The sequence below is a fragment of the Onthophagus taurus genome, unplaced genomic scaffold (genome assembly GCF_036711975.1).
Source record: "Onthophagus taurus isolate NC unplaced genomic scaffold, IU_Otau_3.0 ScKx7SY_20, whole genome shotgun sequence".
NCBI lineage: Eukaryota > Metazoa > Arthropoda > Insecta > Coleoptera > Scarabaeidae > Onthophagus > Onthophagus taurus.
Window position 1 is genome coordinate 63,835 of NW_027248945.1, and position 144,179 is coordinate 208,013.

Below are 144,179 nucleotides of genomic sequence, written 5' to 3' on the forward strand. Positions count from 1 at the left end.
GATGATTGAAACAAATTGTTTACAGTGAACCATTATAAGATGATGCAGAACTATTAAAGCTAAGAATAATTAAAGCGATAGAATCTCTACCACAGGCGGAAATTCGTACTTCTTATAAAAAATTTAGAACTCGTCTTCAAATGTGTGCCGAATTGGGAGGGAATTTGTTTGAATGAGGATTTGTTCACTTACAAATAAATAATATTTATCTACAACTATTGAATTATCTATTCGTTATACAATTGATTTTTGACGGGTAATGACACTCATTACCCATGACAGACAAAGTGTTGAATAATGAGGCCATTATTCCACACTTCTGACACTGCCTACTAATCAAAAAATAAAATATTAACAGAAATGACAGCTTTCTTATATTGAGGTTATGTCTGAAATGTCTATCATGTTTATTTTTTTTTCGTTTTTTTGATTTTTTTTTCAAAATTAAATAGTTGTAGATAAAGTATAGTATTCAACTTGCGTATAATGGATGTTACCCACTCAGATTACAACACTCGCTCGCTTCGCTCGCTCGTGTTGCAACTTCTTCTTCGTGGGTAACAGCCGCCATTATACGCTTGTTGAATAATATACTATTATTACTTACATAGTGTGTTATTACATAAATTTACATTTAAAATATTTTATTCAATTAGCCATATTTTAATTTGATTTGTCCTTATATTTTTCACTAACATAAGTTGTAACTTTTATGGTTTCTTATTGTAAATTGAACTTGAAAAATTTGAAATTTAGGAAAAGTATAATTTTTACATACAAATGGGGTTAATTAGTTAACTTCTATAGTTAGAATATAAAGTTCGTTTAGTGGTTTGAACATATCCGACGCATTATTTATGATGAGATAAGTTTGAAAAATCAGTAATAAATTTTTTTTCCTCTTTGTAACTCGATCCGGGGACATACTGTATATTGTTTTTATATTAATTATAATTATTATTTTTTGTCTTAATTTTTTTCTTCACGCATTTGTTTCAATTTACAAAACCTTCTCTTGGCATAAAAATGAAATAATGTTATTCCAGACAAACAGAATCATTAATCTGTTTCTAGGAATTTCCGAAACATTTTTGTGTTGAACATATTAACATTATTATTCGCTTTTCTACAAATTATGTAAAAATTTTGTTCACTTAAAAACGGCAAACACATCTTTTAATCTCTTTAATAAAAAGATTTTATTAAATTCATTTAATTCATTCATTATAAAATATGATCAAAATTAAGCCTGACCAAATTAAGAGAAAAAATTAAACACACCAGTTAGCTGGTCGCTCACTGCTAGTGAGGGTATGTGACTGCTAGTGACTAGTAATCTAGGTCCACGGTACTATACATTGAACTGTTATTTCATTTTTCTTAATTTTTCTCATAAATAATAAATAAATCGCAAATTTTTTAATGTGAATTTACCTTACTATTAATCCCACATCATGGGAGTTACATTATGGTATAAGAATCGTTAAAAAATAAAACTATAAATTTCGTAATTTTTAATGCAATTTATTAAAGTTTAAAATAAATTTTCTTACTTTATATAGAAGATTTTCCTACGGTTTTTTCTTTTCTTCTAATTAAATCACTTTAATTTTAAATAATCCATAACTCACAAAACGATAAATTTTTTATTCTTATTTAAAAAAGGGAAATATAAAAACAAATAAATTAGGATTGTATCCCGAGATCCTTCTGTTCGCGATGTTACCAGGATACTGAAGCGTTCCGGGATGCATAAGAGCTCTCTGGGTATCGGTACTGCACACGAATTTAACCTCTCGAAATCACCTCTGTAAATCAAAAAAGAATTTTTATTACACTTTATATATCAGAAAGTGTTCATTTTAAACTAATTAATTTTAAATTATTTCACAATAATATATGATTAAAACTCATTACATCTTGAAGAAAAGAGGGAAAGAAAGAGAAACTCTCAGTGGGAATGATAATTTAAAGTGAAAATTTTCCTTGAATTCGGGAAGATCTTCATCAAGCGTGTCTTTATTACATTCGACGGTTTATTTGAATTAATAAACGTATTACATAGAACGTAGAGGTTGCGGGAATTCAAGGAGTTTTGCAGTTCTCTTAAACGCTTATATATTGTTTAATTCAGACCACTTTTTCCTCTGTAAATATTCTATATTAAACGGTTAGAGACGTTTCGGGATCAACTCGCATCTTCAGTCAACAACTTTGTTACTCTTAATCACAGTCATATCTACAAAAAACCACAACAAAACCATGAAAAACTCGGTGACAAATAAAGACTCCTTGTGAAAAATTTATTTTTTATTACAAGATCGGTGCAACATGTTTCGAGATTCAAAATCTCTTCATCAGGCACGACTAGAAACACAAAATTAAAGCAAGAAAATTGTTATACATAAATTTAATTTTGTTTAGTTACCGTCAATTATAGGCATTACTAAAATTTAAAGGCCTTAAGGGTAAGTTAGTTTAGTTAAAAATATTCTAAAACAAAGTAAAGACACGAGTTATACTTTCATTTTGTGGATCCTTGTTATCAATATGTATAAATATGAAAAAGTCATGTATGTTTTTATGCTTTTATTGATAGATAATTTAAAACTCTGCCTGACGCGTTTCGGCGATCTACGCCATCTTCGGAGGCACTACAAAATTAAACATAAAGGTACAGAAATCATTTTGTGCTGTTAAAATAGTAAATATTATTAATGTGAGTAGAATTTTTGATATTAACATTAAGATTAACAAACTGAATATAAATTAAATGAAACAAAGTGTAACAAACCTGAATATTATTAAAGAACATGTGTCTAACTTACTTCGTCCTTTTTGGTTATGTCACCATAAAATATAAATCACTCTATCCATGTGCGCACTGCAATCAATATGCTTACTGTAGTAATCTTTTTAAATATAAACAAATGATGGTTTGGATTAACAATTTTATCAATAATTATTTTAGTTTTACTCGAAAGCGAACAATTTTGGGAAGAGGCGTGCTTGGTGTTCGTTAGTGGTCTTGCGCAGTATTAACTATATGGTACACATGCGTGTTGAGGATGGTCAAACTCCTAAGTTTAAATATGAATTTCAAAGAAGTGGTCATTAACATTCCATAAACAAATGAACGATAGAGGAAAAAAAGGGGGGGGAAAAGGAGAAATAGAGGTGGTATGGGAAAGTAGCCGTTGGGACCCGTTGGGACGAGTTATACTTGTCAGCGAGCGGTAGGCTTTTTAAAAAAAGGAAAATTACCCTTTCTTTTGTATAACGAATTTTTATTTGGTTAAAGTAACGACCGTACAGTTAGACAACAAAAATACAATTAATATTAAATTTAATAATTAGTCCTATTTATACTTTTTTATTTATCATTAACTCTCGGTGTTCAATTTCATACTGCATCTCACGGTTCTTCATCTTATCATATTAATTTCTTAAATACTATCGGGATGCAGCTGCATAACTCCTCCCTCCTTAAGTTCGAAGTTCTCCGAACGAGTCTTGATTTTATTATCAACATTCCCAATTTTATAATTCTTATATTTATTGATTACAAACTTACATACTATTAGTAATATTATCAAGACTATTATGTAAAGAAGTACGTTATGGATCAAATTAGTTTTCTCAATATACGGAACTTTAAATATTTCGGAACTATTAATTGTGTCAGAAATATTCTGTAGCAGAATAGGAATGGGTTTTTCAATCGTTATATTCTTTATTGTCAGGGTAGGTATAAATCGATGTTCTAAATTGACAATTTTAAAATAATTTTGCAATGTCATATTGTTGATTTTATAATAACAATTATTAACATTATTCAATTAATACCCTTTAACACTAAATTGCAGCTTAGTTTGCTGCAAATTTCCTTTATTGTGAGTTCATTTCTTACAATTAGAATGGTTAAGTGTTCAGATTCTATTATTTCAAAATCTTTTATAAGAACTTCGTGAAATTTACAATTTATCAATTTACCATGCGTTACAGCTTCATATGCGCAAAGGGTTTTATCAAATTGCACAATTTGATTATAACAAAGATATTCGTTCAATCGCAAATTAACACATTCATCATTCATTAAAATATAGTTGTTATCATTGGCGGCAATATACAGTGATTGTGGTTGTATTTGAATGAAAGTATTATTGACAAAAGTTGGCAACGAGTACAATTTATAATATTGATATTCTTCATTATCTATTATAGGCACTCGCAGTATGAAGTTGTAAACATTATTTTTCTGGTATGCCTTTACTTTAATTAATTTTTCAATTAAATATGTTTTCTAGAATAGCTTCAAATGGAAAATCATGATCAGGGTTTAAATGAATAAGTTTTATTTCTTTTAATAATTGTTCTGGGGAAATTAATGAGGAATGTAGGATATTAATCTTAGCCAAATCAATTATCTCAATTATCTCTCCTAAATTACGGTTAATTCGATTCAGAATCAAAAGATTTTCCTCTATCAATTGAAATTGTTGTAAAGATTGAATTCTTTCATGTATATCATTAAGATTATTCTGAATATTGATAATATTTTCATTAATTTTACTAGTTGTTTTATTTAAATATTTTATTATATTTATGTTATTATTTAATATGTTTTCTTGGGAATCTTGTCTTTAATGTCTTTAATGGTGACAAATCCAGTTGCGTAATGATTTCAAAATAATTTCTTGTATTATATGTTACGCCTAGATGGATTGGTAGGATACCTGCTCCATTCTGGATTTTTATCAGTTCTGGTCTCGCGCAGGAGGTGAGACTGAAGAGCATGAAGGTCCTGGAACATCAGATATTTTTAACTCAGATATATGAGCTGTTCTTTGTTTAAGTTTTGTATTAGGACCAGGTTTTAGTCGAACTCTATTTCGTTCTAAAAGTTCTGTAACGATGTACGGTCCCTGATATAATAAATCAGATTTCTTTTTCGTACTTTTTCTAAAATACACCGTTGATCCTACAGTTATTTGTGGAATTTTACGGGATTCATTTCGTTTACTAATTACCTTTTCTTTGTTTGTCTCTTGCACATTGCTTATGTGATCGTAGAGTGATTTCGTAAACTCTTTATGCTGGTTAATGTAATCTTCTACTACTTGTCGTTCGTAATCTATATTTATGGGATCAATGGTTTTTGTATTTCCAAACAATACTTCAAATGGGGTGTATTTAGTAACATTGTTGATGCTGGAATTATAACCGAGAATTGCTCTATTCATTGCTATTTGTAATCCAATTTGGGGATCCATTAGTCTTAATATTCGTAAGTGTTCAATAAGTGTAGAGTTAAGTCTTTCGACTGGTGCATTAGATTCATGATGTCCTGCAGTAGTGAATCTTGCTTGAACTTTGTATAGTTTTAATAATGATTCTACGATTCTATTCTTAAATTCCGTTCCATTATCTATTATGATTTCTAAAGGGATTCCAAACTTACTAAAGTGTTCTATTATTTTATTCGCAATACTAGAAGCATTTTTATCAGATAATTTATACGCTTGAGCAAACTTACTAAAATTATCTATGATAGTTAAAAATGTTACGTTATCGTATTTAAACAGATCCATATTCAATACTTGCATGGGTCTTTTAATTGTTGGTGTAATTTGAAATTGTGGTTTTGGTGGATGTGTATCATACTTAGTTCTTTGACATACTTCACAAGCATTTATAAATTTAGATACTTGTTGATCTAGATTTTTCCAAGAATAATTTCGTTTTATGTGTTCAATTGTTTCTTTAACACCTCTATGGTTTTTTATACTTTCATGGCTATTTTGAATTATTTCTAATTGTTCGTCCTTATTATCTGTTTTGATAATTTTAGGTCTTTTTAAGCAACGAATTAATTTAATTCCTTTCTTATTAAATTTTTCAAACATATTCCACATATAATTTTATAAATATCATCATTACAATGTATGTAATTTGTTTTAGAACTGCCGTAATCTCTTAAAATTCTAAAAACTTCATCTCGAATATTTTCTTTATTTATATGACATGTATACATTTTTCTAAAGCCAAGAGTTATGTCAACGGTTGTAGGTAGGTTATGTGAGTAAAAGAAAAATTGTATTTCTTTCGTATCGATGGCATCATCGGAAATAGGTATAGTATTATCATGTTCTGAGATTAAATTAGAATTTAGACTGCAATTATCTGAATCATCTACAGATTTAGCGTTTACAATTAGTGAAGAGTCTTCTTCTAAATGATTTATTTCTACACGACTGAGTGCGTCGACATTTGAGTTATTTTTACCTTTTTTATGAATGATAGTATAATCGTACTCTTGAAGATACAATTTCCATCGCTGTAGTTTCAGGTTACCGTCTTTCAAGTTGTGTACCCACAACAAGGGTTTATGGTCCGTTACTATAGTAAAATGAGTACCATAAATATACGGTCTGAATTGTTTTAGGGCGTAAATTATTCCTAAAAGTTCCTTTTCAATAGTTGAGTAGTTCAATTCACTCTTGCTTAAAGTTCGAGATGCGTACGCCACAGGTCGATCTTTGTTTATCTGTCCTTGACTTAGGATAGCTCCTACTTAGTGCAATATTACTCGCATCTGTTGTAATTATAAACGGTTGTTTAAAGTCTGGATAAGCGAGAACAGCGTCATTACACAAAAGTAATTTACATTTCTCGAAACATTTTTTATAATTGTCATCTATAATAACATTGGTATGATCTTTTGAAAGAAATTTTGTTAAAGGCTTCGTAATTTGAGCGAAATTTTGTATGAATTTTCTATAATATCCGAGTAATCCTAAAAATGATTTTATTTGAGTTTTTGTTTTTGGTATAGGGAATTTCTTAATACATTCTATCTTACTGGGATCGGATTTAATTCCATCTTCTGTTATGACATGATCTAAATAATTAAGGGTTTTCTTCATGAATTCACACTTATCGAGTGATGTTTTTATTTGATATTGACGCAACCTATTGAAGACGTTTTCTAAATGAATTTTGTGTTCTTGCAAGGAATTTGAAAATATTATGATGTCGTCGAGGTAAACTTGACATATATCATCAGTGAGGCCTCTTAATACGTTGTTCATGCACCGTTGGAATGTACTAGGGGCATTACATAACCCGAAAGGCATTCTATTAAACTCGTAGAGTCCTTCGTGAGTTATAAAAGCTGTCTTATCACGGTCTTTTTCGTCAACTTCTATCTGATGGTACCCACTAGCAAGGTCTAAACTAGTAAAGTACTTGGCTCGACCTAATTTATCTAGAATATCAGTAATATTAGGAAGGGGATACCTATCCTTTACTGTTTTGTCGTTAAGTCGACGATAGTCGATTACCATTCTCCACTTTTCTTCTCCTGAAGCGTCTAATTTCTTCTTTACCAATGATATGGGGGATGCCCATGGCGATTCGCTTTCTCGTATAATATTATGTTCTAAAAGTTGTTTAATTTGTTTCCTTGTTTCCAACTTTTGTGTATAGGGTTGTCTATATGGTTTTTGGTATACGGGTGAATTGTCCGTTAAGCTTATCGAATGCTTGATAGTAGAACTAAATGTTAGAGGTATCGCTTCATTATGAATTAAATCGGGGTAATGACCTAAAAGATTTCTTATCATATTTTTTTCTTCATCGTTCAAGTGGTTAATTCGTAGTTTTTCATTTATTGTTTTATATTGAATATTTCGAATCTCTTGTTTAGTTAGGATAATCTTACTATTAATTTCATTATTATTTTGCAAATTTTCAGAAATTTCTTCAACTTCCATTGGCTCAATAGGAATCTTCACTGGGTAATCATTGAAGATCGTCATCTCCGTAATAGTTTCATAATTATTCACATTGACAATAGTGTTTGGTATTTCTACGTTTTCGATAATCTTGCTGTGATTCAATAAGAATTCACCTTGTCGTTGATTTACAGGAACTTTTACTATATGTCGTGTTCTGGGAGATAGAGTTATTACTGGTGGTTGATATATAAAAGGTATGTTTGCGGTTTTAGTTTCTAAAATTTTATTTTTATAATTAATTTTTGATTGTAAGGCATCTAATATGTCAGAACCAATTATTCCTTCGTAATTATCGGAAATTTTGGCTACATTAAAATGATATAAATTTATTGGATCATTGAACGTAATTAATCCAGGTATTTTTATTCTAAAATTATGAGTTGTTATCCCGTGTACTGTTTTAATTTGGTATGGTTTATAGTAAACGAAATCATAAAAGTGTTTTGTTACTAGTTCAGGACTTACAAAAGACATTTCAGCTCCACTGTCAACAAGAAATTTTGCGTTGTCTAATTCGGGAAAAACTATGTGTGGTAGTTTGTCGAAGTTTAAATTATTTAATTCTGTGATGGGGAGGGATCTTCCGAGGCAGATATTAGAAAATTTTCATCTTTCTCATCAAAATCTTCACAATCAAAGCTGTCGGAATTTTCATTATTTTCGGGTTTTATATTCATCAAATCGTCTAGAAGACAATCTTCTGGTCGTTGATCGGTATAATTAAGCTGAAGACATGTTTTAATTTCATGCCAACTAGTGAAATCACGACACGCAATTAAACTTAAAGCTTCTCCTTCGAAACGACTTTTAACAATATTTATTAAAAATTGGTTTATAGAATTATGAGGATTTACTCTATCATAATAAGTATTTAAGAAATTTTCACATAATTCGATAAACATTGGAAGTACAATAGGGTCTCCTTTAAATTTTGGAATTATATTTACTTCGGTCTGAGTTATTGAGGCTTTGGTATAAGGATGAGCGGGCTGATTTGGATTTTGATTTGCCATTTTTAGTTTTAAATTTTCAAATTGCTCGATTAAAGAATCAATTTTGTCTAAGTGCCAATAATTAATAAATCGGAGTTTACAAAGATTGTGTAATTGTAAATATAATTTTTTTTTGCCAAGTATTTAACGTTAATCTTAAAATTACTCACTGTATGAGGTTCATTTGTTCTTTTGTTTTTCGGGTTTTTCTGGTTGTTGTCCCGGAAATGTGATCCGTGGACTCGGGAATCGGCTGGAAGTCGGCTGCTTCCGCTTGGGTCGTCGGGTATGCTGCAGAACGACAGGCACCCTTTGTGGTTGAGACGTGGCAATTTTAGCTCTTGTCCCTTGAATTGAATTTTGGTTCTACCGTCTTGTCGCACTTTTGTTTCGGTCGGTGTTGTTGTGACCGAGTAGGATGGTGTCAGGCGTTAAGAATTAAAATTCACCAATGTCCAAAAATTTCACTTCCGGAACACTGTCTGTTGACACTTAATTATCCTACTGACTGCGCCAGTTATACTTGTCAATAATGTTTAATAATTAGTCCTATTTATATTTTTTTATTTATCATTAACTCTCGGTGTTCAATTTCATACTGCATCTCACGGTTCTTCATCTTATATTAATTTCTTAAATACTATCGGGATGCAGCTGCATAACTCACGTGTTAGTTAAAGGAATCGAGAAAAATGGCCACTTACTTTTTATCGTTAAAAAAACTGGTTTTTATAGAAATTGAAATTAATTGAACTGCTTAAAATCTGAAAGGAGAAAATTTATTTAGTATAGTTGGAAAAATTAATTAAGAGTTGCATAAACTTACAGAAGAAATTTTTTATAAAATTATCGAAAAATTAAAGTTTTATTCTTAGGAGTCCATCTGCGACGTGAAGAAACTTGAGGTGGACGAGGTGGACTGAAGGAGATAAAATTTTGGGAAAAGTCCTGCGCCGGAAAAGTAAAATGGAAGTGGAGGGGGAGGTTAAATTTTAAATGAATTTTAAAAATTGATGGGTATTATTAAGCTCTGTTGTGTCATTTAGAAGTTTGTTATTGTGATTGTTTAAATAAATATGCAACTCTTCAAGAAGGTCCATTTCTCTCGATTTCCCCACATTTAAAAGTAATTTAACATTATTAAATTCTATTTCATGTTTTTGTTCATTAATATGTTTCTAAACTGCAGATGAGGTTTTGCTTAGGTGTTCTTTAAAACGTTTTTTAAATGCTGCGTCCAGTCTGACCAATATAAATTTTATCGCAATCTGGACATTTGATTTCATAAATACCACTCAGCTCCTCTTTGTTAAATTGATGTTTATTGTTAAAAAGGTGTTTATGAATTTTGTTTTGAGAGACAAAGGCAGCGGCAAGGCCAAATTTCAACAAGTTATGTTTAACGGGGTTAACAATAGATGGGTGGTAAGGTAAGGCAATATATTTGGTTTTGGACTTAATGTGAGGATAGATTAATTTAGTAATTTGTGAGTTGTGTACTTTATAGTAAATGTTTTGTAAATCTTTTATAGAAAAACCATTATTGAGTCCTACTTTTAAAATCTTCTTTATTTCAAGGTTGAGGTTGTCATTGTTTAAAGGAACGTTATAAATTCTATTGAAAAAGAAGCGAAAACTGGCAAATTTATGTTGATCACAAGAATAGGAATTTTTTGGTATTACACAATCTGTGGTAGTGGGTTTTCTAAAAACATTGAAGTTGATAATATTTTCCTCGTTTCTAGAAGCCTCCAAACCTAGGAAATTAATTTTATAATTATTTTCTTTTTCGAGGGTAAATTCTAAATCATCCACGTATCTGGCATAGAAAGCAATATCCTTATTGAAAAAATGGTTTTTATCTGAAAATGGTTCTTTTTCAAATGCATTAACATAAATATCTGAAAGAATACCTGAAATAGGTGAGCCCATAGGCAAACCGTCTTTCATTTTGTAAAATTTATTGTTAAAGGTAAAAAAGTTCTGACCACATACAATCTCTAAAAGACCAATGAAACTATTAATTTCTAATATGTTTAATTTATTGATATCCTGTGAACTGATCAAGTATTTTTTGACGATAGATAATGTTTTATCGATTGGAACGTTAGAGTATAAATTTTTTGTCGAAAGAAATTAGTTTACTAAGGTTTTTAATTTTGAAGTTCTTTAGTTTATTTATTAGATCCGTAGAATTTTTGATTGTGTGTGTGAAGTTGTTGTGAAAATGTTTATAAAGGAAGTTTTGGATTAGTTTAGAAATTTTATTGGTTGGAGTGTTATAATAATAATAATAATAATAACTATAAACTTTACTAGAATGGCATTTCACAAAATAACAATATAAATATAACTGGTTGGCAAGGGCGAAGTTAAGATAATCGTCTTCTCTTCCACTCAACCCTGCCATAAAAATAAACAAAATATAATAATAATAAAAAAAAAACAAAAAGAAAACAAAACTAAACTAGGTACAAAAAAAACTAATAATAATAGTAGCTCACCAATTAAAAATAAACGAAAGAAAAAAAAATTTTTAGAAATAATAATATACTTGCATAAAAAGCAAAACCAAATCATCGCATTCCACGTGTCCCGCCCTGTATATGATCACACTGTTCTCCATATAAATATTTTTTGATCTTTACTTTAAACGCCGGCAAGCTCATTATCAAGCTCAATCATTTTCAATGATTGGGGTAAACTATTATAAAATGTCGGTAAGTTGTAAGAGAATGATCGCTCAAATAATGTAGTCACATGCAGCGGTGGTGTCACAATACCCTTGCTTCGAACATTTAAGCTGTGGACATCAGTGCGGAATTTAATCTTATCATACAAATAAGATGGACATTTAAGCAACAGTAACTTATGAAAAAATGAAACCATATGGTATATACGACGGTTAAACATATTCAGCCACCCAAGATCAATCAGCCTGTGTGAGACATTTCACCTTCGTCGAAGCCCGAAAATCATTCGGAGACATGAATTCTGAACACGCTGAATCCTTTGTGATGTTTTTAAGTTCAGACAACTATGATATACTGTATCATAAAAGTTAAAATGGCTCAGCACTAAAGAATCGCAAAGCATAACCTTTGTGCTGCGATTTAAAATATTCCTCATGCTGTATCTGAGCTTCAAAGCAGCAAATGAGATTTTTGTTTTGTTCAGGATGTGCTTTTCGAACCTAAGATTCGAGTCGAGCTGTAATCCTAAATTTCTAGCACACTCCTTAACACCAATACATTCCCCACCAATGTTGATTTTAAAATTTTCTGCAATAGAGTCTCGTGCACTCCGCCTGCCAAAGAGCATAACCACTGATTTATTTGAATTTACCCGTAACGAGTGTTTAGTGGATACATCTATCAAATTGATGTCCTCACTCAATTTAACTTGAGCAGTGGCCATGTAGGCAGGAACGATAGATAAATTTGGGAATCATCCGCATAAAAATGTGACTCTGAATATTTCGAAACTGTCGACAGATTAGAGGTGTAGATACAAAATAGTAGAGGCCCCAAGATAGAACCCTGTGGCACTCCTGATTTCAAGCCTCGCAGTTCAGATCTCCGAATACCCAATTTAACGGCTTGTTGTCTGTCTGACACATAACTATCAATCATGCTTACAGCAGAATCATTGAACCCAATGAAGGATAAGATAGCTCATAACATTCTATGATTGACAGTATCAAAGGCCCTACTGTAGTCTAGCAAAACTAATCCAGTAAGCCTATTTTGATCCGCCGCAAACAATATGTCATCAACTATATGCGTTAATGCTGTATCGCAACTGTAGTTAGCACGAAATCCAGACTGTGTCCTACTCAAAATATTATGCTTATCGACAAATTCCCGAATTTGGTCATTCATAATTTTTTCTAATACTTTAGACAAAACAGGTAAAATACTAATTGGTTGCAGGTCCGAAAATGTCATAGGATTTTTAATCTTTGGCAAAGGTGTTACCAAAGATTTCTTCCAACGTTTTGGAAACATTGACCTCGATAAGCATATATTAATAATATGTGTGACGTAAGGAATGATGAAGGGACAACAGTAATGTATCATCACAACTGAGAGTTCATCATATCCCACACAGCCAGATTTGATATTCAATAAATGGCCCGCTACAATATGCTCCGAGACAGGCACAAAAGCAAACAATTCATTAAAGGTAGACTTTTTCGTAGTAGTATAAGCCTGAATTAAGTCTGGATCAGCGATCATTGAGTTTACTGCAGCTTGTAAAAAGTTATCATTAATAACTTCAACGTCATTCAAATGTTGTGGAAGTACCCGCTCTTTTGATTTGATAACATTCAGATGCGTTAGTGATTTCCAGAGATCCCTAGAACTTTTATTTTTAAAAGATGATTCATAGTACGCCTTCTGCTCGGTCTTTATTGCGCAACAACATGTTTACTAAAAGATTTGTATTCATTAAGTGCTAGTTCAGTTTTAGACTTTTTGTATTTGCTGTAAAGACAATCTCTAAACTTAATCATGTCTCTAAGCAGGGGAGTAAGTCAGGGGGCAGATTTTTTGCTAAGCCTCACCGTCTTTACAGGTACATGAGCATCGAATAATGCTAAAATTAAATGGTTAAAGTACCGTAATTTCACTTCAACATCATCAATTCCATACACAAGGTCAAACGGCTGCGATTGAAGATCTAACGTGAAAAAATTTAAGTTAAATGCAGAAAAATCTCTGTAGGTTCTCGTCACCGGGCTCCTCTCCTCATCAGGAACACTAAGGCAAAAATATATCAGTTCATGATCAGTAAGGTCATGAAGAGACTCAAGTGATAAAACAGAAACATTAACACAAGATGTAACCACAACATCAATAAGCGTCTCAGTAGCAGGTGTAATGCGAGTTGGTTCATTAACAAGCTGCAGCAAACCATAACCTTCAAGTATCTCTGAAAAACCAACTGCGTGACCATGACTGGGATTCATCAAATCAATATTAATATCTCCAGCACATATCAACTCATCACACTGTGGAATGAGCAAAGATAAAGTTTCATCAAACGTATCAAAAAATTCACTACAAGCCGAGCAAGGAGGCCTATACAATGCACCAATACAGTACCTGATATTTTTTAAAATGACTGAAATCCACAACTGTTCCAAATGCTCAAAACTGGGAACACCAAGTCTATGAAACTTATAATTAGTTTTAATGTATATACCAACAGCACCGCCACGTTTGCTTGTAATTCTACGTTGGTGAATAAAATAATAATTTGGAATGTGACACGCTGTCAGCGTAAAATCATCTGATATCCAAGTTTCAGATACTAATACAACATCAAAATTTTGTTCCAACACAAAGTCCGAAAATATAGAAAACCCCGACAGTAATGATCTGATATTCATATTGGCAAACTTAATCATAAGACAAGGCAGAACACTTTAGGAAAGCAATAAATATAACAAAAGTAAACAGCAATAAAATGCACAATCTAAATGCACTAATTAAACTAATTAATTAAACTATTCAATTATGTAAGTACCAAGCAAGAACAAAAAAAAATACGCTATGTTTGAGATCTAATATGAATTAACAATACGTTAAATAAAGAGTAGCATACAATCTACATGAAACAATATGAATCATAATATATCTCAATATGAAACAAAACGAACGATAACGTTGTGATGATCATTTCTAGGTTTCCCGACATGGTGACATCGGTCAATCAATTCCGGTTTAAAATTAAGTTTTAAATTTTCATTAATAATTTGCATTACATTCTTTTCTAGGCAATCATCTGTGTGCGACGAGAATACTGCTCGAGCGAGTCACATCGTTCAACTAACTCCTCATTTCGCAGCTCCACCTCCGCTGCCTTCTGCTGGAACCAACTGTTGTCTTTCTCCAACTGGCCCATCTTCTCTTCAAGTTTTGAGATTTTTTGGTCAAAACTCTATGATTACTAATAATTGGTCTTATGCTTTTTTTCGGGTTTATGTAGTTTAATTAGACTTTTTAAGGAAGAAATGAATGGGTTCATTTCTAGAGCGTTATATGAATTAATGTTGAATTTAGATAAATAGGTTGAATTTTCTCTTAAATATTTTCTGAATTATTATTTTAATTACTAAAGGTATTGGTAGGATTATTTTTGATTTCGATGATGTTGTCCATGAAGAAGTCTAACGTTTTATCAATGTAAGTTATTTTATCTAGAATGACCGTGCCCGCACCCTTGCCTCCTATTGTTATAATTAAATTGTTGGTTTTAACTTTTTCTTTAAATTTATTGATATGATTAAGAGTAGCTGAATGGTTTACATTTAAAGAATTAGGAGTTTTATAGACATCACCAATCAATTGATGGTTTTCAGAAAAAAATGAAATTGTAATTTTATTGCGAATTCGATAGGTTTAATTTTATTAGGGAGTGCAAATTTGTGTCAAAAATTTAATAAATCCATATCTTTTATGTATATATATCAAAGGTGAAATTACTAAGATTAGTGTAACGTGGGACGAAACTCATGTTATCCATATCAGTCAATTTTATGGATAACATAGATTTGGCTATATCGAATTTTTTTAAAATAAAAGATTTTTCATTTAAAGGAGGCCTATTTTTATTGTTAGGTAACATTTTTTTTAGCAGTAATAACATTGGTGAAAGCTTTTTTGGGATTGTGATTATTTTTATTATTATTGTTTCTATCCTTTACTAACCTATTTAGTTTTCTATTTTTCTTTTCCTTGTTTTCCATGGTTTTGAAGAAGATTTCGTCTTCTATCTTCTTGTTTAATTCTTCGATTTCAATGAAGTATAATTGTTCTTGTAAAATTCGATGTAGGAACTTTAGGATGGTGTCATGTTTTGTGAGAAGTTTGTATTGTAATTTGTAAATATGTAAATATTTATTGTATTATATATTGTATTTATAAATAATGTAGTGTTTGACCACTTTGATTACATTATTTGACCAATAATATCTAGTCTTTGACCGTAAAACCGTAAACGTTTGACCGATTCTTAATATAATATTCATTTTCATTATTTTTCCATACTATTTTGTTCACAAAAATATGTTTGTATTTTTTGACTCTTTAAATGGAGCAAATGTGACTTAACTTTTCACCCAAATTTTGTGTTTTCCAACTAGGTTTTTGTAACGGGAATGCCGAGTGAAACAACCGTTCAACCAGTAGTTTTTCTTCATCAGAATTTAAAAATGTTGGTGGGCCCATTTTCCTCTGCATTGGTGTTTTTCCTTTTTCTTTGTAAATAAGAATTGATTTTGGTACATTAAACATCTTGGCTGCTTTTTCATAAGATAAACCCCTACTTCTTGCATCGAGAGCCTTTTGAAGATCTTCTTCACTATATTTAAACTTAGACTTCGTTGTCATATTAGTACTGATTAATGCACTCCAATAATATACAACCAATCAGAGTAACGATCGTTTAAAATTTCGACCAATAACGTGAATTATTTATTAGCTAAAGCTGTCGCGATTTTATCATGCTTTTGATTTCGAGTTATTTCCATGGTAACAAAACTTTCGTGTAAAAATAAAATTATCCGATTAAAAGTCAAGCTCTTGTGTATTTACCCCCGATTAATGCACTCCAATAATATACAACCAATCAGAGTAACGATCGTTTAAAATTTCGACCAATAACGTGCTTTTTAAGTGGATAAAAGTTACCTAGGTTTTTCAACTGAATAAATCACACGTGATATTTTATAACTGATAAAAACGCGACTACCATATATATACTTTTGTTTACCTGTCACATTTTTGACAACTATAATTAAGTCAAAAATACTTAATAAATAATTGAAAATTGTCGATAAATTGTGCAATTGTGGTGTATTAATCTCCCTAAAATACGCTCGAGCTTGATTTTAAATCAGGATAATTTTATTTTTAATTCACTCAAGTTTTGTTACCCTTTGGAAATAACTCTCAATCAAAATCAAAAGATAAAATCGCTCCAGCTAAAGCTGTCGCGATTTTATCATGCTTTTGATTACGAGTTATTTCCATGGTAACAAAACTTTGGTGTAAAAATAAAATTATCCGATTAAAAGTCAAGCTCTTGTGTATTTACCCCCGAAAAAAAGTTAACTTGATTCATATTTGCTAAATTTTCCATATAGATTTTCAATTTTTTGATAATAATTGACCACTATAAGAGTCAGTGTTTGACCAACCTTTTATCCTCCAATTTTACAGATTGATTACTGCTTAAGTGTGTTCAATTACTTTTATTGTTATAAAAAAGGTTTAAAAAAATAAAAAAACATTTACACTTTTTATATTTTTTATTAGGCTTAACTATTTATAAAATTTAAAATCGGTTAAAAAACTCAGTGTTTGCCCTGTTTGTGTACTATAAATGACCAAAAGAAGAATCAGTAATTGACCGCATATTTAAACTGATTGTATCTTACTTTTAAAGTATAAAAGTTTTGGTCAAATACTAAACAATTTAAACGGAAAGATATAAATTTTAAAAATAGGTATTACACATTTTTCCATTTTATTAATGAAATATAAATACTTGTGAGATTATACAACAACCAATTCGTCTAGTATTTGATCGTTTGGTCAAATACTAATTTTTAATTAAATTTAGAACTACTAGTCTTTGACCGCCTTTATTTTCACAAATAATTAATTAAAGCGGTCATTTTTTAATATAACCAATAGAAAACATTCTTAGATCACTGACAAACAAAAAAAAACACTATACATGCAAAAACGTCTGAATAGTACTGCCCAAAGCCTACTAGGTATTTCTAGTAACAAAGCCTACTAGAAATACAGGCCGCCGTGTCGTAGGGTAATAAACGCTACGGTCCAACCGGCTCAACGGTTTAAACGCAACTGAGCGTTCCTTCCAAACCGAGTGTAATTCCACAGAAGCTACTCATTGTTCTGTGGTAATTCTTCGAGATTCAATCGTCCCCTCCACTACACGACGGCCTGTATTTCTAGTAGGCTTTGTACTACCTTGTTTGGGCGAATTTCTAAACATAGAAATTACCCTTTTTAGCACGATGTGAATAGGCCGGCAGTTAGCGCAAATTAAACAACAACAAACTCAAGAACGGTATGGTCGTAGACTTTTTGCGTAGTAGGGGGTGAAGAAGAGACCGGTGGCTATTTATGGACAGATTTTTTTTTTTTAGATATTCCTTGGATCCTTATTTTTTACATTTTTTTACAAGAACGGTCAATTACTGGCGTTTTACCCTAATGGACAAACGATTTCATTAAGTAGCTCTAACTTTAGAACGTTAATATCAACCGAAAACATGAATTGTCCTTTGTCCAAGATGTACAGGGTGGGCAAATTTGGGTGTTATTATAGGCTATCTCAGAAACTACAAGAGATACGAAAAAAGTAGGTGCCATGTCCCGGTCTATTTTTTCGAGACTAACCCAATCCCGTAAGCACCTGTATCTTCTTTTGTTTTTAAGTTATAGCTAAAAAAGTCAAACTTTCGTGATTTCAAAAAATGCTCATATTTCATTTATTTTTGAAATTAGAGAAATGGGGTGGATATGTTCTTAAGACACTTTTTTAATTAGAATATACTACCGATGAAAAAATTTAAAAATATTTGATGATTTTTGAGATACAACACAAAGTTGTCTTGTACCATTGTGCAGGATAAAGTTGGTTTTGTACCAACGAATAAAAACTTTGAATTAGTTGATTTAAATTTCTCAGTGTCTTATCCCTGACTTTGTTCGCCAATAAAAAATGATTTGTAGATAAAGTTTGTTTAATAAAAACAAAAGAAACGTATTAATTAATGAATAATTAAATATGAACAACAACTTCGGGAACTGAACAGTCACAGACTGTGTCATCTTCTACTAAACTTACTGGTTGTAAGTATCTTCCCAGTTTTCCCCAACCATGAGATATAGAAGTATTCTCATATTAGCAACCATTTCTTTTGAAATTGGGTGAGATAGAGGAAGATTAGGGATCATAAGCTGGGCAGCGGACTTTCCATTGAAACAATGTTTATATGGAGCCTTATCTATCATTTTCAAAGAATCGTTTTTTAATTTTATCACTTTATGTATTTAAAGATAATGAGGAATTTTTAAGCGGGAAAGTCGTTTCGAAACGTTCATGAATGAAATGATCAGTAAACCCACGTTACTATAGTAACTAACAAGGGAAGTATCAGAACTGTCCCTCACCGATTTTGTTGAAATTTGGTACAGTGATAGTATGGCCAAAAATAAGGTTCACGTATTTTTTTATACGTGCTAATAAAGCCCCTGGGGCGAGTTATAAGGGTTGGAAATCGGCGCGAAATATATATATTCGCTTATAGTATGATAAATTTTGATCATATTGCGAGCATGATGAATCTGTGGGTGAAGGAGAAGGAATGGGTACTGTAGCAGGGGCATTGTATTTACCCATATCAGCATCAAATAAAATATTACCAATTAGGTGTTCAATTACATTTCTAGTGTACTGGCTATAAGTTCTATGTTTTGAGGCTATGTGCTCCCCGTGAATTGTGCTGGCATCTCTGAAACTGCGACTTTTGACTGTGTCTTTTAATATTTCGTAGGCTTCTTCTGCACGAGAATTTTTCGTTTTGATAGCCGGCCGTTTTATCTTCCTTGGTGAACAGAAATCAGATTTTCGTTTCGGTGTTTCAACTGATGTTCTTATATTTTCTGCGTGCTCAGTATAATCACTGGGTTCTTCAACAATTTTTTCGAGATCGTCCACCTCTTGTTCTTGGGTGTTCCTTTGAAGCACGGATAATTCCTACAAAAAAATATTTTAATTGACCGTATATTTTATGTACATATGAATATTGTATAAACTCAGTAAGTTTGGCCCTATTGGTGACTGATTAGATATTGGTATTCATTTTTTCAGATGCCTAGTAATGCAGAAGAGTGGCGGAGTGTAGCTGAAAACTTTAATACTCAATGGAATTTTCCTCACTGCCTTGGAGCTGTAGATGGCAGACATTGCATACTACAAGCACCAATAGACAGCGGAAGTGACTATTTTAATTATAAACAGAATTTTAGTATTGTTTTAATGGGTATTGCCGACTCAAATTATTCGTTTTTGCTTGCCGACGTCGGTTGCCAGGGTAGAATTTCAGATGGGGGTGTGTTAAAAAATTCTGTTTTCTGGAAAAAACTACAAAACAGTGACTTAAATTTACCGCCTGAAGAAGTTCTAGGTAATAGGCAGACAAAAGTTCCGTATGTGTTCGTCGGCGATGATGCTTTCAGCCTTCATGAACACCTTCTGAAAGCATATCCAGTAGAACAAAAAAAGGTATCAAAAAAACGAATTTTCAATTACAGATTATGTCGTGCCCGACGAGTAATCGAAAACGTGTTTGGGATAATGTCAGCTGTGTTCAGAGTGTTAAGAAAAGTAATGTTATTATCCCCAGAAAAGGCCACGACAGTAGTTTTGACTTGTGTCTATTTACATAATTTCTTAAGAGAAAGCAGACATTCCCGAAACCTTTATACACCGCCCGGAACGTTTGATGATGATAAAGACGGTACCGTCATGCCTGGAAGTTGGCGCAAAGTCACAGATATGACGTCACAATCGTTTGTTCCAATGACAAAAGTTGGAAGAAAAACTTCAGCTAATTGTGAAGCAATAAGAAACGAGTTTGCAGATTATTTTATGAACGAAGGGAGAGTTGATTAGCAAAACGATTATGCTTAAATATTCTGTAATTACTCTATAACATTCAATAAGATATTGCCTAAACTTCAACAATATGTACGTTACTAGCTATACTTATCTACTGTATTCATTTGTATACTAAAATATAACAATGTCTTCACTTACCTCGGTATTTTTTGTTTTTTTTGGAATAAATTTATCCATTAAAAATAACATATTCTTGAAAGCAAACCAAGTTGATGTATACACATCACTGGTGCCAGAGCCAGTTTTCATAGTTTGTTCGTGTTTCTGACGTTCTCGCCTGAATGAACTTAAAAGGGAATCCATTTTTTTTTGCTTCGCCTGCTTCACAATTAAGATTTTTATCAATTTTATTCCAAGCGTCCATTTTTTTAATTTTATTTTTATATTCGTTTTCAACCGGATTCCACAGGCATTCATTACTGCGGTACTCATTAATGAGTTCCAGAGCCTTACAATCACTCCATTCCATTTTAAACTATCAGCAACTCTACTATGAACTGAAATAAAGAATTCGGCCAATCACCACAAAACCACGTACACATTAAAACAAATTCGAACTACTTTTATGGCAAATATCCTTTGATGTTTACCAGTTTACCGCCTCGCAAGCGAACTGCAACGAATGCGAACAAACACGTTCAAACGCGTTCGTTGATACGTACACATCAACCGAAAGAATTCGTTCTCGGCCGTTCATTCGCCTTCGTTCGCTGTATGTGTACGCGCCTTAACGTATAAAAAAATCATCGTGGGAAATTGCACCAAAATCGACAAAATTTTCGCAAAAAAAAATATTTTTGGGGTGGTTAGGGTAGTTAACCCCAGGCACCCCTTAATGTCATATAGGGTTTATTTTACTGCGTAAATCTTAATTTACAACTAATTTATGGTTTTCTTCAAAATATTGTTCAAAAGTGTTACAGTTTATCACATTATTCTTAAGGAAAGGGGTTATCTATCATACCCCGTAATTTTGCAGGGGATGGTCAGAGGCAAATAAGAAAAAACACGTCATTTATATTTTTAAACGTACTATAAGGACACATAATATCGCCAAAATCGACAGGGTAGTTTTTAAAATATTCTAAAAAACTAGGGGTAGTTTACCACCTGAAGCCCTCAGATATATGTGTGATATATCAATGGAAAGCTCTTTGATAATGAATATCAGTTTACATTTACCACATTTCGATAGCTATTTTCGTTCTCAGAATATAAGCTCGTCCCAGGGGCTTTATTAGCACGTATACAAAAATACGTAAAGCTTATTTTTGGCCATACTATCGCTGTACCAAATTTCAACAAAATCGGTGAGGGACAGTTCTGATACTTCCCTTGTAAGTGGCATTTAATATTTTATCTACAACTATTGAATTATCTATTCGTTATACATTTGATTTTTGACGGGTAATGACACCCATTACTCATGACTGACAAAGTGTTGAATAATGAAGCCATTATTCCACAGTTCTGACACGGCCTACTAATCAAAAAAATAAAATATTAACAGAAATGACAGCTTTCTTATATTGAGGTTATGTCTGAAGTGTCTATCAAGTTTTTTTTTCCTTTTTTTGATTTTTTTTTCAAAATTAAATAGTTGTAGATAAAGTATAGTATTCAACTTGGGTATAATGGATGTTACCCACTCAGATTACAACACTCGCTCGCTTCGCTCGCTCGTGTTGCAACTTCATCTTCGTAGGTAACAGCCGCCATTATACGCTTGTTGAATAATATACTATTCCTCGCCTACTATAATTAAAATTTTGAATTTTAATCTTTAATATTTTAGAATTAAAAAATAACGCTTATTTTCCCCAAATACATCATGCGTGCATTACATCATTGGAAAGCTAAAAATATGCTCTTTTCAGTAACACCATAATTTACTATAGTTTGTATTTAAAAAAATACAACTTTGTCTTGTATCTCAAAAATCATCAAATATTTTTAAAATTTTTCAACGGCAGTATATTCTACTTAAAAAATGTCTTAAGAACGTATCAACTACATTTCTCTAATTTCAAAAATAAACGAAATATGAGCATTTTTAAAAATCATCAAAATTTGACTTTTTGGCTATAACTTAAAAACAAAAGAAGATAGAGGTTTGGTGTTTGCGGGATTGGGTCAGTCTCGAAAAAAGAGACCGGGACATGGCACCTACTTTTTTCGTATCTCTTATAGTTTCTGAGATAGCCTATAATAACACCCAAATTTGCCCACCTTGTACACAAGTTCATGGGTTGCAGTTTATTGCATAGATTCTCTGGCATTTACTTTTTTTAAAAACCGCGAAGACATTTATTACATCGACACAATATCCGTCTAAATTTTATTTTCAGATCAGATAAAGAATTCGTCTAAATTTTTACCTTTTATAAAACCACTTAAAGAAACCCGTTTTATTCTGTTGCCCCACAATTGTAACAACAATCATTGGATATTAATTATATTAGATTTAAGAAATAATAGAAAAATAACTTTTTCCTTGCTTTTTTATTAAACTTCCTCGGCACCGGTTTCGACTAAACAGTCATCCTCAGCCGAATCTACATATATGTTAAAAAATATTTTACATAAAAAACTTATTTCTATAATTAATACACTTATGGTCAAATAAATCTAATTATGAAACATTGAGAACACCATCATCATTATGAAATAAATCATGCATAAAAATTTTAGTGAAAATAATGGAAGGTATATTAGCTTTCTCAAAAAATATATCCAACAATCAAATCCAAAGAAGAGGGATTCAAAATCCAAAATGGGGTTATGTTATGTTGTGTGAGAGAAGTAAAATTAAAATAAATGTAAAACATGAAAAAACAGCAAAAAGTGACCAATTACGTGATGTAGTAAAAAGATAAAAACACTTTAATAAACAGATGTTAACAGATTAAAAATGAAAACTTAAACCAAACGGACATGACATGATAACAAAACGATAAGACGATGACATATGAAGTTGGTGAAGAAAATACGGAAGACGGAGGATGGAGTATGCGCGATAAAAATAAAACTGACATGCATATCAGATAGCGGGAATATATAAAATTGTGTATATTTATAAATTTTGGAGTAACGTTCTCCAAAATTGATTGCTGCTGATTACAGAGCTTATCTGAGTTCCATTCAGGCAGATGTGTTGGGGAAACCAAAGAAGATATGGTCGTTTGTTAATGGCAAAAGAGGTTCCTCATCTGGCATGCCAGCCTCAATGACTTCCTTTGATGGAACCATAGTTGACTCATGTTCTGCGATCTCTTGTGCTTTCTCGGATTACTTCTCGTCTGTTTTTGTAGATGGCACAATCGACAGCTCAGTGATTGCCCATGGCTCTGGGGTTTTGCCGTGGTTTTCCGCTAATGCAATTCATAACGTTCTGTTGCATCTTGACCAGTCGTTTAGTCCTGGCCCGGATGGTATTCCATCTTTATTCTTAAAAGAGTTTGCTACTGAGCTGTCAATGCCACTGTTTCGTATTTTTTTGAAGTCCTTACTTGAAGGTGTTTTCCCAAGTATGTGGAAAACGGCTTTCGTTATTCCAATATTGAAATCCGGTGTTAAACAGTTGGTATCCAATTACCGTCCTATTTCTATCCTTTCAGCTATCCCCAAGGTATTTGAAAAAATTGTCCACGAATATCTTAGTCTGTCTATTTCTCACTCTATAATCAATGAACAACATGGTTTTCTGTCTGGGCGATCGGTGGAGTCTAATCTGTTGTCTTATGTAAACTTTATTCATTCTGCTTTAAACGAGGATATTCAGATTGACACAATCTACACCGATTACTCCAAAGCCTTCGACAAAACCGATCATACTATTCTTGTACAGAAACTTTTCTCCTTTGATATTCCAGATGGGCTTGTTCACTGGATTATGTCGTATTTATCTAACCGAAGTCAAGCAGTTAGGATTGGTAGCTTTATATCTGGTTACAAACCTATCACATCCGGTGTGCCTCAGGGCAGTCATCTTGGACCCTTACTATTCGTAATGTACATAAATGATATTTCTTCGTGTTTATATTTTCTAAGTTTCTACTCTATGCCGACGATAATAAAATATTCACAAGGATCGGGTCTAATCTGGACTGCCTTAGACTACAGGAGGATCTTGACCGCCTGCATGAGTACTGTCGCCTCAACAAACTGCACCTAAATTATGACAAATGCCAAAAAATTACATTTACTAGGAAACGTTATCTTCTTAACTTTCCTTACAACTTTAACGGTGCTGCTATCCCGCCCACTTATAAAGTAAACATCTTGGCATCATATTGGATTCCAAGTTGCGATTTCATCAGTAAGGTCAGTAAGGTCAGTAAGAATTTCACGAATTTTTTGTGTATAAAAACCCTTTATTTGGCATTTGTCAACAGTGTGCTTTGTTATGGTTCCGTAATATGGAACCCCATGTATGCGGTGTATCGTGGTCGTATTGAAGCTATTCAGCGACGCTTTGTACGTTATTTGGCACATAAATTTCATCTTCCTTACTGCGATTACGATAGGCGTTGCGTGGTCTTCAACTTGTTGTCATTGCAGCAGCGTCGAATTGTTGCTGACTTGATCTTCCTCTTCAAGCTTGTTAATGGCATGCTGCATACCCCCGATCTTCTGTCTGAGTTGAGTTTCAATGTACCGCAACGGGTTATACGTTTCAACGCTACATTTCTTCTTGATAGATCTAACACCAACCTTTACCAAAGCTCTCCATTAGTTCGAATTCTTAATTCCTATAACCAAGGCTTCAACCATGTACCTCTCTTTGACGTTTCCTTACGCTCTTTTAGAAAATATGTACTAACTAATGTATAGCGGATGTTTTGTTGATCGCTTTATTTTCGTTATTATGAGGATGCTTTGTTGGGGATATTCTCCCCGTATGCATCCCGAATATGTAATAAATAAATAAATAAATGACTTTGGTAATGCTGCTGATGTAGATCAGCTAAATCGCTTAGTTTTCAATGAAATTGACGAAAATGTGACTTTACCGGATAACGATTTCAAAGAATCAGATGATTCAGAAACTGAAGATAACATTGAACAGAGACCTATTGACTCTGATACGGATCATGACATGGACGATGATGATGAAAATGAGGATGATGAAGATCAAGAAGCTGGTTATTATATCGGTAAGAAAACGTAGTTTCTTTGGATAAATGATTCGTTGCAAAGATAAACTTTTGGTAGGTAAAGATGGAACACAATGGAAAACGACACCATGGAAACGAACTCAGGCACGCCCATATAATGTTTTAGTAAAATTACCCGGCGTAGTAGGTAGATTTGCAAAAGACGCTAAATGCGAACAAGATTGTTGGAAGTTATTTTTTGATAATAATATATTGAGCATCATAGTTGACAGTACAAATAAGTACATATTGAATATAAAAGAAAAATTTGTCCGCGATCGAGATTGCAACCCCACTGACATTATTGAAATTGAAGCTTTACTGGGGTTGTTATACTTGGCAGGAGTTTTTCGAGGCGGTCACCAAAATATTTGTGATTTTTGGGCAACTGATGGCTCGACATCTTTAGAATGGTTATGTCAATTTCACGATTGCGTTTCCTTATGCGATGCATCCGATTTGATGACCGATCTACACGACAAAGAAGGTGTGAAACTGACAAGTTAGCGTAGGTTCGTGAAATATTTGTTTTATTTATTGAGAACAGCAAATTACATTACAATTTAGGCGAAAACGTCACTATTGATGAGATGCTTCCAGCATTTCGTGGTCATTGTGGTTTCCGGCAATATATATCGTCAAAGCCAACAAAATATGGTATAAAAATCTTTTGTCTTGCTGACGCAAAACTTTATCTATTGCGGCCAACAACCTGACGGACCTTACAAAAAAAGTAATTCTGCGGAAGATATTATCATGCGAATTTCAGAGTCAATTTATGGAAGCGGAAGAAACATTACCGCAGACAATTGATTTACAAGTTTGAAACTTGTAAAAGTTTTAGAAAAGAAGAAAATATCATACGTTGGAACTGTCCGAAAAAACAAGAGAGAATTACCACCAAGTTTTGCTTTGCCAAAACGTAGAGCACAGTATGACAGCATTTTCGGTTACACAAGAAACGAAACCCTTGTCTCCTACGCACCAAAGAAGGGTAAGACTATTGTATTGCTATCCAGCTTGCATACGTCAAACAATGAAGTGGCAACTAATAGACAACGGAAACCGGAAATTATCAAATACTATAATAGTACAAAATCTGGAGTAGATGTAGTGGACAAATTGTGCTACGTACAACGTTGCTAGAGCAACAAAAATTGAGCTGTTTTCTGCTATGGGACTGATAGTCCCAGTACGTGTATTGGCGTTACATATAAGCAATAATTTTTGAGTTATGACACAAACTTGTAATTTTTCTAATGGAAACCATAGTTGACCATGACTTTATAAATAAGGCCTTTTCTCAACGATTCTAACGATATACCACTTGACATAGATATTTGTATTAATAAATAAATTATAGCCGTTTATACTTTTAATTGGAAAACTCTTCAGGTAGTATGCTATGGAAACAATTGATAGATACGTTTGCCAACGTAAGATTCCATGATTTCGTATCGCTAGCTTAATAAGTGGTGGTCCCCCGTCGCGTTGAAACCATTTAAACAAATGACGTGTCTGCAGGAGCAATCCATCCAACATATTACTGAACTCGTTCTGTAGAAAGTGAAGATAACGATCTCCGTTTAATGTATCATAAAAAAATGTACGGACCAAGAATTCTTGAACAAATGACACCGCACCAAACATTAAATCCAAACTTAACTTGAGGTCTCCTCTCTTAGTATGGATTTGAATATTTTAGAATTGGGTGTTTTCGAATAAACTGGATCTAATGTTATATTAATTTTTCTTATTAAATTTTTAATGATATGAATTGGGAATTTATTGTACTTTGCTAACTCAAAAGGATGGTTAAATTCCTTTGTTCGGTTATAAAGGGTATTTAAACCATCACTCCCCTAGCTTTTTCTACTAAAAAAATCTTTGCTTCTTATAATATTGCCCTTTCTTTTTCCAATAATAGTTCAATTGATAAATTATTGTCTAATTACCATTTTAATGATTACAACATTGAGAATGAGACTGGAATTTATTTGATCAGTTGCTCTAATTGTAACGCTATACAATATGTCCCCGGATCGAGTTACAAAGAGGAAAAAAAATTTTATTACTGATTTTTCAAACTTATCTCAGCATAAATAATTCGTCGGATATGTTCAAACTACTAAATCGCACGAATTTTATACTCTAACTATAGAAGTTAACAAATTATTCCCATTTTTTATGTAATGTTTTTTAAGTATATGGTGTTCTCAATGTTTCATAATTAGATTTATTTGACCGTAAGTGTATTAATTATAGAAATAAGTTTTTATGTAAAATATTTTTTAACATATATGTAGATTCGGCTCAGGATGACTGTTTAGTCGAAACCGGTACCGAGGAAATTTAATAAAAAAGCAAGAAAGAAGTTATTTTTCTTTTATTTCTTAATTATATATAAATCTTGCAACATGGATTCTATCACATATATTAGATTTGACTACTAACTCTATTTGTATTTTGAATCCTGGTAAATTATAAAAAGGGTTAAAAGACTATTTTCCACTAGAGACCGTCTACACCTACACGAAGACAAACTAAACGCTAGGAAGTGGAAACTAACAATAATAGCATATCCTACCCAAGAGACTGAGGATTCAATCAATTGTGGAATCTATGTTATATGGTACATGATGGTTTTGCAAAAAAATGAAACACTGCAATATTTATAAACATCATTATTACAAAGTAATTTTAATCCTGACCTTTTCAGAATTTCTTTACAAAATATTTTATTACTGTCATCTCACGTTATGTATGATAAATGTTTTAAAAGTAGTATAGGATCAGAAGAAAATTATGTAAGCTGCAACTTATGTAACAGATGGTTACATATAGATCGTTGCTCGAACATATCTAATATAATTTCTATAGATACCATTAAACTTGGCAACTTTATAGTTGTCCATCATGTCAATACTATAAAGCAGGTTTGTGGCAGGTTTATTCAAGACATCAAGTACAATTCAAAATGTTGCGTTGGATAATATATCTCTAAAATATTTTGTTATTCATTATAAAAACGAGTTACAAGAAATATACAATACAAGAGATACAAACGATTTTTGTGAACGGTACCGTTCTGTTGATCAACCAGAGTACCATTTGAAATGGGATATGTTAACTCCGTTTATATCATTTAGTGCAGCAGTCTATAATGTCAACAACCAATATAGCAGACAAGGCATTTGTGAAATATGTTCTTCTAAGATTTCTGAATTAAAAAATTATACATAAATATTACGGAATGAACGACGAAGCAAGCTTGTTTGAGCAATATAAAACGTTTTATGATATTACGGAAAGGTATCATGTTTATCCAGATCACTACACATTAGATCAAATTCAATTTTAATTACAATTATTTATATATACAATTATTATTACACACCCCTTTTATCAACGTAATATCCGCGTGTCTCATAGATAATATATGTTATTCGAAACGTTATTTTCGATCGTTGGACTGAATTTGGAGGTGTCACACAATTTTTGGACAAAGTTATGAATTTGTTACGTATTTCGAGAGTGATTTCGACCCTTTATCCTCTGAATTTTCGGGTGGTGCTTAAATATGTTATTCGAAATAGTGATTTTGATATTTGGAGTGAACTTAATGGATCATCAAGCTTTATTATTTTGATCATCAAATATGAATTTTTCACATATTAAGAGGGTCCGCTGTGAAAATGTGAATTTCGTTTCTCAATCCGTTGCTAACTTCAACGATATCACTTTATAATGGAATACAAGACAGGAAATGATTGCGGAATTTATGTAATATCGATGCGTGTAATTCGGAGGTGCATTGCACCTACGAATTGAGGACATTCAATAAAAATGTTGAACTTGCAAATTAGTTTATGTTTAATTCGAATAATATTAAGTTTTAAAATTTTAGTCTAGTATATGTAATCGTAGAGTAAGAATGAATAAATAGAACGTTATAATTTAAACAATCTTTCAATTCCATCACCATCTAATATTCAACTTATTGAGATAACCACCAACGGTTATCACATGGCGACCCTGCCTATTAAGAACCAAAACAACTAATTAAAAGTAAATTTAAGAAAAGAAAAAGAAGATAAATTCAACAAAATGGGATACAATCAGTCTAAAGAAAATAAAGAAATAATAATAAGTCAAGCGGGAAATTCTGGAGGAGCAACGTCTGGATTAGATAAATTGTTCACCACATGGGAAATTGGTTATGCAGTAATTATAATCCTTATCCTGATTTTCGTGGGTGCATACATTTGGCGTCGGTGTATGAAGAAGTTAGAGAAGAGAATCCGACTGGAAGTTTCTAGGAGCCAAGAATTAGTGTCTATGCGCGACAATGTTTAACAATAAATAAGTGCGTACCTAAACTGCTTTATGGAGACAGTGGATAAATTTAAAAAAGTTTTGGAAGAACTTAAGGTAAATAAGACAAATATAATTAAAGATAATCAAGAAAGAAGAAAAAACTTAGAATTAACTCATAAAAGATTAGCAGATATAGATAAATTTTCAGATAGGTTAGATTTATTAAAATTAGAAGCTAGTAAGGATTTTTCAAATTTAGACGTTTTAGATCAAATAAAAAAGTATGTTAATAAAATAGATAATATTATTATAGAATCTCGTAATATTCTTAAAGATAGGTTAAAAATAGATATAAAAATGGGGGAAAAATTTGATTTAAAAACAGCGGGTAGTTTGTTGCCTGTTATGGATGGTAGTGAAGATACTACTAAAAAACTATTAGATTCAATAGAACTGTACTCTGAATTATTACAAGCTGATGACCAAAAATTTTTAATAACGTATGTGCTAAAAACTAGACTATAAAAGATATTCGTGATAATTATGTAACGAAAAAATCCGCCACAACACTGTCGATGCAACTTCATCAAGCTCGACAACTAAATAAATCAGTAACTGAATTTGGTCAGGAAATCGAACAATTGCTGAGTGATTTAACATTATCACAGGCGGGAGATGATGACAATCTTTTAATATCTTTACGCGAAGTAAATGAAAAAATAGCAATTAATTCTTTTTGTAATGGTGTTAGAAACCATGATTTGCGAACGATATTAAAATCAAGAAATTGCAAATCATTAAAAGATGTGATCTCTGTGGCATTAGATGAAGAACGGAATAAACCATCATCTTCAAATATGTTTTATTTCAACAAATCCTCAAATAATAATCAAGGGTTTCAGTTTAGATCAGGTCGTGGTAGTAGAAATAGGGGTCAACTAAGGGCCTGCCGTCCTTTTAATCATAATCGCGGTGGAAATTTCAGAGGATCATATAACCAATACAGTAATAGTAACCCAAATAATCAATCAAATAAATCAAATTTAAATAATTTTAACCAAAGAGGCAATAGAAGTCGTGGAAGATTTCAATCGGGTCGACAGTCTCAACCAAGTCGAGAGAATGTTTGGACTGCAAATTCGGAAGAAAATTCATCCGAAACTCAGTTTTTTCGTGAATAAAAGTTCAGAATGTGAGGTATTATGTATGAACGGTATGAATTATGTTTCACTGCATTATAGAAATCAATTATTGACTTTTCTTTTAGACACGGGTGCTACTGCTAGTGTAATTTTTTCAAAATTTTTAAAAGGTGATGAAATTATTGATAAAAGTCGTAACATCGTAATAAATGGAATTGCAGGTTCCATTACTTCATCTGGTACAGTAGATCTTTCACTAGAATCAAATAATCACGCAATTAACCATAAATTTTTAATAATTAATGATTTAGGATCAGGTATGAATGGAATTATTGGATCTGATTTCTTTACGAAACACGCAGCAACGATCGATTTTGAAAAATTTTTATTTTCTTTTTGGGATAAGACTTCAAAAATAACAATTAATTTAGAATCTAGTTACAACAGTTTTACAACTATCCCTCCACGTTGTGAAATAATAAAGTATTACAGGGTAAATGAAGTAGACGATTGTGTAATTTTGCCTAACGAAATTACTGAAGGTGTTTTTACAGCAGGAGCTATCGTGAGACCAAAATCTCACATGATTCCTGTACGTATTTTAAATACCCATGATAAAGAAATTAAAATTCGAAATTTTTCACCAAACACATGTAAATTATCCAAATTTTACTTATATAATTTTGATGACAATCTGTAATGTATAGAGAACTTGAATGCGCATGACTGCAAACAGGTTTGGGTGACTACGAGTATTAGAAGAATGAGTCGTTACAAAAGCGTCAAGAACCAAGATGGTAAAAAGACATGAAATTAAGTGAGAATAAAGTTTAGTTTATTACAAATCGAAGTGTTTATTATAAACCATTACATTGGCGACGAGGATTAAAATAAAATGCCAAATCAGCAAGGAGAGGAAGGTTCGAGCGGCGGAGCACAAGTATTGGGCCAGTTACGCGAATTTAAACTCCATGTATCTGATTGGAATATTTACAAAGCACGTCTCAATAATTATTTTCTGGCTAACACAATAGAAAATGACGATAGGAAAAGAGCGGTGCTACTTAATATGCTGGACGAAGACGCCTATAGGCTCGTGTTTAATTTATGTATGCCGATTGTACCGGAATTAAAATTCTTCGATGATATAAAAGAGGTAATGGATGGATATTTTACGCCGCAGACGTCGATTTTTGCAGAAAGGATAAAATTCTACGAGTCGCGGAAAGAAAAAAATGAAGCTGTTAAAGATTGGGCAACACGTGTTAGGAGTTTAGCGATCACGTGCGATTTCGGCGATTATCTGGAGGTAGCAACAAGAGATAAATTCATCACTGGATTCGAAAGGGGTGCAGTGCTCGATCGTTTGCTGGAAGAAAAGTTAACAGTGACATTTTTAAAAGCGGTCGAAATAGCAGAATCGAAAATGGCTGCTCAAGATTCCTTTAATATCCAAATCAAGAAAGAAGAGGTTTATACTGTCCGAGAAACCGGTACAGGAGGAAAACGCGCAGGACATGGTACGAATTGGGAACGTCATCATCAACGTCAGAGCAGCGACGGCGCAGAAGAGTATCAACAAAGAAGACGTCAAAATTTTACGAAGAATAATCGTGGAGGAGCCGTAAGATGCAAAGTATGCGGTTACGAAGGACATGTAAAAGATAAGTGCAATTATCGTAATTATTTTTGTAAAATTTGCAATAAAAAAGGCCATTTAGCTAGAGTTTGTAGATAGAGAATCGGTAGAACAAATTTTGTAAATGATGAAACAGCTGATGACATCGTGTTGTATAATGTAAACACATTTAAATCCGTAGCTCCGTATTTTTTGAATTTAATAATAATGGATAAACCATTTAATTTTCAAATCGACACAGGATCGTCGTTATCGCTAATTTCGGAAGAATTGTATAAACAACAATTTCCAAATGTGCCGTTATGCGACAATAAAGTAAAGAGTTTGTTTTTTTATGATGGGTCAATGGTTAAACCGGTTGGTAGTTGCAGATTGAAAGTTAAATATAACATGAAAACATTCGATTTTGATTTTCACGTATTAAAAGACGGTGGACCTCCGATAATTGGTCGAGATTTTTTAAATAGATTTGAGGTTAAATTCAATATGGGGTTTATAGATAATGGAAAATCACAAGTTTCACAATTGTTAGAAAAATATAAAGGAATTTTTGATGATCAATTAGGGAAATTTAAAAAGGGTCTTGCTAGTATTAAGTTAGTTGATAGTAAAATTGGTCCCAAATTTTATAAACCTAGACCAGTACCGTATGCGATTAGAGAATTAGTTAGCGATGAAATTGATAGATTGTGTTCTTTAGGAATACTAGTACCAGTGGATTTTAGTCGATGGGCGTCACCAGTTGTGCCAGTTCTGAGAAAGGATGGAAAAGTGCGGCTGTGTGGCGATTATAGAATTACGATAAATCCACATATCGAAGTAGATAAACACCCGCTGCCGAGGATAGAAGACCTATTTAGCAAGTTACAAGGAGGAAAGAAGTTTACGAAGCTAGATATGGGACAAGCTTACCAGCAAATAGAGTTGGACGCGCAATCACAGGAGTTGGTAACAATTTCGACCCATAAGGGATTATTTAAGCAAACGCGATTACTTTTCGGAGTATCGTCAGCCGGAGCTAAATTTCAAAAGATCATGGAATCTTTACTAGGCGGCATGAAGGGCGTAATAGTATTTTTAGATGATATTCTGATAACGGGCGCATCGGATACTGAACACATAGATAATTTAGAAAGAGTTCTTAGTAAATTAGATGAAGTTAACTTAAAATTGAAACGCGAAAAATGTTTTTTCTTTAAAGAACAAGTAGAGTATCTAGGGTACGTCATAGATGCAGAAGGTTTACATCCGTGCAAAAAGAAAATAAGTGCTATTAAGAATTGTCCGAGACCAGAAAATGTAACGCAATTAAAGTCATTCTTAGGTATGGTTAATTATTACGGTAAATTTATAAAAAACTTGTCTACAGTATTATACCCGTTATATAATTTGTTGAAAGATAAAGTTAAATGGCATTGGTCGCAAAAATGTCAAGAATCTTTTGACGAAATAAAACAGTTAATGTTATCGACCAAAGTTCTAGTACATTTTAATCCAGAAATGCAAATAAGATTAACAGTTGATGCTTCTTCATATGGAATAGGGGCTGTTCTCAGCCATGAGTTCGAACGGGGAAAACATAAACCCATTGCTTTCGCGTCGCGAGTGTTAACGGCGGCCGAAAAAAGGTATTCTCAAATTGAAAAGGAAGCTTTAGCAATAATATACGGGGTACTAAAATTTAATCAGTATTTATTCGGAAAACGGTTTAAGCTAGTAACCGATCATAAGCCATTATTAACGATTTTTGGAGAAAAGAAGGGAATTCCGGAATTTGCTGCAAATAGATTGCGTCGTTGGGCGGTAATTTTGTCTAATTATCAATATGATATAGTTTATGTTCCTTCTAAAGACAACGTAGCAGATTGTTTATCACGTTTACCATGTAAGGAAGAAAATACGGTTAAAATAGAAGATGTTGAATTAGATTATTGTTATTTTTTTAGTAAAAGCGCTGACCTCAATTTAGATTTGAACTTGATAGTAGAGGAAACGAAAAAAGATCCAGTTTTGACGAAGGTTAAAGAGTTCATTTTAGCGGGTTGGCCTAAATATGTATATGATAAACGTTTAAAACAATATTTTGGTAAGCGCCATGAATTGGTAATTTCAAAAAATGTAATAATGTGGAATCACAGGGTAATTCCGCCAGAAAAATTAAAAACGAATATATTAAGAGAACTCCATGCGACGCACATGGGAGTTGTAAAAATGAAGTCTTTGGCACGTGCATATTTTTGGTGGCCTTACTTAGATGAAGCAATAGAAAAAGTTGCAACAAGTTGCGAAATATGTTCGAAATTAAGCAATAATCCTCCCAAAACAGAGTTGAAATGTTGGGAATGGCCTAAACGCGCTTGGGAACGTCTGCACATTGATTTTTTAGGGCCTATAGAAGGTAAACAATATTTGGTTATCGTGGATGGATACACCAAATGGATAGAAGTTGCTCAGACGAAATCGACCGATACGCAGTCAGTAATAAGAGTATTAAGAGAAATAATAGCGCGATTTGGATTGCCCGATTACATTATATCAGATAATGCCACATGTTTTTCAGCGGAAGAGTTTAAAACATTTATGAAAAAGAATGGTATTAAACACGTGACGTCTGCTCCCTATCATCCGCAATCCAATGGAGCCGCTGAAAATGCGGTAAAAATTATCAAAACGGCGTTAAAAAAGGCTCACGAAGAATCAGTGGATAAGCAGCTGGGATTATGTCGTTATTTATTTGACTATCGTAACACAGCCCACTGCACAACTGGTGTATCGCCGGCTGAATTAATGTTTGGAAGAAAACTAAAAACTAGGTTTGATATAATTTTACCGGGTAGGAAATATAAAAGTAACAAAACGGTTCGAAAAATAGTAAAGACTAAACTAGGTAAACAAAAAGAATATTTTAGAGGTTATAAATTGCGAAAATTTTATAAGGGGGAGGATGTTATGGTTAAGGATTATAGAGTTAAGTCAAAATGTAATTGGATACGAGGAAAAATTAAAGAGTTATTAGGCAATGTAATGTATTTAGTTGAAATACCAGAGATTGGAGTGTGGAGAAGGCACGCTAATCAAATAAAAAAAACCTGGCAAGGTAATATAAAAAAAAATGATAATCATGTTAATACCGCGGAGAAAACGACAAAAACATTTGAAAGTCGAACAAAGCGTAGATCTGATTTTATGTTAAGGCCGAGAACTAATTTAAGATCTCCTGATAGATTAAAATATGATGTATAAGGTATAGAGTAATTAGTTTATGTAGTATATAAGATATAGGGTTAGTTTAATGACTATTTAATTTAGGGGGAAGTGATGTAATGTATAGAGAACTTGAATGCGCATGACTGCAAACAGGTTTGGGTGATTACGAGTATTAGAAGAATGAGTCGTTACAAAAGCGTCAAGAACCAAGATGGTAAAAAGACATGAAATTAAGTGAGAATAAAGTTTAGTTTATTACAAATCGAAGTGTTTATTATAAACCATTACACAATCATAATTCGGTAGATAGAGTAAGTAAATTGTTAAATAAAATTGATGTAAAAGATTTAAACAGCGAAGAAAGAAATTCGGTTCACAAAATTTGCGCGAAATATGCTGATGTGTTTCTTTTAGAAGGAGATTCGTTAACAGTGACGAATATTGTTTCAGAAAGCATTCGATTAAAGAAAGATGCAAAACCTGTTTATATTAAACCCTATAGATTACCTCATTCACAGAAAACTGAGATCGATAAGCAAATTCAAACATTATTGCAAAACGGTATTATTGAGGAAACCAAATCAACTTGGTCTTCTCCTCTTTTAATTGTTCCAAAAAAGACGGACAATTTTGGTAATAAAAGTTGGAGAGTAGTGATTGACTACCGACAGTTAAATTCAAATATCGAAGACGATCGATTCCCATTACCAAATGTGACAGAGATTTTAGATTCCTTATCGGGAGCGGTTTATTTTTCACACTTAGATTTATCTCAAGGGTACTACCAGGTTAAATTAGATGAAGACAGCAGGAAGTACACAGCTTTTACTACTAGTAAGGGTCAATATCAAATGACTAGGTTACCCATGGGGTTAAAAACTAGTCCAAATTCCTTTTCAAGGGTTATGACTATAGCTATGTCCGGATTAAATTATGAATCGTGTTTTGTTTATTTAGATGATCTCATAGTATTTGGTAATAACTTAAGCAATCACAATCAAAATTTAACAATAGTTCTTAATAGACTTAGAAAGGTTAATTTAAAATTGAACCCCGGAAAGTGCAAATTTTTGAAAAAACAAGTTTTATATTTAGGGCATGTAATTTCGTCTGAAGGGATTCTTCCGGATCCAAGCAAAATTACTGTTGTTAGAGATTATCCTGTTCCAAAAGATTCAAACGAATGTAAAAGATTTATTGCTTTCGCAAATTACTACCGAAAATTTATTCCAAATTTTGCAAAAATTGCTTATCCTTTAAATAAACTAACGCGTAAAATGGTAGAATTTAATTGGGACGAACAATGTCAAGAATCTTTTGAAACCTTAAAAACCGCTTTGGTTAGCCCACCTATTTTGCAATATCCTGATTTTAATCCGTCAAACGAATTTACATTAACAACAGATGCATCTGGTTATGCGATTGGTGCAGTACTATCAAATGCAGATAATAAACCAGTAGCATACGCCAGTAGAGCATTAAACAAATCAGAGACCAATTATGCAACAATAGAAAAAGAGCTTTTAGCTATTGTTTGGGCTGTAAAACACTTTCGACCATATTTATATGGGAAAAAATTTAAAGTTTATACTGACCATAGACCCTTGACATATCTTTTTGGAATGAATAACCCGTCTTCTCGGTTGATAAAGTTTAGACTCGTATTAGAGGAATTCGATTTCTCAGTACATTACGTTAAAGGTAAAGACAATTCAACAGCTGATGCTTTATCAAGAATTGTTGTTAATTCCAATGATTTTAAAACCATGTCGGAGAATATTTTTGTACTTACAAGATCGAAACAAAAACTAAAACAAAATTCTGAAATGGATGAAGGTGTAAATGACGAAACTGATGAAGGGACTGGCCACCTCGGAATCGTTGAGTTATTGAAACCTCCACCAAATTCAATAGAATTACGGCAATGTAACAATAAACGCTTAATGGAAGAAGAGAAAGTAATTTATGATAAAAAACTGAAGATAATTTTTATTAAATCGAGTTCTCGATCAATTCTTGCCTTCGAAGCGGTGTTGAGAGACTTGAGTCACACGTGTGAAATAAATAATATTGCGCAAATATTTATATTAAAATCTCGAGATAATGATAAATTAATTAAGCGATTGTCGAAAAGTGTTACTTTACTAAACGAATTAAAATTACAAATAAACGTAATCAGTAAAGCATGTTATATCGATTGTAAGCAAACACGTCAATTGATATTGAATGATTTTCATATTCTTCCGACTGGGGGACATGCGGGTATAAATCGTATGTATGCTAACATTAAACGGTATTATTTATGGGAAAATCTAAAAGTTGATATAACAAAATTCGTAAAAAGGTGCGAAGAATGCCAACGTTATAAACATTCGATAAATCATAAAGAACCGGTAACAATAACAACAACAGCTTCATCTGCGTTTGAAAAAGTTTATTTAGATTTGGTAGGTCCGTTAAATCAGGATGATGATGATAATCGGTATATATTAACCATTCAATGCGAACTCACAAAATTCGTAGAAGGATATCCTCTTAAAAACAAAGAATCCGAAACTGTGGCGAGATCATTCGTAAACAACTTTATATTAAGATACGGGATCCCAAATGAGATTGCTACAGATAAGGGAACTGAGTTTTTAAGTCAGGTGTTCAAAGAAACAGCAAAATTGTTAGGTATTAAACAATTAAATTCAACCGCTTATCACCACCAATCCCTGGGTGCCATAGAAAATAGTCATAAGCATTTAGGATCTTATTTAAGAATTCAAACATCAAATTTTTCAGACACATGGAGCTCGTGGGTACCGTTTTGGTGTTTTTCGTATAATAACAGTGTACATACCGAGACAAAATACACTCCTTACGAATTAACTTTTGGAAAAAAGAGTAAATTGCCAAGTAATATCTTAAATAATAATAATCAACCAATTTATAATTTTGATAATTATTGCAATGAATTAAAATTTAGACTCAAATCAGCTTGGAATAATGCAAAAGATCAGTTAATTGAATCGAAAATAAAAAGAAAAAGTAGGTTAGATAGGAAATCTGATATTGTTAGTTATAAATTTAATGATAAAGTACTATTAAAAAATGAGTCAACAAATAAATTAGACGAACTGTTCAAAGGTCCGTTTAAAGTAATTAAAGAAGACACTCCAAATGTAACACTGAAAATAAACAATAAATTAGTTACAGTGCATAAAAATCTAGTGAAAAGATATTTAAAGTAAAGACAAATAAAAATAAAAATTAAGTGATTTAAGTGAAAATTTATATTTAATTTTAAGTGCAATAGTTATTAAGGAGATAATAAAGAAAAACGGATTAAAGATAAACTAATAGGTCAAAATTTTTTCAAAAAAAAAAAAAAAAGGATGAAGATGTAATGGAATACAAGACAGGAAATGATTGCGGAATTTATGTAATATCGATGCGTGCAATTCGGAGGTGCATTGCACCTACGAATTGAGGACATTCAATAAAAATGTTGAACTTGCAAATTAGTTTATGTTTAATTCGAATAATATTAAGTTTTAAAATTTTAGTCTAGTATATGTAATCGTAGAGTAAGAATGAATAAATAGAACGTTATAATTTAAACAATCTTTCAATTCCATCACCATCTAATATTCAACTTATTGAGATAACCATCAACGTTTATCACAGTTTGTTATTGTTTCGCTCACTTTAATATCATATTAACTTTAAGTTATAGTAATAATAATAAAGCATTAATTAAGTTTCAAATATTTTTGCATTTTAATTGATAGGAACAGAAACAAATAAAAAGAAATATTAAAGTTTTATATCAATTGTTAATACGGAAACAATAATTATTTTATAACTAAAACAACATTTTATCACTAATACTGTGTACTGCTCATTTTCGCTGTAATACTTGTAATTTTAGTTGCTCTGTAGTATTTTTTTATTCTGGCTGTCTTAAATCTGTTGTTTACAATAACAATTCGTATTCCTAAATTTGTCTAGAAGTTTATTTGACTTATGGTATGCTAGAGTTTTTCATGGGTTTTCTTCTAGCCTTGAAGCAAATGCTTTACCATTGTACAAAAATGCACCGTTTTGCCATGAAAACGATTAAATATTTAAAAATTTATAGTTGTAAATTTTTATCTATAAATATACATAGATTTCTTCTTCTGAAGTTTGCATTTTTATTTAATAATTTTTTATTAGTTTTTTTTAATAACAAGTCCAAAAAAATCACAGTTTTCATCTTAAAACTTGTTCAAGTTTTGAGATGACAATTTTTGATTTTTTGGAACTTATTATTAAAAAAAAATTTAAAGAGTAATGAGATTTTTATTTAAACGAGCATTCAAATTCCCGCTCGTATTTATCGATCGACTACACTACCGCCATCTACACAGTTTCAATTCTCTAGAGAGAGATAGAATATGAGGTCCAAATGAGAGCGGTATAAGTTAAGCATCTGGTCATCTGTGGTTAAAACGATGTTATCCAATGCCCATGCGTGGTTACAGAAAACGTTAGAAAGCATTGTAGTTAAGGATTTTCAACTATAGATGGTGGTTTTGAATTTAGCTGGTTTGCGCCGAATGGAAATAATTCTTCAAATTTCAGTTTTTTAATTAATTATTTATAATTTATTTGACGAAGGATACGGCGTACTGCCAACGATAATACTATTTATTGTACTATTTTTATACAATTTAATCAATGCCGGTATAACGAACCGCGGGTTCTGTTAGTAATATCATTGTCTTTAAATATTATAGTCTGCCAGCTGATTTAGTTCGATTTCTAATGCCCAGATGGGGTGCTACCAATATGTGCCCATTCGTTAAATTTTACTACACAAATACTACATTGTTACTTGGATTGCCTATAGTATATGTATGTTAATTTAAAAGTATTTCTAAAAACTTTTCTCCCTTATTGGTTGAATACATTTTCAAGTGGGAGTTGTTGACAAAACTCAAATTAAATTGTTAATGCAAACTCATTCATGTAAAGTTTAGAACTGTTTTTATTTTATATCAACTTTAAGGTATATATGTTGGAGGCAGATGACGAATTCGGCCCGTGGCCGATTTATTTAGACATATCGGCATATGTCTAAAGCTGTTACGTCACATGACGAAAAAATGATACAATCGGGATATTTTTTGCATAGTCGGGGCACCTTGCTTGCTTCATAGTGACAATGGCAGAGAATTTGTGAATCAAGTAATTACTAGCCTTGCAGATATATTTCAAGCGAAAATAATTCATGGTAAACCACGTCATTCTCAAAGCCAAGGGTCCATCGAGAGAGCGAACCAAGATGTAAGAGACATTTTAATTACTTCGATGCAGGAAAATGAGACAACTAAGTGGGCAGAAGGTCTAAGATTTGTGCAATTAAAAAAGAATAGATCATTTCACCGAGGCATCCAACGTACTCCATACGAGGCTATGTTTGGCATCCCACTTGTTAATGTATCCCACTTGATCTCATAGTATTGCATGTTTAAAAAAGCAAGCAACAGAAATGTTACAGCAAAGTTGTTCCAATTTCCCAAAAATTGAAATTGGGCAGAACGTTTTAGTTAAGATTCCTGATGTCGACAGAGGACGCTTAGCTCCTCGTAACATTTTGGCTGTTGTATTGTCCGAGAAAGATGATTTATACCAACTTGGTATATCAACTGGCGTCTTGGAAAAACTATATGCAAGGAATGAGTTCCAGGTATGTACTTAACTAATATTTTATATATTTAAACGGTAATAAGGTTTTTCTTTTCAGCCTTCTCAAACGAACTCATTGACATCGTCAGATGTACCCATCGAAAATAAACTAAGTTTGCGAACGGTGGCGGCAAAAGAATCAAATTCTTCCCAGGGGTTTGTAAGATGCAACTGTCTAAATAAATCGGCCACGGGCCGAATTCGTCATCTGCCTCCAACATATACAAAATGTACAGTTGGTTGTCTATATTAAAACAAATCGAATGCAAATATAACAACACCCTTCATTTTTTATTATTAACTAATTTTTTTTTTTTTACAAATCTTTAAACTTATTTACAATTTTTCTTCCATATCTTGTGGTGTAATAATTAAAATTTTTAATGATTGTTAGCTCATCTTTTTTAGGAGATTTGGAATAGGTTTCTTCTTCATTTTCACCTTTTCCACGCTCTGCTTCACCACTTTCTTCTTCTTTTTGTTTTCTTACGAAAATATGTTTTTCATTTCGTCTATACTCGTTTCCTAAATCGTCTTGAACGATGTAAGACCTTGGTTCTTTAGTAGGACTTACGATTTTTCCTTTTACCAATGTATCATTCATCTTTTTTCTTAACATAATACTTTGATTATTATTGAAAATACTTTTTTTCGTTGATCTCTTGTGGTCAAATTTTTTATACGTCTGTTTGTGTTTTTCTAGATTTTTTATGTCTTCACCTATTGTATTATACGGTTTCAGTTGTTTTAATTGTATTGTAATATTTGTTCACAAGTTTTTACTGAATAAGATCTTTGCATTTGAATTCATTTTATCTCTTGGAGTATTTCGTAGATTTAATAATGCTAAATAAATATCTTGATTAGAGTCTTTACATTTCTTGAATAAATGTTTGATGTTCTTTACCGCGCTTTCAGTCATTCCATTAAATTGAGGATAATGCGGGCTTGATATGACCTAATTAAAATTCCAGTTATCTGAAAATTCTCTAAACAGATTTTATTTTCGTTATTATTGTGGTACTTTTTAAGTCATTAACTTGTGACGTCTCTATAAAATTAGATAAGTAATCAGCAATTACTACAGTGAAAGAAATGTTGTACGTATTATTAATAAACACCTTTTATTAATAGCAACTTCATTGTCACATTGAAATTTTCATCGATATTATGAAAATGTTATAGATTTTTCTTGGTGACTCTATAATGCATTTATCAATATTACAAATTCGATTTATTGAAATTGTGTACAAAAATTATTCTGGCAACAATCTTTTTAATTTGGGCGAAGTATTCAATCATTACATCAATGAAACTTTTCGTTATGCTGATAATAAAAATCAATAACACGAATTCGTAGTATTAATGTATACGTTTATTGGTCAATGAACCTTAACATACACATCGAAGAAAAATTGATAAACATAATTATTCACATTACGAATCCGATTTATTAATATTAATGTACAAATGATCATTGTCTCAACAAATTATTTTTTTAGGGAGACGTATTTTATTCATTATAATGACGAAATAATTTGTTGTGCCAATAACAATATTATTTAAGAACGCCAAGTTCGTCAAATTAATGTAATATTGATTATCGCAACGTACTAAACATTAAAAAAAAACTGAACGAATCCAATAAGTTATGATAATAAGGGACGAATTGTAACGTCCCTTACGAACCTTGTTTACTTGTTTCTACCGGTTTCTGCTTAATTCCAAGAATCATTTCTTTATTGTGTGCTAGCTCATTCGCGCAACGAAACTTCTGGGTGAAGTTAATTTAGTACTGTTTTGAAAAAAAATACTGTTTTGTTTTACATGCTACAAATTTAATAGTTAAATTGTTGTAGATTTATATTTGAGCTGAGATAATTTTTGATAAAATAAGTTTTGTTCTTCAAAGTGCTAAACTTTGCTTGTTGTTTCTTAAACATGTCTACTAATATTTAGTAGGATACTTAAATTGAGGTGCATTGATGACAATAACTTTTGGTAGGTATTTTAAGTTGTTGATAATAATGATTTGATCATTAACATATGATAATCTCTCTTCCGAAGATTTTGACTATGCTCGGAAAGCCTGCAGACAGTTAAGGTTTAGAGACCTTAAAACAGTAACCTCAACATCAGAATTACTTGAAAAATGGCCATTTTATAAAAGGCCATATGGGTTTAGTTTGATATAAACAATATCTCTTTCGTAATTATACCAGAAAAGCTTACAACATGTTATTTTACAGATTAACATGGACGTTACGGCAGGGTTTGATACTAATCACGATAGTTTGTTAATGAATTGGAAGCAATGTGAGGAGATAATTATGGATTCTACTAATACAACCTTTTGCGATGGCAATTGCCGAGAATATTTTTAAATTAAATTTTGAAGTTGCCGTCAAAAATCAAATGTATAACGAATAGATAATTCAATAGTTGTAGATAAAAGATTTTTTTTTGATTTTATATTATTGTATTAAAATAGCTATTAAAATATACATAACTTCCTTTTTTGAACTAGGCGTCATTTAGTCGGTTGATGTCGTAGTGGAGCGCTAGTGGTCTCGATCGAGAGGGTGGACTATAAAGTTTTGATCCGACAAAGTTGAGGTGCCATCATGCGTTGGAACAGTGAGAAGCGTGTGTTTTCCGTTGAGGCCTACTTTTCAAACGGATATTCTGTGATCGTAACCCAGTGCGCCTTTCGGAATCGCTTTAATTTAGCCCCGTTGGCCCCTGTCCCGGATCGAAAAGAAATTGTGAGGTGGGTCACTACGTTCAGACAAACTGCAAGTGCGACAAGACGAAGAACTGGAATCCCATTAGAGCACCTGAGAACATTGAGGCGGTGAGAGCTTTAGTGTTGCGATCTGCACGGCTAGATGAGTTGGACTTAGGGGACATTTGGTTCCAACAAGACAGTGCAACGGCTCATACTTCAAGAGCGTCGATGGCTGTTTTGAGGGAACACTTCCCAAAACGCTTAATCTCAATTAGAGGCGATTTGGTCTCCCGATTTGGCCCCGAAATTGCCAACATAACCCCTGCTATACTGGCAAGAGTCATGACAAACACCAGAAATCGGTTTACTCAGTGTATGAATAATGGGGAACGTGACCTACCTGATTTGATCTTCAAAACTGTGTAAAACAAAACTTTATGTATGTGCCTACAGTATAAAAAACAAACAAAAATTTTCTGATTCATACAATAGATGTTATTAAGTTTTGAAAAAAGGAAGTTATGTTGCCGCACCCTGTATAAATTGGATTAAATCCAATTACTAAATTAAATTAACTAATGTTTACTGAGCATAGTTAAATTTTGCAATATTCCCTTAAACAGTGATTATCCTGGAAACGGAGAACTTTAGAGAAGATTAGTAGGTATACCAAATTTATGTAAAATAGTCTGAAAAATATTCGCAAAAAATATTAGCAATACCAGGTACAACCTGTTACAATATACTTCGTGAACCTTTAGTATTAGCAATTGTGTGTGTTGAATGAAAAATTGCATTTAAATTATAGATGAACGTGGGATGGTTCCCAACAAATCTTTCAATAAATTTGATATTTGTAGATATGAAATGTTGAAATAATTCGTGATTTATTATAGTTGGTGTAGATTTATATAAAGAAATATTTAAGCCGTTTAATTATTATTCAATTATTATTGCATAATTTAATACTATTATATAACATCACATTTATTGACAACAATTCTTTTTTCGCATGCATATATATGTGTATATCCATTTAAACATCAAAATATCCCGTCAAATGCTTTCCCCATATTAATTATGTAGACACTTAAATAATAGGTTAATTTATTTAAAAATAGGAGCACAAAATTCAATCTTAATGATTAGTCTTAAATCAAATTTGAATTTGGCTCCTAACTTTTAAACGAGTTGTGGATTGTACATCACATAAAAAAATTTTAATTTGGATAATATTACAACAATATCTATATTAGTGGATGAGTGGAACACATTATTATTTTCTTTTTAAAGCTCGATTGGCAAACAATTTATTTTTGCTTAATAACTTGCGTTATCTCCTCTCATCGATATTATTCAATTAACTGACGAAACTATTTGTCTAGGCGACTTCAACATAGATATGCTTAAACCCAATATGCCCGCGGTTGCTGAGTTTAATGGCACATTAGAGGTGTTTGGGCTGTTACCTCTGCCACTTTATTTGATTTAATTTTGGTCTCTAATGAAGACCTAATACTTAATAGTGGCCTGTTGAGTTACGATCTTTCAGATCACTCGTTGATTTTTGCTGAATTGAATATACCACAGGAGAATGTAATAATAAGTTGGTTTTTTATGACCATCTACAATCATTGCCCTGGCGTATTCTTTACGAATTACATTCCATTGATGATAAAATTCAATTTTTTAATGAAAATATATTAACGCTTTTGGACCTACATGCACCCGTGGTTGTCCAGTGAGGTTAGAGTGGCCATGCGAACCCGAGATACATTCTTTCAAACCTTTAAACGCTCGCGAAGTACCTTATATTGGCAGCAGTATAAGTTAGCGCGTAACATGGTTACTAATATGCTTCGTGATTGTAAAAAAGACTATTTGCAAAAGTTTTTGGATACAGGTAGCGTGGCTGGGTCTTGGTCTGCGTTGAAGAAGACTAATTTGGTTAAATTCAAACATAGAGCACGACCTAACCATTTTGCGGATGCTTCTGTCGTTAGCGACTATTTTATTGACTCGATTCCCAACAGGAATAATACAGTTATTGGATATTTACATGGGCGTAAATGAAAACTTAAGTTGTTCTCTTAAACTGTCAACGGTGTCGGAGGATGACATTTTCAGTGCTCTGCAATCAATTAGATCTAATGCAATTGGATCTGACGAAATATCTATTAAGTTGTTAAGGCACTGTATGCCATTTTTATTGCCTTACATCACCCATATTATTAACTTTTGTATTAAAAACGGCGTTTTCTCTACTGCATGGAAACTGGCGGTTGTGCTTCCGATACCGAAAGTAGCGAATCCAATTCTCACGTCTGACCGTAATTTCAAAGGTTGTAGAAAAAATTGTTAATGTACAATTGCAACAACGCGACACGTCGCATGATTTTTACTTTGTTTTCACATTAGCACGGTACAGCGCAGCACAACTCGACACAGCATTTTATGCAGCAGACAACTGTGCAATATCAGTTGCATTTAGATTTCTTTGAGATGTGCACGTCCGAAGAAAGCTCTTCGTCGTATTCGGAAGAAGAAGTACTGCTTCTTACAACCATGTGTTTGGAACTTGAGAAACCTAAACGAAAAAAGAAGCGTGCTTGTTGGATGCATGACATATTTCGCGCAAGACTGGACGAAGGGGAGTTTCATACGCTATTCAATCGGTTACAAAACGATGAAAAAAAAATTTATAAATATTATAGAACGAACCCTGCAAAATATAATCAATTATTTGACATTTTTTTGATAAGGGCACACGTAGCCCTTATCAAAAAAAAATACAAAATTGGCTGCGATTTATTTTTGGCGTTGGAAGGTTTGAAAGAATTTCATATAAATTAGGGGAACTTAAATGGCTTAATACATATGTCTTATAGGAGACTTTTTCACAGTTGTGTATTTTACCATAATATTGTTCGAAGAGAAAAACCTGAATACCTGTGCCGCAAAATTCAGTACCGCACTGATGTTCACAATTTGAATTTGAGATTCAGGGGGACTCTATCACCGCCCTTTCACCACACTGATCTATTCAAGAGGAGTTTTCATTATCAAATTGTAAAAGTGTACAATAATCTACCCTATGAAACAATCCAACTGGCAAACATTTCCACCTTTAAAAAGTAGATTTTTGGTGACATATTCGACTAATGACAGCGCTGAAATGGCTACAAGTACGACCCAGTGTCCGCATTTGCTTCTTGTGTTTTATTTATTTTTTTTTTTTCTTTTTCAATTATTATACGAGTATCTAGGTTTAAGTTTTAATTTTAAGTTGAGCAGTGCTTAGGCACTGAACTTCACCTTTTCATACCTTATATGTTATTTATTTTATGTTTCTAATATATTTAGTAACATTGTTGATTTGTATTGCATTAACAGGTAACAATAAAGTCACTATTATGTTAGGGATATTTTGTGTGAGATTTTGGGTTGGTAGTGCGGAGCGTGGGGTGGCAATGGAGTGATTCCCGCGTTCGAAATGTTCCGAGACGTTAGATAAAACGAACAGGTCTGAACAAGATCGAGAGAGTCGAACATGAGAGTTGGTGCGTGGCAGATGTAGAAAACGTGTATTGCGAGAAAAGACGGACAAAACGGGCGTGTTTTGAGAAATACAAACGCTGAACTAAATTTACATTAATATTATGTTTGAAGATTCAATAAAGTTGTTATTTAGATAAATTTACGTGAGTGTATTTACTTTAATTATTATATACTCATTCGTCTATCTGCACGTGCAATTGGGTAAAATTCTTGTTGACTCGTACTGGGTGGTGGATATCTCCATCTCCATGTCTTTGGAAGATATCTGTCAGTTGAAGCTAGTTCTCGGAACAGAGCTTCAGACGGACTCAAACCACTCTCTTTGGTGTTATTCTCTTCAACTTCGACCTTCGTCCATCGTCGATTCAAAAGGCTGGGTTTAGAAGGGCTTGGGAAGAAACCACTGGATGAAACCGTCGCCGAACATAAAAGTCGAATCGTATCGGGTGCAATTGGATCTTTGTTGTTGCTCCCGCTCTGTTTCAACTTTGAAGGATTCTTGTTTTGTACGCTCCAAAAACCACAAACGTCTCTGAAAACAGAAGCAACCTAAAAGAAAAAAAATTAAAATTTTTTTTAGAAATGTTGCATTAAAATTTTTACTTGATCTATACTCTCTCGAACGGAAATTTCATGAAAACAAACACAACCGATTTCTTTGCTTCTTTTTTGACCTTCCTCCAGCGTAACCATCCGACCGTTGATTTGATCGATTTTATTTCCGACTAAAACGACGGGAACTTCGGTAATACCCTCTTTCGAACCATTTCCTAATCTTTTTCCACATTTGTGGTAGTTTATCAAGAATTTCAAACGGTAACATTCGTCGAATGAGCATTTATCGGTCACCGAATACATCAAGATAAAAGCTTCTGCCCATCTTATGTTGGCCGCTAAAGTTAAAGATTCGCCATTTTCTTGTTCGATTTGTCCCGCGGTATCTAAAATCTCGAAATAAACCATTCGGTTGTCTATAACGGTATTAAAATTGTAGACTTTTTCCAATGTTGGATCATATTCACCGATGTAACGTCTTGTAATAAATCTAACAACCAGAGCTAAAATTAAATTAAAGTAAATTAAAAAGTAAAGATTGAGTTAACAAATTTAAACCTGATTTTCCAACTCCGGCTTGTCCTAAAACCATAACTTTTAAAGTTTTTTGTCGGGGATAGAGTCCTAAGTTAACTAAAAAAGATTATTTTAAGTCGTTTTAACGTAAATTATCGCAAAACAAAATTTACCTAATTTATTCATCATGTCACGTCGAAACAAAACGGTTCAGGTTTTCAAGCTCAATCGAGTGCTTCTTGATTGTTGTGTAATATTCTCTGTAAGTTTAATTACGAAGAACGAGATTAGAATCCGGACCAGAATAATAATTCGAATACAGTTTAATATTTCTAGGGAGAGTAAAATGGAAGAGATTACGTGAACCTTCCTTTATGGTTACGATACCAAAAAAAAAAAATAATAAAAAGGGACAAAATCAATAAAACCAACTAAAACGGAATGAAATGAAGATTCGATCTCGACTTTTTTGTTTGAGTATTAGTGATGCTTTTTACAAAAATAAATTCCCAAAAAAAATTGTAATCGGATCTAGTTTCTGATTCTTTTTTAAATATTAATTTGCCAGGTGTGAAACCCCGCCGAGGTACGATTTCCGCACGTGCCGGTGTGTCCAGCAGAAGGCGTCGTGCAGGTGCTCGTTCAGCACCACAGGGAAGAGTGGAGGAAGACGAAAGTCCTCGACTCCTGCCCGAGGCTCAAGAGGTCGCGCTGGAATGAGAGGGGCCGGTGGGACGACTGTTCCAGCCCAAGCGAGAGGTATGTAAGGGAAACTGTACTCAACTCAGTGGATAAGTCTATTAACTGTTTACAAGTAACCCTGCAGCACGCTACGGCTGCCCTCAGCGGAACCTGGAGGAGTGTTACTTACTTTGCTCAGGGGATAGACCCAGAGCTTGCTTACTTATCAAGAATAACATTAATGCATTCTTAATCTCAGAGCATAGCGATCGCGATTGTATGGCTGCGGTTCTGAGAATCCAAGGTGAGAAAGGCTGGACAAAAGTTATATAATAATGATCTTCCCCCGGCCGCTATGCGACACGTAATTGCCTACAGCCAGAGGAATAACCTACAAGTGGTTATTGGATGTGACGCTAATGCACACCACACAATATAGGCAAGCACCAACACAAATGAAAGTGGTGAGTTGCTTTTTGACTACCTATTGGGGGAGGGGCTTACTGTTAATAATATAGGCGCCAAACCAACCTTTGTTACCAGAAATAGAGCAGAGGTACTTGACATTACGTTCAGCTCAATCATATTAAGCTGAAAGATAATCTCCTATCCTCTGAACCGTCGTGTTCAGATCATAGACATATTCAATTTAAAATTGACCTAGGGATGAAATCGGACTGTATGTACCGTAATCCCCGTAGCACTACTGGACTGATAATGCCACAGCGGGCTATTCCTACATTGCAAAGCGCCCCTCAAATATGGATTGGGGTGTGGCTCTTCACTTGCACATCCGTCGACCAGGCGATTCAAACGTTGAAGCTGTTCAAATCGCCCGGAGAAGACAATATCTTTCCTGCTATTTTGATAAAAATTTTCAGAGCGAGTATCACCTGGAAATATGTACCGGCAGAATGGATTAAGGTAAGGTTGTCATATATACCTAAAGCGGGCCGTTCGGTCCCTGCTCCTAATGCCTTTCCACCCATCAGCCTAACGTCATTTCTGTTGACATCCGTTGACAAAGTTCTGGAGCTTTATATCCGTACGGTGCCACTGGTATCCGGTCCACTGAGTCGCCACCAGTATGCTTATCAAGCGGGAAAATCAGCAGAAGTGGCTCTACACAACTTACTTGATAGAGTATCTAGGACAGTGCAGGATAAAGAAATCTTGGTTTGTGCGTTTCTGGATATAGAAGGTACGTTCAACAACGCAATACCACAATCTCTTGAAAGAGCTGCTCTTAACAGGGGAGTGGAAGCAACTATAGCGGGTTGGATCCGCAATATGCTTGATAGTAGAACAGTTTCTACTTCACTCTACGGTGATACGATACGCTATCTCCCGTGTTTTCTCCCCTGCTTTGATCCCTCTTGGTTGACGGTCTAATTGCGATAGTCGAAGCCGTTTTTGTAAAAATAGAAGCTTATGCTGATGACATTGTCGTTATAGTCAAAGGAACCTGTTTATCGAGGATATCTAAAGTCCTCCAGGTGACCCTAAATACCATTTCTGCTTGGTGTAAGGGAGAGAATCTTGCGATAAACCCGCAAAAGACAATTGTTGTGCCCTTCATCAGAAGACGAAAGGTGGATGGACTAATCCGCCCAACTATCCAAGGTGAAGAAATTCCTTTCTCAAAGGAAGTCAAATATCTAGGAGTAATCCTAGACAAAACTCTCTCATGGAATGGACATTTGCAGGGAATTTTGCACAAAGCTGTCTAGCTTTGTATCCTTGTAGATTTGTCGCAGCCTTTGTGGAAAAAATTGGGGTCTTACCCCTGAAAGACTGTACTGGCTCTATGTGACTGTGGTTAGACCTATGATTACATACGAACCAGCAGCCTGATATAGGAAAGTGCGACAGACTTCAGTTATCAGTAAACTTTCACGAATTCAACGAGTAGTTGTATTGGCAATCTCTGGTGCAATAAGCACAACGCCAACTCTAGCAACGGATGTTCTGCTTGGCCTGTCTCCTCTGCTTTTGCATATAGAGAAAGTGGCTAGAACTACCATTTACAGATTTAAGCAATATGCTCAAAACTGTTCCGACATGTCCTACCAATGGGGTGCAGAAGACATTATAAGCACAGATGCTGTGCTATCAATGCCGTCAGATTTGGAAGGATTACTATCAGTGATTAATACTCGATATCATATTGTACTGCCTGAACGGCAGTCCTTGATCAAAAACGAAAATTCTCTGGTTCAGGCAGATATTTGTATGTACACAGATGGATCAAAAACGCCGGAAGGAGTCGGAGCAGGAGTATACTGCCAGACACCTCGAATTAAGCAAGCTTACAGCCTGGGTACGTTCTATAATGTATTGCAGGCGGAAGTATTTGCTATTGACATGGGTGCTAAAATTCTTCTTGAGAGGGGGGTGAAGAACATAACAGTACGACTTTTTTCAGCCAGTCAAGCCGCTTTCCAGGCGCTGCAAGCCGCGAAAACAGTGTCGTCTCTGGTTAATGATTGCAAGAGAACATTAAATACACCCAGTTGTGATAACAGAGTTTCTCTGATCTGTGTCCCGGGTCACTCTGGGGTTGCCGGCAGATGACCTAGTACGAGAGGGCAGCGCTAAAGTGTTTGTGGTGCCAGAACCAGCAGTTGGTGTATCATTTGCGATGGCCAAACATAAGATTGGACTGTGACATTTTAGGACATGCTCGTAGTAGCATAAAAGTTCTAATGGGTGTCTTTATTGGGCACTGCCGATTAAAAGCACACAACAAGTTGGTGGGTTTAGCCGACGATGTTGAATGTGGACTATGTGCGGAGGAAGCAGAGACGGATGAGCATGTTTTATGCCATTGCCCTGCTGTTAGTCGTATCAGATTCTCGATTTTTGGATCGCTGATTATCTCCTCAAAGGATCTGAATAACCTTTCACCGAGCTAGGTATTAATGTTCGTTAAGACTGCACGGTGAAATTTGATAACGATATCTCTCGGGGTACAATAGATCCTTAGGGTCGCGGTGCAAGGTTGGTTGGTCCGCCTACCCGATATGTAGTCTATGTAATGTAATGTAATGTAAATCTTAATTTAAATCCCGATGTGATGGATTTTCGACAATGGTGTTATTTAAAATGTTTAATATGCGAAAGAGTGCGTTGAATTTTCAACACGACTCGACATTATATCGACACTCGACAAAAAAGCAAATTTTAAGCCGGCTTCCTGAAAAGCGATATATATTACGCATTCACGTGAATTAATGACAGACGTGGCAGATATTAATTCACATGCTGTAACAGGACACTTGAGGAATGTACTAATTATAGGTAATTTTGGTAAGATTTCGGAATCTAATATAATAAGAAAACCTTGTAATAGTGTTTAGTTTTCGTCGAGATCTTTTATCGATTGAACTTCTTCCCTAAGAGAAATTGAAGCGTTTTCTTTCTATGGAAAACCCAACCAGCACCAACCAAAAAAAGATACGGTAGCTAAACCTACAGCCAACCGTATAACTCGTGATCGGTTTATTGAAAACCGCAACTTTGTTGCGTAAAAGCGGCATCTATAAAACAGGTAAATTGTGGAAAAACGTTGGTCGCACATTAATACAGCAGACAAATAGACAAATCACAATCGTTTGTTACAGACGTTTTTTTAAAAAACAAAAGACGAACTAATTACTTACTATTAACATTCCATGGTACTGTTAATGAACATGGATTGGACGAAACCCTCCTCTCCCCGCATAGTTCCTTCTGTTCCTTTTTAATTTATAATTCGCTTAAATCCTGGTGACCTGGCTCGGATACCTATGGAAAGAGGTCTAAAAGATTCCGTAATTTTTCCGCCTTTGTCAATTTGATAATAGAATAACGCATAAAACAGAGCGTAAAACAAGAGTTCGTAGAACTGCTTATGTCGGCATTTTCAGAATATTCGCTTTCACAGACTTAATTAGTTGAATTGTTTTAAAATGTAACAGGTAAAACAAAATTTGTATAAAAACTGCTTGGCAATAAATTCTGAATTCATTCCATCGTTTTACATTAAGGCAAAGTGTTTAAACTAAGTCATTAAATCATGGATACTCTAGTGTGACAGAAAAAGTCGAAATAATTTTTATTTATGGAGAATGTGGCAGAAAAGTTGCTGATAGTATAGCTTTGTATCGAGAACGTTTTCCTGATCGAAATACACCTTTGAGAAGTACCTTTTACAGAGTTGTGAATGATTTCACTAACACTGGAAATGTGGAATCAAGAAAAAAAACTCGGCGAGCAACTGTAACTACGGAAGAAAAGGAAATTGCGATATTACCTAGCGTTGAGGTAAATCCTCAAGCACTCGACGACTTGCAATTGACGCCGGAATATCGAAGACCAGCATTTTAAGAATATTAAAGCGCAACAAGTATCACCCATACCACATTTCATTGCATCAACAGCAATGGAGGTGATTTTGAAAATCGATTAATATTTTGTCAATGGGCACAAGAACGAATGCGGTTGGACTTCAATTTCTTTGGTAACGTGCTATTCTCGGATGAGTCTACTTTTACAAACAGTTAGCGTTATTAGCGTTGAAAATCCGAGATGGTTGCGAGAAGTAGAACATCAACGACCTTGATCGGTTAATGTTTGGTGTGGCATAATTTGGTGATAAATTGATCGGTCCATACTTTATTGATGGTATGCTGAATGGGGAGAAGTGCCGAAATTTTTTAGATGACGTCTTACCAACGTTACTTGTAGATTTGAACAGGGCAGAAAGACAAAATATGTGGCTACAAAATGATGGGTGTCCAGCACATTTTTTACATATTGCATGTGAAGCTTTAGATCGGGACTATGCTGGGCGATGGATTGGAAGGGGAGGTCCAATTTCCGGGCCTGCCAGATGACCTGATTTAACATCCCTTGTATTTTTTTTGTGGGTGTCCTTAAGGATAATGTTTATCGCGAAGTACCGACTACGCCAGAAAACATGAAAAAGCGGATAAGAAATGCATGCAGAAATAGTAGCCAAGAAAACCTATTAAGATGTAAAGAAAGTTTTAATAGAAGGGTTAATAACTGTATTGAAGTGGATGTGGAAATATTTGAACATTTATTATAAATTTTATATTTGTTGTTGACTAATAGTACAGTTTAATCATTTTATTATAAATAAACAATATTTAAAACCATTTTAATGAATAAATTATTTAGATTTTGTCTACAAAAGATGTTTCGCCGTCGTACTGGCAAAACCACACTGTAATTTTTTTTTTTTAATTATTTTACTTTTATCGATAGATTCAGATTTTGCAATCAAAAACATAGGGTGCCATTTAAAAAATTGGTCGTGACCTTCATATGACCTTGAAAATAAGGTCAAGGTCAAAAAATGTTATCGTCATATGGTTTCCCCCTTCGCACAGAACAACTTTGATTTGGTTCATTTTACATAAAAATGAAATTGATTGAAAAATCAATCAAATTTTTGAAATAACCGCTTGCCTCACGTTAAATTGACTACCCTGTATTATATGTGCCAACGGAATCAACGGAATGGCAAGTACTCAAACGGGTGCTGTAATAAGACTCCTTACAGCATCGGATGCTGTAATGAGATTTTAGTAACATTTTTTGTAATTCGCGACGATAATGAAAGCTATAACAGTACTCAAACGGGTGCTGTAATGAGATTCCTTACAGTATCTGATCCTGTAATGACTGTTAGTAACATTTTATGGAACCAGTTCAAGTTGGTGACATTGGGTCATTAATTCTTCTAGTTGTCAATGTGACAATGTTTGTCTATGGATGTTTAAACACTTTCTTAGCATCGAATACAAAGTCCACAATAATGAGGACATTGAACTCTGAGCAATTTCTCTTATTTTGGGAGGTGTACATCAGGTGAATACATTTTGTGTTTTGACAGTTTCTAATTGTCAATTCAAATTTCTATTTTCAAGTGTTACGGTGTTACCAACTGCTGCATACCTATTTCCCTACATTGTCAACATTTATTTTATTTTTGAGAAAAGAAAAAGGATAAAAACGCGAATTACAAAAATAGCATAAAAAACACGTTTCATAAGACTTAAAGCACTCAGATGATGAGGCATGTTGAAAAGATAAAAGATAACATAAACTTTTTACATCAGGCAATCAGTCTCAATGTTACACCTAAAACATTCAAAATAAAAACATCCATATTATTCAACGATCATTTAGAGGAGTTGGAAAAGAGATTAATTAGAAAAGGAATAAGATCACAATATAAACTACTAAACAAACAAGAAACCATACTCAAATTCATACACAGAGATCTGCAAAAGTATCTTCGTTATTTGGAATACGAAGAACTCGTGAAGAGGTTTAATGGAGAAATTTTTTATTCAACAATGAGAAACAAAGACAACAAGAAAAAAAACTTAAACGGTTGGCAGAAGAAAAAGTAAATACTCTTGCTCAAAGATCATCACATTCGAAGAATCAACATATAAAAAGTACTATATTTCAAAAAGATAAATTCTATATTAAAAGATTCAATATAACAGAACTACACCTAAATATTAATTTAGACTAACCCAAGATGACATTGACGTTCTTAAATTGGGTAATAAACTCTCATTGCTTAATAAAATAAAGCCTGTACACTTAGCAATAAAAATTGAATCACAATTATGTTAGAATCTCTCAACCGAAACTCTTATGTGCGAATGAATGAAGAGATCACTCGTTGTCAGGAACAAAAAAATATGTATTTAATCAATATAGACAAGATATATACAAGTGAGGTTAGGTTACAAGAATAGACTCACACCTAACAACCGTCCGGTTACGACTAACTGTTGACGTCGCTTGCTCGTGTCCCCACCATTTCAATCGTTCTCGAATGTTCTTTTGACGGTTTCTAAAACTCGGCTTCTCCTGACGGTTTTTCTCTCCTGAGAAAACTTTTTAAACTAAAACAATTATTCCTTTTCCTTGTGCACGGTCCTCTTCTTTCTCCTTCTCCTCTTCGGACTCTTCATCTTGTCCTCGGTCGTCTTCTTTCTTCTTCTCCTCTTCGGACTCTTCATCTTTCTCACTTACGCCGTCACTATCAGTATCACTTTCCTCGTGATTTCTGTCGATATTCAATTGACTTACATGGGCCGTTGCTGTCCACAATCTTCCTCCTATCTCCGGTAACTTAGCAACCCTATACGTGTCGTTAGGTAGGACTTCAATTATTGTTAAGGGTCCTCTGTACTTTGATTGTAGCGTAGTGGACTCTCCAGTTGGTTTTGGACAGGATTTCATTACTACAATGTCACCAACGGTATAATCTACTGCCCGGCAGCGCTTTCTGTCATACTGCCTCTTGTATGATTCCTGTGCCCTCTCAATGTTTCTTTGAACCATTTCCTGAACGTCACTAATAGCATTGTCTGTCTCATTAATCAGTCAATTCTCGTTCCAATCTGGCATCAATAAAATGTGGAATATACCCAAATACGGCCTCGTACGGAGCATACTTCGTGGACTTGTTTACCGCACTATTCATGTTTCTCTCGACTAGTGACAGAGTGAGGTCCCAAGCATCTTCACTTGCTGCCGTACTGATCATAGAATTTACCAACGTTTCCATCACTATCTCAGCTTGTCCATTTGCTTGTGGATGTCGAGGTGAAATGTAATTTATGTCAGTACCATGTTTCGTACAGAATTCCTTGAACGCCTCAGCCGTAAAGCATGTTCAACGATCCACCACGTACATTAAAGATATTCCAAAATCATTAATAAACTTTTTAACGCATTTTATAGTCGTTTGAGCTCTAGTGTCTCGCGCCGAATACAACTTAACGAATTTCGTAAAGGAATCGATTGCCACCAAAACGTAACAATAACCTTTTTTCGTTTTTACGAACGGTCCACAGTGATCCCAATGAATCCTTGCAAATGGTCGCTTGGTTACAGGTAACGGATGAAGAAACCCTGGTTGTCGTCCTCTGGGTTGCTTGTTCATCAAACAAACAAAACAACTCGCAATGTATCTTCGAACATACCTCTTCATTCGCGGAAACCAATAATTTCTCTTGATCCTGGCTACTGTCCGATCAACTCCAAAATGACCGCCGTTATCATGAAATCTTACTACCAGTGACTTCCAAAGAATCCCCCTACTCTACTCACCCTTCTTGGACTCTTGAAAAGATAAATTTGTGAGCTATTGTGGGCTCAAGTGTTAACTTTGTCCTCAAGTAGTGTTTTGCCTGTGCTCATTTTTAATAATTATTAATATTTGTTTTAATTAGTTGGTAGTATTTTTTTAATAATAAGTAGTTTCTTATATTGGTTTTTAGTTTAGTTGAGTAGTTTTAAACTTTTGGTAGTAGATTACATTATTTGTACATTTTTTGTATTTTTTATTTGTATTGTAGATATTTAATTAATTAATAGATTTAATCAATTAGTTGTTTAGTTTTTCTAGGTAGTAATAGTTGTAGAATTATGACCTCCAAGGGAACTTATTGTATTGTCCCGATGTGCAGTAGTACATCAACAATAAAAAAGATAAGAATGTTTAGAGTACCAAAAGATGGTGACAGGTATGTACTTTATGAAAGCAAAAGTTTATAAAGAAGTTTAAAAAAAATGGATTAATTTTAGAGCAATGAAATGGTTAATTGGATATAACCGGCTGGACCTGAAAAACAAAACCCCATTACAATTGTACACCAATTACAGGGTGTGTAGTCTGCATTTTAAGATGTCCATGTTTACTTCTCCTGAATTAAGTAGATACTAAGTACTAAGTATTACCTACTGCCGTTCCGACCGAATTTAGTTTTACATGTACATTACCTGTAGATGAAAAATTACTTACCAATTTTTAGATATAGTTATTACTCCAGGTAATAAGGAAACTGTTGCTCCCCCTGCTGAGGAAACTATTGCTCCCGCCGTTGAGGAAGCTACTGCTTCAGTTATTGAGAAAGATGTAGTACCTGGTAAGATGGAAAATAATTTACAATTTAAATAATTTTCGATAATGATTTCAGTGAAATAAGAATTTTTATTTGTTATAGATTGTTCTTCAACGTCAATAAGATCTTTAACTTCCTGTGAAGTAACAACAACACATACTGGTAAAGTATCAAATCCATCATAGTTTCTCTATAAAACCCTGTATGTACTTTGAAATACTTACTTATCATGTTTAAATTTCGATACTTATAATACACATTTTAAATATTTATGCATATTTTAACTTTTAAGTATGCCTGGCTTTCGGATTCAAACCCTATGCTAATTGTATGTCGAAGTAAAAGAAACAAATTTTTTGTTTTGTTTTTGTTTTAGTCATAAAAAAAACTATTAAAATTTCGACATCGATCTTTCAAACTGTATAATATGATTTAATTATGGCACATTACTTTTTAAACACTCTTTTACTTTCCAAAGTAACAACTCTTATCTTTTTTAAACAGCTACACAGACGCACAAATTCTTGTCCTGCAATACGCCACGGAAGCAGAGGTTACGGGCTGCGTTGAGTGATGCCCGCAAAGACAAGTTAAAGGCCAGGAGACTAGTTGACCAATAAGGGCCAACAAGGGGAAAATTAAGTATTGACGAATTCGAGCGAAATTGCGATACTTTATTACCTGCGAACCTCGCCTCGTTTATCAAAGTGTAATTACGTATATGCACATCGAAGGGTAAAGGACGGCGATATCCCGCTGCCTACAAAGAATTTGCACTGCAGTTATATTTTTTGGGACCACAGTGCTATCGTTTTTTAATGACATTGTTTTATTTACCAACGCCGCGAAGTTTATGCCGTATGACGGAAAAAATTAAATTTTTATCGGGATTGAAAAATGAGGACATGTGGACAGGGCTGGAATTGAAGATACGTACAATGAGCGATGAAAATAAAACAGCTATTATTTGCATTGACGAGATGTCAATAAAAAGAAATTTGTAGTACTATGATGAAATTATAGGTTTTATAGACGATGGAGAGAATAAAAATTACATTCCAGCTAATAATGTCAGTGTAATAATGGTAACAGGTCTTCACAGCAGCTGGAAATTACCTGTAGGGTACTTCTTGGTAACGCAATTTAATGCTGTTCCATTGAAAACCGCATTGGTAGCATGCATTAAAAAACTTAAAACTGTCAACATTAATGTGAAAGCTATTGTAACTGATGTCAATTAAAAAATTTATTAGGGGTATCGCCAGAAAACCATTTTTTGATATGGATGGAGAAATTGTAATATATATATATTTAACACCCCACATTTATTGAAGGCCACAAGAAATAAGTTGTTGAAAAGTCACTTTAATTTTCATAATAAGAAAACATCGTGGACATACATAGAAGAATTTTATAAAAAAGATTGCGAACAGACAAACGGACTGGCGCCCAAATTAACTAACGCGCATATAAATCCTTCCAATTTTGAAAAAATGAAGGTCAAATATGCTGCACAAATAATTAGCGACACCGTGGCTAGTGGCTTGGAAACGTACATGGTTCTAGGTATTATTTCAGCAGAAGCAATCGGAACCATTGAAGTAATAGATAAATTCAACAAATTATTCGATGTGTTAAATTCAAGAAACTTTAACGAAGACGACCTAAAGTATTTAAATATAATAAATGATTTTGTTGTCAGTATTAGGATAACGTCTAAAGATGATAAAGTAATCAACAATTCAATGAAATTTTTAACATCGTGGTTGATAACCATAAATGGCGTGAAGAAATTATGGGATTTATTAAAGGTTAATCAACTACTAACTACAAGAAATTTAAACCAAGATTGCCTAGAAAATTTTTTTGGGCGTATTCGACAGCAAGGGGCAATAATATTAATCCAACCGCCATCCACTTTGAACGAGGTTTCAAGAAGATTTTTTGCCAATCTTATTTTCAAAAGGGAAGCGAAAATTGCGCTGATGATTTCAGTAAATTTTTGCTGAAACTTACTGATATACAAACGGGAGATAAGGTGACTCAGATTGCTGAAGTGCCGCGCGAAGAGAGGGATCCCTTCTTTAATATTGATACAGACTATCGTAATCAGGATTTACCAGCACAAAATGCGTTTACGTATGTATGTGGTTACCTTATAAAAAAGGCCTTTGGAAAACATAATTGCGATTCATGCAAAGTATCGCTCTTGAGTGAAGAAGTTTTAGAAAGTGCAAAACTTTTTATGTATTTTAAGGCCAAAAACACAGATCATACATACGGAATGTTACAAAACCCTAGTACTGTACTTTTACAATATACAGGGTCATCCACGACGACCGTCCATTAGAACTATACGGTGTTCTGTCCAAAATAAAAATTTGAAAATTTAGTTTTAAGTATTATCAATTGCGTTCTCTTTGACTAAAATATTTTCAGATTTCTAGCACTTCCGGTTATACCGGAAGTCGTCACCTACTTTATTTTTTAAATGGAACACCTTATATATTTTCAGATATTTGGATTTGTCTGTCTTGAAGGTTTATGAGTAAATTTACTTTTTGCAATTTGATTCGGCCGTTCTCGAATTATTCGAATTTTTCTAGAAAAATGTACTCCAGCAGACATTTGTTCAAAAAATCAGAGAACACTCGATTTTTGGCATATCAATTTAGGATTCAGAACATGCTTAAGCAACATGATGGAGTCTGTTTTAGTGCCGAGTACGGCTGTATAGAACGTTTGGTCACTTTTCTATGGCACGTTAACTTTCCGAAACTTGGAAGTACCATAACATCATTTTTTTAAATGGCACCCCCCATATTTTATTACTTTGTCGTCTTCGGTGTCTCATTTTACATCTTTTATATCCCATATGTCCTATACCTAACATTTATAGTTTGGGAGATAATTGGGGTTTATTGAAAAATGCACACATATCATACAAATATCTTTATTTACTGTGACAACAAATTTACAATAAAATGTCCTCAAACAAGAAGAACAAAAAAATGTATTATCAATGTTAATTCTTATCAATTTCATTCACTGCCTCCCTAATAAATTCCTCAAAAGTGTAAAATGCACTTTCAATTAAGTGTTTTTTTATAATTATATTGAATTTACTTCTTGACATTGCCGCAATGGAGGGTGGAACGATGTTGAAAAATTTTGGATCCCAATAGTCCATCGATTGTTGTGTTCTTGAGAGTCGGTGATATGGTGTAGCAAGTTGATAGCAAGATCTAGTTGCATAACTATGTGATTCGCCGAGTGTTTGGAAAGTATTCCTATTATCGTACACGTACATTAACATCGTATGTATGTATATACTTGGTAGGGTAAGTACTTCTTCTCTAATGAAATACTCCTAACAGCTATCACGCCGTCGCAGATTACAGAGAGCCCTAATTGCTGACTTTTGTATTTTAAATATTCTATGGAACTCAGTTGACTATCCCCAGAATAGAATTCCGTATGATGCCACGGACTAGAAGAGGTTGAAATACGACATTTTGGCGGCTTGGTGTGTAGCTATGCTTTTCAAACGTCTTATGGTGAAAACCGCTGTTGATAACTTCTTTGATAGGGCCTCAATATGATGGTGCCAACCCAGCCGTCCATCGAGATGTAACCCGAGGAACCTCGCCTTACCGACACGATTTTCTGCTTTTGTGCTGAATATTATGCTTTCTGTTTATTGTGATTTAGTTGCAGATTATTACTTTCAAGCCATAACTGCGCTTCGTACATTGCATTGATAGACTTCTGTTTTAGTTCACGCTTGTCTTTACTTTTTACAATGATTGATGTATCGTCCGCATATAAGCCAATTTCTTCATTGACCGTGGGAGGCAAATCATCCTTGGGCACACCTTGTTTTATGTTTAATAACTTGGAATTTTTATCTTTCCATTGAACGTATTGTTGGCGTTCGGAGAGGTATGAGTTTAGGAGTTCTAGTTGTACTCCTCTTATGCCATAATATTCCAGCTTGTCTAAAAGTATGTTGTGGCTTACAGTATCAAACGCCTTGGTAAGATCTAATAAGTTGATTTCCACTAGTTCTTTGTTATCAAGTGCTTCTGTAATAAAATTTATGACATTCATCATTGTCATAAACAACAGTGTCAGCAGCTGTTGTTACCGATTTTTTCCGTCTGTATCCATGTTGGCAAGTTGTCAATAGGTTAAATTTTTCTAGGTAGTCAATCAAACGATTTGCTATAATTTGCTCAAATATTTTTGAGAAAGCTGGTAATATAGATATCGGTCTGAAATTGTCACATTGATTGCTATCACCTTTTTTGTGTACTGGTAGAATTTTTGCAATTTTTAGTTCATTTGGAAAACATCCTTCATTCACGCATTTGTTTAAAACCTTGGATAGAGGTGACGCTATCACATCGACAACTTGTTTTAGGAGGTTGGTACTAAAGTGGTAGGTGTCTTAAGTGTTTTTGTTTTTTAGGGATTGCACAATATCTATAATTTCAATTGGCGTTATTTTCTTAAAGTAGAATGATCTTTTATTATCTATTTTATGGTTTTGAAGTAAAGTACCGTATAGATGTGTATTATGGTGATCATTTTTTGCTTTGTTACTCAAATTTATAAAAAAAGTGTTCATCTCCTCTGCCGATAGTGTTGATTCCTCTCCGTCTGCCAATTTCTTACCAACGCGTTCACTATTGATGATATTCCAGATTGCTTTCGATTTATTTGATGAATTTGATATAAAGTTTTCTTTTTGTTTTTGTTTTTCTGTTGTCACAGTTTTTATGTAAGTATATTTTAATTTCCTATAGATATTGTATGCTTCTGGACTACCTCCTGCCTTTACTACGATATACATGGCATCAAGAGTATTTTTCAATGCGTTTAACTCAGGTGTGTTTATTGTATATTTTTTATCTTTGCGTTGTAATATGTATTTTTCAGGGAAAAAATTTTCAGTAAAAATGTTTAGGTCTCCCAGTGGAGAACGGTATATAGCTATTAGTAGTGTTTTGTTTTCCACTATTTCTGCGACAGCCACTTCGATGTTGACTTCCGATGATATAGGTATTAAATCTGGGCATTCCCTGGCCTGTATGTTGCTTCTGACCAGGATTGCTACCCCACCATGTGTCCTATTCTGTCGGCAGAATGCAGCGGCTATACGATAATTTGTTATGTTTACGTTATGTGGTATTTCAGCATTTTGAAAATGTTCTGTTAAACTAATATAATCAATTCCTTCTGTATTCAGAAATTTCTCAAGTGCGTCTATTTTCTTCGTTAATGATTGTATATTAAAATTTATTATTTTTTGAGTTTTTATACTCGAGAATGTCTTATTTCCTTTTTCTGTTAGGTTTTGTGGGTGCGTCTGTAAATTTGTTCGAAAAAACGATTCACTCTGGTTACCTCTTTTACACGTAGTCACCAACAGTCATTATAATATTCCCCTAGATTTTTACGTTAACTACTACATAGCCTATCCATTAGTTAGATCGAAATGGTAAAACTCGTTTCGCAGTTAACTAATAGATAAACGTTATCTTATAGTTAGACTAACGACCAGTTTAACTAGAGGTGGTAAAAGCGCGCCTTAATGTATTACTTATATTGTAGTATTCTTTTATGCCAATAAACTATTATTATTATTATTATTAATACTCTTGGAAGGTTCTTCGAGTACTCCGTTCCTTTACACCTTAGGAAAAACTTATTATTAAATCAAAGTCTTCTCAATTTATTCCCACCGTCCCCATTTTCTGACCGTGTTTAAAATTAATAAACTGCTCTCCTATATGATTATTTTTATTGGTAATAAAGTTTATGGTTATTTGTTTCTCGAATTTTGTTGTTTTCTTCTTTCCCTTACCGAAAACTTGGCTTCTCCGACTATAACCCCAAAAGCTACTTGGAGGCGAAAGAGTTCCTTAACTCTCTAATAATAAAGTGGCGCCCGAAAACCGTCAACAATCCGTCAAGCGCCAAAGTCGACCTTTTCTAGGACCGTACCAGAAAAGGGACGTCATATTATAATTCGTTTGACTAGTTTCAAACTTAAAGTAATCAATAGTTAACAAAAATGACTGAGGCCGGGACTTTATTTTAATATTAATTACTTACTCGTTAAAAGTTAAAAGTTACATCCAGCTCTTCAAAAAACATTTATAAGATCGACAGATCATGTTGAAAAAATTTTATAATTCCAAAGTATATTACAAAAATCCAGTGAAATTTTGATGACTAAATTAAGAAACAAAAAAGCAGATTTATCGAATAAATTTAAAATAAATAACATCTCAAAACACCATTTTCATCCAAGAATCACTAACTTATCCAACACCACATTCACCAACAAAGAATGGGAATAACTAAACAAGGATCATAAACAAGGTCATAAATACAGCATTACACCACAAGAACACAGCCTACCTAAAATTTCAATAGAACTAGAAACAGCAGCTAAGAATACTACCGATGAAGAATACTTGAGAAAAGACCTTATCGACTGGCTAAAAAGAAAAGAGAGAGAAACAAACAAGAACACAACATCTACAACCATAATTGATGAAATAAACACCTTACGGAAGATTAAACATAAAATTAAATCTAAAGGTGGCTACACACGTAACTGCAAACTTGACAAGCATGCATGATCAATCTTTTTGTATAAGCATGTAAAATTTCTCTTCGACACCAAACGATAGAAGCATGGTATAAAAATATAAGGTAGAACCGAAAGGATTCGATTTTTCAACCGTTCTGCGCAGATCGTCGTCTAAACGTCACAGCTTAATGGCGCCATACTAACTGTAGTTTTGTTGTCAACGTTTAGTTTATGTAATTTATAATCTGTAATAAAGCTTATTATGATTATTGTTATTATTATTGATATTGTTATTATTATTATTATTATTCCCCTTATTTCTCAAACTTAGAAACTTAGAGATGTTTTCTTATGAGTACACATTGATATGGGAAGGTGTCGCAACATTTCGTGAGCGCATGTTGGTCGTTTACTTGTATCTAAACTTGTAGCTTAGCATAGGTATTCTTCGCGTTGGACTTCTTTACATTTGGTAACGGTCGTAAAGTACTTATCTTTATTTTCTGCTAGGTACGGTTGGGGGATGTTGAGAATAAGATAATGGGATTGTTGTTTAATAGGTAATGGAATTAAGTGATAATACTGGTAGGTTGTCATTTCAATGAAAGGAAATTGTAACAAGAAGGTGAGAATGTGGCCCTTCATGTACACTTTTACTGTTATGGTCTTTTCTATTTGGTATAAATTATCATCGGTCGAAGTTAATAGAACTCGTTGTTCGACTAGTGAAGACTGAATGAAACGTAAATCTTCCAACAGTTCCTGTGCCGGGATGATCGTCGGATGGTATGTTTGCAATTTAGCGAATGTTTTTGCTGTTGCTAGATGATCGACGATTATTAAGGCAGAGTGAACGGCTACTTGTTACGGCTTCTGTTATCACTTTGTCGTATTTCTCAGCATCTTCTGCATCTAAATTACCAGATACTGCTTTTATAATTGAACCCAAGAACTTCATTGCTCCTCTGCGATATCTGGTTGTCGGGATGAGTTGTTGTTTTCCAAAGATTAATTGTTGTAGCAGATCTTTGATATTCCTCATAAGGGTCAGGAATGCTGTTTGCTCGGTACCGTTTTCTATTGTTTCCACAAATTTCAGTTCGCCATATTCTTTTGTTAATTTGTCAATTTGTATCGCTAGTGGTTCGAGGTCACACTGTACCACCGTTGTTCATTGGCTGACCTGGTTTTTGGCTGTTCCCAGATGTAATGGAAATAAAGGGCCGTCTAACGTTGTTATTCGGACGTTGGGTCTTGCCCAGGAGCATCTGAAACAATACCGTGTTTAAGATGTCTTGTATGGTATGTCTGTACTCCTCTTCTACTTTGAACTTCTACTGTGCTATTATCATTTACTTTGATAATGCTGTATGGTCCAAAGTAGGGTTTGAAAATTTTATTGCTTTTTGTTATATTTTCTACGTATACCTTTTCTCCAATTTTCCATGTTGAAACTCTTACTTGTTCTTGTTGTTTTTTTTGAGTTTTTAGTTTCCTGTTCTAAAATAGGTCGAGTGGATTTCTCGTTTTTGTATGGCCAAAAAGTGCTTCAAATGGAGTCATTCCTGTTGCGCTATTGATGGTGTTATTGTATGCAATTGTAGCAGATCGAATTTTCTTTTTTTTTATTACACCGGGATCTTCATAAAGGCATCTCAGATGTTCTAGTAAGGTAGAATGGAATCTCTCTACATTAGCTTGACTTCCGGGGTTCTTTGCCGTACCGAAGTGCAAAGTGATTCGATGTTATACGGCCAATTCTTTTACTACTTGGTTGTTAAACTCTGATCCTTTGTCGAAACGAATTTCTCTCTGGATTCCGTAGTAATTAAAGTAGTCCAGAAATGCTTCGATAATATCTATTCGATTTTTACTTTTTTTACTCCAAAACGTGTAAACCAGTCTACAATTGTTAAATATTTATTGTTTGCGAAAGAGAAAGTATCAACAAATAATTTTTCGAATGGGGCGTCTGGAGTTTCAGTTATCGGTAATAATGGTACATCGGGTCTTCGATTTAGCCCTGTTATATGTTTCACAGGCTTTAATAACCTTGGTGATTGTTTCCTCCATTTTCGACCACCAGTATTTCCGTTTGAGATGTTCTAAAGTTTCTTGTATCCCACGATGGTTCGTCATTCCTTTGTGATACGTTATTACTATTTCGATCTTCTTTACTTCATCTGAAGTAACTTCCGCTCGTCGTAGGCACCTGCTTATCCGTGGTCCTCTATCTGACATTCCATTATTATAAACGTTACACATTTATTGATAGAGCTCGTCGACAGACGTGTAAATATAAAATGTTTTATTTCCAGCCATGTACTTTTTATATAAATTTAGAATGTGCTCATATTGGTTTCTGCTGGGATTCGTACCAAGTGTATGGTGTTATCTCCTCTTGTTTTGATTGTAATTTCTAATCCATTTCCCAAACTCTTTGTTATAGTGAACTGCGTCTTTTTGTTGTCAATAATAGTGTCCTGGATTTCAATCGATTTCTTTGCCTCTACTGTCTGTGTAGTATGAATAGTATTATTGTCAGAATTTTCTTTGTTTTCTTCTAGCCGACGTGTTGATCTTAGTTGTCTGGTTGGTCTATCCGATATTTGTATTTCTGTTCGAGCAATTCCTTGTCCTGTAGCAGGGATAGCTGGAGGTGCAGGTGAGTCAATCAGTGCAATTGACATTTCGCTCGCTATTTCTAATAATTCTGTATCGTCAAAATTTGGTAGAATGCTATCTAGATCGGTCTGTGTAATTACATTCAGATCGTTTAATGTAATTCTCGATAACGCATCTGCGTTCGTGTTGGCTTTGCCCTTTTTATAAACGATGTCAAAATCGTACTCTTCCAACTTTATTCTCCAGCGCATTAGTTTGGAGTTGGGCTCTTTTAACGACCAAAGCCACACTAACGGTCTATGATCCGTGAAGATGGTAAACTTCTTTCCATACACATACGGTCATCGCCAAAAGTTCTTTCTCCGTATTCGTGTATCTCCTTTCTGTCTCTGAGAGTGTTCGAGACGCGTAACAAATAGGCTGATCTTTTCCAATTATGCCCTGTGAAAGAACAGCTCCAAGAGCGATATCTGACGCATCTGTTGTCACAATAAATTCTTTGGAAAAGTCTGGGTATCTTAGTATAGGATCATTAGTAAGTAATTCTTTACACTGTTCGAATGCGGCTATATATGTTGAATCTTCGATGTTGATTTTAGCGTTTTTCTTTAGACAAGATGTAAACGGCTTGGTAATCTTGGCGAAATCTTTAATAAATTTACGGTAATATCCCAGTAGTCCGAGAAAACTTTTAATTTCGGTTTTTGTTTTTGGTAGGAGGAATTGTATCTAATTAATATTTCTCTAATTGTCTCTGGGTTAGGTTTAACACCCTTGTCTGTTATAATATGTACTAAATAATTAATTTCTTTCTTGAGAAATTCGCATTTTTGTAGGTTAATTTTAAAATTAGATGAATTTAAACGGCCGAAGACTTTAATTAGTTTTTGTATATGCTCTTGCAGTGATGACGTGTAAATAACGATATCATCGAGATATACCAGGCATGTGTCTTCTAGTAAACCACGTAAAACTTCGTCCATTAGACGCTGGAAGGTAGCCGGGGCGTTTTTCAATCCGAAAGGCACGTTTAAATTCGAAATGGCCCTGTTCGGTACTGAACGCTGTTTTTTCTCTATCTTCCCGTTCCATTTCGACTTGGTGGTAGCCTGATGCCAAATCGAGGGAGGTGAAATAGTTTGCCCTGCCCAATTTATCTAATATATCGGCAATGTTTGGAATTGGATATTTGTCTTCTATCATTCTTTCGTTTAGTCGTCGGAAGTCAACTACCATTCGGTTTTTTATTCTTCCGTCTTTTTGGGTCGTTACGATATGAACAGATGTGTTCCAAAGCGAAACGCTTTCTTTCACGATGACTTGTTGTAGTAATTCCATAGTTTGTATAAGATGATGTTTTATTTTATGACCAAAAGTTAATTGTTGTCCCTCTATATGGAATAAATGTTTGTATTTCGATAATAATGCTTGAAGAGCCTTCTTCTCTTCTAAATTTAGATGATCCAATTTCAAATTCTTTTCAACACCTTTTTCTTGAAGTGACGCTAAATGGTTTTTTTCTATAAAACTACAACCGATATTTATTTCTTCTTCAATTTCGCTTACTGGTTGCACTTCTACGGCGTCGGGTTCAGACGGATCGGGTTTCCATAATTGTTTGTAACAAAAATTTGCGTTTCATGGTTTCTTACTTCGACGAGTGCTTCCGGGATAATTACGTTGTCTGTATCATCTTTCATTACAGGAAACAAAGCTAAGCCATTTTCAATGTTAGTGGCCTGAAAACTCATTAATGACTGCGAGTATGGTTTAATTGTTTGAGTATTGTCAATTTTGTAAGGAATTGTATTATCTGTAACAATGATTTGTTTCTTTGTATCAAGCAAAGCTCCTAATTTTGTTAACAGATCGAAACCAAATAAACCATCAAATGTACGTAAAAAATCAAAGCATACAAATAAATGATATTCCGGTGATTTAAAGATGTTAGGAAGCGGTGCGTAATCCGCGCTTCTTGTTTTTTCAACTCCGTGAGGTGTTCTTATTTTAAATTCCTGAGTATCGCATGCTTAAACCGATTTAACTTCTTCATATAACTTCGAATTGATAAGAGAACATTCTGCTCCCGTATCTATAAGAAATCTTAAGCCTTCAAATTCGACGTAGGATAGTAACGGATCTTGTGAATAGGCTTTGTTCGAAATCGTTACGTTAATTGCTCCTGAGACGTGTCCTGGGGAAAATCCTGCGTCTCAACGTCTTCTGTGTATTCGACGTTTTCATCGATATGCCGTATTGGCTTCGGTTGTTTCTGATGGAAGCTCAATATTATTTGACATCCATTGTCTCTTTGGGGCTGGTCGGTTGATAGTTGAGGCTGGACGTTTGTTACTATTGTCTATTTCCATCGGTGTTGGTCTAAATGGTTGTTGTTGAAATTGTGCCGAGGTTCTCACAAATGGTTGATTGTTTTCTTGTCTGGGATAAAACATTGGACGAGGTGGCAGTATTGCGGGTGGAATAAATTTATTTGGCTGTCCATACTATTGTGGCATAACCATGGGAGGTTTTTGCATCGAGTTTGGACGTTGAGCTACCATGGGATGTGGTCTGATAATGGTACGCATTGGCGATGCAATTGGCTGCCTTATATTAAAAAGAAAACGCTGTTTCTGGGTGTTATAGTTAGTAATTTCCAGGGCGTAACCTTCTGCTGTCTCGATATCGGTGGGCTGTCGTAGTTTAACTTCTAAACCAATGTTGGGATTTATCAAGTCTAATCCAAATAGATAAGTTCTCAGAGCTATCTGGTTGTATTGCTCTTGTTTGAGATTGCGGATCGCCACATTGTTTTCTTCCAAGTTAACCTTAGAAAGAAGAGTGTAAAGAGTTGATTTAATATTATTAGCGTAGCTGGCTGTACTGTCTTCTTTTTGTGGAACCAAACTATTCAAATCATAAACAAGAACCTCTTTGGATCGTTTATCACCGAATGAATGAATTAGAATTTGTTTAAGCTCGGGCCAAGTGGTGGGTGTTTTATTTGCATCCACCGCCTCGCGCGCTTTGGCACGTAGTCTACCCATAAAAATCATTAAGAGTCGTTTAGATGTGCGAATTTCTTCTGGTCTTGCAGGTGCTGTTGGTAAATACTCTTCAATTAAGAATTCGCAGGCATTAATATAACTCTTCAGAGTTATTCTGTCTCCGTCAAAGACTGGTATCAAATCTTGATCTACTTTCGATATTTCTCTTGCCATTTCTATTTCGTTGATTGCCTCCAGTAAGTCGTTTAAATTGTCCAGAGCGTATTAGGTTTAAGTCGCGAAAATGAAAAGGAATAAAAGAATGGCAGAAATAAAGATACTTACAGTACGATAAGAATGAATAAAATTGTTGTCATTGATTCTCTTTTGAGTAGTCCCGGAAATCGATCGGCAATTGGAGAGGATCCAAATTCTTCGGCGGGTTCTACTTTTCTTCATTCTTCTCGTATTCGGTAATAAAGAACTTGAAAGTTCACCACAAGTGTTCCGTAAGTCAGACCGATATTAGGTACGATACAAGATTTAATCACTCGCGTTTACCGGATCCTACTGACTGCGCCAATTATATTATTTAACTGTTATTTAGAGTTTTTTTTTATTAAAAGAACGTTTTAATTATTTAACTTTTATTTAAAACTATAATTTATTACATAAGACTTTATGAATACGGAAGCGTAACTCGAACACCGCGCAACGATTGGAGTACTTCGTGGAGTCGGAATTACAATTCCCCGATATCAAAGTACTCGCAGTTATTTATAACAATTAATTGCTGACGCTTCATACTCGGCAATTACAGTTGTTAAGGGACGGCTACATTTGGTAACTTTATAGGTTGTACCTCAGTTGAAACATATCTAGAAAATTTACCAGCAGCGGAATTGTGTATTGCCGCAGGTATAACGGCGCTATAATTATTTTGTAAAATATAATTATAATAATAATTATAAACTTATTTTCAGCTAATCCAATTATCACTGCTGATGTAGACCTACCAACTGTATGTCAATCCGAAATGATATTGTTACCTCGCACCGAAAATAATAAATTAATAATATAAATTATAAATTACGAAAATTAAACGAAAATATAAATTATAAATAACCTTATGTTATAATATCATTATAATCTCTGCAAAATGAAATAAAATTAAATTTAGTATGTAATAAATTTATTTTTTATTGGGATATATGATGTTATTTTAACACAAGCTTTATTCTTTCTTAATTCTAAAGAAGTTATTATTTATACAGATGATGAACAACTAACTGAAGCTGAACAAAATGCTAAGCTCAAGATAGACATTTCTATACTTAATAAAAAGATAAAAGCACAGAGTTTAGAAATAGATCTCCTTAATAATATATTAAACAAATTCTTTACTCCAGCACAAGTAAAATGCATGAAGTTTAAAAAAAACTTCGTCAAGTGGTCTTCGGAAGATATATTTTCGGCTAAATTTTTACGAAGTGTTAGCCCGAAAGCCCATAGATATTTAAGGAGTGTAAGGAACTATCCTTTACCATCCATTACAACATTGCGGCGATGGGTTTTCAAAATAAAATTTGAGCCAGGTGTATTAACAGATATGTTAACTATTATAAAATATAAATCATATAGTATGACTGAGATGGAACGGATTTGTGTCATTGCTTTCGATGAAGTGTACATTTCAAATAAAATAATGATTGAGAAACGATTGTAAACAGTTGTGGCGCCACACAGGACATTTCAGACTGTAATGGTGAGAGGCATGTTCGCTAATTGGAAGCAACTAGTTTATTATGATTTTGACCAGCCCATGACCAAGGAAATACTACTTGAATTAATAACACAATCCGTTTCTAATATGATTGTAGTAGCTGTGGTGTGTGATCTTGGTCCATCAAATTTATTCCTAAAAAAAACTTCAATATAGGTTGTGATGAAATTGGTTAGAAATAATTTATTTGATAGCGGATTAAGATGTGGAGTTCATGTAGCATCGAAACAATGTATTAAAAAATTATTGGATATCCAAACCGGTGAAATTAAACTCACGCCCAAAATTACTAATTTGCACTTAGATGTTGCTCACCAGCACCGCTAAAATGTTAAACTGGCCGCACAGGTACTGTCACACACGGTAGCACAGGCTTTAAGATGGTGCGGCGAGAAAGGTCTTATGGGTGACGTAGATTGGGAATACACCGCCAAAATCATTAAAATTATAAATGATTGGTTTGACCTGTTCAATACTAAAACAAAATTTTCGAAACAAAGTAATGCCTTTGGTGTGGACATTGACCAACAAACGATTCTTTTAAATAAAGTTAACGAAGAAATAAGAAATATTAAAGTGGGTAAGCGGGCAGCACTTTTACCATTTCAAAGAGCTATAATATTGAACAATAAATTTTTAGTTAATTTATATGATTACCTCCAAAGACAATATAGTGTACAATACATACTAACATATCGCCTCAACCAAGATGTTGTAGAAAACTTCTTCTCGCATATCCGGGCTGCTGGAGCAGCCAATGAACACCCATCAGCTCTTGATTACCAATATAGAATAAGGTGGTATGTAATGGGCAGACACTCGTCTGCTGTATTTACAACATATGAAAATACTAAACCGGACGAAGATGAATCCTTGATTACCATCACAAATGCAGAGGAGTGTTTAACAGATTTTGTTCAAACCTTTAATAGAAATCCGAATTTAGAACAGGTTACGGAAGAACAGAATGTGTTCGCTCCGCTTTAAATTCACATATTTTATTTTGTATTTGTTCACCTCTTCACCCGGAAGAGGTCGTTCTTAAGATCGATAAACGATCGATGGTGACATCGAACAGTCAATCGTTAGCTCTCTGGTGTGAGTCGTAGTGCCCAATTTTTTACATCGTTTCTTGGTACGTTAACCAACCGATATATATTTTCTTCTTCATCTTTAACGATATTCATTTAGTTTTTATTATTTTTTTTAATCAATATAATTATATTTAATTATTCATCTTTTTCATTTATTTTTTCTTAAATTTTTTGGTGTGACCAGCACCTTCTTTTGAATCGCCGACTTATTCGTGCGAACAAATTAATTGGTCCTTCGAGCCGGATTCATATCAATTTTATTTCATTTCATTATCTATTTAACCATTTACATCGCATTATCGCTATTGTCCACGCGCTACGTGTTCATCTCGTCACACGACCGGTTCGCATTCGCATTTTTTGCACACTTTCCACATCTGGCGTTCACATATTCTTGTCTTTTCAACATTTTCATTTTTGAAATTTAAATTTATTTATCTTGTTAATTGTTTATTTTCATCATCATGTCTGCCGATGAAAATATTGATAAACTCGTCTTGATCCGTGGTATATTTCTGAATAGATTGATGGAAACAATGGGCGTCGGCCGCAATTTAAAAGATCATCCAGACCAAGAATCAATTTTTATTGCTCCCGCTCTTGATTGTGACGATCCCTATAGCAAATTTAAGGAAATCCATAATGAAATTATTGGTTTAATTAAAGATGATGTTTTCGATACACACGATCAGGTACGTCGTCAAGCCGATTCCGCATATTATTCTATCAAGGCAATCTATTATGATATTAAAAATCGCAATGATGCGATCCAAAACGCCAACCTTAATATTACCGCTGCCTCTCCTAAATTAAACAAAATCACCCTTCCGGTTTTTTCCGGAGATTATAAAGCATGGCCCAGTTTTTACGACTTATTCAGAACGATGGTACATGAAAACACTTCACTGTCAGTTGTTGCTAAGTATCAATATTTATTGACGTCGTTGTCCGGAGAGCCGTTTAATCTTATCAAAGGGTTACCCATGACAGATGCCAATTATTCAATTGCATTCGAAACCTTAAAAATCAGAACAAGAGACAATTAGCAACAATTTATTATAACGAGATACAGAACTTAACAATTAAACAAGATAACACATCAAAGGCTTTTCGATTGTTGACTGATACCTTTTCAGAAAATTTCGAAGGATTGAAGTCACTCGGATTTCCCGTAGATAAATGGGATTTTTTGTTGTTTAGTATTTTGCTCGAAAAATTTGATATGACTACAAAAACTCAGTTTGAGTTCGAACATCGCAATTTTCAGATACCCACATATCAACAATTGATGACCTTCCTTGAAAGCCATGCTAAAGCTCTGGACTCCGCTAAACTCACTACATCAAATTCCAAAGATGTGAAATTCGCTTCTAAGCTCAATCCATCAAGTTTTGCTACCGAAATAAAATTCAAACAAACTCATTTTGCGTGTTCGTTGTGTAATGATGATCATAATTTAGAACAGATGTCCAAAATTTCATGATAAATAGCCAGAACAAAGATTTGAGCATGTCAATAAGCATAATCTTTGCAAAAATTGTCTGGGAGATCAACATTCAACAAGCAAATGCATCTCAAAAAATACTTGTCGAACCTGCAAAAGGCGCCATCATACGTTATTGCATTTAGACCGTCCAGAGGTTTCCCAAAACCAGCCATCTAAAAGTAATTCTATTCATTCAAATAACACCGTTGGCTCTGTTGTGAATACCATGCTTACCGTAGTTCTACCTGTAGCTGAATTGGACATACAAGACTGGTTTGGTAGATACCATCGTGTGCGTGCTCTGGTCGATTCTGGTAGCATGATCAATTTTATTACTGAAAATTTACAAAAAACTTTACAACTTACAAAAGGCATTCGATCAGTTATGATTGAAGGGTTGAACAACATGCAGTCAAATTGCAATAGCGGGTCCGTTGAATGTATTATTAAGCCATATGACAGCCATCATCCAATATTAAATTTTACAGCCGTTATATCTGAAAATATATGTTCCTATCAACCAAGAACGGCGATTGACATCTCTAGATACTCTCATCTTCGAGATTTAACAATTCCACGAAGCCAAACATCTCCAGACTCTATCGATCTTCTTTTGGGGGCAGAATTGGTTCCGCATATATTTACCGGAGATCGTCGTATAGGTCAAATGGACGAGCCAGCTGCAGTAAAATCAATTTTTGGTTGGCTTCTGATGGGCAAAAATCCTGATCATCAACATGTTTTTTTGAACAATTATAAAATAATGTTAGATACTATACGCTAGTGAATTTCGGTACATTTTATTGTTCTTTAATGTTCTAATCCTAAACTATCACTTGTAAAGTCGATGCGAAGTAATTGTAAAGATTCGATATCAGATAACCTCAATTTAAATTTTTCAAAATTATTTATTTAAATCTTTATCTACCCGGATCAAACCTATTTAGAACGATAAACTTAACTTGGTTAACAAAGAAAATAATTAATATTTGTATGGAATAATGAAATTTGGATGAAAATTTACAAAATTAATTTGAATATATTGGAAAATTTATCGTTGAGATCAGAAGAAAATGAATGGATATTTGAAAATTGATTTAAAAGAGCATCAAAATTACGAAATATCACGCTAATTATAAATAATTTTAAAAATTTAAAAAATAATTTGACAAATTGAATTAGAGACATTTTAAATGTCAAAGTTGGCTACATTGAAAAAACTAAGACACAAATTCCAAATCCATAAATTTAACCAATCAGGAGAGGTTATTTGGAAATTTAACATCCGAAAAACGGAATTTATCAACAAAAAAGGTGTGCTTCCTGTTGTCTAAAGAAACACACTCATTTTTTTTTTGCTCTGCTGAAAATTAATTAAATCAACGTGTTAACGAGTTTAAAAAAATATATCCGTTCCTGTTCAACTGTGAAAAAACAATTCATCCTGTTCCTATTAAAGAAAAATATCCGTTCCTGTTCAATAATTTCGAAGAAACGATTAAACTCGCTCCTGATCAAGTAAAGCAATTGGTTCCGTTTCTGGTAGAAACCATCATCACTAGTGAAGAGAAAAATTGGTTCCCAATCCTGAATCCAACTGTTCCTGTCACGAAGAAAATATTATTCTGCGTTTGACCTCCAAAGTCCCCATAGAAACAAATTGGCTAAGTAATTTTTTGTTATAATTTATTGTTTTTGTTGATACATTTTTTAAAGAAAAAAACTCTTCTTACCTTCAATACGAGAAGTTCTTGATAAGTTCAATATAAATTTTGAGATTACGATTACAATTTCCTAATTAATTTAATATTTGACGAGTTGTTTAAGACCATAACATATCCGAGTTGATAAATATTACTTCGAATTAACTAATTTAGAATATTTGTTTATATAATCAGTAAATTTTGTTAATTTTGTCGACAACATCTCAATTTGATTGCACCTTAAGTTGTACACATGTTTGTCTTGACAGTGTTACCAGAACCTGCCTTTAACCCTGAGATAATTCGACAATTCTGTTTAAATATTTAAATTTTTTTCAATTTAATAAAAAACAAATTATTATAAAATTTAGTAATGTTGTTTTGCGGTCCATTTGGAAAAACATTTCAATACATCCACATCTACAAACATTTCTCTTTTGATCGAGCCATCTTTGGATCAATGTCTTCAAAAATTCTGGGAACTTGATCAAATCAAGAATGACATGACTCAGTCACCTGAAGATCTGAAGTGCGAAGAAATATTTGTAAATAATTATCAACGAACACAAAGCGGACGATTTATAGTCAAACTGCCATTTCGAAATGAAAGTCATGATTTGGATCAATCGTACTCACAAGCTTTACGAAGATTTTTATCTTTAGAAAAGAGACTAATTAAAATGTCTACTGTGTATGCTAAATATAAAGTATTCATGGAAGATTATCTGGGAAAGGGTCACATGTCTCCTATTCCTTCTCACGATTATCATGATCCACAATCCTATTACCTTCCGCATCATGCTGTTTACCGTCATGATTCTTCTAAAATTAGAGTTGTATTCGATGCTTCAGCCAAAACTAATAATGGACACTCTCTTAATGATCTTCTAATTACTGGTTCTAAGCTTCAAAGCGATTTAGTTTCTATTCTCGTTAATTTCCGATGTTTACCTGTCGTATTTATTTGTGACATAAGACAAATGTATCGTCAGATTCTAATTCATCCACAACACCGCAATTATCAACGCATAATTTGGAGAAATTCTCCTCATGACAATATTAGTGAATATCAATTGAACACTGTAACTTATGGTATCTCATCTTCCCCATATTTGGCACTACGAACCATCCAAGAGCTTGCAAAAATATATGCAGATCAATATCCTGCGGCCTCGCACACGTTGTTGCACGACACATATGCCGATGATATCGTTACGGGCAGTGTATCACTTCAAGATGCTTTAAATCTACAACAACAACTTATAACATTGTTATCGCTGGGTGGTTTTGAGCTCGCTAAATGGGCAAGCAACGAATCTGAATTGATGAGAAACATTGATGACATTCAACATGGTGCTCCAGTTTTATTGGATAACCGAGAAGACGGTTTTATTAAGGTCCTGGGTCTCCATTGGGATCCTCAAGATGATACATTTGGGTTTTCATACGTCCCTAGAGAAACAAATTGCACTAAAAGATCAATTTTGTCAAACATTGCAAGAATACATGATCCGATCGGCTTTATCACACTTTGTATTCTTGCTGCTAAGCGTCTGATGCAAAAATTGTGGTTGGCAAGGGTGGACTGGGATGATGTACCATCTGACGACATTCAAAATCGTTGGCACCAGTTCAAACTTCAATTACCACAACTATCACAATTGAGGATTACTCGGTTGATTATGCCATCCGATTATGAAGCAGTCGAACTCCATTTATTCTCCGATGCCTCATCTATCGGCTACTGTGCGGTTGCGTATCTAAGATGTATTTTACCTGATAACACAATTAAAATAAGTTTTATTTCTGCTAAATCTAGAGTAGCTCCATTGAAAACGACTTCATTACCACGTCTAGAGCTGTGTGGTGCCGTACTTCTGGCTGATCTAGCAAAATTTGTATTATCCATCCTTACAGCTGTCAGTAAACCAACAATCTTCGCATGGTGCGACTCAATGGTCGTGTTAAATTGGCTAAATTCATCTCCACACAGATGGAAGACATTTGTGGCTAATAGAACAAGTCATATACAAGGAATTTTACCAGGGCATCATTGGCATTACGTACCATCCTCGGAGAACCCTGCGGATCCAGGATCTAGAGGACTTCTTCCAATGGGAGATGGAGATGGTTCATTGTGGGTTGTGGTGGCATGGACCGGAATGGTTAGCACTATCACCTTCTCATTGGCCGTCGCAATCGTTCAACATATGCTCTGAAGAGATCGCCGAGGAGGAAAACCAAAATACATTGGGAACTGTACTCAAAAAACCTCAGAATTTTCTACTTACATTGTTAAATCAATTTTCCAATTTGGATTAGATAAAAAATATTATATCTTATGTCTTGCGATTTGTTTAAAGGTGTGTCCAGACATAGCGCGGCAGGTGCGCGGCGTTCGTCGGACACAATTCTGCGCGCGCCAGTTTGGACGTATTCAAATAACGTGTGCGCGGCAGTGCTACGCGGCATATGCGCGGCACGCCGAGCGCGAATGCCGCGCAATGTCTGGACACACCTTCAGGTTGTCGTAATAAAGAGCAATTTTATTCTGTAACAATCTCTGAACTTGAACAACAACGGGCTCTGCTCGGCTCTGATTATTGCTCGACAGGTCCAAATAGAGCACTTTGGGGACTTATACAAAAATCTACAAACAAACAAACCCATTTCGAAGTCATATAGGAAGCTAGCACCATTTATTGATGACAATAAATTAATTATAAATTTAACCATTTATACAACGAAAACTTTAGAATACTTGATCTCATTTTGTGTAACATTGACACTGTACGGGAAATTAAATGTTGTCCGGATCCGTTGGTTAAGCCGGATCGTCACCACCCCGCCATTGAATTTGTTGTTGTCAACGTTCAATTGCGTTGTTTTCATGATGGTCCTTCAATTAAATATTTTTATAACAAAGCTGACTATGTAGCGATTAACGATGCTCTTTGCGCGATCGACTGGTCGGAACGATTTGATGGTCGTGTGATTGACGAAGTTGTTAGAGCCTTCTATGATGCGGTTAACGATCTCGTCAGCACTCATGTTCCGCATAAACCCGTGTCTAAATGTCGTTTTCCACCATGGTATTCCCCATCCACAGTAAGAGTCATTCGTGAGAAACTTAAAGCTCATCGTAATTGGAAGAGGTTTGGCAACAATAACTATTATTTGTCTTTTACTATTCTCCGTAAACGTTCTAAAGTTTTGATTAAATCTGACTATCAGAAGTACTTGCGCTCGGTCCAAGAAAATTTGATTGAGCGCCCTGATCATTTGTGGTCTTTCGTTAAAAATAGGAGGGGTGGATGTGCCGCTATTCCCACTCACATGAGGCTTGGTAATGAGGTCGCGGATAATATCCTTGATGTGTGTTCTCTGTTTTCACGTTATTTTAATGAGGCATTTGTCGGCGCTACCATTGCTAACCGGACTGATTCAGCCGGTATTCTCCCGTGGTTTACTGAGGAAAATGTGTTGTCCGTTCTTAATGAAGTCGATCCTAAAGCTGGAGCCGGTCCTGATAATTTACCTGGTAACTTTATTAGACACTGCGCGAATGGTCTATCTAAACCGCTATTTTTAATCTTTTCCTTGTCCTTACGTATTGGTTCCTTTCCTGGTGAGTGGAAGAGGGGATTTGTGCTGCCGGTTTTTAAGTCCGGTGACAGGGGTGACGTCTCTAAATACCGCCCGATTACTATCTTGTCATTGGTTTCGAAAGTTTTTGAAAAAATCATATATTCTTATTTACTTTACCTCTTGAAACCTAGCCTGATTACGGAACAACATGGTTTTTTACCGGGTAAATCGGTGGAAACTAACCTAGTTTATTATACTAATTTTATTCATAATTCCCTCAATTGTTCCAATCAGGTCGATGCGGTTTACACCGATTTTAGTAAAGCCTTTGACAAGATAGATCATAATATTCTGATGCAGAAATTAAGTACCTTTAATGTACCGCAAGGTCTTTTGACATGGTTGGGATCGTACGTAACGGGTCGTTGTCAGGCGGTGAGGATTGGTGGGGTTACATCCTCATATAACCCTGTCACATCGGGTGTTCCGCAGGGTAGCCATCTTGGCCCTATCCTCTTTGTGGCGTATATTAATGACATTTCTTCTTGCTTTAAACATGCAAAATTCCTGTTGTATGCGGATGATTGCAAAATATTTTCTAACATTACAAACAAATGTGATTCCGAAAATCTTCAGGAGGATCTAGACCGGTTCCAGCTTTACTGCGCTGATAACGGCCTGTTCCTGAACTATGATAAGTGTTCTAAAATTACTTTCACACGTAAACGTTATTCACTAAACAATTCGTATACATTGGGGACCGGAACTTTAACCTCGAATGACCACATTAATGATCTTGGCGTTTTATTGGACAGCAGGCTGATGTTCAATTTACATGTGGACTTTACTATTGCCAAGGCTCTAAAGCGGTTGGGTTTTGTGATTAGGACCTGCCGTATGTTCACAAATATTCAATGCATCAAATCTCTTTATATGGCGTTAGTGGTTAGTGTTCTTAGCTACGCCTCTACTGTCTGGAACCCTCATTATACTATTCACATTAACCGCATTGAATCCGTACAGCGGAAGTTCTTGAGGTATTTAGCTCACAAAACATTTTTACCTTACGGTGATTATCTTTTGCGTTGCAGAGCTCTAGGGTTCCAGACATTAAAGCAAAGGAGGCTGTGCTACGATTTATTATTCTTGTTTAAAGTAGTTAACAATCTTTTCAATTCCTCGGAATTGGTAAGAGAATTATGTTTTTATGTACCGTCATATCAAACACGTGGTGAATATTTGTTTAGAATTAGTAGATCCTTGTCTTCTGCACATCTTTACTCTGCTCTTGTGAGATTGATGAATGCGCATGACTCTTGCTGTAGGAATATCGACATCTTCAATGTGTCTTTGGCTGTTTTCAAGCGTTTTTTGCGGGGCGTGGGTGTGGAGAGATCGTTATTACTCCGTTAATGAATATTTTTATTTATATAATATTGTAACAATAATTTTGTATATGCGTTCTGATTTTTTTTTTTTGTTGGAGTGTTACTTTTGATTTTGTTTTCTTTTTGATTTAGAATATTATTTTTTGTTGTACTCTTAAGTTTTTTGTTATTAATTTTTAGCTGAGTATCTTGTGGATGCTTAGTTGGGGGTCAACCCTGTATGCATCCCGAATGTAATAAATAAATAAATAAATAAATAAATTCGAGTTGGTGGACGGCTTAAATTTGCAGACCTGCCTTATGATGCAAAGCATCCCATTTTATTGCCCAGCAATCATCGATTGAGTGAACTCATTGTTGAGGATATCCATCGGAAACATCTGCATCTTGGATTTAAAACACTGTGCTCAATTATAAATAATCAATTTTGGATTCTTTCTCCAAGACACGTTGTAAATCGAGTTATCTCTCGTTGTATCCAATGTTTTAAGGTACGTCGCAAGTCATACAATCCATTGATGGCTGATTTGCCTGGGTTTCGCATCAATCAGATGAAGGCATTTTCTTCAGTGGGCATCGATTATGCCGGCCCTTTTTCCACAATAACTAGAAGACATCGCGGAGCAAAATCATGCAAATCATACGTATGTGTATTTCTTCAAAAATATTATATAATTTAAAGCTAAATTTACTGTAAATGACAGATTAGATTTAATTAACACTATTCAAAATACTGTATTACCTCAAAATTTCACTCTGCTCTCTTTCGATGTAACAAATCTTTACACAAACATACCTGTTAATGAAACTTTGATAATAACAAAAACACTATTCAGTAACAAACTTAATTCTACAGAATCACTACATATTTACAATTTACTTAAATTATGTATTGAACAAAATTTTTGTTCTTTTAATAACACTTATTATAAATACGACACGGAGTGTTATTATCCGACATATTTTTGAATGATTTAGAACATAAAGTCTTAAATAACGACAATACCAATAACAAAAACATTGTATTATGGTGTAGGTATGTAGATGATATTCTAGTTGTCCGGGATAATAACAACAACATAAACACAATAGATCATTTTCATAAATACATAAACACTTTCAAATTTTAACATACAGATCTATTACATACCCAGGTAACATGGCATATAGCATACAGCGTATCTTCCGTAAATATAACATCAACATATCATTCTGAAATAACAATACTGTTTTCAAAAAACTATTTAATGCTAAAGATAAAATAAGTCTGTTAGACAATAACAGTGTATATAAACTAGAATGTGAAACTTGTGGTGCCACCTACATAGGTGAAACAGGTAGATCTATCAAAACACGTATCAGAAAACATCTATTAAATGATAATTCCAATTTTGGAAGACACATAACATTACACAGTCATGATTTTGATGTCAACAAAAATGTTTCACTTCTTCATATCCAAAATAAAGGTTTCAAATTAAACCTCTTAGAAAATTATGAAATAGATAATTTCAAAAACACAAACAATAATCCACACTGTTTAATGACCAGGTTCATTCTTCCCAAACACCTTTATACACTTTCCTATCTACCGCCTTTCCCCCAAAGTAAAGAGGACTTATGTCTTTGGCCGCACACATATTTCGCATGCTTTGGGGTACCGCGGCTACCTGTCTCCTTTTTTACCCACCATTCCTTATTTCCCTTCTTCCTTCAATTTTCGAATAATTTAAACTCCCAATTTAAATATCTATCCAATTTTCCTTTATTAGAAAACTTACATATTTTTTATTTTTGTAAGCGGATTCTTAACCTACATTGACAACAATGTTTTTACTATGTTTTATAATATATAAATTCAAAATTTAAATTACAACTTTTCATTTTCTCAGATTTTTAAAAAATTTAATTATTAAAAGTTCAATACAGTTTCCTACATTTCTAGTTTCAAAATTTCAAACCCAAACTCATCTCATTCTACAATATACTGCGCCCTTTTTCTGATATAAAAATTTTTCTTGTTTCACAAATGTTGCTTGTTGAAGTTTTCATTTCATTTTTAAAAACGACGTAGTTCAACCATTTTTAATTTGTAACGGATTTTTGTAATATATTTCGGAATTATAAAATTTTTTCAATATGATCTGTCGATCTTATAAATGTTTTTTGAAGAGCTGGATGTAACTTTTAACGAGTAAGTAATTAATATTAAAATACATTCATTTTTGTTAACTATTGATTAGTTTAAGTTTGGATTAAAACAATATTGTAAAACAAATATTTTTTCACTATAGAGGCTCTGAAGATGCGTATAAGGCGAAACTAGTCAGACGAACATTAAAGCTTTTGTTTTCTCTTGACCATTTATTTCTCCACTGGTAATTCAGTGGAATTCAACATGGATACTCAAAGTTGAAATAAAAGTCCATAAATAATAATTAATTTTCAATACCTGTTGGTAGAAATGACTGCAATTTAGTATAAAAACAATTTTTAAAACTAATTTTTTTATTAACGTAGGCATTCTGTACGAAGGAATATTATTGCTTACTTGTTATACATGTAACAAATAATAGTTATTTATTGTGTAAGTGTCTTAGACAGCATTTTATTCACGCAAGAATATTTAAACGCGAGAGCGAAACTCGAGCGTTTAATTTTCTTAAGGGGAGATATCAGTGTGAAAAAAAAATTCGATTTTTTTTGCTTAAATAGATAGTTTTGACCTTTAAGAACATGCCTACAAAATTTTAAAACAATATTCGGCTTAGAAGTATTCGAAATTGGCGTCAAGCGTCGACGCTCTCAGAGCGATCTATAGAATACGCCTCCGGCCGGACGTTTTCGTCTATAACTACGTGCTAGAGGAAGCCAGCTCTACTGGTCTACGGCGAAAAAGATAAACAAAATGGACAGAAAGAGTAAAAGACACGTTCCGGGTGACAAGGTGGTAAGGCCTGATAGAAAAAGAAGTAGATTCGTCACTTCGAAGAACGGATATGATCTGGAAAAAGAAGTACCTCTTCGGCCAAACTAAGCGTATTTGGCGAGACATCGGTAACAGTGAATCCGAGTGTTTCTTACCGCCTTATAGATTTCTCCAGTATTTTTTCCAAACTGAAAACATTTATTAAGTGTAAAGAATGTGGAAGTGACATTGACTTTGCGGAATCCAACATACGCGGATTGGGTTTTAAATTAGTTGTGAAATGCAAATCATGCGTCGAAAAAAAAATTAATTCATGTCCGCTTGTCAACAACAATGCGTATGAAGTGGATCGGCGGCTCACATTTTCGATGAGATTGCTTGGAGTTGGATTGCGAGGTTTGGAAAAGTTTTGTGCCTTCATGGATTTACCGAGACCTGTATTCCAAACAGCCTTCGACGATTCAACACGGATGATACTTTCAGCCAGCGAGGGTGTAAAAAAGAAGTCAATAACACAAGCAGGGACCATTGAAAAAGAAAAAACAAAAGAGAAATGTGAAAACTCGCTTGGTTTAACGGTGTCAGGTGATGGAACTTGGCAAAAACGAGGTTTCAACTCCTTGCACGGTGTCTCGTCGGTTATTGGGTACTATTCGAAAAAGATTTTAGACATCGAAGTGGTATCTTCTTTTTGTAGAGAATGTACCCAATGGAAACCGAAAATGAATACACCGGAGTACGACTTATGGTACGACGAGCACGCCGATAAATGCAGCGCAAACCATACAGGCCCAGCAGATAATATGGAACCTGCAGCCATCGTTAAAATTTTTCAACGAGCTAAAGAATTACACGATGCTCAATACGCAAATTACATTGGCGACGGCGACTCAAAAACATTTAATAAGATTATTGAGAATTGTTCATATGAAGTAAAGAAGAAGGAGTGTGTCAACCACGTTCAAAAGAGAATGGGCACGCGGTTGCAAAATTGCAAAAAGTTAAATAAAGGACTCGGAGGTAAAGGAAAACTCACGGATGGGTTGATAAAAGATTTAACTCTATACTATGGACTCGCCATTCGACGCAACAGTGACTCACAGGACAATATGAAAAAAGCAATATGGGGCAGTTTTTACCATAAGTGAAAGTCGAATCGTGGTGTACTTCGCAAAAGGCTCGCGCGCTCGGTGCTCTTGACTCGTACAAACACAAAGCAGCACTACCACCAAATGTTGCGGAGGCCATCAAGCCAATTTAAGAAGACCTTAGTCGTGATGAGTTGCTCGAAAATACCACTACGTGGTATTTTATACGGTTCATAAGTGTGTTCATAAATGTTATATTAAATTTGTCACAATATATTACTTTTACAGAAAATTGAGAGTTAGCCCAATTGAGCCCCGAGCGCTTAAAACGAAGTGTATTGCGTGCAGATCATTTCAAATAAGAGGATTTTATACGGAGAAAGCTAAGCTCCACAGCTATTCCCATATCGTATACAGTGTGTCCCCGGATTGTGTAACCGTAAGGTATAATTGACGATAAATTTTTGAATTCAAATTCCATCTTTTGCAATTAATGTCTGAATGTCAAAAAACGAAATATAACCAAGTTTTACGTCAAATGTCCTCAAAGTATCAAAGTTAACGCAAGAAGTTTGTTAACCGTTACAGGTAAAGTGTCTTTCTGAGCAATGTACAACAAAAGTTGATTAAGAAAAAAGGTTGCTATGTTAAATTATAGCGATATGCCGAATTTTATTAATTTAGGATATAAAAGCAAAATGTGCAGATTTTTAAATCATAAGATTAACAAAACATTTTGGATCTAAACTAAATTAACATAAAAGCTTATTCAATGATATCACCACCAACACTAACACATAATTCAGTCCTTTTCCGATATTGTTTATAACTTTTTCTAATATGGTCCAAAGGAATTTCTCTAATAATAGTTTCAATTTTTTGTTTTAAATTAAATTTTAAATTCTTTGTAAATAGGATTTACTTATACCGACTTGAACTGTCCTTTGCATCCATTGCATTCGTTACTGCAACAATCGACCCCGCATCATGTTCATCTAAAAGCTTTTTTTCCTTCCTTTTAGTTTTCACATTGCCCGTTTTCAAAAAATTTTTAACAACTCTTAATTGTTTTTTTATCTACTAAAAATCCAAATTTTTCCTCAAATTGCCTTAAAACTGCATTGTAACTAATGTTCCTCAATCCATAGCACTGCACTATAAATATTTTATGTTGTAATGTAAACATGATAAATTAATATTTGACAATAGGCTAAAGCTCATTCAAGATCATTTGTTTTTATTGTAAAACGTTAATAAAATTTGGCATATAGCTATAATTTAACATAAAAAACATTTTATCTTAATCAACTTTTGTTGTACATTGCTCAGAAAGACCACTTTACCTGCAACGGTTAACAATCTTCTTGCGTTAACTTTGGTACTTTGAGGATATTTGACGTAAAACTTGGTTATATTTCGTTTTATGACATCCAGACTTTAATTGTAAAAGATGGAATTTGAATTCAAAAATGTATCGTCAATTATACCTTACGGGGACACAATCCGGGGACACACTGTATATAACTCCACAACGTCAAATGTTATTACGAAACCTTCTTCTAGAGAAATTTGTTCCGATCATTACCAGCATACCCAAAGTAACACAGAAGACGTTTCTCCAGTTCCATCAGTTCAGTTTCCAATATATAAATATGGCACATGGCACACCATTCACATTAACAGGCATTACATCCACACTTCCATCCACATCGACAAGCATTTTTTCACAAAATTGTACAGATCTAATATTTATTGAAAATGACCTTTTGTCAACATACACTATTCATTAATTCATTTATGTATACATATATATTATTTTTCTCCTGTATTGGCTATGTGGCAATAAACTTATTATTATTACTATATCTGAGTATAATGTACTGAACGATATCACTAATTTGTCATCACCTCCACGAAAAAGAAACAACACTTTTGAAGATTGGTCCCAAGCTATGTTAAAAAGAAGATTAGTGGAAACTGAGAGAAAATTAAAGACTGTCAAATCTGCCTTAAAGAGTTTTATTCCAAGGGATGTTAGCAAATTGCCAACATTTGCGGGATCTCTTGTAGTAATGCAATTATATCACAAAAATCGTCAACCTTTCTGGAGATGAGAAGCAGACAGCGTGTTATTATAACATAAATCGCCATCAACATACCAGTTTCTTAGAAGAAAAGGCGTTATTTTACCATCGCCATCGGCTATTTATACTTGGCTCAGCAAATACACATTTTACCCAGGCCACAGCAAAATATTGTTTAGATTGTTAGCCTTGAAAATAGAAACCATTTCACAAAATGGCCCTCAAGAAATCGTTAGTGTTTTCAACAAGCAGAGGAATAATTGATGTATTTGTGGATCTGGGAGAACTGGGTCGCACATCGAAACATGCAAAACAAGCCTTAGTTTTCATATTACAGCAAGTATCATCGACCAAAACGTGAGCAGCAAATAGAATAAATTAATTAATCGGATTTTCGGTTAGCAGGATTAAAAGTAAAACAACATTTTTAAAATAGCTAAGAAAAAACGTAACTCGAAGTGGCGTAATATCTCAAAATTCGTCAAAAATTAATTGATCAAAAACATGTTAAAATCCAAAAACAATCAAAATTGAGCAATGAACCATTAAAAACTCGAAAATCTTAATAAAACAACGTGGAACAAATAGACGCAAGACGCACGGCCGTCAAATGTAGAAAGGGAAACTTGTTTTTCGGAGTGAGAACACCAATCCCAAAATTCAAGATGCACAGTGTAAAACAAAAATTCATCAAACGTATGAACATAAAACAAATATGACAGCTTAAGGAATGATCTCATCGAACTACTGAAAAGGAAAGAAAAGAACACCAAAACTGAAGAGATTTCTAATTGGGAAGAAATTCAAACATTACGTAAGATTAAACATAAAATTAAAGTCAATTCACTGATTGTTACAAATGCTGATAAAAACGCCGGTTTAGTCATTTTAGACAAACCCAAAATATTTCAAAAACTTTAAAATTTTTTAATGAAAATAATTTTATTGAAATTAAGAAAAACCCAACATCTAGTTTACACACTAAAACTAAAAAAGTAGTTAAATCAGCACAAGATTTCCTTAAGGAACATTTTGTTACTATGTTTAATTTTCTACCAATGAATCCAAAAACACCTTTGATTTATTCATTGATCAAATTACACAAAACTAACTTCCCAATTAGACCTATTATTTCTTCCATAGATTCAAGTTCTTATAAAATTTCAAAATTTTTAATACAATTTTTCAAAAATATAATTCAATTTAAAGCAGATTTCGCTATAAACAATATATATGATTTAATTAACATAAATCAAAACACACAATTACCAAACAAATTCACTTTACTTTCCTTTGACGTAACAAATTTATACACTAATATACCAGTGTCCGAAACCTTGATTCTTTCTAAAAATATGATAAGTAACAAAATTAATCAGGTTGATGCAGAACATGTTTACAATTTACTGAAAATATGCACTGAACAAAATTTTTGTCAGTTTGACAATAAATTTTATAAATATAACGAAGGCTTACCTATGGGATCTCCTTTGAGCGGCCTTCTCTCGGATATTTTCTTTAATCATCTTGAAAATACAATTTTTGATACTAACAATCCTCTAAATAAGAACGTAACCCTTTGGCGTAGATATGTTGATGACGTATTAATTATTTGGAATAATGAGAATGATGTCTCTATTAATGAGTTTCATAATTACATCAATAATTTACATAGTAATATTAAATTCACTTTGGAATTATAAAGCGACAACCAACTAAATTTTTTAGATTTAACTCTCATTAAGAAAGGAGAATTAATTGAATTTAAAATTTATAGAAAACCCACACAAACTGACACTGTAATTCCTAATCTTTCTTTCCATCATAATTCTCATAAAGCTGCAGCTTTCAGAGCTTATATACACCACTATCTGAACAAGATAGAAATAATGAATTTAATATCATTAGATCTATAGCAATTAATAGTGGTTTCTCAATACCACAGATAAATTCTTTAATTAAAAAACTTCAGATAAAACATCAACTTAAAAATTCAACCACTTTACAACCACTCACACAAAATAATAATTTAATATATAGATCAATTAATTTCCCTGGTAATGTTGCTTATAATATCCAGAAGATTTTCCGTAAATACGATATTAATATTTTCTATAAAAACGTAAACACTTTACAGAAAAAACTATTCAACGCCAAAGACAAAATCAATTTATTAGATCAGAATGGTGTTTATAAATTAGAATGCAGTACTTGTGGTGCTACTTATATTGGTGAAACAGGTAGATCTATCAAAACTAGAATTAAAGAACACCAACATTATGATAATTCCAATTTTGGTAGACATATGTTAATGTTTAGACATGATCTTGACATACAAGAGGGTGTTACGTTGATACATAAACAGTACAAAGGTTTTAAACTTAGTTTATTAGAACAATACGAAATAGATAAGTTTAAGAATAACAACACAGATTTAGAATGCCTTAATGATCAGGTACTTTCTTTAAAAATCCCACTTTACTAATTAACCATTCCTTTCCCCCAAAATGCAGAGGATTAATGCATCCGGTCCGCGTGCATTTTTCGCACTTTTTGGGGTCTCAGCGGCCAACCCCCCTCCCCTTGATAGTTTGATTTAAATGAGTTTTCAAAATATTTTCCAGTTTGAATTTAAATTTAAAATGCGTCACCAAATATTTTTGTACATGCGCATTATATATTGTTCTCTTACGAAGAAAAATTAAAAAAGAAAAACCTGAACTCAGACCATCTTGTAACATCTGCCACAAAAGACGTCCATGCGGAGTTAAATCTTTAAAGATTTTTAAAAAAATTTTGCGTTTATTTTAAGTAAATTATGTGACAATAATAATTTAATTTGTTCACCGCTTTATGTTTTCGATGTTAATTTCCTGTAAAATTCATTACTGTAACTATTTTTTAAAAAACTTTTTATTGTTAATTCACATATTTAAATTTCACTTATTGATTAAAAATTGTTAATTCTTGTTTGTAGTTGTCTCTGATGATGGTTTTTTGCCGAAACTAGTTAGACAACAAAAATATAAATAAACCAGTAAAAGTACAACAAAATTCGAAATTTTTTCTATCACATAAAACAAATAATTAGTTTAATTTATAATGAATTTCTTAATCTTTATCTTTACTTAATTTAACTGTAATTAATTAATACAAATCTAATTAAAGAAACTAAAAAAATATATCACTGGAGAAAGTTGAGGTGTTATTAGGACTAGAACCTTGTAAGTTGTCTGAATTGTTGTGGTTAAACCTATCTACGGCAAACAAATAAGCATAAATGTTGCTAAGGTTCTGAGTATCTGTTTTAAAATTTATAGCATTCTGTGTATAATTGATGTGTACCATCTTCAAGAACAGTCTATTATCATAATTACTTTCTGAATCCCAGATTTTTACATCCAGAAAATCGAATTCATGTTTTGGAGTGCGGCAAAACGTGCTGGGATAAAGCATTACTATACTTTTTTAGTCTGCAGTCGCTTGCATGTTTTGAGATTCTACACTTCAACCACTGACTGGTCTGACCAACATACTTTCCATCACAACCCCTGCATGAAACACAATAAATCAATTTGGATCTAAAATTATCATCAGTATTATGCTTAAGTTTAGTAAAATGGTTTTCTAATCTGTTATCACAACAGTCAATGATCCTTGTGTTATCAATATATTTTAACGTTTTCTTTAACTGGTCACTTAACCTTCCTATGTATGGAAGCTTTTTATAAGTGAAACGCTTTGTATTAATTAATTCAGGATTACTTAAACTGATCTGGTTGGTGTGAATACGTTGAAAACAAAAGTTTGTTGATCAATTTACGAGGATAACCATTGTTGACAAAATTTGTTCTAAGAAAATTGAGATTTTGTTGTAAAAACTGATTATCACAGATACGGTGGAAATTTTATGTTTTAAATTGTGACTTGAGAAATAATTCAAATAGCGTCCCGAGTACGTTGGTTTGACAAACCAGTCAAATTGAATGATGTTATTTTCGTTTCTTATCATTTTCGTGTCTAGGAAAGAAATACAGTTGTCTTTTTCGATCTCAATTGTGAACCGAATGCTCGGATGAAAACTGTTAAACAAATTCAACGTTGAATCTATATCATCTTTATGTATTCCAATGATCAAATCATGAACATACTTTTTGATAAAACTGATGCGAAAATCCGAGTTGTTATTAACCAAAATCTCATCCAACGCGAAATCCATCATCATCAGAGCCAGAACCGGCGATATTTTAGAGTCCATAGGGGTGCCCTCTATTTGATGGTAAATTACATTATCAAAGGTGAAAATTGAAGTATCAAAGATAAATTTCAAGCCAAGCAAAAAGGTGTCTTTGTCCCAGGAACAATGATTAGCAATTAAATGCCATTTTTCCTCAACAATTCTGTCAACCAAATCCAACGGAATGACAGTAAAAAGGCTAACAAGATCTAAAGATATTAAAATATGATCCCGAGGAAGGCTATAGCCCCTAAATTTATCCACAAATTGAAAGGTGTTGGTAATGTTGTAGTTAGTTCTATCTGAAGAAGGTTGTAATCAACAATTGAAATATTAGCTATTTGAAAAAAGTTGTTTTACTTTTAATCCTGCTGACCGAAGATCCGATTAATTAATTTTTTCTATTAGACAATTTAAGCAAGACTACCTTTTTTGTGTGGAATTGAAAGCTCTTTCAGGTTTGTGGTTTTAACTCACCATAGCTCAACTGACAAAATAGTCATGTCTAGATTTATCGAACGAGCAGTATGTATCTAACGCCCTCTACGAGCAATAGCAAAAGAAGTCTCAAATTCTTATTTCTCATGCTCGAAAACATAAACTACCAAATTTTATGTTAATAGTACAAACAGTTTCAAAATTATCAAGAAATTTCGAAATAAAAATTTAACTTTCAACACCCTGTTGAAATTGTGGATTGAATCGTCATATGCATTTTTCAGCATATTGATTATCACCCCTAGCAGGTAGTAGTGGAAGGGCGTATTTATTATTTTTGGGGTATTAAATCGATATTTTCGTATATTTCCCAACATCCCAGCTCAACTTTAAAAATTTGTACATAATAGAATAGATGAAAAATTGTAATGCAATTTTCACCAAGTACCAATTAAAGTATGTACTTTTCAATAAAGGAGTCCGTTTCAAAATATTGTTTTTAGCTTTTGAGATATAAACTTATGAGTACAATCGCAATTGCTGGTAATTATTGTAATTTCTTTACTTAAATTTAAGAATTTGTGAATAATAGAAAACAATAATAGAATATAGGGCATAATAAGAAAATTTATTATATACTTTTCACCAATTAATTATCAACTATCACATCCACTTTTCAATAGTTTTAAGCAGTATCAATCATATTGGAAATGTTCTGCTTTTTCTGTCGATACATAACAAAATTTATGGGGAGATTTTAAAATCATTTTATTCTGCAGGCACATTTATGATAATAATATTTTTATATGACACGAACAGACCTCTAACATCACATAGAATCGATAGAAAATTTTTCCCTTTATGCAGAATTTAATTGCAAGCGATCATTTGATTGCACAAGCATTTTTTTGTAATACTACGTAACCGTACATAATTTCAGCATTTAAATGTTTACGGCAGGGATGAGCAACACGCGGCCCGCCAAGCATTTCTAAAATTGAATTTATTTTATCGACTTGCCCCCATCATATATTGTTAAAAGTTTGAATTTTTCTTTTGATGGTGCACAAACGCAAACCATTTTGCGAATCAGACTCACTAACAATAGAGAGAACAGTTCGGGTGGTTTGCGACGTTTGCTCATTATCTTTTCGCTTAAAGTTGTTAATTAAATTTATTGTGCAGTGTATATCTCTTAGACGTTGGATTTATTGTAAGAATTAGATTTTTTATTTTGTTTTTCGTTTAATTTAATTTTTTTAAACGGTTCAAGTGAATAAACTTGGTTGTATAATTTTAAACTCAGAGTTATTTAATTGAAGTAATAAACTTATTCAAAACGATTATTTAACAAAACCTTTCTTTTCAAGCTTTATCAAACATATATTGTTATAAAATTAATTATAATAAAATGGTAGTACATACTAAACCGAAACAATTTTTTGTGACGTGTCACACAATTAGTCAGACTGGTATGCTTTTAACTAGCAATTTTAGCAATTCTTGTGTTTCTTGAAAGGCGTGAGTGCAATATTATTGTCAAAAAGGTAATATTAGAGTTTTTTTACTTTCAAATTTTTAATCCATAATAGCATGTCGGAAAAGCAAACAAAAAAACGGAAGGTTGCGGATGAGCACAGGCATTTTCAAGAAAAGCGGAAATTCGATAATTTTTTCAGTTTCGTCAAAGATAAAGCTGTATGCTTAATATGCTCAGAGACTGTGTCGACATTAAAAGAATATAACATAAAAAGGCATTACGACACAAAACATGAACAACAATATAAAAACTTAACAGGACAACTCCGGATAGATAAGTTTAATCAAATGGAGAAAAACTTGGGAAAACAACAGGCTATTTTTTAAAATCAAGCTATTTTATCAAATATGGCAGTAAAGGCCAATTTTCTTGTCAGTCAAATACTGGAAAAAAATGAAACCCTTTGCGGATGGAGAGATAAAAGAATGTTTGACTGACAAAATAAATATATATATTATTTCAAACATTAGTTTATCAAAATTCACTATTGCAAGGAGAATTGAAGACTTGTCCGAGAACATAGCAACAACACTTCGTGAACGCATTGCAAAATTCGAATACTGTTCTTTGGCACTTGATGAGAGTTGCGATATTAGCGATACAGTACAACTGGCTATATTTTTACGTGGTATTGAGACCAAATTTAATATTACTGAAGAATTGTGTTCACTGATTCCAATGAAAGGAACTACAACCGGCAAAGACCTGTACGATGAACTAAACTCTGTGTTGGAAAATTTTTCAATTTTATTAGTAAGGTTATTGGTATATCGACAGATGTAGCACGAACAATGTCAAGAGAAATATTCGTTAACCAATGCATAATTCACCAGGAAAATTTATGTGCGAAAAGATTGAGTTTGCCAAAGGTCATAGTACTACTAATTAAAGTAATCAATTTTAAAAAAGTCGCGCGCGTTAAATCACCGTGAATTTAAAGAATTCCTGAAAGATTTAGAAACTGAATATGGCGATGTGGATTTTAATACTGAAGTACGTTGGCTTAGTAGAGGTGCAATGTCAAAAAGAGTATACAACTTAAAAAGCGAAATACAATCGTTCTTGGATATGAACAGTGCGATTTTGGGTTTCTTATCGACATGACTCAGCATCTCAATGATCTTAATGTGGAACTTCAAGGCAAAGGACAGTTTATTCACAATTTGTATGACAACATTCAGGGCTTTGAGCGCAAATTTAAATTGTGGAAATAGCATCTTTTGCAGAATAATGTGTCTCACTTTCCACATTTAGAAAAAGAAAACGTTACTACTTCTCAAAAATACGCACAATATATAGACATTTTAATCAACGAATTTCAATTACGATTCCAAATGTTCAAAGCTGAGAAGACAGCGGTTTCCATGAAAATGTTTTCCTCGCCATTTAATATCGATGTGGATACAATTCCCGAAGGCTGTCGAATGGAAGTGGTTGACATGCAGAATAATACCGATTTAAAAAATGTATCTTTCTCAGTAAACATCGAAAATTTTTATAAATCTTATGTCAGCCCTGAGAAATTGCCGCTTTTGACGAAAAATGCAAACCAAATGATGTCTCTGTTCGGAAGTACATATATTTGCGAATAATTATTTTCAACGATGAAATTAATTAAAATTGACCATCGATCAAGAATGAGTGATGCATGATTAGAAAGCTGCGTACGTGTAGCTACCTCATCGATTCCGGCTAATATTGATCAGCTTGTATCGAAAAAACAGTACCAAATTTCTTATTAAAAATTTCAAGTAAATTCGTTTTTCTGTTCTTTTCTTATTTGTTTTTATTTTGCATTAAAATTTATATATGAAATCTTTACTTTTTTTAAAATTCTATATTTTTTTATCCTAATGTTTATTATAAATAAAGTTTTGTAAATTATTAATAAGTGTTAGTTGATGTGCGGCCCGCCAAAAAATTTTAAAATTTAAATTGGCCCGTTGATTAAGAAGGTTGCTCACCCCTGGTTTACGGTATCATAACTTTCTTAGGGAAAGGTTACCGAATAAAGACCTCTGACATTTTCCGATATACATATGTTAGGTTTTTAAAATATAAAAGTCATTCACGTTTAATTTGAAACATTTAATCAACTGTCAATAATACTGTTAAATACAAAACGGTAAAAACATCGTTGCGTCGCGTGGCACGACTTAACACGTCTATCTTACCCAACTGCTCAAGTTGCCCCGGTCGGTTCGACTTATTGGGGTAATATATGTAGATGGCTCTGGATGTCGAAACCGCTAACATATATGTATAGAGATACATAAACACTTTATTAAAAATGATGTAATTGATAAAGAAACTAAGTAATGAAAAATTAATCTAAAGAAATTTAGTCATCGGTTCAAATAAAGAAACTGATTATCTAAATTGGATCACTTGCTTTTTTAACGTAAATCAAATACAAAATGTTTCCTGGGCCTTAGTGAAATAAGTTTATAGATGGCCAAAAAATGCTACTTCTAAAGATTGCAAACGGTGTGTAGTAAACTGGCAATTAAAGTAATATTACTCATATAATATGGAATAAGTTAGATGGAGTTTTTTTGATCGCAAAAATTGACAAATATGATAAGGTTATTGGGTGTAGCGATCGGTTTCTTGGTGGACCGTTGAAATGTTCCGCAATCGTGCCGCTTATCAACTAACCTGTAAGTTTCTTCCTTTTTATGTAAGCCATTGCTAGTTTGAGTGTTAATTTTGATACATTTGTTAGTTTTTTGCCTGTAGAAGAAACAATTAGTGTCGAAATATAGCAATGAAAAAAAAAAAAAAATTTAGTTCTCTTTTTTTGGTATACCGATCGCTACACCCAATAACCTTATCATATTTGTCATATAATATGATCATCAAGCACGAATTATACGCAGAAATACTTTGCTATCCTTGCTGTAGTTTACATACTTGTGCTAATGCTCGAGCCAGTGATCAATGTTAAATTTTTGTCTCTTAAAAATTATATTGTAATTACATATTGTTGGTATGTAAGTGTAGACCAGCACACAGAAGCGAATTAGTTAAAAATCTTGGCCAAAAAGATATTTTTGTCAATTTTTTACTTCAAAATTATTGGAAATTAAAAAATATCTATACAATTAATAAGGATGAAGTATTTTATGATATACTGCGATTTTATTTAATTGTATCTACCTATATTTTTATATACAAAGGCTGGTCCGTTACTAATGGGATACAGAGGAACAGTGAATTCCTTACATTAAATTATTACGATTTAACCCAATTTATGTTAGTCCAATTGTTAATAATAACGAAAATACAGATGATTAAAGTTAATATTTTATTTTCGCTTTTCTCTAATATTTCGTTTTCTCTTGCAATATGACCATGAAAATTGGTACATTACCATTTTTTAAGACAATAAATAATAATTTGGTATTATTTTTGAGAAGTAATTCAAATAGCGTCCCGAGTACGTTGGTTTGACAAACCAGTCAAATTGAATGATGTTATTTTCATTTCTTATCATTTTCGTGTCTAAGAAAGAAATACAGTTTTCTCTTTCGATCTCAATTGTGAACTGAATGCTCGGATGAAAACTGTTAAACAAATTCTACGTTGAATCTATATCATCTTTATGTATTCCAATGATCAAATCATCAACATACTTTTTGATAAAACTCCGAAAATTTGCGAAAATCCGAGTTGTTATTAACCAAAATCTCATCCAACGCGAAATCCGTCACCATCAGAGACAGAACCGGCGATATTTTCGAGCCCATATGTGTGCCCTCTATTTGATGGTAAATTACATTATCAAAGGTGAAAATTGAAGTATCAAAGATAAATTTCAAGCCAAGCAAAAAGGTGTCTTTGTCCCATGAACAATGATCAGCAATTAAATGCCATTTTTCCTCCACAATTCTGTCAACCAAATCCAACGGAATGACAGTAATAAAATTCTCTGAAGAAGATTGTAATCAATAATCGAAATATTAGCTATTTTAAAAAAATTGTTTTATTTTTAATCCTGCTGACCGAATATCCGATTAATTAATTTTTTCTATTAGTTTTCATAGTCAAAGACTTATAGTCTTCTTAGAAAATACATATAAGTTTCTATCTTAGCCACAATGGTGTACGAGCAGAACAACTGCAGTTAATACTAGAAACCACTCTTTAGAAGTTGACGATACTTTGTCTAAAACCTATCGGCATTGTTTGCGATCAATACACGACCAACCGAAAACTATTTACAAGCTTGGGTGTCATTGTAAATAAGCCGTGCTTTACAATTGAAGATTCTAAATATATTGCCTTGTTTTTTTGTTATTGAATTAATTAAAGGTTTGTGATCAGTGAAAACAACGAATTGATTTCCATGCAGAAAATGTTTAAAGAACTTTATCGGGGAATAAATCGCTAAAAGTTCTCTGTCAAAAGTAGAATAATTAATCTGGCATGGAGTTAATTTTTTAGAAAAGAAAGCTAAAGGTCGTGTTTCGTTGTCTGAAGTTTGAGCAAGAACTGCTCCCATGGCACTATTTGAGGCATCCGTTGTTGAAGAAAGCATAGCTTAGGGTGATGGATGAGCAAGGATGGCAGATTTAACTAGTTCATTCTTAGATGTTGTAAAAGAAATGTCGTGTTCAGTCGACCATGTTGATATTAATTTCCTTTTTTGGAATATAGGGTATTCGATAAATTATATAGAGGACCCAAAATGTTGGAAATGTTAGGAATGAACCTATGATAGAAATTTATCATTCCTAAAAACCTTTGCAATTGTTTCAATATTGTTGGAGTTGGAAATTCCGCAATTGCGGTAATCCTGGACTGAGAAGGTCGGATTCCTTCGGCAGAAATTTGATGACTTAGAAAATTTAGAGAAGTTACACCAAATACACATTTCGAAGGTTGATTGTTCTAAATGTTTGTAATGCTCTTCCTCGCTTTCACTGGCAACGAGGATGTCGTCCAGGTAAACAAAGAGGAAATGCAGCCCAGAAAGCACTTCGTTAATAAATCTTTGGAAAGTTTGAGCTGCATTCCTCAGACCAAAAGGCATTCGAGTAAATTCGAATAAACCGAAAGGTGTTGTTATTGCGGTTTTGGGGATGTCTTCTTCTTCTATAGGTATCTGATGATAAGCCCTCACCAAGTCTATTTTTGAAAAAATTTTACATCCATGTAAATGGAGGTTAAAATCTTGAATATGTGGTAAGGGGTACCGGTCAGGGACTGTGACATTATTCAAGTGTCGGTAATCGCCACATGGTCGCCAATCGTCAGCGTCTTTTTTCGGAACCATGTGTAAAGCGGATGCCGTAGAGGAAGAAGAGGGCCTGCAAATTCTAATAGAAACCATGTACTCGAATTCTTTTTTGGCAATATTGTATTTTTGTGAATCTAATCTCCTGGGACGACAAAAAGGAAGGTGTAAATTTGTTATAATCTTGTGAGTGGTTGTGTGTTGAACAGGTGTTGAAAAATCTGGTGTAGATGTCAAGTTTGGGTATGAGTTGAGAAGTTTTGTATATGCAGTTTCAATAGAAAAGGGGGGTTGGTGTATTAGTATTGACAATAGAACCGATTGAAAATAATTTTGTTGTTGAATCAACTAATCGCTTGTTTTTAATATCAACTAAAAGATTGAATTTATGAAGGAAATCAGCGCCAATGATTGGGTTTTTAACATTGGCGATGGTAAAAATGAAAGGAAAATTCCTTCTTAGATTTAATGAAACTGTTAGTTGTTTTTTGCCGTAGGTTTTAATTGTTGTACCGTTGGCAGCGGAAAGCGAAAGATGGTATCTTGTTTTCGATTTGAATAAAATTTAAAACGTAATACAGAAACATCGGCTCCAGTGTCAATTAAAAAATTTAGATTATTTTGGTTGTCGAAAATGAAAAGACGCGAACTTGTAGGATTGATCGAAAATTGGGATTCCCATTTTGGCGAAATTTTGAATTTGGAAAAAGATGGTTTTCTATTGAAACTCGGTATTAGTTTTTTTGGTAGGACAAATTATTTGTTTTATTGTTGAACCATATTTTGTCCGCAATTGACAAAAGGTCAGCAACATCATTTTTGCCAGAAGATAACAAAGCAACTGACATCACCTTCGGAATTCTCTTTTGCCAAAGCCTCAATAGCAATTCTCTGCTGACTACCTGTGAACCGCCGGCAGTAGCCAACATTGATCTATAAAATTCTGACGGCTTTTGATCACCCATTTGAGAATTTGACAGTAAGTCATCGAGACGTCTTTCTTCACTCAAAGAAAGTCTGTCAATCAAAATTTTTTTGAATGGCAAATACAAATTATCTACCGGGGGATTTTGAATAACGCCTAAAATTAATGTGATGACATCGTTTGGTAGATGAGTTAGAACTAAATGATATTTTGTTTTATCGTTTTGCAGCCGTGACAAAACGAATTGTGATTCAATAATCGTAAACCACACTGCTGGATTTGAAGTCCAAAAAGGCGGTAAAGTAAATTTCGTAGTAATGTCCATTCAAAATTGTCGCCGATAGTAGCATCCACCATTGTAAAAAATTATATTAATAATGAAAATAAAACTGTTGGATGTCAAATATGACAATTGATAAAGAATATAGAATGTAATTCGATGCTTTTTTGTTTAAATTTTCTTAGTTAAGAAAGAATAACTAAAGCCTTACACAAACCGTCCTTCACAAATCCAAAGGAAAAATATAACGGGTCGCTAGTAGGGGCTGCAAAGCAGTTTTCAAACGCAGTAGTAGCAGCGAAGGGTCTGGGACAACTGGGCTGTTGCTCTGCTGTTGTCTGGAGCGATGTGGTTGTTAACGGTCGGGTTATAGGGTTGGACTCAGGTTGGTTTTTGCTGCAGGTTCAAAAAACTTCGTTCAGGGTCACCAATAAAGAGTTGTAGTAATTTTAATAAATATTACAACGAATTTACAAAGATTTTAATAATAATAAGTTATAATTTATATATGAAGGTAGGCAGTGTACGCTACAAAAACAATTAAAAAAATAAAAAATCATGCGTTAAAAACAAAAAGAGATATTGCAGTAAAATAAGTTAAGTGTAAAAAAATTTTATCTGGTTTTCATCGCTTTGTAGATCGTAGCGGATATGTGCTGCGGAGCGACCGGTATTCATAAATGTTCCTAGCGAACAAGTTGCTCGTGCCGAAATTGTATTAATTTAAACCTTGTTATAGACGGAAAATTACCTTTTACTAGGCACATCAGCATTAGAAAGCTTTTAGCGTATTGAAGGGTATATTTCCTTCTAGAACTTTACTCACGCAGGGTAAAACCGTATCGAAATAATGGAGCCGCAATATTCTATAATACTGGTGCCCATTATGTATATACATAATATAGAGGGTGTATATTTATAGAAGGCAAAGTTAAACTACTTATGAATTTTTTTTCTTTTCATGACAACTTACACAAATACTCAGTACATTGATAACAATGCTTTTATAATGTTTCATAACATACAAATTTAAAGCTTAAAATTCAATTCACATTTCACTTTTCATATAATTCATTTTTCAATTTTTTAATACAATTTCCTACTTGCAAGTTTCAAAATTTCAAACCTAACCATATCTCTTTCTTCAATATACTGCGTACTTTGGCTGATACAAGAATTTTTCTTGTTTCGCATAACTTGCTTGTTGAGTTTTCATTTCATTTTTAACAACGACGTAGTTCAACCATTTTTAATTTGTAACGTGTTCTTTATAAATTTAAAGTTTATATGGTATTTGTAATATATTTCGGAATTATAAAATGTTTTTCAACATGATCTGTCAATCTTAAAAATATTTTTTGAAGAGCTGGATGTAACTTTTAACGAGTAAGTAATTAATATTAAAATTCATTCATTATTGTTAACTTTTGAATAGTTTAAGTTTGGATTAAAACAATATTGTAAAACAAATATTTTTCACTGTAGAGTCTCTAAAGATTGTAAGGCGAAACTAGTCAGACGAATTATAAATAAAATTTATTCAACCAGTTAAAGTACATTGAAACTTTTCTTTTCTCTTGACCATTCATTTCTCCACTGGTAACATGGATTATATCAATTTTAAGTCATACTTATGAACCATGATATATGGTTATATGAAACTATAACACAACAATTTTTATTGTATTAAAAAAAATACATAATTAATCGCATTCTATTTAAACTTAAGCAGGAGATTTTTTTCTTTAATCCCGTTAACACCTCGAACAATAAATTTATTTCCAGGATATGATTAAGGACTATTGAAACGACAATTATTTTTTCATACAATATGAAACATATGAACATATGAAAAAATAATTGTCGGTTCAATAGTCCTCAATCCTATCCTGGTAAAAAATTTATTGTTCGAGATTCTATTTAAAATACATCACTAACTTTTAATAATGTTTAGTACTTGAAATTAAAATGTTATTCATCATATTTCTATCAAGTTGAAGTGGTGATTATCTGAAACTTCATTTTATTTGATATCACTGAAAGAAGTTGAGGAAAGGTATAAACATTTTTATCAAAACTTATCGATGTAGTGATGTTACGCTTATTTATTGTAATTTTCGCCCTTGCCACACTGGCACAATGGTAATTCAATACGAACATGTGGGATAATCGGGATACGATTGTGCATCTGTTCGAATGGATGTTTTTAGACGTCGCAGATGAATACGAGCGGTTTTTGCGTAAAGGTTCTGGGGGTGTACAGGTAGAAATAAAGAAACGTCGATGTGCAATAAATAAAAGTTATTTATTCTCTATTTAATTTTTTAGTTGTCTCCTGTAAGCGAAAATAGACCATGGTGGGAACGTAGTTAACCCATCAGTTACAATTTTGGTACAAGATCTGGTGGAGAATCTGAATTTGCAGATATGACGAAAAGATGTAACGCAGTTGGAGTTAGGTAACAAATCAAGTTTTAGCTTTATTATTAGTGTAATTGTGTTCTTTTTAGAATTTGTGTTGATGTTGTTTTGAATCACATGACAGGAAATTGGGATCATGTAACAGGAACTGCTGGAAATGGTGCAGATTCATCAACAAAATGTTACCCTGCTGTCCCATATGATTCGACCTATTTTAATTCTGATTGTGCCATTTATGCCAGGTGATGCCAGATTATAATATCGCAGGATATAATAATATAACAAAATATATATATACAGGGTGTTTCGGTGACTCGGGGAACAAATGTAACCACATGTACTAGAGTGAAAATGATGACGATTCATGTAAAAAAAATTTGTAAAAGTAATCATATTGCAAAGATACAGGCCATCAAAGTTAGGAAATTTTAACACGTTTTTCTAAATATCTTAAACACTATTTATGGTAAAGCGTTGAAATTTGGTACAGTGTAAACTAATATCACGTAAAATCATTAGGCAATTTTTGAGTTGGATCGGTACGCGGGAACAATGCTATACAGAATGTTCCTAAAGTTTCTTTGCTCAGAACTTTTTTTTTATCATAACGTTACATTTATTTTTGCAGTTTCTAATAGTAAATTTAGTTTAGAAACTTTTATCACTCTTAGAGAATATTGATAAAATCCACCGTTTTCGTATTAAATGCAAAAATGTTAGACTCCAAATCCAATAACACTAAAAAAAAATAAATAAAAAATCTGAATTGGCAATGACAAGTGAAAATCGAACTGAGCTGTCATTACTATTATGTTTGCAACATGTCCAAGTGTAGATTTAGCTAAATCACATTTTTAATTTGTTTTAGTTGATTTAATAAAAGAATCCAAAAACAATAAATTAAAAATCAACAAAAAATAAACAAAAAACGACAACACTAACAGGAATAATAAAAAAAATACATAAAATAACAAGACAAGTAATAAAAAATACTAAAGAAAATGTTCAAAAACTTACATTTCTTTTTTTTTAGTGCTATTATTGAAATCGGAACCCAACATTTTTGCATTTAACACGAAAACGGTGATTTTTATCAATATTATCTAAGGGTAATAAATGTTTCTAAACTAAATTTACTATTAGAAACTGCAAAAATAAATGTAGGGTTATGATAGAATAAAAAAGTTCTGAGCAAACAAACTTTAGGAACAGCCTGTATAGCATTGTTCCCGAGGACCGAACCAACTAATAAATTGCCTAACGATTTTACATCACATTGATTTATACTGTACCAAATTTCAGCGCTTTACTGTAAATAGTGTTTAACACATTTGGAAAAATGTGTTAAACTTTCCTAACTTTGATGGCCTGTATCTTTGAAATTTGAAGAGTTTTACTAATTTTTTTTTACATGAATCGTCATCATTTTCACTCGAGTATATGTGACTAAATTTGTTCCCGGAGTCACCGAAACACCCTGTATATACAATAATATGAATATACAGTATGTCCCTGGATCGAGTTACAAAGAGGAAAAAAATTTTTGTTACTGATTTTTCAAACTTATCTCAGCATAAATAATGCGTCGGATATGTTCAAACTACTAAATCGCATGAATTTTATACTCTAACTATAAAAGCTAACTAATTATTCCAATTTTTATGTAAAAATTGGACTTTTTCTAAATTGAAAATTGAAATTGAAGTTCAATTTATGATATGTAACGATAGAAACCATAAAACTTACAACTTATGTTGGTGAGATTAAGTCTTTTCATGCGATGTTAACCGTGAAAGAGAGAATTTATTTAGTACTGTGCTATGGTACTAGTGAATCATGTTTTCGTGTAGTTATACAAAAATTCCAGCAAAAATATCCGGACACAAGAATATTTCATGCGGGGCTCGCAAACTGATGAAAAAAAATGTGGAAACGGGTTCTGTATTATCCATAAAGAGGCAGACAAAGAAACTAAATGAAGAAGACGCTGCTTTTCAGATAGCTTTTCAACAAATGATATTGTTTCTTCCCAACATTGTTGTTAATGGAGCGATGTAAATCCAATTACCCTTAAATTTTATACGGTCAATGTACTTTCAGCAAGACAGTTGCCCAGCTTACCATTCACACATTGTGTCAAATGGTTAAATTTACAATTTCGTCAAAAATGGATTGAACGAAATGGTCCTATTTGATGGCCAGCATGCAGTTCTGATTTTACAATTATGAATTTTTATTTTTGGGGATGATTGAAACAAATTGTTTACAGTGAACCATTATAAGATGATGCAGAACTATTAAAACTAAGAATAATTAAAGCGATAGAATCTCTACCACTGGCGGAAATTCGTACTTCTTATAAAGAATTTAGAACTCGTCTTCAAATGTGTGCCGAATTGGGAGGGAATTTGTTTGAATGAGGGTTTGTTCACTTACAAATAAATAATATTTATTACTTACATAGTGTGTTATTACATAAATTTACATTTAAAATATTTTATTCAATTAGCCATATTTTAATTTGATTTGTCCTTATATTTTTCACTAACATAAGTTGTAACTTTTATGGTTTCTATGGTTACATATTGTAAATTGAACTTGAAAAATTTGAAATTTAGGAAAAGTATAATTTTTACATACAAATGGGGTTAATTAGTTAACTTCTATAGTTAGAATATAAAGTTCGTTTAGTGGTTTGAACATATCCGACGCATTATTTATGATGAGATAAGTTTGAAAAATCAATAATAAATTTTTTTCCTCTTTGTAACTCGATCCGGGGACATACTGTATATTGTTTTTATATTAATTATAATTATTATTTTTTGTCTTAATTTTTTTCTTCACGCATTTGTTTCAATTTACAAAACCTTCTCTTGGCATAAAAATGAAATAATGTTATTCCAGACAAACAGAATCATTAATCTGTTTCTAGGAATTTCCGAAACATTTTTGTGTTGAACATGTTAACATTATTATTCGCTTTTCTACAAATTATGTAAAAATTTTGTTCACTTAAAAACGGCAAACACATCTTTAATAAAAGATAATAAAAAAGATTTTATTAAATTCATTTAATTCATTCATTATAAAATATGATCAAAATTAAGCCTGACCAAACTAAGAGAAAAAATTAAACACACCAGTTAGCTGGTCGCTCACTGCTAGTGAGGGTATGTGACTGCTAGTGACTAGTAATCTCGGTCCACGGTACTATACATTGAACTGTTATTTCATTTTTCTTAATTTTTGTCATAAATAATGAATAAATCGCAAATTTTTTAGTGTGGATTTACTTTACTATTAATCCCACATCATGGGAGTCACATTATGGTATAAGAATCGTGAAAAAATAAAACTATAAATTTCGTCATTTTTAATGCAATTTCTTGAAATTCTGGTCTGGGTTATCTCAGATATATTATCAAAGGTATTATATACGCTAGATGTTAACCGACAGTGCAGAGGGTTCCTTGGTATAGAACGATGCCGTTTGTATCACGATACTTCTTTACGCTTATTGTAAGGTTGAGACTGGGTCACGCGCTGTATATCGCGTGAAGTTTACAAAGTTTATTAAAGTTTAAAACAAATTTTCTTACTTTATATAGAAGATTTTCCTACGGTTTTTTCTTTTCTTCTAACTTTAATTTTAAATAATCCGTAATTTCCATAATTATGGTAACTCACAAAACTATAAATTTATTCTTATTTAAGAAAGTGAAATATAAACACAAATAAATTAGGATTGTATCCCGAGATCCTTCTGGTCGCGATGTTACCAGGATACTGAAGCGTTCCGGGATGCATAAGAGCACTCTGGGTATCGGTACTGCACACGAATTTAACCATAGAAAATTGGGTAGAGGGGAAATCAAGTCAATAAATCACCTCAGTAAATCAAAAAAGAATTTTTATTACACTTTATATATCAGAAAGTGTTCATTTTAAACTAATTAATTTTAATTTATTTCACAATAATATATGATTAAAACTCATTACATCTTGAAGAAAAGAGGGAAAGAAAGAGAAACTCTCAGTGGGAATGATAATTTAAAGTGAAAATTTTCCTTGAATTCGGGAAGATCTTCATCAAGCGTGTCTTTATTACATTCGACGGTTTATTTGAATTAATAAACGTATTACATAGAACGTAGAGGTTGCGAGAATTCAAGGAGTTTTGCAGTTCTCTTAAACGTTTATATATTGTTTAATTCAGACCACTTTTTCCTCTGTAAATATTCTATATTAAACGGTTAGAGACGTTTCGGGATCAACTCCCATCTTCAGTCAACAACTTTGTTACTCTTAATCACAATCATATCTACAAAAAACCACAACAAAACCATGAAAAACTCGGTGACAAATAAAGACTCCTTGGGAACAATGAAATAGTTATTTACGATACAAATGCGGAAAGGCTCGCTTTTCACATGAGCACGCTAGTTTGCAAAACGAACGACCGAAGGGAGTGAGTTCTGCATTTGCATGCGAATGCTGGAAAAATCCTTTGCGCATGAGTATTGTACAATATTTTTTGTAACGAATAAAACGTCCCTGTGTGACTATATGAGTTGCATGTGGGGTTTTTGACAGGAAACAATCAACCGAAATTCAAAACGTCAATATTGATTTTATTGATTGCAAATTGATTTTTATAGATTTTTTTAAATATTTTAAAACTGTGTTATCTGCACACGAATGTAGAAAACGTTCTTATTAACCTTTTATTATAAACATGCACATTTGGTCATTAAATATTCCTGTTAGTTGCGGTAACAAAAAGCATTTGTGCGGGAAAACGCGTTTCCCGCACGTCCTCTCTGTGCGGGAAATAGGTATCTAGATGCTATGAGTACAAAAACTTTATTTTTTATTACAAGATCAGTGCAACATGTTTCGAGATTCAAAATCTCTCCATCAGGCACGACTAGAAACACAAAATTAAAGCAAGAAAATTGTTATACATAAATTTAATTTTGTTTAGTTACCGTCAATTATAGGCATTACTCAAATTTAAAGGCCTTACGGGTAAGTTAGTTTAGTTAAAAATATTCTAAAACAAAGTAAAGACACGTGTTATGTTAAAGGAATCGAGAAAAATGGCCACTTACTTTTTATCGTTAAAAAAACTGGTTTTTATAGAAATTGAAATTAATTGAACTGCTTAAAATCTGAAAGGAGAAAATTTATTTAGTATAGTTGGAAAAATTAATTAAGAGTTGCATAAACTTACAGAAGAAATTTTTTATAAAATTATCGAAAAATTAAAGTTTTATTCTTAGGAGTCCATCTGCCACGTGAAGAAATTTGAGGTGGACCAGGTGGACTGAAGGAGATAAAATTTTGGGAAAAGTCCTGCGCCGGAAAAGTAAAATGGAAGTGGAGGGGGAGGTTAAATTTTAAATGAATTTTAAAAATTGGTGGGTATTATTAAGCTCTGTTGTGTCATTTAGAAGTTTGTTATTGTGATTGTTTAAATAAATATGCAACTCTTCAAGAAGGTCCATTTCTCTCGATTTCCCCACATTTAAAAGTAATTTAACATTATTAAATTCTATTTCATGTTTTTGTTCATTGATATGTTTCTAAACTGCAGATGAGGTTTTGCTTAGGTGTTTTTTAAAACGTTTTTTCAGTCTGACCAATATAAATTTTATCGCAATCTGGACATTTGATTTCATAAATACCACTCAGCTCCTTTTTGTTAAATTGATGTTTATTGTTAAAAAGGTGTTTATGAATGCTGTTTTGAGAGGCAAAGGCAGGGGCAAGGCCAAATTTCAACAAGTTATGTTTAACGGGGTTAACAATAGATGGGTGGTAAGGTAAGGCAATATATTTCGTTTTGGACTTAATGTGAGGATAGATTAATTTAGTAATTTGTGAGTTGTGTACTTTATAGTAAATGTTTTGTAAATCTTTTATAGAAAAACCATTATTGAGTCCTAGTTTTAAAATCTTTTTTATTTCAAGGTTGAGGTTGTCATTGTTTAAAGGAACGTTATAAATTCTATTGAAAAAGAAGTGAAAACTGGCAAATTTATGTTGATCACAAGAATAGGAATTTTTTGGTATTACACAATCTGTGGTAGTGGGTTTTCTAAAAACATTGAAGTTGATAATATTTTCCTCAACGTTTCTAGAAGCCTCCAAACCTAGGAAATTAACTTTATAATTATTTTCTTTTTCGAGGGCAAATTCTAAATCATCCACGTATCTCTCATAGAAAGCAATATCCTTATTGAAAAAATGGTTTTTATCTGAAAATAGTTCTTTTTCAAATTCATTAACATAAATACCTGAAACAATACCTAAAATAGGTGAGCCCATAGGCAAACCGTCTTTCATTTTGTAAAATTTATTGTTAAAGGTAAAAAAGTTCTGACCACATACAATCTCTAAAAGACCAATGAAACTACTAATTTCTAATATGTTTAATTTATTGATATCCTGTGAACTGATCAAGTATTTTTTGACGATAGATAATGTTTTATCGATTGGAACGTTAAAGTATAAATTTTTTATGTCGAAAGAAATTAGTTTACTAAGGTTTTTAATTTTGAAGTTCTTTAGTTTATTTATTAGATCCGTAGAATTTTTGATTGTGTGTGTGAAGTTGTTGTGAAAATGTTTATAAAGGAAGTTTTGGATTAGTTTAGAAATTTTATTGGTTGGAGTGTTATAATAATAATAATAATAATAACTATAAACTTTACTAGAATGGCATTTCACAAAATAACAATATAAATGTAACTAGTTGGCAAGGGTGAAGTTAAGAGAATCGTCTTCTCTTCCACTCAACCCTGCCATAAAAATAAACAAAATATAATAATAATAAAAAAAAACAAAAAGAAAACAAAACTAAACTAAGTACAAAAAAAATAATGGTGAGCTACTACACCAATTAAAAATAAACGAAAGAAAAAAAATTTTTTGAAATAATAATATAATTGCATAAAAAGCAAAACCATATCATCGCATTCCACGTGTCCCGCCCTGTATATGATCACACTGTTCTCCATATAAATATTTTTTGATCTTTACTTTAAACGCCGGCAAGCTCAACATTTTCAATGATTGGGGTAAACTATTATAAAATTTCGGTAAGTTGTAAGAGAATGATCGCTCAAATAATGTAGTCACATGCAGCGGTGGTGTCACAATACCCTTGCTTCAACATTTAAGCTATGGACATCAGTGCGGAATTTAATCTTATCATACAAATAAGATGGACATTTAAGCAACAGTAACTTATGAAAAAATGAAACCATATGGTATATACGACGGTTAAATATATTCAGCCACCCAAGATCGATCAGCCTGTGTGAGACATTTCACCCTCGTCGAAGCCCGAAAATCATTCGGAGACATGAATTCTGAACACGCTGAATCCTTTGTGATGTTTTTAAGTTCAGACAACTATGATATACTGTATCATAAAAGTTAAAATGGCTCAGCACTAAAGAATCGCAAAGCATAACCTTTGTGCTGCGTTTTAAAATATTCCTCATGCTGTATATGAGCTTCAAAGCAGCAAATGAGATTTTTGTGTTGTTCAGGATGTGCTTTTCGAACCTAAGATTCGAGTCGAGCTGTAATCCTAAATTTCTAGCACACTCCTTAACACCAATACATTCCCCACCAATGTTGATTTTAAAATTTTCTGCAATAGAGTCTCGTGCACTCCGCCTGCCAAAGAGCATAACCACTGATTTATTTGAATTTACCCGTAACGAGTGTTTAGTGGGTACATCTATCAAATTATTGATGTCCTCGATTGTGCTCAATTTAACTTGAGCAGTGGCCATGTAGGCAGGAACGATAGATAAATTTGGGAATCATCCGCATAAAAATGTGACTCTGAATATTTCGAAACTGTCGACAGATTAGAGGTGTAGATACAAAATAGTAGAGGTCCCAAGATAGAACCCTGTGGCACTCCTGATTTCAAGCCTCGCAGTTCAGATCTCCGAACACCCAATTTAACGGCTTGTTGTCTGTCTGACACATAACTATCAATCATGCTTACAGCAGAATCATTGAACCCAATGAAGGATAAGATAGCTGATAACATTCTATGATTGACAGTACCAAAGGCCCTACTGTAGTCTAGCAAAACTAATCCAGTAAGCCTATTTTGATCCGCCGCAAACAATATGTCATCAACTATATGCGTTAATGCTGTATCGCAACTGTAGTTAGCACGAAATCCAGACTGTGTCCTAGGCAAAATATTATGCTTATCGACAAATTCCCGAATTTGGTCGTTCATAATTATTTCTAATACTTTAGACAAAACAGGTAAAATACTAATTGGTCGCAGGTCCGAAAATGTCGTAGGATTTTTAATCTTTGGCAAAGGTGTTACCAAAGATTTCTTCCAACATTTTGGAAAGATTGACCTCGATAAGCATATATTAATAATATGTGTGACGTAAGGAATGATGAAGGGACAACAGTAATGTATCATCACAACTGAGAGTTCATCATATCCCACACAGCCAGATTTGATATTCAATAAATGGAAAAAAAAATATATCAGTTCATGATCAGTAAGGTCATGAAGAGACTCAAGTGATAAAACAGAAACATTAACACAAGATGTAACCACAACATCAATAAGCGTCTCAGTAGCAGGTGTAATGCGAGTTGGTTCATTAACAAGCTGCAGCAAACCATAACCTTCAAGTATCTCTGAAAAACCAACTGCGTGACCATGACTGGGATTCATCAAATCAATAGTAATATTTCCAGCACATATCAACTCATCACACTGTGGAATGAGCAAAGATAAAGTTTCATCAAACGTATCAAAAAATTCACTACAAGCCCAGCAAGGAGGCCTATACAATGCACCAATACAGTACCTGATATTTTTAAAAATGACTGAAATCCACAACTGTTCCAAATGCTCAAAACTGGGATCACCAAGTCTATGAAACTTATAATTAGTTTTAATGTATATACCAACACCACCGCCACGTTTGCTTGTAATTCTACGTTGGTGAATAAAATAATAATTTGGAATGTGACACGCTGTCAGCATAAAATCATCTGATATCCAAGTTTCAGATACTAATACAACATCAAAATCTTGTTCTAACACAAAGTCCGAAAATATAGAAAACCCCGACAGTAATGATCTGATATTCATATTGGCAAACTTAATCATAAGACAAGGCAGAACACTTTAGGAAAGCAATAAATATAACAAAGAGTAAACAGCAATAAAATGCACAATCTAAATGCACTAATTAAACTAATTAATTAAACTGTTCAATTATGTAAGTACCAAGTAAGAACAAAAAATTACTTTTCAAAAAATTAATTTTCATTACTAATTTGCATTACATTCTTTTCTATGCAATCATCTGGACAGCGCTCCATACCCACTATACGAATACTCGTGCGACGAGAATACTGCTCGAGCGAGTCACATCATTCAATCTTCTGCTGGAACCGACTGTTGTCTTTGTCCAACTGGCCCACCTTCTCTTCAAGTTTTGAGATTTTTTGGTCAAAAACTCTATGATTACTAATAATTGGTCTTATGCTATTTTTCGGGTTTATGTGTAGTTTAATTAGACTTTTTAAGGAAGAAATGAGTGGGTTCATTTCTAGAGCGTTATATGAATTAATGTTGAATTTAGACAAATAGGTTGAATTTTCTCTTAAGTATTTTCTGAGTTATTATTTTAATTACTAAAGGTATTGGTAGGATTATTTTTGATTTCGATGATGTTGTCCATGAAGAAGTCTAAAGTTTTATCAATGTAAGTTATTTTATCTAGAATGACCGTGCCCGCACCCTTGCCTCCTATTGTTATAGTTAAATTGTTGGTTTTAACTTTTTCTTTAAATTTATTGATATGATTAAGAGTAGCTGAATGGTTTACATTTAAAGAATTAGGAGTTTTATAGACATCACCAATCAATTGATGGTTTTCAGAAAAAAATGAAATTGTAATTTTATTGCGAATTCGATAGGTTTAATTTTATTAGGGAGTGCAAATTTGTGTCAAAGATTTAGTAAATCCATATCTTTTTTATCAAAGGTGAAATTACTAACATTAGTGTAACGTGGGACGAAACTCATGTTATCCATATCAGTCAATTTTATGGACAACATAGATTTGGCTATATCGAATTTTTTTAAAATAAAAGATTTTTCATTTAAAGGAGGCCTATTTTTATTGTTACGTAACATTTTTTATCAGTAATAACATTGGTGAAAGCTTTTTTGGGGTTGTGATTATTTTTATTATTATTGTTTCTGTCCTTCACTAACCTATTTAGTTTTCTATTTTTCTTTTCCTTGTTTTCCATGGTTTTGAAGAAGATTTCGTCTTCTATCTTCTTGTTTAATTCTTCGATTTCAATGAAGTATAATTGTTCTTGTAAAATTCGATGTAGGAACTTTAGGATGGTGTCATGTTTTGTGAGAAGTTTGTATTGTAATTTGTAAATATGTAAATATTTATTGTATTATATATTGTATTTATAAATAATGTAGTGTTTGGCCACTTTGATTACATTATTTGACCAATAATATCTAGTCTTTGACCGTAAAACCGTAAATGTTTGACCGATTCTTAATATAATATTCATTTTCATTATTTTTCCATACTATTTTGTTCACAAAAATATGTTTATTTTTTATACTTTTCACCCAAATTTTGTGTTTTCCAACTAGGTTTTTGTAACGGGAATGCCGAGTGAAACAATCATTCAACCAGTAGTTTTTCTTCATCAAAATTTAAAAATGTTGGTGGGCCCATTTTCCTCTACATTGGTGTTTTTCCTTTTTCTTTGTAAATAAGAATTGATTTTGGTACATTAAACATCTTGGCTGCTTTTTCATAACATAAACCCCTACTTCTTGCATCGAGAGCCTTTTGAAGATCTTCTTCACTATATTTAAACTTAGACTTCGTTGTCATATTAGTACTGATTAATGCACTCCAATAATATACAACCAATCAGAGTAACGATCGTTTAAAATTTCGACCAATAACGTGCTTTTTAAGTGGATAAAAGTTACCTAGGTTTTTCAACTGAATAAATCACACGTGATATTTTATAACTGATTAAAACGCGACTACCATATATATACTTTTGTTTACGTCACATTTTTGACAACTATAATTAAGTCAAAAATAGTTAATAAATAATTAAAAATTGTTGATAAATTGTGCAATTGTCGTGTATTAATCTCCCTAAAATACGCTCGAGCTTGATTTTAAATCAGAATAATTTTATTTTTAATTCACTCAAGTTTTGTTACCCTTTGGAAATAACTCTAAATCAAAATCAAAAGATAAAATCGCTCCAGCTAAAGCTGTCGCGATTTTATCATGCTTTTGATTTCGAGTTATTTCCATGGTAACAAAACTTTCGTGTAAAAATAAAATTATCCGTTTAAAAGTCAAGCTCTTGTGTATTTACCCCCGATTAATGCACTCCAATAATATACAACCAATCAGAGTAACGATCGTTTAAAATTTCGACCAATAACGTGCTTTTTAAGTGGATAAAAGTTACCTAGGTTTTTCAACTGAATAAATCACACGTGATATTTTATAACTGATAAAAACGCGACTACCATATATATACTTTTGTTTACCTGTCACATTTTTGACAACTATAATTAAGTCAAAAATACTTAATAAATAATTAAAAATTGTCGATAAATTGTGCAATTGTGGTGTATTAATCTCCCTAAAATACGCTCGAGCTTGATTTTAAATCAGGATAATTTTATTTTTAATTCACTCAAGTTTTGTTACCCTTTGGAAATAACTCTCAATCAAAATCAAAAGATAAAATCGCTCCAGCTAAAGCTGTCGCGATTTTATCATGCTTTTGATTTCGAGTTATTTCCGTGGTAACAAAACTTTCGTGTAAAAATAAAATTATCCGATTAAAAGTCAAGCTCTTGTGTATTTACCCCCGATTAATGCACTCCAATAATATACAACCAATCAGAGTAACGGCCGTTTAAAATTTCGACCAATAACGTAATTTTTTATGTGGATAAAAGTTACCTAGGTTTTGCAACTGAATAAATCATACGTGATATTTTATAACTGATAAAAACGCGACTACCATATATATACTTTTGTTTACCTGTCACATTTTTGACAACTATAATTAAGTCAAAAATACTTAATAAATAATTAAAAATTGTCGATAAATTGTGCAATTGTGGTGTATTAATCTCCCTAAAATACGCTCGAGCTTGATTTTAAATCAGGATAATTTTATTTTTAATTCACTCAAGTTTTGTTACCCTTTGGAAATAACTCTCAATCAAAATCAAAAGATAAAATCGCTCCAGCTAAAGCTGTCGCGATTTTATCATGCTTTTGATTTCGAGTTATTTTCGTGGTAACAAAACTTTGGTGTAAAAATAAAATTATCCGATTAAAAGTCAAGCTCTTGTGTATTTACCCCCGAAAAAAAGTTAACCTGATTCATATTTGCTAAATTTTCCATATAGTTTTTCAATTTTTTGATAATAACTGACCACTATAAGAGTCAGTGTTTGACCAACCTTTTATCCTCCAATTTTACAGATTGATTACTGCTTAAGTGTGTTCAATTACTTTTATTGTTATAGAAAAGGTTTAAAAAAATAAAAAAACATTTACACTTTTTATATTTTTTATTAGGCTTAACTATTTATAAAATTAAAAATCGGTTAAAAAACTCAGTGTTTGCCCTGTTTGTGTACTATAAATGACCAAAAGAAGAATCAGTAATTGACCGCATATTTAAACTGATTGTATCTTACTTTTAAAGTATAAAAGTTTTGGTCAAATACTAAACAATTTAAACGGAAAGATATAAATTTTAAAAATAGGTATTACACATTTTTCCATTTCATTAATCAAATATAAATACTTGTGAGATTATACAACAACCAATTCGTCTAGTATTTGATCGTTTGGTCAAATACTAATTTTTAATTAAATTTAGAACTACTAGTCTTTGACCGCCTTTATTTTCACAAATAATTAATTAAAGCGGTAATTTTTTAATATAACCAATAGAAAACATTATTAGATCACTGGCAAACAAAAAAAACACTATACATGCAAAAACTTCTGAATAGTACTACCCAAAGCCTACTAGGTATTTCTAGTAACAAAGCCTACTAGAAATACAGGCCGCCGTGTCGTAGGGTAATAAACGCTACGGTCCAACCCGCTCAACGGTTTAAACGCAACTGAGCGTTCCTTCCAAACCGAGTGTAATTCCACAGAAGCTACTCATTGTTCTGTGGTAATTCTTCGAGATTCAATCGTCCCCTCCACTATACGACGGCCTGTATGTCTAGTAGGCTTTGTACTACCTTGTTTGGGCGAATTTCTAAACATAAAAATTACCCTTTTTAGCACGATGTGAATAGGCCGGCAGTTAGCGCAAATTAAACAACAAGAAACTCAAGAACGGTATGGTCGTAGACTTTTTGCGTAGTAGGGGGTGAAGAAGAGACCGGTGGCTATTTATGGACAGATTTATTTTTTTTTAGATATTCCTTAGATCCTTATTTTTTACATTTTTTTACAAGAACGGTCAATTACTGGCGTTTTACCCTAATGGACAAACGATTTCATTAAGTAGCTCTAACTTTAGAACGTTAATATCAACCGAAAACATGAATTGTCCTTTGTCCAAGATGTACAGGGTGGGCAAATTTGGGTGTTATTATAGGCTATCTCAGAAACTACAAGAGATACGAAAAAAGTAGGTGCCATGTCCCGGTCTATTTTTTCGAGACTAACCCAATCCCGCAAACACCAAACCTCTATCTTCTTTTGTTTTTAAGTTATAGCTAAAAAGTCAAACTTTTGTGATTTCAAAAAATGCTCATATTTCATTTATTTTTGAAATTAGAGAAATGGGGTGGATATGTTCTTAAGACACTTTTTTAACTAGAATATACTACCGATGAAAAATTTTAAAAATATTTGTTGATTTTTGAGATACAACACAAAGTTGTCTTGTACCATTGTGCAGGATAAAGTTGGTTTTATACCAACGAATAAAAACTTTGAATTAGTTGATTTAAATTTCTCAGTGTCTTATCCCTGACTTTGTTCACCAATAAAAAATGATTTGTAGATAAAGTTTGTTTATTAAAAATACAAGAAACGTATTAATTAATGAATAATTAAATATGAACAACAACTTCGGGAACTGAACAGTCACAGACTGTGTCATCTTCTTCTACTAAACTTACTGGTTGTAAGTATATTCCCAGTTTTCCCCAACCATGAGATTTAGAAGTTTTTTCATATTAGCAACCATTTCTTTTGAAATTGGGTGAGATAGAGGAAGATTAGGGATCATAAGCTGGGCAGCGGACTTTCCATTGAAATAATGTTTATATGGAATATGGAGCCTTATCTATCATTTTCAAAGAATCGTTTTTTAATTTTATCGCTTTATGTATTTAAAGATAATGAGGAATTTTTAAGCGGGAAAGTCGTTTCGAAAAATTCATGAATGAAATGATCAGTAAACTCACGTTACTATAGTAACTAACAAGGGAAGTATCAGAACTGTCCCTCACCGATTTTGTTGAAATTTGGTACAGCGATAGTATGGCTAAAAATAAGGTTCACGTATTTTTTTATACGTGCTAATAAAGCCCCTGGGGCGAGTTATAAGGGTTGGAAATCGGAGCGAAATATATATATTCGCTTATAGGCTGAAAACGAAAACAGCTATCGAAACGTACACTGATATTCATTTTCAAAGAGCTTTCCATTGATATATCACACATATATCTGAGGGCTTCAGGGGGTAAACTAGTAGTAAACCCCTAGTTTTTTGGAATATCTTAAAAACTACCCTGTCGATTTTGGCGATATTATGTATGCTTATAGTACGTTTAAAAATATTAATGACGTGTTTTTTCTTATTTGCCTCTGACCATCCCCTGCAAAGTTACGGGGTACGCTAGATAACACCTTTCCTTAAGACTAATGTGATAAACTGTTACACTTTTGAACAATATTTTGAAGAAAACCATTAATTAGATGTAAATTAAGATTTAGACAGTAAAATGAACCCTATACGATATTAAGGGTTAACTAACCTAACCCCAAAAATAATTTTTTTTTCGGAAAATTGTTTGTCGATTTTGGTGCAATTTACCACGATGATTTTTTTATACGTTAGGTAGTACTATTGTAAGAACTTACAAGGGTTAGAAGTTTGGGGTAGAAAATATATTTTCGCTAATAACTTTCATACTCCTACAGAAAAAGCTTTTTTATTCTTATTCTATTTAAATAACACAAAAGTTAGGATAATTATATAAATATTTATTAATAATGAGTTAAAAAGTAACTGACAAAAGAATGGTTGACTATCACAAATTGTATTCTATATTGTTAGTTTAGTTTTTTTTAAATTTATTTTTATTTAACACGTTCAACCCCGAGCTCGAAATGGCCATTCGGCCCCTGGGACCACGGATTAGAAATAATATTATTAAATAAATATTTTTTTTATAGTGTATTATTTTATTTTTACCCTTATTTTTCCTTTTTTACCGATTTTTTGTATTTTTTTTTTTAGTGCCCACCAGTGGGCTCGTTGTCCCACGATGAAATTTACATCGTAGGACCGAATGCCTACCGGTGGGCACACATTTTATTTTTCGTTTGTTTCAGATTCTAAGCAATAATAGCACGAAGAAGAGCTCTTACAGAAGCAGAATTGGCCTTCGAAGCGGAAAATTTGACTGATTTTGATGCTTCAGATTTCTCCGATGACTCCATTGCAGACCCTACTTTCTCCCAAAATCAAAGCTCCAGTTCTAGTGGAGATGAAGGAGATAAAGAAGTTAAATCATCGGATGTTGAGAACGAGGACGAAGCTGCTGAAGTTGTTCCTTTAGCTGATATTTTACCAGAGAGGAGGTGGGAACCTGTGGCAGGAGACAGAAAGACATTTCCTTTTTCTGCTGTAAAGACAGGTGTTCCTACAGATCTTATACAGAAACTTCATGGAGCATCTCCTGTAGTATATTTTGTGCATTTCATAGACGATGATGTAATATCGGTGTTGGTAGAAGAAACTAATAGATATGCTGCACAGAAAAATGCAACAGGAGCTGGAACTCCCAGACTCAATAAATGGACTAACACTGATCCTGCAGAGATGCGAAAATTTCTAGGCATCGTCATTTGGATGGGACTAATGCATTTGCCTAAACTAAGAGACTACTGGTGCACGAAAAGAATGTATGAAAACGGAATTCGAAAAGTAATGAGCTGCAATAGATTTGAGTTGTTGCTGATGATGTTTCATTTATCAAATAATGAGGAACTCATAAACCCAGAAGACAGGCTTCACAAAATTTCAAAATTTTTGAATATGCTCGAAAAAAATTTCAAGGAATCCTATTATCCCGAAGAAGAAGTGTGTATTGACGAAAGCAACGTCCCATTTCGGGGACGTATATACTTTCAACAATATCTTCCTAACAAAAGATACAAATACGGCATAAAAGTTTTCAAACTTTGTGTCAATGGAGGATACACTTGGTCGTTCAAAGTCTACACAGGAAAAGAGCGAGTACAAGAAATATCTGTTTCCGAGAAAATTGTGAAAGAACTAATGAATGGACTACTGGATACAGGTAGAACTCTGTATACAGACAATTGGTATACAAGCGTCTCGCTTTCTGAAAACCTAATCCAGCGGCAAACACATCTGGTCGGAACCCTAAGATCTAATAGAAAAAATAATCCCCCAGATGTGGTGAAAGCAAAATTGAGAAGAGGTGAAGTCGTAGCCCAACAAAATCAAAATAAAACCGTAGTCTGCAAATGGAAAGACAAACGCGATGTTTTGATGCTGTCTACCAAACATGATGACTCCATGGTTACAGTACATCGAAGGGGACAAGATGTTCATAAACCTACAATGGTGGTTGAATATAACAAAGGGAAGGCTTTTGTTGACCACTCCGACCAGATGGCAGCATATGCACCATATGTGAGAAGAACTGTCAAGTGGTATAAAAGACTGGTTTTTCATTTTATCACATCGACCGCTATGGTAAATGCTTTGCATTTGTACAACAAAGTAAACAACAAGAGAATGGGCATCACGGAATTCAAAGAAGCTATCGTCGAAGCTCTAGTTTACCAAGATGATAATCCTAGAGTATCAAGACCTTCCAGTTCCAAGCCAAGACACTTCCTGAAAGAATATGAGTGTCAAAAAAGGGTTACCAGAAAAAGGTGCAATCCGTGTTATAAAACTATGTCCCAACGACGAGATCCAGCGTATGCCCGTAAAAACGCGAAAAAAATCAATACATATTGTGATTCGTGTGAACTACCAATGTGCCTGGAATGCTTCCAGAAGCATTTAGAAACTGTTTCTTTAGAATAAGCCAAATAAGCTCTTTTACTGTTTTTATAAGAATATAATTTTATTATTGTTGTGCCTTTGAAATATTGCACAAACGTAAATGAAAATATATTCTAATATAGAAAACGACTACAAACTAATAAACTGAACAGTTTTCGAAATCGAAAAATCGAAATAATGTAAATAAAAAAAAATAATGTAAATGAAAACTTGAAAACTTATTATAGTTTGAAAGACTGAAAATGCTCACCGGTGGGCACATGGGGCTGAATGTGTTAAAAGGGGTTTTAGGGGTTAAAATTTTAGGGGTTAAAACCGTGGTCCAGTCGGTGTCATCGACAACACATAGCTACACAATTCAACCCATCATATCTGGAAATGGAAAGCTACTTTCTCCTCTTTTCATTGTTTTAAAAGAATCCTCTGGTACGTTTGGACCGAGGGTAATAAATACAATGTTCAAAGCAGATAACATATTCGTTTTGGCAAACTGACTTCAAAGTCCGGTAAACTGACTTCTGCTCATATGAAAAATTGGCTACAAAATGTCTATTTCCCAAACACCGGACCCAAATCATTACTATTACTAGATTCTTGTAGACAATAGGTCAAATTCAACCCCTTTATGTATTTGGTTTTAGAATATGGGAAAATTTCATTAGAAGATTTTCTGATCAAGTTATTCTCTACCAGTACGATGTCAATTTGCATCAGTGAGATAATATTTTAAAATTGCAATCCTTAACGCATAACCAGTTGTCTTTCCCACGATTTATTAATGTTTTTAAATACGCCTGGTTTGTATCTGGATATACATATAGAGGAAAGACCAGAACAGTTTGAAAATCCCGGGGAGGTTTGCTTTTCAAATGAAAAATCTACGTGCGATATCTGTGGAGATATAGCTGTTATAACTTGTGCATGGTGTAAACAATCGTTGTGTTTAAAACATTTTTTCCATGATTTTCATTATTGCCAACAATATATTGAATAAAAAAAGTAAAAAGAAAGAAATTAAATTAATAATGTAGAATACAATTTGTGATCGTCAACCATTCTTTTGTCAGTTACTTTTTAACTCATTATTAATAAATATTTATAAAATTATCCTAACTTTTGTGTTATTTAAATAGAATAAGGATAAAAAACATTTTTCTGTAGGAGTATGAAAGTTATTACTGAAAATATATTTTCTACCCCAAACTTCTAACCCTTGTAAGTTCTTACAATAGTACTACCTAACGTATAAAAAAATCATCGTGGGAAATTGCACCAAAATCGACAAACAATTTTCGCAAAAAAGATTAATTTTTGGGGTGGTTAGGGTAGTTAACCCCAGCCACCCCTTAATGTCATATAGGGTTTATTTTACTGCGTAAATCTTAATTTACAACTAATTTATGGTTTTCTTCAAAATATTGTTCAAAAGTGTTACAGTTTATCACATTATTCTTAAGGAAAGGGGTTATCTATCATACCTCGTAATTTTGCAGGGGATGGTCAGAGACAAATAAGAAAAAACACGTCATTAATATTTTTAAACGTACTATAAGGACACATAATATCGCCAAAATCGACAGAGTAGTTTTTAAAATATTCCAAAAAACTAGGGGTAGTTTACCACCTGAAGCCCTCAGATATATGTGTGATATATCAATGGAAAGCTCTTTGAAAATGAATATCAGTTTACATTTACCACATTTCGATAGCTATTTTCGTTCTCAGAATATAAGCGAATATATATATGTATTTCGCCCCGATTTCCAACCCTTATAACTCGTCCCAGGGGCTTTATTAGCACGTATACAAAAATACGTAAACCTTATTTTTGGCCATACTATCGCTGTACCAAATTTCAACAAAATCGGTGAGGGACAGTTCTGATACTTCCCTTGTAAGTGGCATTTAATATTTTCCTCGCCTACTATAATTAAAATTTTGAATATTAATCTTTAATATTTTAGAATTAAAAAATAACGCTTATTTTCCCCAAATACACCATACAACTTTGTCTTGTATCTCAAAAATCATCAAATATTTTTAAAATTTTTCAACGGCAGTATGTTCTACTTAAAAAAATGTCTTAAGAACGTATCAACTCCATTTCTCTAATTTCAAAAATAAACGAAATATGAGCATTTTTAGAAATCATGAAAATTAGACTTTTTGGCTATAACTTAAAAACAAAAGAAGATAGATGTTTGGTGTTTGCGGGATTGGGTTAGTCTCGAAAAAAGAGACCGGGACATGGCACCTACTTTTTTCGTATCTCTTATAGTTTCTGAGATAGCCTATAATAACACCCAAATTTGCCCACCTTGTACACAAGTTCATGGGTTGCAGTTTATTGCATAGATTCTCTGGCATTTACTTTTTTTAAAGACCACGAAGACATATATTACATCGACACAATATCCGTCCAAATTTTGTTTTGCAGATCAGATAAAGAATTCGTCTAAATTTGTACCTGTTATAAAACCACTTAAAGAAATCCGTTTTATTCTGTTGCCCCACAATTGTAACAACAATCATTGGATATTAATTATATTAGATTTAAGAAATAATAGAAAAATAACTTCTTCCTTGCTTGTTTATTAAACTTTCTCGGTACCGGTTTCGACTAAACAGTCATCCTCAGCCGAGTCTACATATATGTTAAAAATATTTTACATAAAAAACTTATTTCTATAATTAATACACTTATGGTCAAATAAATCTAATTATGAAACATTGAGCACACCATCATCATTATGAAATAAATCATGTAGAAAAATTTTAGTGAAAATAATGGAAGGTATATTAGCTTTCTCAAAAAATATATCAAACAATCAAATCCAAAGAAGAGGGATTCAAAATCCAAAATGGGGTTATGTTATGTTGTGTGAGAGAAGTAATATTAAAATAAATGTAAAACATGAAAAAACAGCAAAATGTGACCAATTACGTGATGAAGTAAAAAGATAAAAACACTTTAATAAACAGATGTTAACAGATTAAAAATGAAAACTTAAACCAAACGGACATGACATGATAACAAAACGATAAGACGATGACATATGAAGTTGGTGAAGAAAATACGGAAGACGGAGGATGGAGTATGCGCGATAAAAATAAAACTGACATGCATGTCAGATAGCGGGAATATATAAAATTGTGTATATTTATAAATTTTGGAGAACGTTAAAAAGGGGTGTAAACTTTAAATCTAATTGATCATTGAACAACGTATACTTATCATTTTTTGAAAATTTAGTTATTTCACATGCCTCCAAAAGGTCCATTTTGAAACCTTTATCAACCCTATGTAGTAATTTAATATTTAACTACTATCTTCCAAATTACAACGTTTATTACTCAAATAGTAGATTTAATCACAACGATGGGGTTATTGCTTATATTAAATGTAACTTAAAGTGTGAGGTTGATTTACACTCAGTTGGCAATTTAATAATTATGAAATTGAACATTATTTTATCTGGTACTATAAAAGCTTCAATAAGTTGTTTCTATAGACCACCATCATTAGACTGTTATGAGTTTTTGAGAAGTTTTGAGGATTACTTGAGTGGCTGTTGTGTTAAATCCCTAGAATTGATCGTGGGCGATTTAAATTTTAACCTTCTCGACTCTGCTTCTGATGTCGTCGTTACTTACTCTAATCTTCTAGCGCAAAACGGTTTCAAATCTTATATAAATAGACCAACTCGTGTAGAGCTTAATTCAAGTACCTGTATAGACCATATGTTTCTTAAATCTAACCTTGCTGACGATAACATTCTGCCACTAGTCCTCTATCAAAAAATAACCGATCACTATCCGATTTTTATACAGCTATGTTTTAAAGATGCACAGGTGAGGAGTCCTACCAAGAGGGTCGCGTATCAGACGGATACAACTAAATCATTTTTAAATTATAATACTTTGCAGAACAGATTAAAGAACATTAACTGGTCGACTCATTTAGTTGGAAATATTGATGAATGCATAAATAATTTAGAAAGTGTTATAAAAGATGAAATAAAGAAAGCTATGGTCAATAGAAAAATAAATTTCAAATGTCGGAAACGTAAACCATGGATATCAAACGGCTTGGTTGTGTCAATTTCGGTTAGGGATAAATTATTTAGACAAATCATATTGAATCCACAAAATCAACAATTAATAGAACTTTATAAATATTACAAGTCCACTATACCCATACTAATTCAATCATTAAAGTTAAATTATTACGAAAAGTTGGCATTGCAGGTTAATAAAAACGGCGGAAAGATGTGGAAGTTGTCCGAATCTATATTAAACAAGGAAAAACGTTGTGAGTCACCTGTACAATTAACTGTGTCTGGTCAAAAGCTTTTGGCTGATAGTGATATTGCCAATGCATTCAATGACCATTTTCTCAATGTACACAACATTAATACTATGGTTCAAACCTATCCAGAATTCGATATCACATCAATTGTTCCGCGTAACAGCCACTCGATTTTTATTACTCCAACATCTAAGAACAAAGTAGAAAGGGTAATCAATAACTTAAAAAATAAGTTAAGTTCTGGGCATGATACTCTGAGCGCAACCGTTTTAAAAAGGATAGCACATGAAATTTCTGAACCACTTAGTATTGTTTATAACAGGATAATAGATGAGGGGCACTTTCCTCGTAGTCTTAAAAAATCAGTTGTCAAACCTTTATTTAAAAAAGGGTCCGCAGAGGATGTAAACAATTATCGTCCGATCTCACTCATTACCAGCTTCGCAAAAATTTTAGAGAAAATAATTTATGTGAGGTTAAATGACTTTTTAGAGAAGCATAAAATTTTATCTGATTTTCAATTTGGTTTTAGAAAGGGGAGGGGTGCCTCTGATGCTATAGCTGAACTAACGGGGATGATCTACGAATCATTAGATAATTCTAAGCATGCTATGGCAATATTTTTAGACTTAAGAAAGGCATTTGATTCTGTGAATCATGCTCTGTTACTTGACAAATTGGAGCACTACGGTGTGAGGGGGTTACCCCTCAAGCTGTTCCAATCTTACTTGCGAGAACGAGAACAGGTGGTTCAGATAAATTCTATGAAGAGTTCCCCAGGAGAAATGTCTTGCGGAGTACCACAAGGCACAGTCCTCGGACCCATTTTATTTCTGCTGTACATAAATGATTTGTTGGCGTTACCTTTATATGGGAAAATGGTTTCTTTTGCGGATGATACTGCACTTTACTTTGATGGAACGGACTGGGGGCAGGTGGAACGAGCGGGTGTGGTTGATATGATTAAGATTACGCGTTGGCTTTACACAAATCGTTTGACTATGAACTACGAGAAAACTCATTTTCTAACTTTTTCTACCTATCAAAACACACAACCAACAAATATAGAACACCTTACAATACATGACGCTACCTGTACCTGCTCGTCTCCGACCTGTAGGTGTCCAAAAATATCTAAAACCTATTCAGTAAAGTATCTTGGCGTAATAATGGACCAATTCATGAGGTGGGATAAACATGTGACCAGTACATGTAAACGATTAAGATCAGTACTATTTCTATTAAAAAAATTAGCACCACATGTCACTTCATCTTTTCTAAGAACTTATTATTATACAATGGCGGAATCTATTATCCGTTACGGTCTTATTGCATGGGGTGGTACTGCGAATATTCATTTAGAAAAAATTATAGTCATGCAGAAGTTGATAGTAAAAGCCATGCTAAGTGTGCCTAAAAATTATCCCACTGAGTCAGTTTACGAGGCTTCACAACTGCTATCTGTTCCTCTATTATATATAAGTCTTGTCTTGGATAGGATATTTGGCGGTAAAGAGTTGCTGAGCGATATGGATCATGCACAGAATACTAGATCTAAAAATTATATGTCTGTGCGGTTGACTCGTGTGCGTAAAACAGTCGGACAGCGATCCTTCAGGTATTTTTCCCCTAAAATATATAATAAGTTTATGAGATATGCACTTGAAAATGGTTTGTCATTGGGTCCAACCAACCTTAAATCTTCAATCAGAGCATGGCTTCAAACTATTAAGGGCACAAACCTCTCAGCCATTTTGGATTTAACTTGATTTGAGTGATTTTTTGTTTTTTGTTTTCCATATATATATGTATATATATACAGTGCTAGCGTAAAGTAACCCCCCCCCTGTTTAACTTCCGAACAAATTGAGATATCAATATGAACAAAAAAACTTCAGTTTCTATATTTTATCAGCACAAATATTTTCTTATGGAAAATTTTGCCATCACTTTTAGTTTTTCCGGCAAATAGATTAACTTTGTGTTTTTAAATGGAACACCCAGTATATTATGGTATCTTCCGAAAGATGAAAACAATACGAATCCAACGGTACCTCACAATCAAATATCGGTTTATTAGTTTTTCGCATAAAAATTAAACAAAATGCGGAATTTTGCCGGAAAAACCAACGTATCTTCGTCGACTACCTGTCGAAATGCAATCGGCCAGGTAAATGGTGGACGGTAGGTTAACGGTCGGTATACGCTCGAGCTAAGACGGATTTAAAATTGCAAGTTCAATTACTTATTTTTTTTAGAAATGAAATAAAAGTTGGGTGGGAGTATATTAAATTTATGAATTAATCATATTTTATCAAAAAATATTTATAAAGAAAAAAAGTCAATATAAGAAATGAAATTTTCTTATTAAAGATTTTGCTAGTATAGGTAACGGTTGAAAAATTTGCTTAATGTTGTTATTGAATAATAAAAGAATTTTTTATTTATTAAGAATCAACTATTAAGTAAATTGTTCGATATGATTACCTTGAACTTCTAGGCAGTGGTACCATCTTTGTAGTGTTTCCTCTCTCACACGGCTTAACATGTGATGATCAATATTTTGGCAGAAGTCAATAATTTTTTGTTTTAAATCCTCAATACTACCCAACGGAATTTCATATACCTTGGATTTTAAATAACCCCATAAAAAGAAATCTAAAGGTGTCAGATCTGGTGATCTTGCTGTCCATTAAAATTTTTATCAAGATAATTTCGTACCATTGGCGCATAATGTGGAGGTGCTCCGTCTTGATGAAACACTAGTTCCATTTCAAAATCGTCAGGATTCCGTTGTACAATTTGTAAAAGCCTTGAAAAAAAAACATTTACTTTCTAATGAAATTGAGTGATAACTTCACGATATTCATGTGGATTAACATCAGGCCGATGCAATTTTCCACCCAAAAAGAAAGTACATTCATCACTGAAACAAATATGTTTTAAGTATAATCGATTTCGTTCAACCATATTTGTCATTAGCTCACAAAATTCTGTTCTATATCAGGGTCATCTTCTGTTAATTCATGAAGCATTTTTATTTAAAATGGATGATATTTATTCTTCTTTAAGTATTTCCACGTCGTCCAACAACGACGCGGAAATATTTAACACATCACACGTTGATGCGATAGCAGCAGACGACATCATGGGCGCATTAAATACTTCTGTTAATATCTGACGACCAGTTCTTTTGCGGTCTTCGACGCTTCCAGTTTCCAAAAACTTATTCACAAGTTCTCTTAAATATTTTCGACTAATTGGATGTTCAGGAAATCGTTCCTTAAATTGTCGCTCTGTTTCATGTAGATTTCTGTCAGCACGAGCGAATATTAAAATTGCTTCGATATTGTGCTCTAAACTCCTTCTAGCCATTTTGATCTCGCCTTTCTTTGGTTATACTTGGTCGGGTAGAATTCAAAGATAGAAATGAAGGAAAATATTTGCATGTTGCCTTAAATACAAAATTTCAAAGTACCTACAAACTTTAAAATTGTTTATGGCTAACTAGATATCTCGAAAAAACTGTTTTGTTGTTATATCGTTAGATACCTATGGCTCCGCTGTTATTGATTTTAGGAAAAATGTGTAAAGGAAAAATGTGTAGGGTATTACATCTTTAATAAAGCAGTCTAACTGATTTTTTTATTTAACCCTTGAATAGACGCGTTTGGGACTGGTAGTCCCACGCCTTATCATTTCTGTAATTACGTAAAAACTATTACAGCTTTACGTAAAAACTATTACAGCTACGGCACTGTGGATTTTTGAGATTTCAAAATGATGTATTAGGAACCCTTTACATGAGTTTCTAACGAAGGCTCAGTTTTATTACTTTGTAAACACTCAAACAATGCCGAGCGTACATGATTGAAATGACTGAAAATCCCAGCGCGTGTATTTACGTCTCCTTTTTTCTACGAACGTTGATCCGGTAGTTCACGCACATACTCGGTAGTTTTATTGTTTAGATATATCCTTTTTATTTATGTGTTAGTAAATTGTTTAGTTGTGTATTTCTAATAAGTATCAATTTTATATAAAAATAAGAATAAAAATATATTGATCCGTTTTTGTGTTGCATTCATGCACGTATCCCATCGGGGGATTTACTTCTGTTATTCGACGGATGAACAACTCACGCACATATTTAATAGTTTCCTTATAGAATAGACAACTTTTTTGGTTTATTGTTAGCAAGTGTATAAGAATGGACAAAAAGCGTTGTTATGACTTTGGTAATGCCGCTGATGTAGATCAGCTAAATCGCTTAGTTTTTAAAGAAATTGGCGAGAATGTGACTTTACCGGATGACGATTTCAAAGAATCAGATGATTCAGAAACTGAAGATAACATTGAACAGAGACCTGTTGATTCTGATACGGATCATGACATGGACGATGATGATGAAAAGGAGATAAACTTTTGGTAGGTAAAGATGGAACACAATGGAAAACGACACCATGGAAACGAACTCGGGCACCATATAATGTTTTAGTAAAATTACCCGGCGTAGTAGGTAGATTTGCAAAAGACGCTAAAAGCGAACAAGATTGTTGAAAGTTATTTTTTGATAATAATATATTGAGCATCATAGTTGACAGTACAAATAAGTACATATTGAATATAAAAGAAAAATTTGTCCGCGATCGAGATTGCAACCCCACTGACATTATTGAAATTGAAGCTTTACTGGGGTTGTTATACTTGGCAGGAGTTTTTCGAGGCGGTCACCAAAATATTTGTGATTTTTGGGCAACTGATGGCTTACGACTCGACATCTTTAGAATGGTTATGTCAATTTCATGATTTCGTTTCCTTATGCGATGCATCCGATTTGATGACCGATCTATACGACAAAGAAGGTGTGAAACTGACAAGTTAGCGGCAGTTCGTAAAATCTTTGTTTTATTTATTGAGAACTGCAAATTACATTACAATTTAGGCGAAAACGTCACTATTGATGAGATGCTTCCAGCATTTCGTGGTCATTGTGGTTTCCGGCAATATATATCGTCAAAGCCAACAAAATATGGTATAAAAATCTTTTGTCTTGCTGACGCAAAACTTTTTTATACAGCCAACATGGAGATCTATTGCGGCCAACAACCTGACGGACCTTACAAAAAAAGTAATTCTGCGGAAGATATTATCATGCGAATTTCAGAGTCAATTTATGGAAGCGGAAGAAACATTACCGCAGACAATTGATTTAGAAGTTTGAAACTTGTAAAAGTTTTGGAAAAGAAGAAAATATCATACGTTGGACAGTTCGTTTCGGACAGTTTTATCATAACTGTCCGAAAAAACAAGAGAGAATTACCACCAAGTTTTGCTTTGCCAAAACGTAGAGCACAGTATGACAGCATTTTCGGGTACACAAGAAACGAAACCCTTGTCTCCTACGTACCAAAGAAGGGTAAGACTATTGTATTGCTATGCAGCTTGCATACGTCAAACAATGAAGTGGCAACTAATAGACAACGGAAACCGGAAATTATCAAATACTATAATAGTACAAAATCTGGAGTAGATGTAGTGGACAAATTGTGCTACGTACAACGTTGCTAGAGCAACAAAAATTGAGCTGTTTTGTGCTATGGGACTGATAGTCCCAGTACGTGTATTGGCGTTACATATACAGGCGGGTCTACCCAAGGGTTAAGCTATAATTTTTGTGTTATGACACAAACTTGTAATTTTTCTAATGGAAACCGTAGTTGGCCATGACTTTATAAATAATGCCTTTTCTCAACGAGTCTAACGATATACCACTTGACATAGATATTTTTATTAATAAATAAATTATAGCCATTTATTCTTTTAATTTGAATACTCTTCAGGTAGTATGCTATGGAAACAATTGATAGATACGTTTGCAAACGTAAGTTTCCATGATTTCGTATCGCTAGCTTAATAAGTGGTGGTCCCCCGTCGCGCTGAAATCATTTAAACAAATGACGTGTCTGCAGGAGCAATCCATCCAACATATTACTGAACTCGTTCTGTAGAAAGTGATGATAACGATCTCCGTTTAATGTATCATAAAAAAATGTACGGACCAAGAATTCTTGAACAAATGACACCGCACCAAACATTAAATCCAAACTTAACTTGAGGTCTTCTCTCTTAGTATGGATTTGAATATTTTAGAATTGGGTGTTTTCGAATAAATTGGATCTAATGTTATATTAATTTTTCTTATTAAATTTTTAATGATATGAATTGGGAATTTATTGTACTTTGCTAACTCAAAAATATGGTTAAATTCCTTTGTTCGGTTATAAAGGGTATTTAAACCATCACTCCCATAGCTTTTTCTACTAAAAAAATCTTTGCTTATTATAATGTTGCTCTTTCTTTTTCCAATAATAGTTCAATTGATAAATTATTGTCTAATTACCATTTTAATGATTACAACATTGAGAATGAGACTGGAATTTATTTGATCAGTTGCTCTAATTGTAACGCTATACAATATGTCTCCGGATCGCGTTACAAAGAGGAAAAAAAATTTTATTACTGATTTTTCAAACTTATCTCAGCATAAATAATGCGTCGGATATGTTCAAACTACTAAATCGCACGAATTTTATACTCTAACTATAGAAGTTAACAAATTATTCCCATTTTTTATGTAATGTTTTTTAAGTATATGGTGTTCTCAATGTTTCATAATTAGATTTATTTGACCGTAAGTGTATTAATTATAGAAATAAGTTTTTTATGTAAAATATTTTTTAACATATATGTAGATTCGGCTGAGGATGACTGTTTAGTCGAAACTAGTCGAAAAATTTTTCTTTTATTTCTTAATTATATATAAATCTTGCAACATGGATTCTATCACATATATTAGATTTGACTACTAACTCTATTTGTATTTTGAATCCTGGTAAATTATAAAAAGGGTTAAAAGACTATTTTCCACTAGAGACCGTCTACACCTACACGAAGACAAACTAAATGCTAGGAAGTGGAAACTAACAATAATAGCATATCCTACCCAAGAGACTGAGGGATTCAATCAATTGTGGATTCTATGTTATATGGTACATGATGGTTTTGCAAAAAAATGAGACACTGCAATATTTATAAACATCATTATTACAAAGTAATTTTAATCCTGACCTTTTCAGAATTTCTTTACAAAATGTTTTATTACTGTCATCTCACGTTATGTATGATAAATGTTTTAAAAGTAGTATAGGATCAGAAGAAAATTATGTAGGCTGCAACTTATGTAACAGATGGTTACATATAGATCGTTGCTCGAACATATCTAATGTAATTTCTATAGATACCATTAAAGTTGGCAACTTTGTTTATAGTTGCCCATCATGTCAACACTATAAAGCAGGTTTATTCAACACATCAAGTACAATTAAAAATGTTGCGTTGGAATATGTCTCTAAAATATTTTGTTATTCATTATAAAAACGAGTTACAAGAAATATACAATACAAGAGATACAAACGATTTTTGTGAGCGGTACCGTTCTGTTGATAAACCAGAGTACCATTTGAAATGGGATATGTTAACTCCGTTTATATCATTTAGTGCAGCAGTCTATAATGTCAACAGCCAATATAGCAGACAAAGCATTTGTGAAATATGTTCTTCTAGGATTTCTGAATTTAAAAATTATACGTAAATATTACGGAATGAACAACGAAGCAAGCTTGTTTGAGCAATATAAAACGCTTTATATTACGGAAACGTATCATGTTTATCCAGATCACTACACATTAGATCAAATTCAGTTTTAATTACAATTATTTATATATACAATTATTATTACACACCCCTTTTATCAACATAATTTCCGCGTGTCTCATAGATAATATATGTTATTCGAAACGTTATTTTCGATCTTTGGACTGAATTTGGAAATGTCACAAAATTTTTGGACAAAGTTATGAATTTGTTACGCATTTCGGGGGTGATTTCGACCCTTTATCCTCTGAATTTTCGGGTGGTGCTTAAATATGTTATTCGAAATAGTGATTTTGATATTTGGAGAGAACTTAATGGATCATCAAGCTTTTTCAATACAAATATGAATTTTTCACATATTAAAAGGGTCCGTTGTGAAAATGTGAATTTCGTTTCTGAATCCGTTGCTAACTTCAACGACATCACTTGATATATTTCATTTATCTAAGATATAAGCGTAATGCGCTCCAATCTTCCCAACATCAGTTTTGACATTGACTGCATGATTAATATTTTTTGTTATATAAATTGATTCCAAATTTTTTCGTGTCATGGTATTATTATTTGTAATAAGTATTTTGGGGTTTTCAAAGTCAAACTTATGGTTTAATAATACAGCATGAGGACACAATGCTGTTTTATTATTAATTTTAATCAGTTTTGAATCGCATTGATGTTGTTGAATTCGTTTTTTTAGGTGTTGTTTTGATTCTCCAATATACACTTTATCACAGTTGGTACAATTTAATAGATGTAAACGGTATCGATTTTATCTATCGTTTTAATTCTGTCTTTCATATTTGAAATCAATGTATTAATTTTATTGTCATTATATTTTGCAAATTTAATTTCTTCAAAATCATAATCTCTAAATACTGAACTTATTTTATTCGTTAATGATGGTATGTATTTAATCTTACAAAACTTGTTCAAATTTGTTACTTTACTTGTTTCATCATTTATATTTCTACTATCTCGTTCAATCTGATTCTTTCGATTATGTCTATGGAAATATTGTGTAATTAATGATTGGCCTTCTATTTTTTCTTTTGTTTTGCTTCTCAAAAAATATTCTCTATTACATGGTTCTGTGGGTATCGATATATTATGTTAGTAGTTGTATTGTTATCTTGTTTATCACTAGATAGTTTATCTATAGAATTAATTCTATACCAAGCATTATTAATTAATCTTTTAAGGTAGAAGTTTTCTAATAAAATATTATGTAATTGTTTTTTTATTTCACTTAAGAAGGCATTATCTGTAACTGAGATAGCTCTCTTTATGTAATTGTTCATGGTATTAATAATTTGAGACCTTGGGTGGTAAATCCAAAAAAATTTTGCAATCGTCAGCATAAAACAGAAATTTAGAATGTTCGAAACATGCCAGAACATCAATGCAACACAACAACAATGGGGCCGAGGTGGCTTCCTTGGGGAACCCCAGAAGTGACTCGTTGATAAGCAGACACACAATTGCCAATTCGAATAGCCTGGTAACGGTCACTGACGTAGGAACCCAACCACGCTAAAAGACCCGGAGGAATGTCAAGCAGTGACAACTGACAACTTTCTTATTAAGATGTTGTGATCGATTTTATCGAAGGCTTTACTAAAATCGGTGTAGATAGCGTCCACCTGGCAAAATCGGTCGAAAGCACGATGAATAAAATTGGTTATAGGTTATTAAATTGGTCTCAACCGATCTACCAGGCAGAAAGTCATGCTGCTCAACGATCATGAAGGGCTTCAGAATATATAACAATTTAGGGTAAATTATTTTTTCAAAAATTTTTTAAGATACAGACAATCATGAAATAGGGCGATACTGGGATACGTCGCAACGGTTACCAGACTTGAATACAGGGAATACAAATGCTCTCCGCCATTCACTAGGGAATGCACCGGAGCGTAAGGGTAAGGAGAATAAAAGAAATAGGGGCTTTGCTAAACCGGTAGCACAGTTTTTAATAAAACAAGCCGTCAGTTTATCCGGACTAGCTCCAGCCTTCGCATCTACTTCATTAAAAGCACGCAAAACACCCTCCTCACCAAACCAGGGCGCAAAACCCCCAATGGGCATAACAAAGGGACTAAGGAACGGAGGGGTTACCATAAAAAAAAACAGAATTAAAATACAGGGCGAATAAAGAACAAATATCCTAAGAATTGTCGGCATGAACACCACGGAACTTCATGCTAGCTGAAATACCGGCACATTCGCCCCTCCGATATTTAACGAAGGACCACAAGCGATCCGGACACTCAATCAGCTGAGATTGAATTGACTTAATGCAGTTATCGTAATCCGATTTAATGAAGGTTTTGGTACGGTTACGTAAAATCGTGAATGTAAGATAATCAGCCCTATCACCAGGTCGGAAATCTGCGTTTAGGTAGCTGCCGATGCGGAACGTGAGCATCAATAAGGTCGTAAATGGTACTATAAAATACATTAACTGCATCATCTACACTACGACCCACCAGTCGATCAGACCAGTTAAGATCTAGAAGGACGTTGTTAAATGCCTCGTAATCGCGCAATTGCTTGGGTCGAGCGCCGATAATAAGAAACTCGACAGCGGGGTGATGGCGATCCAGGCCGACGAGAGGATCTGGACATGATTTAACTTCCTGTATACAAGTTGTGCTATGAAGAATCAGATCTAAAATTTTGAGATTATCATTACTAATATCATTAAATTGCAATAAATTACAATATCGATACGTTGCCAAAAACTCTCCGGAGCGTAGATCACCAGATGGTACCAAATACCCATCGTCCGAACGTTACCATACGATATTGGGTAAATTAAAATCACCAACAATTAAGATTAAATTATCAGGGTACGCAACGCGAATCGGTGACACTTTACGTAAAAAGACCGAAATAGATTCCGGATCCCCGGGGGGCAAGTAGACACAGCAAACAAAAACACGACCAATCGCGCACTCAACGCTCACCCACACATCTTCCGCGTCGGAGTTAAAACAGGAGCCGGCGACGATCGAAGACATTTTCTTACTTCAATCAGAACACCGCCACCGTCCGTCTTGCGTGACATCGTCGAACATCTATCTCGCCGAAAGAGTGTATAGTTCGAACAGAAAAACTCACCATCCGCAATCGACGGATTAAGAGAAGTTTCGGTAAGGCAGATGATATCGTGGCCAAGAGTAGAGAAGTTAATGAGTGATGTTGCAGTCTCTGACCGCAAACCATTTACATTCTGATAATAAACTGTGATAGCCATTGAAAAAACAAAAATCCGCAAAAGCACTAGTTTTGAGCGCTACACCGTAAAGAAACGGAGCTACAGTTTATTTAGATCGCGCAGTGATCGGATGATCACTGCATGAGATCGCTCTGACTTACGCACTCGAATAACGTCACCCTTGAACCACACAAATTTGTACTGTTTTTCCGCCGCCACCAATTTCACCTCGCGAAGAAGTTTAGCATTTTCCGAAGTTAAATGCTCGTTAACATAAATACCGCTCCCCAAACTCGCAATCGCAATACCCCTCAACGCTTTTGAACCATCAGCGCCATCCGAACCGACACGTTGTTTAATTTTTGCAGCCCCCAAGAAAAATCACGAATCATTCTGGACAAGAACCTGACAACAATGTTATTGGGCTGACAATCTTTAGATTAAGTAGAGTTGTGGGCCGGAGTGCCTCCAGCAGGAAGACGGTGAACGGCATCAATATCACTGGAAGAAACCGGAGAGCCAGCGGCATCCCCAATCAAGCGATAACATCAGTGAGCGATTCTGAGGCACCCTCTGGGACGCCAGAGATAGTGCAATTAATGCGCCTGGAATATTGCTCCAACCGCTTAAGCCGCATTGAAACCTCCCCCAAGCTAGATTTAAGGGCGATATTTTCAGCCCTCACAGAATCCAACTCCCTTAATTTTTTGTACAGATCGATAATTTTCATTTCGAAGTCGGAAATCTTCTCACCGTAAAAGGTAACAGCACGGAGAACTTCCTCATATTAATTGGACAACCCTTTCATCTCAGCCTGAATATCCTTTAGAATTTCAAACATTCCCTCAAGTGACCTTATTTCGGAATGCTGACAAGATTTTTGTAAGGAACTTTGCTGTGAGGAGCCACCCAGGGACTGTAATCGACGCGAATTAGAGGGAATTGTCGAGGGAGATGAGGGGGTAGATCATCAGCAATTATAATAGATCAGTCCGATCTGATCGAACAGGAGCGACATCTCCAACTCGCGTCCTCAGCGTTATAGACGCGAAGATTCTCCAGGCTCAGGCCAACGCATTTCGCATGATAGAACGCTTCACAGTCACCAGCACTGAAGACCGGGATACTTTCTAAAAATCTTACCGCTACAAGAAACGCACTCCATCTCACTCACGTTGGCGAAGCCAGTACCGGTACGTAAGCACAGCAAAAAACAACGTGAGGACGATGAACACTTCTACCGGCAAAAATGAAGGAAATAATTGATGAATGCGCTTTCTTTTTGGATGGAAAATTACATCGGCAAAATGTACGTTACTGGAGTGATGTTAATCCACATGAATATCGCGAAGTTAACACTCAATTTCCCAAGAAAATAAATGTTTGGGCAGGCATTTTGGGAAAACATATCGTGAGACCAATATTCCTAACCGAAAATTTTACCGAAACATTGTATTTAAGATTATTAGAAGAAGATATTAATCCAAGACTTTTGCAAATTGTACAACAGAATCCTGACGATTTTGAAATGGAATTAGTGTTTCATCAACACGGAGCACTTCCACATTATGCGGCAATGGTACGAAATTATCTTTATACAAATTTTAATGGACAGTGGATCGGTCGAGGTGGGCCGATTAAATGGCCAGCAAGATCACCAGATCTGATACTTTTAGATTTCTTTTTATGGGGTTCTTTAAAATTCAAGGTATATGAAATTCCGCTGGACAGTATTGAGGATTTAAAACAAAAAATTATTGACCTCTGCCAAAACATTGATCATCACATGTTAAGCCGTGTGTGAGAGAAAAGACTACAAAGATGGTACCACTGCCAAGAAGTTGAGGGTAATCATATCGAACAAGTTACTTAAGAATTTGTTCTTAATAAACAAAAAATTTTTTATTAAATATAATTTTTTTCTAAAACTTATTATCTCTATCAATCATATAATTCCTACAACTAAATACTCATTCAATAATATTGCTATAATCAAAAATGATAACCAATACACACATGTTTTTCAAGATCATAAAATTTTATTGGTGAAAAATGTTATAAATATTCAGATATAGTTAAAGAAATCGAGAAAAATTACCTCGGCGAGACGATAGCATCAAACCGCCCAGCAACAAACTTTTTCCTTTATATTTCCACCTACTTCTAGGGCCCATATCTTCGTTATATAGAAAGATAGCGAACAGACAGAGAGAAGACGCCGACAGATATTGACGGACGAAAACTCGGAATAAGATAGTCCAAGGTCAGCTCTTTCCGAATATGTAAACCATTTATTGAATTTCCGTCTGGTAACGGCTGCACAAGGCCGTGAAGTTTGATAATTTTGAGGTAAATTGAATGCAGCGCGACACGTTTCTTATTTTTTCTTGCTCTTATTATCAACATACCGGCGGACGAACTAAGATAGAGAAAAGACCGAGCTTTCCAACCGTGTGCTTAGTTTTTCGCTATCTTTCTAGATAACGAAGATATCGACCCTAGAAGTAGGTGGAAATATAAAGGAAAAAGTTTGTTGCTGGGCGGTTTGTTGCTGGGCGGTTTGTTGCTATCGTCTCGTCGGTAAAAATTACAACAATAACATTATAATGGTTGTTTAATAATTTTATTTAACTTTAATTTTTAAAAAACGAACTGATTTTTCATTTTTAAGTTCCAAAAATTGTGGTCTTTACTTATTTGTTCTATATCAGGGGGTCCTGTCGGAGTCCATACAACAAATAACATTTTTCGTTATGTGTCCTTGTATTTGGTAAAAATAATTATATTGTGTTTTTAATTGTAATTCTTCGTTTCGCTGTTGAAAAATATTATTTTTTTTTGGTGTGGATGCCATCTTCTATGGATATGTTTCTTAAATAGTATAGGCATTTCACTTCTATTATGGAATTGTCGCTATGGATCACCCCATCTAGACTTGGTCCTAAAAAATAAAACTCTCCTTAATAAAGATGTACCTAATGTATTTATAAACCGCATGGATCTACATGTAGGCCAAAAATAATTTGAAACGCTTCTATTGCTGTTTTTTTTCATATTGGTGACCATATTCGATAGATTTGTTGCCTCGAAAATATTTCTCAATAGGTATATTTTAAAAGTTTGTTCGGCGCTGTTGATGGTTTTCTTTTGCACACTACTCCAAAATTTGAAGCTGTTGACCTCTAGTGTGTTCTTCCATTCTATCTGCTTCTTCTTTTGTTTTTGTCAATAAATTGAATATCACTTCTTGTCTTCTATCAATTTCTTCTTGTGGTGGTAATTCTAGAAATAGAAAGAATTTTCCAATAAAATTTTAAGTAAGTTCTTTGGTGATGTAGATACCCTTCGCTTGCAAACTAATCCAAAATTAGAAGCTGTTATTCTAAATAATCTATGTTGTTTCCAATTTGGATTAGTATGCTGGCCTCTGGTTTCTTCCTCAATTGTCCTGACTTCATCCCTTGTTTTATTTAACAATCTAAATACCACCTTTCGTCTTCTAATTAATTTTTCTTGTGATATTTCTTCAACATTTCCGTAGTCTGCGTCTGCTTGTTGTGGAACTGGTCTTCTTCTCTTATTTCTTTTTGTATTTTGGTTTTGCCGATTTACCAACATTTTATACCTGTTCTTACAATTTTATGCGGTATAATAATCGATTTTTTCCCCATCCCTTCAACTATATCCTTCATATAATGTTCACGACAATTAAAGACAATTGCGGCAAGTTTGCACCTAAGTTGATAGGATCCTTCTATGGTGAAATTTACCTGAAAAGTGGGTACTCAATTAAAAAAAGAAACATGCTTAGTTATAACACATCTTATAACTACGAGTATATAACTAACACATCTTAGTTATATACTCGTTTTCCACCAATAAATTTATTTACTAAACTATTATATTGTTCGCCGCTGTTATTATTTTTCAAAAGTAAGCAAGACGAAGCATTTGTAATAATTCTTTGCAGACAGATATTTATGTCAGTATCCAAACCACATGATTTTACGTCTGTAAATATATTTTGGTTTTCTGTGACATTAATTCAAAAACAATTCGCACATTTATCATGGTCTCCAAACATATGAGATGGTATATTTAACATGTCTTCTTTAAAAAATATAAGCTTTTGTGCGTATGTAATATCTTGCTTACTTCTGTACTCGGCAGATTTTCTTACAGCTACTCGAAATCTCAAGATTTGCTGTGGAGCTGCCTCCGAACGTGCAGTGGTACATATTTTCCGGTAGAGCTGCGCACTTTTCTAGACAGCTCAGGTAATTTAGTACTAAAATTGCGTAATAAGTGGTTGATGCACTCAACTTTTTCTATTAGAAGCGTGCCGTATGGCTTTGAGAAATTTAATTTTTTGGTAACACTACTGTCACCGTCTCTAATTAATTTGATGTACTTCAAACCATGTACAGACACAGTATTTTTGAATCCGTCAACAATTATATCGGATTCTATGCCAGTGGATGGACCAATCCAATTTTTAAAACATTTATAAGGTACAAAAGGTTGTTTGGTAAATTGTTGCTTTTGCTTCTTCTTTCCCAGCTTCCTTTAATTTATTTGAAAGAACATCTTCAACAACCTCCTGTAATTTAGTTTGGATTGTCGTGAATCGACGTTGCGTCATGTGTGATAAATTTAATGTGGCACATAGTTCTCTTAGCTGAGAGTATCCAGCATCAATGGAAACTATTCCTGTTAAAATACATCAAAATATAAACATATTTACAGTAGTATTTAAATGCATATTTATTTGAATTATGCAAGTAGTCTCACCAATTATTGCTGAAGTATTGACATCTAATTCATTTTTATTGCCGTTCATTTCTATTTTAGATGTCATTCCACACATTTTACATTTAACAGTGAATATAGATTTCGCAACCGATTTGCCTTTCTTTTACAATGTCGCATATATCTATAATACAATTGAATGATGCTACATGTTGTATTTCTTTAATTTGATTCCAAAATGATGTAATATCTACATTTCTTTTTTCGCTAATGTTATGATTGTTATTAACATTGGCATCGCAATTGGGTTGGTCTATTTCTAAATTTGGTAAAGTGACTGTATCTAGTTCGCTGCAAAATAATATATCATAGTGTTATAAATATTATTTATATTATTATATCTAGTAATTATACAGGTGTCCCAGAATATGCAGCATTTAGGAGTAATCTAGTTAGGTATGTAAAAATAAACAGAAAATAAATTATATTTTAATACGAGAAGTATTTTTTGATCATATCTCTGTTATTATTCAAACTAGTTTGCTACAATTTTGTAAATTGCAATAGTAAATTAAGAATAGTTAGTAATTTAATTTAGTACAACAATGTACAACATTTTATCTTATTATCTGTATTAATACATCATTAGATCTCGGTCAATCGTGTCAAAAAAGTGTTGTTGTATATTATATATGATGTTATTTTTACATAATGTTTCTGTTATCAAAAGGATGCCCATATGTTATAAGACACCTGTGGTAAAGATTTTCTAAAAAATAATTACCAATCAAAATTGTTAACATTACTATCATCCTCAGTGCGAGAAGCGCGGTTCATCCACCGCAACTTACCAAGACTACAAGCAAAAAAAACATATATCTAATTGATTCAAAGGATATCGGTATTCAAAAATTTCAAATTAATTACCGTTTACGTGACGTAGTAATCAAACAAAAATACCGTCTTTCTCGGCCCATTTTATCCACAAATAACCCACAAGCACAATACACTAAGAGTTTATAAGAGCAGTAATCACTCAGTTACTATAACTACAGTATACTTACTAAATTATTTTTGTTTATAACTACAAAAATGGTTCATAAATAAATAAGAAAAAGTTTATAGAAATAAATAATTTATAATTATAAAAATCGTCACTGAGTTGCTATAACTAAACTACACCAACTTTTTTTTTAATTTTGCATAGATAGTATATGAAACCTTCTCTAGAGGGCACGCATATTATTTTTTCGCTAATGATACAATTTATGCGTATTTAAATAATTTAATTGTTGTATTTTTTTTTTTAATAAATAAATGGGCATGCGTGCCCACTAGAGTACTGTTTCCTGATTTCAAAGCAGAAAAAGAAAAGTCATGCATTTTGCTCTAATATTAACCGAGATATATTGTTTGAAAGATTACATATAAAAATTCTTAGCGGTTGAACAGCCTTAACGTATAATGGTAATATCCCACCTTCTGGTTGTGTCATTTAATAAACCGATATTTGATTGTGAGGTACCGTTGGATTCGTATTGTTTTCATCTTTCGGAAGATACCATAATATACTGAGTGTTATATTTAAAAACATTTATAATAATTTATACCAACTTTGTTGATCCATTTTCCGGAAAAACTGAAAGTGATAGCAAAATTTTCCATACGAAAATATTTGTGCTGATAAAATATAGAAACTGACGTTTTTTTGTCGGCTCACTTCTGGGAGTTCCTAGCTTCGCTCTATGTTAAACTTTTCATTGTGCCACGGGTGGTAGGGAGGTGTCGGACAGTGGGGAGCTGAAGGATACTATTGTCAAGACTTTGGAGAATGGAGAAGATTGGAAAGAGGTAAAGTTTCGGAGAGTTGCGAAGCTAAAAGGCAAGAGAGTACTGATGGAGGTCGTTCCGTTTATAGAGGAAAAGATGAACCGATCGGGAGTCACCATCCGAGCCCCCACAACCATGCGCCCTAATGTAATTGTGTATGATTTGGACAGGACGAATGAAGAGGGTACGGTGCTGCAACAATTATGGGTAAAGAACGTGGATAACGAGGCGAGAATACTGGGAGGAGGGACAGAGAGGTGACGAATCTAGTGTTGGAGGTCTTTGATCGGGTGCGAAAGGAGTTGCTTAGATTCGGGAGAGTATTCGTTAAACTACAGACGCGTCGTGTAGTACAGTTTGTTGATTTTAAAGGTGTTTTAAGTGTTAGGGGTACAGCCACTTGAAGAGGTTCTGCAAGTCCGGCGTGGTGTATGGGCATTGTGCAATGACAGTACACGACTATAAGCATTGCAGGAAGAAACAAAACGAACCTGTATGTATTAATTGCTGAAACAAGGTGTTCGCTCCGCACTGTTATTTAATTATTATTTTTAAGTAGTCGGGTTTTTGTACTTTTCGTTACCTTAGGTACGCTTGTTGATTTTAACCAACATTATTAATATTTTCGATCGCACGCAGACCGCACGCAATTAGTCTGCAATTCTCGCATTTAACCCGCCGCCAGATCCATCCGCCAGATCCACCCGCTGCAAATTGTATGTATTCTTTAATTACTTAAATTCTTGATATTTTTTGAATATAATTTTTTTTGTTTAGCTTTTCGTTTCTTGTTCCGTTTATTTTTTACCAGCACCTCTTATTAGATCGCCGAACTAATTCGAGCGTTCATTTTAGTCCTTCGAGTCGGATATATTCCGGATACAATCCGAATATTTCCGCATTTTTCTTTACTCGTCTTTTCTTTTCATTATTTTCATTCTGGTGCTAGCGCGTACCTGGGTCGTTTACTGAACTAAGTAGGTGATCGACGTTACTGGGTGCCCGACGCTCCGGTCTTGATTATAATTTAATTAATTTTCGTATTTTCGCCTGTTCTTTCTTTGTTTGATTTTGGATCATTGCCTAGTAGTAAACATCTGGCGCGTATTTCTCTAACATTTACAAAGTCAATTTGACTTTATTACACTCTATCTCGCAACTTTTGTTTTTCGCATCTTTTCCTCTCTCGCATTTATCGTATTAACCGCATTTACTTTACATTACTTTACCATGGCTGATAAGCTCGCAAAAACCTTATTACGCCGTAATATCGAATTCAATCGATTGATTGAAACTTCAGATATCGGTTGTAACCTTGCTAACGCTCCTGAAGAAGCAAAGATTTTTATTACTCGCGCTAGCGGCATAGAAACTCCCTACCGGCAATTTCAAGCCCTTCATAACCAAGTGATTGGTTTAATTCCGGACGACACTTTTTCAGAACACGATGATATTCGTAAAAAGGCTGATACAGCGTAATTCACTATAAAGGCTATTTACACGGAAATAAATGATTCCAAAAATAGTACTATCTCCCATGAACCATCTCATACCCCTGTATCTCTCAGATTAAATAAAATAACATTACCAACTTTCATCACTGGTGATTTTAAAATGTGGCCAAGCTTTTACGATTTATTTCGTACCATGGTACATGAAAATCCTTTGTTCTCTGATGTGGTCAAATATCAATATTTGATGATCTCATTATCCGGAAAACCGTTCCATCTTATTAAGGGGTTACCGATGACAAATGATGATGGTTGACCTGACCCGGTTTATTTTATTTGAGCAGATGCATGCTTCTGGTTAGCATTTATCTGAGTGAAATGTTATTTCATTTAT

The 144,179-nt window shown here is 33.4% G+C and overlaps 4 protein-coding genes and 1 long non-coding RNA gene across 5 annotated transcripts; 3 read left to right on the forward strand and 2 right to left on the reverse strand.

Annotated features, from left to right (window-relative positions):
• Window positions 1-1,632: 1,632 nt before the first annotated feature.
• On the reverse strand, window positions 1,633-3,020 carry LOC139432510 (uncharacterized). Its single transcript, XR_011642285.1, has 2 exons — window positions 2,829-3,020; window positions 1,633-1,808 (listed from the first exon to the last, which is right to left on the reverse strand). It is a non-coding gene; the product is annotated as an uncharacterized lncRNA (long non-coding RNA).
• A 28,836-nt stretch (window positions 3,021-31,856) lies between these two features.
• On the forward strand, window positions 31,857-32,871 carry LOC139432505 (uncharacterized). Its single transcript, XM_071201198.1, has one exon. It carries the CDS (start codon window positions 32,029-32,031, stop codon window positions 32,869-32,871), a length of 843 nt encoding a protein of 280 aa, XP_071057299.1. The 5' UTR covers window positions 31,857-32,028.
• A 10,179-nt stretch (window positions 32,872-43,050) lies between these two features.
• LOC111421492 (ras-related and estrogen-regulated growth inhibitor-like) lies at window positions 43,051-106,972 on the reverse strand. The gene is made up of 6 exons (XM_071201199.1): window positions 106,716-106,972; window positions 58,575-58,695; window positions 49,228-49,314; window positions 49,097-49,171; window positions 48,587-49,041; window positions 43,051-48,532 (listed from the first exon to the last, which is right to left on the reverse strand). Exons 3-6 carry the CDS (start codon window positions 49,241-49,243, stop codon window positions 48,149-48,151), a joined length of 930 nt encoding a protein of 309 aa, XP_071057300.1. The 5' UTR covers window positions 49,244-49,314; window positions 58,575-58,695; window positions 106,716-106,972; the 3' UTR covers window positions 43,051-48,148.
• Window positions 77,460-79,175, forward strand: LOC111419946 (uncharacterized). The gene has a single exon (XM_023052832.2). The coding sequence runs from the start codon at window positions 77,460-77,462 to the stop codon at window positions 79,173-79,175; it is 1,716 nt and encodes a 571-aa protein (XP_022908600.2).
• Window positions 103,120-120,534, forward strand: LOC111423109 (piggyBac transposable element-derived protein 4-like). The gene is made up of 3 exons (XM_071201202.1): window positions 103,120-103,151; window positions 103,203-103,294; window positions 118,820-120,534. Exons 1-3 carry the CDS (start codon window positions 103,120-103,122, stop codon window positions 120,532-120,534), a joined length of 1,839 nt encoding a protein of 612 aa, XP_071057303.1.
• The last annotated feature ends 23,645 nt before the right edge of the window (window positions 120,535-144,179 follow it).

Excerpts from the sequence above, each read along its gene's own strand:
- LOC139432505 (XM_071201198.1), top strand. The coding sequence starts at position 32,029 with ATGCCAAATCAGCAAGGAGAGGAAGGTTCGAGCGGCGGAGCACAAGTA.
- LOC111421492 (XM_071201199.1), bottom strand. Across the intron at positions 49,042-49,096 it reads AGCCGGAGTTGGAAAATCAG|CTCTGGTTGTTAGATTTATT; the intron begins GTTTAAATTTGT and ends ATTTAATTTTAG. Across the intron at positions 48,533-48,586 it reads TTCGAGAGAGTATAGATCAA|GTTGCTTCTGTTTTCAGAGA; the intron begins GTAAAAATTTTA and ends TTTTTCTTTTAG.
- LOC111419946 (XM_023052832.2), top strand. The coding sequence starts at position 77,460 with ATGACTCAGTCACCTGAAGATCTGAAGTGCGAAGAAATATTTGTAAAT.
- LOC111423109 (XM_071201202.1), top strand. The coding sequence starts at position 103,120 with ATGACGAAAAGATGTAACGCAGTTGGAGTTAG. Across the intron at positions 103,152-103,202 it reads TGTAACGCAGTTGGAGTTAG|AATTTGTGTTGATGTTGTTT; the intron begins GTAACAAATCAA and ends TGTTCTTTTTAG. Across the intron at positions 103,295-118,819 it reads TGCAGATTCATCAACAAAAT|CACGAAGAAGAGCTCTTACA; the intron begins GTTACCCTGCTG and ends AAGCAATAATAG.